We start from the raw sequence: 131,203 nt of genomic DNA, 5'->3' as shown, positions 1-131,203 counted from the left end.
CCGTTCTGTGTCAGGCTGTCAGGAGGGGCCACCAGCCAGGCCGCTGGGGTCACCCCATCCTCATCCCCGCCGCTGTCTGGGGGCACCCAGAGTGCGCCCTCTCCTGGCCAGGCATTGCAGGGCAGGGCGGAGACCGTCCCGCCGCAGCGGGTGCAGGAGCCAAGCACACAGCAAGGCCTGGGGCCAGGCCTGCGGGATCCTGACCCGCGAAGATGGGCCGAAGCCCCCGGGCCGAGTGAGCAGATGGACAGACCACCAGGGGCGTCCCTGGGTGTTCAGGAAGCCCCAGGCGTGGCCTCCATCCCTGACACAGGGGTGGAGGCTGGCGTCAGGCAGCATGGAGGGGTGTGGGGCCCGATGACCTCCTGGGGGGCCCTCCCTTCTAATGGGTGATCTCCCCCACCCTGGGCCTTCGGAAGGTCCTCCTAGGGGCGGGAGGGCGCAGGCGGTGAGACCAAGGATGCACAGGGCACCAAGCCCCGCAGCCGGCGGGAACCCCACCCGCAGCTCTGTGCCCCGAAGGCGGGGCCGGGGGCGCAGGAGCCGGGGCGCACGCGTGTGGCACCGTGCACGTGTGCACGTGCAAAGTCCCGCGCCCCGCCCCAGCAGCCGCCTGGGCGGTGTCCGGCCGCCGCGTCCCCAACGCGCAGACCTCCCGCGGCTGCGCGTGAGCCAGGCCGGCTGCTCAGCTGCTGGCCGGGCCGCGAGGGGAAGCGCGCGTGGGAGAGAACGCGGGCACGTCCGGGGGGCGCGCCCCGAGGGGAGACCCGCCGCGAGGCCCGGCCCTGGGGCTCCCGTTAGCGCCGCGGGCAGCGTGACCGGGAAGGCGGGACACACACGGCCGGGCCTTCGCGGCCGCGACGCCCGCGGACCTTTGTTCGGCGCTGCGGACGGCGGGCGGCGGCTCCCGTCCGCCCCGGTCCGGCCCGGCCTGGGGACTGGCCCGGCGGGGGGACTGGCCCGGCGGGGGGACTGGCCCGGCGGGGGGACTGGCGGGGGGGGGGGACTGGCCGACGGGGCGGGCGGGCGCCGGGAGGGAGCGGCCGTGCGTGCGGCGTGCGGCGTGCGGCGTGCGGCGTGCGGCGTGCGGCGTGCGTGGTGCGTGCGGCGTGTGCGGGCGCCTCGCCGTGGTCCGGGGCGTGGGGCCGGGCCCCTGCGGTGAGCGCCACCGGCCCTGGTCCCGTCCCGCGTGAGGCGCCGCCCCGAGGCCGCGGGCAGGCGGGGCGGGAGGGGACGGCGCGGCCCGGCCGGGCCGGCGAGGGGGCCGGGGCGCCGCCATCTTGGAGCGTCCTGGGGCTGGCGCTGGGGCCGGGCCGGGCCCCCGGCTCTCCCCGGGCGCGGAGGCGAGTCCACGGGCGCTGCTGCGACGACTGCCTGCTGGAGCGCGGGGCCGCCGCCGACCAGGGCGCGCCTGAGCCCTGTGCGTCTCAGGGGTGCGGGCGGGGGCTGCGCTGGCGGCTCGGAGGAACCTGCTCCCTCCGGCCGAGTCACCTCCCGGTGGGTGAACGCGACCCGCCGCTGCGGGGGATGGGCCGGTGACGGGGCCGGGGAGGGGTGTGTGTGGGGTGTGTGTGTGTGTGGTGTGTGGGGTGTGTGGGTGTGTGTGGGGGGTGGGTGTGGGGGTGGGTGTGGTGTGGGTGTGTGGGTGTGTGTGTGTGGGGTGTGTGTGGTGTGTGTGGGGGTGGGTGGGGGTGTGGTGTGGGTGTGTGTGTGTGTGGTGTGTGGGGGGTGGGTGTGGTGTGGGTGTGTGTGTGGGGTGTGTGTGGGGGGGTGGGGTGTGTGTGGGGTGTGTGTGTGGGGGGTGGGTGTGGGGTGGGGGGGTGGGGTGGGGGGGTGGGTGTGTGTGGTGTGTGGGGGGTGGGTGTGTGGGGGTGTGTGTGGGGGGTGGGTGTGGTGTGGGTGTGTGTGGTGTGTGGGGAGTGTGTGGTGTGTGTGGGGTGTGTGTGGGGGGTGGGGGGTGTGGGGGGTGTGTGGGTGTGTGTGGTGTGTGTGGGGGTGTGGTGTGGGTGTGTGTGTGTGGTGGGTGTGTGGTGTGTGGGTGTGTGTGGGGGGTGGGTGTGGTGTGGGTGTGTGTGTGGTGTGTGTGGGGGGGTGTGTGGGGGTGTGTGTGTGGGGTGTGGGTGTGTGTGGTGGGGGTGGGTGTGGTGTGGGGGGGTGGGGGGGTGGGGGGGTGTGGTGTGTGGGTGTGTGTGGGGGGTGTGTGGGGGTGGGTGTGGTGTGGGTGTGTGTGGTGTGTGTGTGTGTGTGTGTGGGGTGTGTGGGGTGTGTGGGGTGTGTGTGGGTGTGGTGTGTGGGGGTGGGTGTGGTGTGGGGGTGTGTGTGGGGGTGTGTGGGGGTGTGTGTGTGTGGTGTGTGTGGGTGTGTGGGGTGTGGGTGTGGGGGTGTGTGTGTGTGTGTGGGGGGTGGGCGGGAGCCGAGGCCTGCGGGGCCCGCGGCCGGGCCGGGCCGGGCCGCCTGGCTTCCCGGGAGTGACTCCCGCCCTGCGGACAGGCCTCGCGACGCCGGCGTGTGCCCGGAGCCGGCCCGCACGGACGCGGGGCCTGGACGCGGGGCCTGGACGCGGGAGAGGCGCGCGCGAGGCGGCGGCTGCGGGCGAGGCGGGCGCGGCCTGTTGTCGCGGGTACTGCGGGAGGCACAGGGCGGAAGTTGCCGCCGGCCCGACCCCGGCGAGTGCCCTGGAGGGCGGTGGGCCGCGGCCTCTGCGTGGGGCGCCCCGGCCTTCCGTCCCTAAGGCCAGCGGCTGATGGTCAGGCCGAGAGCCGGCGGGCGCCCGCGTGGCTGCGGGGCGAGTGGAACAGCCGGTGCCCGCCGAGCTCGCCCGGGGCTGCGGAAGGCGCGGCCGCCAGGCGCGGGTGTGCGGCTCTTCACCTCGGGCTCGGGTCCTGCTCGGCGCCGGGGTGGGGGCGGCGGGTCAGCGGCGGGAGGCGGGGCGGAGGGGGCGCCGGGGTCAGTGGCCGGACGGCTCCTCTAAGAGCCCGGGGCGGCCGCGTGCGGGTTCCTGTGCTCCCCGCCCGCCCGGGGGCCGTGGCTCTGCGCTGGGGCCTGCGGCTGCTTCGTCCCGCTTCCTCCCGCGCGGCCCGCGGCCCGGGTGCGAGCCGGAGCCCGGAGCCCGGAGCCGCCAGGCCCGCACCAGCCGGGGGTCCGCTGTGCCGGGACAGCGCCCGCCGCCCCCTCCCCCGCGGCCCCGCGGCGGGCGTCCGTCTCCGAGCCCCCGGGCCGCGTGTGGGCTCCGTGCAGCACCCCTGGCCGGGCCGCCGGGCGCGGGGCGCGCGCGGAGCAGCAGCTTCCAGGGGGCGGGTCCCTGCTCCTCAAGGGGGGCTCCCGGCGGCAGCGCCCCGGGCGGGGGACGGCGGGCGCGGGCGGCCTCGCGCGCGCGGAGCAGGCGGGCGCGTCCTGGGCCGGGGCCGGCTCCGCCGCCCTGGGCCCCGCGCCTCTCCCAGAGCGTCCGCTCCGCGCGGGGCCCAGACGCCGCCGCCGCAGACGAGCCCCCGCCCGCCGGGCTTGCTCTGGGAAATCGCCCGGATCCGCCGTCGATCCTTCGGGCCCCGCGCCCCCGGGCAGGGTCAGCAGAGCCGCTGCTCGCCGCGGAGGCGCGTGGGCCCTGCGAGCCCGGCGTGGGCGGCGCGGCGGGCCCGGGGCAGCGGGTGCCCGGCCCACCGCGGGTCCCACCGCGCAGCCGCCGGCGCCCGCCGACCCCCTCAGCGGGGCAGCCGGGCCCAGGTAGGGGCGGCGGCCCCCGCGGACCCGCGGGCCACGTGCGCCCTGGCTGCTCCCCGAGGTCCCCAGCAGCCTCAGCCCCCTGCGGTCCTGCGCAGCCGAGCCCCGGGCCTTTTCCCCTAGAGGAGCCGGAGGGGGACAGCCGGCCGGGGTGACCAGGACAACGGGGACACCGGACAGCGGGGACAGGGACGGCGGGGCCGCGGCAGGACAACGCGGGGCCAGGCCGTCAGGTCCGCCCGGGCGGGGAGGAGCCCCGAGGCCTGCGGGGGAGGACGCCCCCGGGGGCCACTCGCGGCGGGGGCGGCGGGGCGGGGAGGCACGGGAGGGCCTGGCACGCGTGTGCTGCACGGGCTCTACTCATCACACACGCGCGCGCGCACACACACACACACACGGGAGGGCCTGCGCACGCGTGTGCTGCACGGGCTCTACTCATCACACACGCGCACACACACACACACACACGGGAGGGCCTGCGCACGCGTGTGCTGCACGGGCTCTACTCATCACACACGCGCACACACACACACACACACGGGAGGGCCTGCGCACGCGTGTGCTGCACGGGCTCTAGTCATCACACACGCGCGCGCGCACACACACACACACACGGGAGGGCCTGGCACGCGTGTGCTGCACGGGCTCTACTCATCACACACGCGCACACACACACACACACACGGGAGGGCCTGCGCACGCGTGTGCTGCACGGGCTCTAGTCATCACACACGCGCGCGCGCACACACACACACACACGGGAGGGCCTGGCACGCGTGTGCTGCACGGGCTCTACTCATCACACACGCGCGCACGCACACACACACACACACACGGGAGGGCCTGGCACGCGTGTGCTGCACGGGCTCTACTCATCACACACGCGCACACACACACACACACACACGGGAGGGCCTGCGCACGCGTGTGCTGCACGGGCTCTACTCATCACACACACACACACACACACACACGCGCGCGGCGGCGGCGCGCACCGGGGCGCAGGGCCCCCAGAGGCGGCCGGGCCACCCCTCGGGCCGCCACAGCCGAGCCCGCCGTCCTCCGTCGGGGGCGCCGTCGTCCGCTGACGCGCGTCCCGCTTCTCCCCAGGGCGGCGCCCGGCCGCGGTCCGGAGGCTCGTCCGGCTCCACGGGAAGCTCGCGGGGTCCCCGGCGGCGCCCTGCAGGGGGACACGGGGGGGGGTCACAGCAGGCCCCGCCCGCGCCCGCGCCCACCGCCCACCCCTCCCGCCGGACGCGGGCAGGCTCGGGGCACCGGAGACCGTCGGGGACAGCGAGCGACTCCGCAGAGACCCCCCCCCCCCCCCGCCCCGGGACTCCGCGCGCCACGGACCCCACCCCCGCTGGGCGCCCCGAGGGGGAGGGGGGGGCGGGCCAGCAAGTGGCCAGCAGGGATAAGGGAGGGGGGAGCATATGAGGGGTGCCTGGGTGGGGCAGGGGGCGGGCTGGGGGTGACGGGAATGGGAGGGTTGGGGCACAGGGGTTAGGGGGACGGGAGGGGTAGGGAGACGGGAGGGGTGGGGGGACGGGGGTTGGGGGTACAGGAGGGAGTAGGGATGGGGGTTAGGGGTACAGGAGGGATGGCGGTTAGGGGGACGGGGGGAGTTTAGGGGGACGGGGGTTAGGGGGACTGGGGGGAAGGGAGGGTGGGGGCAGGGGGTTAGGGGGATGGGAGGGATTAGGGGGGATGGGAGGGATTAGGGGGATTGGGGGACGGTAGGAGTTTAGGGGGATGGAAGGGATTAGGTGGATGGGGGTTAGGGGGACGGGAGGGATTAGGGGGACGGAGGTTAGGGGGGCTGGGGGGAAGGGGGCGGGGGGTTAGGGGGACAGGGGGTTGGGATGGGCGGGATTAGGGGGGACGGGGGTTAGAGGGGCTGGGGGGAAGGGAGGGATTAGGGGGACGGGAGGGCTTAGGGGGTGGGGGGGTTAGGGGGATGGGAGGGGTTAGGGGGACGGGAGGACTAGGGGGCTGGGTGATTAGGGGAGGGGTTAGGGAGACAGACGCTGGGTTAGGGAGACAGACGGTAGGTTAGGGGGACAGGAGGGGTGGTGGGACGGGGGTTTAGGGGGATGGGAGGGGTTAGGGGGACGGGAGTTTAGGGGGACAGGAGGGATTGGGGGGACGGGGGTTAGAGGGGCGGGGGGGTAGGGGGACGGGAGGGATTAGGGGGAACAAGGTTTAGGGGGGCTGAGGGGAAGGGAGGGGTTAGGGGGACAGGGGTTAGGGGGGAAGGGAGGGGTGGGGTGGCGGGGGGTTAGGGGGGTGGGAGGGATTGGGGGGATGGGAGGGATTAGGGGGACAGGGGGAGTTTAGGGGGATGGGAGGGATTAGGGGGATGGGGGTTAGGGGGACGGGAGGGATTGGGGAGACGGGGGTTAGGGGGGCCGGGGGGAAGGGAGGCATGGAGGGGACGGGGGTTAGAGGGGCTGAGGGGAAGGGAGGGTTGGGGGGATGGGAGGGGTTAGGGGGATGGGGGTTTAGGGGGACGGGAGGGGTTGGGAGATGGGAGGGATTGGGGTACGGGAGGGATTAAGGGGGACAGGGGTTTAGGGGGACGGGAGGCGTTGGGAGATGGGAGGGACTAGGGGGATGGGGGTTAGGGGGACGGGAGGGATTAGGGGGGACAGGGGGTTAGGGGGATGGGAGGGGTTGGGGGGACAGGGGGTTTAGGGGGACGGGAGGGGTTGGGAGATGGGAGGGATTAGGGGATGGGGGTTAGGGGACGGGAGAGATTAGGGGGGGACCAGGGTATTAGGGGGGACGGGGTTAGGGGGGCTGAGGGGAAGAGAGGGGTGGGGGGACGGGAGGGGTTGGGGGATGGGTTTTAGGGGGATGGGAGGGGTTGGGGGGATGGGAGGGATTAGGGGGATGGGAGGGGTTGGGGGACAGGGGGCTTAGGGGGAGGGGGATTTAGGGGGATGGGAGGGGTTAGAGGGGTGGGGGGCTTAGGGGGACGGGAGGGGTTAGGGGGATGGGGGTTAGAGGGACAGGAGGGGTTAGGGGCATGGGAGGGGTAGGGGGTTGGGGGGATGGGAGGGATTAGGGGGTTAGGGGGATGGGAGGGTTGGGGGACGGGATGTTAGGGGCGACGGGGGGGTTAGGGCGGGGGTTAGGGGGACAGGAGGGGTTGGGGGACGGGATGGGGGTTTAGGGGGATGGGAGGGTTGGGGGGTCGGGGGTTGGGTGGACGGGAGGGATTAGGGGAATGGGGGTTAGGGGGACGGGAGGGATTAGGGGGGACGGGGTTAGGGGGGCTGAGGGGAAGGGCGGGGTGGGGGGACGGGAGGGGTTAGGGGGGATGGGAGGGTTGGGGGACGCGGGTTTAGGGAGACGGGGTGTTAGGGGCGACGGAGGGGGTTGGGGGGCTGGGAGGGTTAGGGGGACGGAGGTGGAGGGGAGGGGGTTAGGGGGATGGGAGGCCTAGGGGGACGGGTTTAGGGGGAAGGGGGGGTGGGGGAGCCCGAGGGCAGGAGCCCCCGGGCCGGGAGCCAGAAGCCCCCGGGCAGCTCAGCAGCCTTTCCCGCCCGGCCGGGCCAGCCCAGCCCCCAGCTGACCCCACCCCCACCCCCTACCCGCCCCCCCAGCAACGAGTGCAGCTCCGCCGACCCCCCTCGGGTCCGCGAGGCCCGTCAGGGCTCGACCTCGCTCTCCCCCGAGCGCGCCCGGCCGGGCCCCTCCTCTGGCGCCCACGCGCGGGCGGCCGAGTGCCCCGGGGCTGCCCCGCCGCGCACCCCACCGGCCTGGGCCTTGGGGGGAGGCCCCGCCCCGCGGCGCGGGCCCCGTCAGCCGCCCCGGGCACCCGGAGTGGGTTGGGGGCGCCCGCCCCGACCGGGTGTCCCAGGCCGGGCGGCGGCGACGTCCCCCGAGTCGCCCCCCGGGCCGAAGGCCGGGAGAGGCCGCGATGCGGGGCCCGCCCCCCCACGGTCAGATGGGGCGCCGCGTTCCCGACTGTGCCCCCGGGCGTTGGGCGGAGGCGCCGGCCCGCCGCGGGCTCTCGGCTCCCGGTGCTGCCGCGGACGCCCCGCCCCGCACGGAGCACGGAGCCCGGGCCGGGCGGAGACTCCCCCGCCCGCCCCTGCGCACCCCCGGCCCCCCACGCTCACGCGCGTCCCGAAGAGCCGGGCGCCACGCGGGCCTCCGGGCCGGACCCCGCCGAGGCAGCCGCGGACGCGCGGGGCCGGCGCGGGAAAGCGGCCCGAGGAGCCGCCGCCGGGGCCGCGCTCACGGCCTCGCGGGCCTCGCTCCGCGGACGGGCGTCGGGTCTGCTCGGACGCCGCGCGCCGGCCCGTCGCGGCAGGAGGGGGCCCGCCGGGGGTCGCCGTCCCCGCCGAGAAGGGCCCGGCGGCGGGGAGCCCGGGGCGCGCGCGCCCTCCCGCCGGCCCCGCGTTCCGCCCCCGCCGTCGCCCCGGCTGCGGCCCGGGACCCGCTCCTGCCCCCGCCCTGGGCGCGGCGGCCGCAGCTCGGCCCCCTCAGGCCTGGGCGCCCCCTCGGGGGTCCCCCTTCGCGGGCAGCCCGCCAGCCGCGGACGCCCCCCCGCGGGACCGGCGGGTGGACGGCTCCCGCCTGCCCCGCGCCCTCGGGCCGCCGTCGCCGCGACGGCCGGGTCAGGCCCCCCTGCGGCGGGGGCTCCGCGCGGGCGGCTCCCGGGCCCTTCCCGCCCCCCAGCCACGGTCTCCGGGGCCCCCGGCAGCCCCGGCCCCTCGGTCCCGCCGCCCTCGCTCCCGGGAAGCGGGGCGCCGCCGCGACCGCGGGCTCCGGGCTGAGCGCCCCGACATTGCGCCCCGCCGCGCCCCCCCCCGCCCGAGTCCTGCCGCCTGGGGACCGGCCTGCGCGCGGCCCTCCTCCCGGGCCCGCGGCGGGACACGGCCGGGGCGCCCCTCCGGCTCCCCCTAGCACGGGCGGGCGCGCCCGGCCCCCCAGGGTGCGCGTCCCGTCCCAGGGCGGCCCAGGGCAAGCTGGGGATCGGGCAGTTTCCGGGCCAGGGCGGGGGACCGCTGAGGAATGGAGGGGGCTTCAGAGACAGGGACCACCCGGGGAAGGCGCCCCATGCCGCCGCCGGGAAACAGACACCCCAGGACCGTGGACAACACGGTCAGCGCCGGTCGCGGCTTCCTTCGGGCGGAGACGGCGGCGGAGCTGGCGGCGCGGAGGGCGGGCTCAGTCAGGGCCCGCTCGTGGGCGGCCGTCGGGCCGGGGCGCGGGGCCCTCCGGGCCGGCCCTGAAGGCCGAGCTGCGGCGAGGGGGAGACCAGCCGGCGCGCACCGGACGCCCGCGCAGAGCAGAGGCGGCGTCGCCGGGCGCTCACCCACCGCGGGGACGGGGACGGGGACGGGGCGGGGGGACAACGGGGAAGAAGGTCCCGGTTCCCCGAGACGCGGCGCCACGCGGGCTTCCTCGCCCCTCCGGGCCTTTCCCGCCCGGGAGTCCCGCTTTCCTCCGCTCTCCTCCCCCCAGGGTCCTTCCGAGCCGCCCGCCGCTGCTCCTCGCCGCCTGGGCGTCTGCGAAGGCCCTGCCGCGCCTCGTGAGACCCGCCCGTGGGGGGCTCGGCCGGGGCTCGGCGCGGCCTGGGGCCGCTCCCGGGGAGACGCGGCCCGACCACCCCGGCGTCACCAGCCCGCCCAGCGCGGAGGCGCGGCGGGAACGCGGCGTCGGGGCGACCCTGTCTGGGCGCCCCCGGGACGGCCCTCGGGGGGCGCCGGGCGTGCCCGGGCGGACGCGCACCTGCCCCCGCGCCCCGCCGGCCACGCACCCGGGAGCTCCCCGCTGTGCCTCCTCAGGGCGCGGCACGGACCCCCAGGAGACCGCGGGGCGCGCCCCCCCCCCCCGCACAGCGGGTCCGACGCGAGCCCAGCCCGCGCTGCCGAAGCCCCGGCCGCGGCCGCCCCCCGCCCGGCGGCAACTCTGCCCGCCGCAGGCCGCCGTCCCCGCTCCGCGCCAGCCCAGCCGACGGCGTCGGGGAAGACCGAGCCCCGGCCCGGCCCCCGACCCCGGGCGCCACCCCGCGACAGCCTCGGGCGCTCCCCCTCCCGCTGCCTGCGCCGCCGCGACGCCCGGATAGCGGGCCCGACGCCCCGGCCCCGGGGGCTGCGGGCACAGCCCCCCGCGAGCACGGGCCCCCGCGGGCACGGCCCCCCGCGAGCACGGCCCCCCGCGAGCACGGCCCCCCGCGGACACGGCTCCCCGAGAGCACGGCCCCCCGCGAGCACGGCCCCCCGCGGGCCCCCGCGGCGCGGGCTGGCCGGGGCGGACACGCCGGCGGGAGACCCTCCGCACCACCGCGAGGAGCCCGCCCGGCACGGCCCGCCCCGCCCCCGCGGGCTCCGGCTGCTGGGGGACCCCCCCCCCGTCCCTCCGGGCAGCACCGTCCCCGGCAGGCGCGGCGCCGCCACCTTCCTCCGCTCGCGCCCGGGACGCCGCACCCGCGGGCGCGCGGGAACGTCCCCCCCGCCCCCGCCCCCCCGGCCCCTCAAGGCCGCCGCGCGGGAGCCCGCAGACCCCGCCTCGGGGCCGTGAGTCCCGCCCGGGGCGCCGTCGACCCTCCCCTCCCGCGAGAAAGCCCAGCCGGGCTCCCCCGCACCCCCGGACCTTTCGGGGGGGGGTGTGAGGGGCGGGGCGAGGGGGTGACTCGGGCGGGGTCGGTGGGACGGGCGGGCGGGGCGTCCCGGCGGACACGCTCCGGCCCTCGGCGCCGCGAGGCCGCGGGACAGACCCGGGGGCCCCCCGCGCGCGGCCACGAGGCGGGGTTCGGGGTGCGGACTCGGCCGCGCGCGGCGGGGGGCGGGGCGCGAAGGGGGGCGGGGCGGGTCAGCTCCTCTCGCGAGCGGGGCGCCGCGGCCAGAGCGCCGGGAGGGGCCGCCGCGCCCCCCGACCGGGCCCCCAGAGCCCCCCGAGCCCCCCGAGCCCCCACACCCACGGCGCCCCCCCCGCCCGCGCATGCGCACTGCGGACGCCGGCGCCCCCTGCCGGCCGGAGGCGGCTGCGCGGGGCCCGAGCCTCGCCGCGGGGACGGGCCCCCCCACCCTGTACCCCGGCGACCGCGGGGGTGAGATCGGTCCACGCGGAACGGCAGAAAACTTTAAAATGCAAAACTATAAAAATTGTTCCTCACAGACCGCACGTCCATCCATTTAAAAAAATGAAAATCGTGAATCCTATAAAATTAAAATGCTCGGAGCCCCCGGGGGCGCGGGGGCCGAGTCTCAGCGCCCTCGAGCACGGCTTCCCCCCCGGCCGGGCAGCCGCCCGCAGGGGCCCGCGCCCTCCTGTCCCCCGCGCCCCGCGGCGTGAGCGTCGTGGACCCGCCCGTTCTCCCCGCCGGCCTCGCCTGCACCCCGGTTCTGCCTGCGTAAATAAGCCTTACAGTAAATAGATTTTTTGGAAATTAAAATGTTCTACTCTAAGAAACCTGCTCAGAGAGCCAGAAGGCAGCTGTCAGCGGACTGTCTGCCACGTACCCGCAGAAGGATTTGTCGCAAGTCCCCGGGAGCTGTGACACCCCCACTGAAAATGGGTGAAGACCGGGATACCCCACGCCCTGCAGCTGGGAGCCGGCCTCTCTGCTGGGGTGCAAGGAAGAAGGCGGCCTGCACAAGGTGGGGCGAGGTCTTGTGGGAGCCTGTTCTCGGGCTCCGGCCATCATTTTAGAGATTTCCTTATTCAACCTACAACCTCCTCGTGAAAGTCTCCACACAGGAGGCCCGGAGCAGGCACAGCAGAGGCAGGCGTGATGCTGCCTGAGCTGAGGAGTAGGGGCTGGGGAGGGGGGGCCGGCCTGAAAGGGGAGGGAGCTCCCAAGGAGCTGGGAAGCAGGCCCAGCAAACCAGGGCTTGCCGCCTGCAAGAGATACAGCCTCAGAGAGGATCTGAAGGAAACCCTCACCAGGCCGGCCTCCCAGTGCCCCTGCCCTGCTCACACCCCTGTGGTCTCTGGTGATGGCGCCCCCCCCCAACAGTCGCTACCTAAATTCCTTTAGCCAGTTAAGTGGGAGGTGAAGGGTTTGTTTTTTGACTGAGCTGCTTCTTGGTTGCCTTTAATTCCCTTTGGCTGTCAGTGACTGAGTGCCCAGGGTCTGTGACTGCGGAGGGCCCCAGGATGCTTCGGAGCTGCAGTGTGGGTGTGCGGGTGGCGGCTCCCTCTCCCGGCAGGCTGACAGGCTGTGAGGGAGGAGGTGTTTGTCTCAGCCACATGCCCCCCCACAGTCCAGGTGGCCCCCCCACCCTCAAGAAGGCTGTCCTGGGTTGGCAGGTGGCCGCACGCAGCCTCCGCCCTCCATGTCCAGGTGCGCCCTGTGTGCTGGACGCTGGGACCTCAGGCAGAGTGGGGCCGGCAGCACCCCTCCCAGGAGCGGGGGGGGGGGGGAGGGAGCCCCAGTGACCTCTGACGCCCTCCACAACCTTCGGCCACACGTGAGTCAGACCGAGTCTGTCAGACCAGGCATTTCATCCTTTCTATCAGCATCCAGTGCTGGGGGGCAAAACCCGATGAGCCCGCCGGGAAAGTCCTGTCCGTCCTGGAGGCCGCTGAGATGTGGAAAACGGGGAGGGGGTGTGGGCCCACGAGCCTTAAACTGACCTCTAACCTGAACCCTAAATCCTAGCCCCAACCCCTAATGCTAATCTCTAACCCCCAGCTCGACCTCACCCTCCAGCCCTGACCCAACTTCCATTCGCTGGATGAACACGGGTGTGAAAGCCACATGCGAGAAACACGAAGTCACGTGCAACACTTGAGTTCACGGCCTGCAACCTGGATGCAACTTCTTTTCCCTGCAAAGAAAGTATCGCTGTGAATGGGGTTCACAAGGAGCCTTGAAGACCCATCTTTTGAATTACACCCACTTCAGTAAATGGCTTCCAGCATGTGTGGAGCTTCCCCTCCGCCAAGGAGCGTGTGGCGCGCGGCTGCCAGGCGCCTGCAGAAGGCAGTGAGCCGGCGCTTCGGGGCCTGCGCGGGGCAGCGCGGGGCCCGGGGGGTTGAAATGTGCCCAGACTTTGGTTTCTGGCTTCTTAGGAATTTCAGTAGGTTGACCAAATGCTAATGTGGAACAGTGAAGACGTCTCCTCTTTCGATTGGGGTTTCGATATCATGACTTAGAGGTGACAGTTGTCCTTTAAAAACCTTGATGTGAAGGGCGCGGGGTAGAGCGTGCGCCCAAGGAAGCCTCCCTTGCCCCCGCGGTGTGGTCTTCGCGGGCCAAGGTGTCCCCAGGAGCCTGTAGCACGTGGGTTCTCCAGCCCAGCAGCACCTGCTGCCTCAGGCCCTCGCATTGAAGGCGACCGGGTGAGTCATGAATAGAGAAGTTTGGAAAACCTAATGGCACATAAAAATCACCTGGAGGTGTACATAAATTTAAGGAGGGCGCATTTTTCAGTTTATAATGTCCCCAGGTGGTTCCAAGCGCATCTGGAGGGGAACTGGGGGAGCCCCCTGGCACCAGCCGCCGCCCCCTGCCGGGCCTCCCTCCAGCCGAGCCTCGGGTCGCTCACACAGCAGAGGGACCGCCACACCAGAGGGGTCTGCTGGGGTCAAGCCCGGGGGCTGCCGTGAAGGTGCAGCAGCCAGGCCAGGATGGAGACAGAGACAGTGACCACCCCGAGCTCCGCTTTTCCAACCACACGACGCCATTTCCAGGAGCGTGTGCGGGAGCGCGGCCGCGAGGTCCGACGCTGCCAGAGGGAAAGCGACGGGCTGAACGGGCCCTGGCACCCCAGGGGCCTCGGGCGGAGAAGAGCAGCCCCTGGGAGCAGGCCTGTGCGCCCCTCCGCTGCCCGGGTCAGGAGGGGCGGCTGAGTCCAGCAGGCCAGTCGGGGTTGGGTGAACAGACGGGGGCGGGGGACTCGCGCAGACCCCCTTATTGAGGCCTGTTGACAAGGTCAGCGCTCGGCATGAACGCGCCAAAGCCGGAGGGGTGTCAATGAACCCCGGCAACGAAAGAGCCCCTTTCCAGGTGAAAGCGGGACCTTGCAGCCAACCCCCTGCCCCCGAGACAGCTCCCTGCTCCCCGCCTGCCCGTGGTCCACCTCCTCCGCTGTCCCGGAGAGAGGCTCCATAGACTTTGGCCCGTGGCCAGGACGAGACAAAGCCAGTGGATTTCTGGGCAAAGTGTGCCTTTTCCTGCTCATCCCCAAAGGCGGGTTCTCGCCCCCAGGATGCCCAAGCAGTGTCCACTGCAGAGTGCGGCCTTTGCAGCTGCTCCTGCCCCACCTCTAAGTGGCTCGGGGGGGGACGACTTGGGGGTGAAGGAAGGACCATGAGGGCTGGTGGAGGGGGGCGGTCAGTGGGCTGTGGCTCCTCACTGTCCAGCCTGGAGGCCCAGGCCCCTGTCCAAGCTGCCGGAAACAGACGCAGAGGAGCCACAAAGCTGCAGGACTCGCCTCCTGCCCACACAGGCCAGACTGAATGAGAACACAGTTCGCACAAGGAGGAAATACCCTGACACGTCTCGGAACCCCCGGTGGCCTGCAGCAGGAAGCAGCAGAAAGAGAAGTGATTGCCCCGAGGAAGAGAGAGGACAGGAACAAAGGGGTTGCTTTCCCAAGCACTTCTTGACACAAAATTCTCCTTTTACTTCCTGAGGTCGTTTCAAAGCACCGTAGTAGAAAATTCCAGCATGGAAGCAAGTGGTGTTCGTGGTAACCTCTGAGACGGCAGAGAGGGGGAGCATGAGTCTCACCGCCGGGGTCCCCCTTCTCAACACAGACGCGCTCTCCGCAAGCCGCGGCTTGTGCGACAAGTGTCCTCTCAGGGTGTTTTGCCTCTGCCGGCCAAGTTTGCTGTGAGCCGTTACCTCGCCTCTTAGGTGATGGCTGCGCACAGCCAGGACCCCACGGAGCGGGCTGCTCCTCTCCAGTGAGCGCTGATAAAAGAGCATTTTTGAATCAAATAGTCAGGGAAGTGAGGCAAAGCGTTTGTCAGACGAGTCTTGGGAAAACTGTCAGGGTCTGAGACACAAGATGAACCTTTACTTTTTTATTTCATTTGATCTTTAGGGAAAAGTCTAATGCTTTCAAGGCCAGAAGTCTCCACAGGGATCACTCACAGCGAAAGGACGTTTCAGCCGGTAGTTTTCAAATGGGTTTTTAAGACGATGCTCTTAAAGAGACAACTAGAAACGACTTTCTTAGAGAAGCTTGTTTGTCGTCTCAAGATTTACCAAGGTCCGTGGGTTGCAGCCCACCCCGTCCCCCCCTGCCCCGCAGTGGATCTTCTATGTGAGTTTCCTAAATATGCAGGCTCTGGGGCCTCCACACCCCTCCTGCGGGGAAGCCCTGATGACCCAGGTTCCACATGGCTCTCAGGTGGCTGCGACTAGCAGCAATCTCCACAGCGATCGAGGGGCTCCCCCCTCCCCCCCAACCATGTGCGCCCATCCAGCCTTCAGAGGGCGGGACAGAGCAGCTTCCCAGGACCCACCACACAGGCAGATGTCGACTCCACCTGCCCTTCTCAACCAGAAAGCCCGCGGGCGGGACAGAGCGCTTGGGAAGGCTCCAGGCGACGTGAAGCCATCACTCCGCGGACGGACGGACGGACCAACTTTATTAACAACAGCCTTTATGACAGCCACTCTCGAGTGTGAAAATGAAGGTGATGGATTGAAGTTCAGAACTCACTGGCCGTTTGCCCTTCCACGGGGTGTGCCAGAGGCGGGGCTCTGCCGGCGCTGCCGCCTCGGCCGGCCGGAGGGGCCCCGGGAGAAGCCGCGACAGGACAGACGGGCCGGGGGCGCGGGGCGCAGGCCTCCCGCGGGGGGGGGGCCTTACGAGCAGCAGCAGTTTTGGGGGAAGAGCCGAAACACAGTGACCTCACTGCTGACGACGGCGTGAACGCCTCCCCAGGGACACACAACACACATGCAGAGCCGTCGCACGCCCGGGCCCTGGAGACTGGGAGGTCCAAGGATCTCTTCTTCCCCAGCAGAGGGACGCGCTCCTCGGCGGCGGCCACGCGGCAGGGGGTGAAAGTGGAAAACTCGCGACTCGTCCAGAGACCCGGCTTGGCTGCCCAGCTCTGCGCCGGCCCATGCGCCATCGCCGGGAGGCGCAGGTCGCCCCAGGTCCTGCCGGCGGGGGTGGGGGGCCTGCAGGCGCGGGGGAGTGAAGTCTTGAGGGAAGCCGGCCCTCCCGAAGGACAGCCCCGCCGGGGCGCAGAGGCCTGTCCGGAGAAGCCCTGCGGGGCGCGGTCGGTCGCGGCCTGGGCTCAGGCTGCACCAGGAGGCGGGAGGCGCCCTGGCCACGGGGCTCTGCAAACAAAAGCAACCTGAAAGCAGCAGAAAAAGCAAAACCCATTCAGCGCGTTGTGACGGCGCCAACGCTGCCCGGGAGCCGGTGCGTCCACTCGGGGAGGACGAGGGCCGGGGCCGGCGGGGCCGGCGGGGGACGCGGCAGCCCTGGCCGGGCCGCCGTGGCTCGGGGCGGCTGCGGGCGGAGGGAGCGGCCGCAGGCCCACAGGTCATGCGGGGCGCGCAGCCGAACCCTCGAGCTGAGCAGGGAGACACTTAGAGATGCAGGAGAAACGAGTCATGGCGCTCGCTTCTGGAGACGAACAGAACAAGAGCAAGAAACCTCCACGCGGGCGCGAGGCCGAGGAGCGCAGAAGCCGCGGGCGGGGCCGGGCGGGGCCTGTCGCCAGCCTCTCCTCAGCCTCTCCTCAGCCTCTCCTCAGCCCCTCCTCAGCCCCTCCTCAGCCCCTCCTCAGCCCCTCCTCAGCCCCTCCTCAGCCCCTCCTCAGCCCCTCCTCAGCCCCTCCTCAGCCCCTCCTCAGCCCCTCCTCAGCCCCTCCTCAGCCCCTCCTCAGCCCCTCCTCAGCCCCTCCTCAGCCCCTCCTCAGCCCCTCCTCAGCCCCTCCTCAGCCCCTCCTCAGCCCCTCCTCAGCCCCTCCTCAGCCCCTCCTCAGCCCCTCCTCAGCCCCTCCTCAGCCCCTCCTCAGCCTCTCCTCAGCCCCTCCTCAGCCCCTCCTCAGCCCCTCCTCAGCCTCTCCTCAGCCCCTCCTCAGCCCCTCCTCAGCCCCTCCTCAGCCCCTCCTCAGCCCCTCCTCAGCCCCTCCTCAGCCCCTCCTCAGCCCCTCCTCAGCCCCTCCTCAGCCCCTCCTCAGCCCCTCCTCAGCCCCTCCTCAGCCTCTCCTCAGCCCCTCCTCAGCCCCTCGCTCCTCCGTGGATTCCTCTGGCCGGGAAAGCTCGGCCGCCTGGACGCCAGCTCCGCCCGCGCCAACCCCGCGCCCGGCGCCCGCACGCGCGGCTTCCTCGGGGAGCGGCGAGTCCCCGCCGGCCTGACGCGGCTCGCGAGGGCCGGGGCCGCAGCAGCCGGGCCTGCTCGGGGACACTGGGCCAGGCCCTTGCAGGGGACGCCGGGGGAGCCGCCCCCAGCCAGCCGGGGCGGGTGCGGAGGCGGCTGCTAGGCGGGAGCGCGAGGGCAGCACAACCCTCCCGGCCGCCCTTTCCGGTGAGACTCGGGCTCGCAGGCGGCGACAGCGGAGAGTCTGGCGCAGCCGCCGCGGCTGCCGGTTTCTTCCAGGCGGTCGTCGGTGCGCGGCGCCCGGGCCGGCACAAGCGCTCAGCGGCGCTGCGGTCCACCGGGGCGGCGGGGCGGCCCTCGCCGCCGTGTCCTCGCGCCGCCGGCCCTACCAGCTGGCCCGCACGGCTTCTATGTCGCTCACCAGGTTCTGCGCCAGGCAGATCCCGAAGATCTGAGGGAGGAAGGACGAGAGCGTCACAGGGAGCGCCTCGCCTCACCCGGCTTCCCGGCCGCCTCCCGCCTCCCGCCGGCCTCACAGGTGGACGCGGCAGAGTCACTCCTCGCGGGGAGGCTCCGTCGGTCAGTCCCTCGGCCCAGGAGGCGCGACGCCCCGCGCTCTGACCCCAGCAGGTCTCGGGGCTCCCGGAAGCAGCCCTCCCCCTCGGGGACCCCCCCTGAGGGCTCCACGGCCGGTCCTGGGCCCTCCCCAGCTCTGGGCAACCCCGGGGCGCGGATCCTCGCAGCAAAATGTTGCCAAGGGCCGCCCGCGAAGTGCCCCGGCCGCAGGAGCCGCTGGGCAGCGCGGCCGCACAGCCCGCACAGCCCGGACCCGCCGTCCCCGGGGCGCCGCCGCGGCGTGTGGGGAGGGCTGTGGCCAGGCCACGGCGGGAAGAGCTGCGCGCTCCTGCGTGAGGCACCTGCGCTTCATTCTCTGCGGAACCGCCGCGGCTTCCAGAGAGGCGCGTCCGTGCACCCGCCCCGGGCAGGGTCCCCGAGCCTGCACCCCGCGGCTCCTGGCGCCGCCACCTCAGGGCGTCTGCTGGCTGCCGAGCCACGGCTCCGACGCCTGACAGTGCTGGGCACCTTTTCAAGCGCTTATTAGCCACCTAGGAAGGTTCTCTGGAGACAGAGCTACTCAGGTCTTTGCCCATCTTCAAATTTTTCCAGCACTTTTTTTGTTTTGATGAAGTCCAGCTAATCTACTTTTTCTTTAATTACTTGTGCTTCTGGCATCCTCTCTAGGAAAACACTGCCCAGTGCAAGAGCACGGAGACTGATGCCTGCACTTCCTTTTTTTTTTTTTTTAAAGGTTTATTTATTTATACAAGCACTGGGTACAGTCAGAAGCGCGGGAGGGTGAGAGAATTCGCCAGAGCCAGAGCGGGGAGCAGAGCAGGCAGAAGGACCGAAGGACACTGCTGAGGGGAGCAGCGGGCGGCAGGAGAGGTCTGCGCGCCATGTGGGGCTCTCGGGGAAGGGGGGGGCGCCGGGCTGCGGGCAGCTTCGCAATCCAGCGCTCAACTGCTGTGCCACCAGGGGAGGCCTGATACCTGCACTTTCTTCTGTGAGCTTTACAGCTTTCACTCTTACTTTCAGGCGGTTCAGAGCCACCTGTCAAAAAAACCCTTTTCCTATTGACTGGGCTTGGGCTCCTTGTCAGAAAAAATAATAATAAGATCTGGATCAAGAAGATGTGCTCTAGGGCCTCCCGGGTGGCACAGCAGTTGAGCGCTGGGTTGCAAAGCTGCCCGCAGCTTCTGCAGCACCAGTTCAATCCCTGGCCACCGGAGGAGGGTCCCACATAGCGCGCAGACCCCTCCTGCCGCCCGCTGCTCCCCTCAGCAGTGTCCTTCGGTCCTTCTGCCTGCTCTGCTCCCCGCTCTGGCTCTGGTGAACTCTCTCACCCTCCTGCGCTCTGACTGTGCCCAGTGCTTGTATAAATAAATAAATCTTAAAAAAAAAAAAGATGTGGTCCATCTACACCATGGAATATTACTCAGCAATCAAAGATAAACTCATGCCATTTGCGGCAACATGGATGGAGCTGGAAGGGATCATGCTCAGCGAAATAAGCCAGAAAGACAAAGAAAAATAGTAGATGGTTTTGTTTATAGGAGGACTGTAGGGGACCCAAATAAGGGATCAGAAAAAAAAGTAATTATAATAAAGTAAAAATCAAAATCAACAGGCAACTATAAAGCAGAGACATTCTGCAGGGGCGGGAGGAGGGAGGTGGATCAAAACGGGTGGGGGGAGCACAAGGGACTATGGTGATGGCGCACGGGCGGATGGATGGTGGGAATTTCACAGCGACTATACCCGAGATGAGAAAGCGCACATTGCATAAAAACTAAAAATGATGTAAAAATGTATAAAATAATTAAAAAATTAAACCTAAAATATAACAATAAAATCAATGGACTTTAAATGTATATTTTCCCCTGGGATTTCAATTCCATTCTGTCTTTCGATATGTTCTACCTAATACTGGCACGTACCGTCCTGATTCCTGTGGCTTTGTGTAAGTCTTGCGCTGGGGAGTGTGAATTCTCAAACTCTATTCCCTTTCAGTTTGCTATTCTGGGGTCCTTGCATTTCCATCAGAATTTTAGGATCAGTTTGTTCATTTTTAAGAAAAACAAAAAATGTGCTTGGAATTTTGGTAGGGATCGCCCTGAGTCTGTGGGCCAGCTGGAAGAATATCGCCACCTTCACAACACGACGCCCGCAGCGCCGGACGCAGAGTGTCTCCATCACAGAGTGTCTCTTTGCTTTCAGTAACTGCTCCGTGTGCCGCCCTCAAGGATGCAGCTCCGTTATCGGGACACCCGGGAGGAAAAGCGGGCGCTCCCTTTGCTCACCACACTTTGTAAGTCATCTCAGAAAGGGGCCCGGGAGGACCTGGAATCCCAGGACACCTTCACCTTGCGGTGGGACTGACTCGAGCACCCGCTGCCCGTCACCCCTGCCACATGCAGTGCCGGCCCGGGACACGCTGGGCGGCTGCAGCTCAGAAGAGCAGCCCCTAAAATCAGAGCCTCTGTAAAATACACGGCAAATGGTTCAGGTCTGCTCCCCTGGCCTGCAGCGTGTCTCGCGACCATGGCATGGAGGCGACTGGGTGACGCTGCTGGCGGCAGGTTCCTGCGTCCCTGCCCCGCGGCGCGCGCAAGGACCCTCACCTGCAGCAGCGCGATGCCTATGAAAATACCGGCCACGATGGTCAGGTTGTCCTGCAGCCACTTCTCAAACTGGGGCACGCAGCCCTTCGTGTAGATCACGATCTGCTGGTCGACCTCCTTCACGGGGGAGAGGAGAGCACAGTCAGCACACGCACACGGCGCCCGGCCCTGGGCCCGCGGCGGGCGCCACTTACTGGTTTCTGCCTGGCGTCGTAGCCGCACTGCGTGTTGATGACATCCTCCTGGCGAGACACAACACAGAAGGGGGGCTCAGCGCCCGCAGACGGCAAGCCCGCGAGGGCGAGGCAGAAGACCCCCGTCCACGCCGGCCGTGCCGCTCCAGCCGCGCAGACACCCCCGGCGCGTGGAAATGAGCACCGCTGTGCTGCGCCCCCCGCGGCGGTGCTCGGAACCCAGCCTTGAACACGCCCTCTCTTCAAACCAGGAAAGCCGAGGCTCGGCCAACACCAGAAAGCCCTGCAAGTCGGGGGTGGGGAGACTCAGGGGTGGGGAGCCCTGGCGCCAGGCCGCCTCGGTTATGCACTTTTTGAGGGGTGTCTTTGTCTTTCTAATCTGTATACGTCTCTATTGCTTGAGTGGGCTGTCCAGGAAGGTGTTACTTTAATAATTAAAAACAAAACAATGCCAATAAAACCCCATCAGCAGACGCGGTGACCCCCCACGGGCCCTCAGCACACACGCGGTTCCACTGTCGGGGGCTCGATCTCCCGTCCCCTCCGCCAGGCCGGCAGCTGCGACTGGCTTAGTGACGGTGGGGTACGCCCACTCCGCCTGGAGCCCCCGAAGTGGAGGGGGCTGATGGCCGCAGGCAGCCTCCACGATTTCTCAGAGGGAAGCGAGGGCAGCACCGCGTGGGGGAGAGCGCAGTCTGCGGGATGGCCGCCGGTGTGGCCAGCCTCAGAGCAGGGAGCGCCGTCCTCACTGATTCTGTCTCCTTGAAATCGAGAGCCCAGCCCAGGGGGACCCTGATGGGCAGCCTGCAGGGAGGCTCCGCTTTCCCACCCCAGACCGCAGCCGTCTGAAAGAGCCCACGCCCCCTGCTCCCCCTGCGGGGAAGACAGCCCGCAGTCCTGCACCCGCCGGCCCTGCTCCACGGGTGGGGGTGCGCAGGCGGCCCGGGGATGGATGAGCCAGACGGGGCGCGTGAATCCCGAAGGGAGGAGCACAGAGGACCTCACACTCGTCCCTGGACCACTCAGTTCTGGTTTTTACTTAAAACAAGGGCACCGCATTACAAGTGCTTCTGTCGATATACCAGGTACATGATGTGACCCAAAATACAACTTAAAACGTGGTGGAAAGGAGTGGCTTATGGGCAGGTGTGATGGTTCTTTCTTAAATCAAATACAAGCTGCAACTACTGTACTGATCATTCCCTGAGAGCCTGGGCAGTAGTCAGCCCTGTGCTACCCCTACTGAAGTAAGCCAGGAGAGGGGCTCCTAACCCCAGCCAGCACCGGGCTCCAGCCGCAGGCCCGGCCTCCCGTGAGAGGCAGCACGTGGTGCAGCAGCCAGGCCAGGGTGCTGCCCCCGTCCCCAGAGGGTCACTTCAGCTCCATGTGTGTCTGCTCTCCCACAAGAAGATGGTGGTGTCTCCCCCAGAAGGAACGTTCTGGACTTATAAGAGCCAAGGCCTGAAAACGTTTGGAATAGGCACCAGCCTATGCTGCTAAGTTCCTATCAGCCATCCTGACTCCTGCTGGGAAGGGCTGAGCACTACAGCAAAGGAGCTGCAGCTAGGAAGAGCTAGCAAGCCCAGGCCTCTGGAGACACAGGCGCCCGCTCCCCCACCGCCCGGCGCGCCAGGCTCACTTACTGCGGGGTCTTTAGTGCAGCAGGAGAAAGGCACGCCACATCGCTCTCGACTTGCATTGGAATCTGTGCAATTGAAGTAAATATTTAGGTTCCAATCATCAGCTCCAAAAGCCCCACAGCACTGCCACTAGAGCAAACAGGAGAGAATTAGAACCTCCAGGCTGGGAGGCAGCCCGGCGCCTGCGCCCGCCCCCACCCGCCGCGGCCGCAGCGCCAAGTGCGCCGTCACACACAGGCTTCAACCAGAGCAGCCCGGGCACCTCGCTGAGCGGGGCTGAGACTGTGCTGGCCTGAGACCGGACAACCACGGCCGGGGGGCTAGGCAGGGAGGGAGGAGGCACAGTCATAGGAACATTCTGGAAGGATTGGCAAGGACAGAACAGGGCAGCTGGAGGTGCGGGTGAAGATCAAGAGGCTGAAGTTTAAAACCTTTGATCTCTACACCTTGAGGGGCCCTGAGAGCCGCCTCGCTGCGGGGCGCAGGCTGGGGCCTGTGGGGGGCCTCCTCCATCGCCAGGGTCGGCACACCCGCTGCCCCGGCATTTTCAGAGGCTTTTTATCACATGTCTGTTTCCACTGAATGTTTGTAACAAGGGCATGGATTGTCATTTTCAGCTTTGAAATTGAATCATCCAATAAAATCATGAGAAACTAAGGTGTAAATTCATCGCCCCTTGAGGGGCCCAGGTGAGGGCTGCCCCCTCCCCGGCCCCGGCCTCGCTCCCCAGCTCTTCTCGGAGACAGTGAACATCCAGCCCTGACTAACTTCTAAGGCTTTCAGGACCAAGAGCTACTTCAAACCACTAAACTCCGTGATAGGGAAATAAAATGACACGAAGAGCAGCCCCGGAGAGCGCAGGCTGCACGTCAAGAGTGTGTGTGCACAGGCCCCTCGGCTGTCTGGTCCTCTGCGGCCTGACCGGCCGGCCCCTGGTGTGCTCAATAAGCGCAGGCAGCCACGGGGCTGGGCCACCACAGCGGCCAGGGCAGCCTCACGCTGCTGCATTGTGACCTCACAGCGGGGGCTGGGCCCCCTCAGCCAACTCCGCCCAGAATGCTGCCGCCACCAGACACCAGCATGGCCCAGCCCGGCCCAGGCAGGTCTCGCGGGCAGCTCCCTGCCCTCTCAAAGGGGACCCTGCCAACTCCCAAGACCGACCCCGCGAGACGCGCCGTCGGCACCTGGGCCTGCCTGCTGCCCCACACGGCGCCGCGGGCCTGCGCAGCTTGTGCCCATTCCGGCGCGTGAGCGACAGAGCGGCAGTGGTGGGACCTGAGACCCGAAGCTGCCATCACACCCCCACGGGCGAAGCAGGTACTGTGGTTTCCATTTCACTACTGGACCAACAGGCCACAGCCCATTAGCCCAAGGCCGTGGAGCGGCTCAGATTCTGGCACCAGCGCTGAGCCTGGGCCCGCGGGACCACTCAGCCTTCTGGGTGGGGGACCCTGCGCTCCCCTCCACGGCTGGGGCTCCGCGTGAGCCCAGGCTGGGCAGAGACCCTCGCTCGTGTCTCTCCCCCGCTAACTGCTTCCGGGCCCAGCACTTCCTCAACTTTGGGTTTTGGGTTTCTTTTTTTTTTAAAGATTTATGTATTTATGCTTACAAGAATTGGGGTACAGGCCAGAGGTGTGGGGTAGGCGGGTGAGAGGACTCCCCAGAGACAGAGCGGGGAGCAGAACAGGTGGATCCACTGCAACACACGGCTGAGGCAGCAGCGGGGAGACAGGGGAGGTCTGCCGCGCCGCGTGGGGAGCTCCCTGACGGGGGATGGAACTCGTGCTGCAGTGGCTGGGGACAGCTTGATAGTGCTGAGACGAAACGCTTGTGCCACCAGGGAGGCCCTCAACTTTGGCAGCCACGGGGCTGGGCCACCACAGCGGCCAGGGCAGCCGCACGCTGCTGCATTGTGACCTCACAGCGGGGCTGGGCCCCCTCACTGAGCCAGCCCCGCCCAGAATGCTGCCGCCACCAGACACCAGCTGTGTATCTGGAGGACGTCTCTTGGGAACTCGTGGACAACAGTGTGTCCATAAGCACAGTCGCGAGCTGTGGCGCACGGAGACCACCGCAGAGGGGCAGGGAAGGAGGAAGGGCGCGCCGCCCACGCGGGAGTTCAGTGGCGGGGGCGGGTGCTGGCAAGAAGGTGGACTTACATACTCCTGGGTGAAGTCGATGAGGTTCTGCAGGTCGATGTCGTCGCGGTAGGCGCGGATGTTGTTGTTGATGAAGAAGTACAGCTGGTCTTTGATCCAGTCTTTGAAGACGAACGCCAGGACCCCGGCCGTGAGCTCCAGGAAGAAGATGATTCCCAGGAACACAGAGAACTAGGAGGGAAGACCCGCGCCGAGCCGCCGTGAGGGCTCGTTGCGTCCCGCAGAGACGCCTCCTCCCGAGAGGCCGCCTTGCCCCGCGCGCGGCCGCGTGCACAGCAGGGGCTTTGCTGCGCCGCCCCAGGGCGCTCCCCCCTCCAAGGGTTTCATGAGGTCAGTCCATGACCGCGCTTTCGGGGTCCTGGTGTTTCCCTGCGCAGCTAACCCGCGGTGCCCGAAAGCGAACCCGCATCACGGGAGACGGGGGCCCGCGAGGGCCGGGTCCACCCTGGCAGGTGCCGTCGCTGTCCTTTCAGTGACGATGGAACGACTCAAATGCTTTCCCCTGGAGACCCCGGCGGCTCCTGCGCCCCAGGAAGGCGGCTGCCTCTCTCGCTCTCCTCGGGGACCCCCACGCTGCGGGCCGGGGCCGACCCGGCTGCACACCCGCGCCTCCTGCGCCCGCCCGGCAGCACCTGCCGCTCTGCTCTCCCCGGCGGGAACCTCCAGGCAAGGGCGCCCCTTCTCACGCTCGCTCTGACACCCCAGTTACGGCTGGGGAAGGGCCCCTGGGGTCAGGCCCAGAGTGCCGGCGAGGGCACGGGGGGGGGGGTGCTGCGGGCCGCACCAAGGGGCGCTGTGCTCTGCAGGAAACAAGGGCTTGCGTCTCCCCGTAGCCCTGTCCTCACAGCACACGGCCCCCAGAGGGAGGGCGCCGGCCCCCGCGCCCCAGCCGGCCCCACGCAGCCGCCTGCTGCACCGGGAGGGCGTCGCTCGCAGGGTGACGTGGGGTCTCCCTCCTCCCGCAGGTGGCGTCCGCCCGAGAAGCCGCCCGAGAAGCCGCCCGCCGGGCCGGGGAGCCGGTGGGCGGCCCCAGCCACGAGACGCCCCCGGCAGTGCCCGCGCGGCGTGGGATACTCACGAACTTGAGCAGGAAGGTGTTCTCCCGGAGGGCCCCGATGCACCCCGCGAACCCCAGGATGAACATCACTCCTCCCACCACGAGGAAGAGCCAGACGGGGTCGAAGCCGCCGAGGTCGGTGATGGACGAGATGTTGGACAGCACGCCCTGCGCGGGAAGACACGGGGGTCACCCTGCGCGGGAGGGGCCGGGCCGCCCCCCCAAAGCCCCGGAGGGAGACAGGGCGGGCGGGAGCCCCGCTGCAGACAGGGACACAGGCCAGGACGCTCCCCCCAAGGGCCGCGGTCCCGGCCTGGGTGACCGTCCCTCGAAGGCAAAGAAACGGCCCGGGGAGCTGCTGGCCGGGCTGGGGGCGCCCGCGGCAGGCGTGGGACGGCCCCTCGGGCTTCCGCGTCACAGCAGGCGGCCAGACCCCCACGCCAGCGCCCGCCCCAGGAGGCGCGCCCTTCGGGGCCTCAGCATTTCTCGGGACCGTCACAGGGGGGCGGCCGGGTAAGGGGCGTTGGGGCCGAGACCGGGATGCCCCAAGCCCGGTGTCTCCTCCTCCCCCACCAGGCGCTGCCAGGACCCCGGCCGCACACGCCGCCTCCCGAGGACCGGCCGGCGCCCGCCCCGCGCCACGCCTGGAGGTGACCCCGCGACCGTCTGCGCGGGGAGTGGGGCCCCGGAGCCCGCCCTTCCAGGGACGCCCCTCCAGGGACGGGGCAGCTGAGGGGCGCACATCTCAGGAAGCCGCTACCGCTCCCCAAGAGAGTGCGGGCCGGTCGGGCGCGGGGGTGTGTGTGAGCCCCGGCGCCCCACTGCGGTGGGGGACACAGCAAAGCTCCGAACTCCCTCTGTGCCCCCCACCAGCCGCGGGGTCGGGAGAGGAGGCCCCGGGAAGAGGTCGCCAGCAGGACACCAGGAAGAAGGGGTGCCAGCAGCCCCGCACCCAGCTGGGGTGCGGGTCCCGACCCCCTCCGTGACAACCCCTGGGGCTGGGACCCCTGAGCGCAGCTCCACAGCCCCCCAGGCTGCAGGTCACGTGAGTCCCCAAGGCCCCCGGCGGGAGCCCGGCCCGCCAGGCCGGGTGCACCCCACAGCCGGGACGCCCGCTCGAGGCGAAGACGCGGCGGCCGGGTGGGGGCGCCCCCCACGCACCTCCCCGCCCGAGAGTGAGAGGGAGGCCAGGGCCCAGCGGGACCCCCCACCCACAGCACCCCAAGGGGCCGCGGCAGGGAGGACGTGACAGGCGACGCGGGCTGAGAACACCCTCCCAGCCATGAACGCACCGCACGCCACACACACCCCACGCCACACGCCACCGCGTGTGACTCCCACGGCCACGCAGAGGGAGCGCCGCGCTCCAGGGTGAGTGTGCACCCCGAAGCGCCCCGACACCTGGGGGGGCGCTCGCAGAGTGAGCATGCACCCCGACACCCGGGGGGCACTCGGGGCACTCGGCGCCAGGACCCAGGGCAGCGCTGCCCAGGAGGGGCCCCACCCACCGCCCATCCCCAGAGTCATGGGCCCAGCAGGCGACACCCCCCAGGAGAGCCAGGGAGGCTGGAAGGCAGGACGGGAGACACAGGCTGAGGATGCCGCTCCTGTCAGGAACACACACCACACACACACCACACCCCGCACACACAAACACACACACAATAACAGACCACACACCACACACACCACACACACACACCAGACCACACCCCACATATACACACCACAAACACACACCACACACAATACCAGACCACACACCACACACACACACCACAAACACACACCACACACACCACACACACACAATATCAGACCACACACCACACCCCGCACACACACACACCACGCACACCACACACACCACACACACCACACATACACACACCACACACACCACACACAATACAGACCACACACCACAAACACACCACACACACACACAATACCAGACCACACACCACACACACACCACACACACACCACACACCACACAAACACACACACCACAAACAACACCAGACCACACACCACAAACATACACCCCACACACAACAAACCACACATACCACACACACACCCCACACACACCACAAACCACACATACCACACACACACACCACACATACCACACACACAATACCACACCACACAGCACACACACACCACACACCACATCACACACACACCACACACCACACACACATCACACGACACACACAACACAAAACACCCACCACACCCACTACAAATACACACACACACACACCATACACACACACCACACACCGACCACACACACACCCCAGAGCAAACACCACACCCAGACCACACACCACACACACCACAAACCACACACACCACACACACACGACACACACAACAAACACAGGACACACCACACACACCACACACACACCACAAATACACACACAACACACACACAACACACACACAACACACACATCCCAGAGCAAACACCACACCCAGACCACACACCACACACACACCACAAACCACACACACCACACACACACGACACACGACACACACAGGACACACCACACACCACACACACACCACACACACCACACATACATAATGCCAGACCACACAGCACACACACACAGCACACACACAGCACACACACTACAAGACCACACACACACACCAGAAACACACACCACACACACCACACACACCACACACAATGCCAGACTACACACCACACACACACACCACAAACACACACCACACACACCACAAACCACACACACCACACACACAAACAATACCAGACCACACACCACACACACCACCCACACACACCACACACACCACACACAATAACAGACCACACACCACACACACCACACACAGCACACTAACACACACCACACACACCACACACAATACAGACCACACACCACACACACACTACACACAATACCAGACCACACACCAAACACACACACCACACACAATACCAGACCACACACAACACACACACCCCACACACACCACAAACCACACACACCACACCCACTACAAATACACACACACACACACCATACACACACACCACACACCGACCACACACACACCCCACAAACCACACACACCACACACACACGACACACACAACAAACACAGGACACACCACACACACCACACACACCACAAATACACACACAACACACACACAACACACACACAACACACACATCCCAGAGCAAACACCACACCCAGACCACACACCACACACCGCACACACCACACACACACCACGCACACACCGCACACACCACACACATAATACCAGACCACACACCACACACACACACCACACACCACACACACACCACACACACACACTACCAGACCACACACCACACCCCGCACACACACACCACACTAACCACACACACCACACATACACACACCACACACACCACACATACACACACCACACATACACACACCACACATACACACACCACACACACCACACATACACACACCACACACAATACAGACCACACACCACAAACACACACCACACACACAATACCAGACCATACACCACACACATACCACACATACACACACCACACACACCACACACAATACAGACCACACACCACAAACACACACCACACACACACAATACCAGACCACACACCACACACACACCACACACACCACAAACCACACACACCACACACACACCACACGTACCACACACACAATACCACACCACACACACCACACACACAATACCACACCACACAGCACACGCACACACGCACACACCACACATCACACACACCACACACACCACACAATCCACACACACCACACACCACACACACATCACATGACACACAACACAAAACACACCCACCACACACACACACCATACACACAAACACACCACACACCCACCACACACCCACCCCAGAGCAAACACCACACACACACCACACACCACACACACACCACACACCACACACACACGACACACACGACAAACACAGGACACACCACACACACCACAAATACACACACACCACACACACAAACCACACACACACCACACACACACCACACACATCCCAGAGCAAACACCACACCCAGACCACACACCACACACATCACACACCACACACACCACACACAGGACACACCACACACACCACAAATACACACACACACCACACACCACACACACACCAAACACATCCCAGAGCAAACACCACACCCAGACACACAACACAAACCACACAAACCACACACACCACACACACACCATAAACCACACACACCACACACACCACACACCACACACACCACACATACATAATACCAGACCACACAGCACACACACACAGCACACAAGACCACACACCACACACACACACACACCACAAACACACACCACACACCCCACAAATACACACACACCCCACACACACCCCACACACACCCCACACACCCCACACACACACCACACACATCCCAGAGCAAACACCACACCTAGACCACACACCACACACACCACACACCACACACACCACACACACATGACACACACGACACACACAGGACACACCACACACACCACAAATACACACACACCCCACACACCACACACACACCAAACACATCCCAGAGCAAACACCACACCCAGACACACAACACAAACCACACAAACCACACACACCACACACACACCATAAACCACACACACCACACACCACACACACCACACATACATAATACCAGACCACACAGCACACACACACAGCACACACAAGACCACACACCACAAACACACCACACACACCACACACACCACACACACACCACACACAATACCAGACCACACACCACAAACACACACACCACAAACCACACACACCACACACACACACAATACCAGACTACACACCACGCACAATACAGACCACACACCACACACACACACCACATACACTACACACAATACCAGACCACACACCACATACACCACAAACAAAACACACTACACACACCACACACACAATAACAGACCACACACCCCCACACACCCCCACACACCACACACAATACCAGACCACACACAACACACAACACACACACCACAAACCACACACCACACACACCACACACACCACGCACACACCACACACACCACGCACACCACACACACATAACACCAGGCCACACAACACACACACAAGCCACACACACCACACACACACACCATAAACAACGCAAGACCACACCCCACACACACCCAACGCACACACCCCACACACACCACACACACAATACCACACCACACACACCACACACAAAACAAAAACCACACACAGAACACACACAACACATACACCACACACATAATCCCAGACCACACACCACACACACCACACACAATACCAGACCACACACCACACACACCACAAACACACACCACACACACCACACAAACAATACCACACAGCACACACACACCACACAGCACACACACACCACACACAATCCACACACACAACACACCACACATACCACACACACACCACAAACCACACATACCACACACACACCACGCACACACCACACACACCACACACACCACGCACACCACGCACACACCACACACACCACACACACCACAAACCACACAGACCACACACACACCACAAACCACACACACCACACACACATCACAACCACACACACCACACACACCACAAACTATACACACCACACACATCACACACACCACACAAACACACACACCACACACAACACCACACACAACAGCACACACCGCACACCACACATCACGCACACCACACACAAACCACACACACCACACACACCACAAACAAAACACACACCACACACATACTACACGACACACACAACACAAAACACATCCACCACACACCCACCACAAACACACACACCACACACACACACCATACACACACCCCAAACACCAACCACACACACACCAGAGCAAACACCACACCCAGACCACACACCACACACAAACCACACACACGACACACACGACACACCACACACACCACACACACACACAATACCAGACCACACACCACAAACACACCACACACACGATGCACACACCACAAAACACACACCACACACACAAAACCACACTACACACCACACACACACACCACAAACCACACACACCACACACACGACGCACACCACAAACCACACACACCAAACACAATAACAGACTACACACTCACACCACACACACCACACAAATACCAGACTACACACACCACACACACAACACACACACCACAAACCACACACAACACACACGCACCACTAACACAATACCACACCACACTCCACACACACAACACCACAAACCACACACACAAAACACACAAAGCACACACACCACACACCACACACACCACGCACCACACACACCCCACACACACACCCCAGAACAAACACACCACATCCACACCACACACACATCACAAACACCACACAGACAACCACACCATACACCACAAAACACACACCACACATCACACACACACCACACACACCACAAACCACACACACCACACGCAACACACACACGCTCCACACACAATACCACACCACACACAATACCACACCACACAACACACACCACAAACCACACACACCACACACACACCACAAACAACACGAGACCACACACCACACACACACCCCACACAATACCACACCACACACACTACAAACCACACCCACAACACACACACACCCACACCACACACACCCCACGCACACCACACACACATAATACCAGACTACACACCACACACACACCACACACACACCACACACAATACAAGACCACACATCACACACACACCACACACACACCACACACACCACACACACACCCCACACACACCACACACACATAATACCAGACTACACACCACACACACCACACACACACCACACACAATACCAGACCACACACCACACACACACCACAAACACACACCACACACCACACACACACCACACACAATACCAGACCACACACCACAAACACACACACCACAAACACACACCACACACACCACACATACCACACACACACAATACCAGACCACACACCACACACACCACACACACCACCACACACACACACCCCACACACAATATCAGACCACACACCACACACACCACACACACAACACACCACACAATACAGACCAACACCACACACACACCACACACACACACTACACACAATACCAGACCACACACCACACACCACAAACCACAGACCACACACACAATACCAGACCACACACCACACACACACACCACACACACCCCACACACAATACCACACCACACACACCACACACACATAATACCAGACCACACACCACACACACATACCACACACACACCACACGCAATACAAGACAACACACCACATGACACACACCACAAGCCACACACACCACACACGCCACACACACAAACCACACACACACCACACACCACACACACCACACCACACACACACCCAGAGCAAAAACACCACACACACCACACGCACCAGACACACACAACCACACACAACACACAACACACACACAGCACGCACACACCACACACACCACACACACCACACACACACCACAAACCACACATACCACACACACAATACCACACCACACAGCATGCACACACCACAAACCACACACACCAAACACACACACCAGACTACACACGCACACCACACGCACACACCACAAACCACACACACCACACACACAATACCAGACTACACACACACCACACACACACCACACACACCACACACCACACATACCACACACACCACACACACAATACCACACCACACAACACACAACACCACACACAAACCACACACACCACACACACGATGCACACACCACAAACCACACACACCAAACACACACAACACCAGACTACACACGCAACCACACGCACACACCACAAACCACACACACCAAACACACACAACACCAGACTACACACGCAACCACATGCACACACCACAAACCACACACACCACACACACAATACCAGACTACACACACACCACACACACAAACCACACACACCACACACCACACCACACACACGCACCACTAACACAATACTACACCACACACCACTCACACACCAAACACACAAAGCACACACATACACCACACACACCACACACACCCCACTCCACACACACACACCACACACACACCCCAGAGCAAACACACCACATCCACACCACACACACCACAAACACCACACAGACAACCACACCATACACCACACACCACACACACACCACACACACACCACACACACATACCACAAACTATACACACCACACACGCACCACACACACAATACCACACCACACACACAACAAACACAACAAACACACACACACCCCACACAGACGCACACACCACAAACCACACACACCACCCACACAATACCAGACTATACACACCACACCACACACCCCACACACACCACAGAGCAAACACCTCACCCACACCACACACACCACACACACACTACACACACACCACACACAACACACAGACCACAAACCACACACTCGACACACACACCACAAACCACACACACCACGCACACACCACACACAAACAGCACACACCCCACACACACACCCCACACACACACCCCCACACACACCCCAGAGCAAACACAGCACACCCACAACACACACCACACCCCAAAAACACCCCACACACCGCACATCAACACCACACACCACACACATCACACACACAACACACACACCCCACACACACAATACCAGACTGCACACCACACACACACCACACAAAATACCAGACCACACACCACACACACTCACCACACACCACAAACCACACACGCCACACACACGCCACACACACCCCACACACACAAACACCACAAACACCACACACACACTACACACACACCACACACACCACACACACCAAACACACACACCACACCCCACACACACACCCCACACACACCACAGAGCAAACACCACATCCACACCACCCACACCACACACACAACACACAGACCACAAACCACACACACGACACACACACCACAAAATACACGCACCACACACACCACACACAAACCACACACACACCACACACAAACCACACACCACACATACACCCCACACACACCCCAGAGCAAACACAGCACACCCACACCACACACCACACCCACACCACACACCACACACACCACACACACCACACACACCACACCACCCCCAAAACAACCCATACACACCCCACATCAAACACCACACACACACCACACATGACACACACAACACACACACCACACGACACACACACCACAAGCCACACACACCACACACAAACCACACACAAACCACACACCACACACACACTCCAGAGCAAACACACCACACCCACACCACCCACACCACACACACACACCACACACACAGCACACCACACACACACCCCAGAGCAAACACACCACACCCACACCACACACACCACAAACCACACACAAAACACACACCACACACAAACACACCACACACATCACACACACAACAAAAACACCCCCCACGAACCCCACATACCACACACACCACACACACCACACACACACCACACCCCACACACATCACACACACAACACACACAATACCACACCACACATCACACACACACCACACACACCACACACACGACGCACACACCACAAACCACACACACCACGCACACACGCCACACACACACCACACACACCAAAGAGCAAACACACCACACCCACACCACACACACCACAAACGACACACACAGCACACACACCCCCCACACACACCACACACACACCACACACCACACACACACACCACACACCACACACACACACCACAGAGCAAACATACCACATCCACACCACACACCACACACACCACACACACACACCACAGAGCAAACACACTACACCCACACCACACACACCACACACAACCACACACACCACACACACCATGCACACACACCACACACACACCACACACACCAAAGAGCAAACACACCACACCCACACCACACACACCACAAATGACACACACAGCACACACACACCCCCACACACACCACACACACTCCACACACACCACACCCACACCACACACCCACACCACAGAGCAAACACACCACATCCACACCACACACCACACACACCACACACACACCACAGAGCAAACACACCACACCCACACCACACACACCACACACACACAACCACACACACCACACACACCACGCACACACGCCACACACACACCACACACACCAAAGAGCAAACACACCACACCCACACCACACACACCACAAACGACACACACAGCACACACACACCACACACACCACACATACCAAAAACCACACACTCCACACACCCCACACACACCACAGAGCAAACACACACCACACCCACACCACACCCACTCCACAAACCACACACACCACACTCCATACACACACATACCACACACCACACACACCATACACACACCACACACCACACACACCACACACAAAACAAACAGCAAACACACACTACACACACACCACACACCACACACACCACACACACCACACATCACACACCACACACACACCACAGAGCAAACACACCACACACACCACACACACACCACACACACCACAGAGCAAACACACACCACACCCACACCACACACCACACACACTCCACACACACCACAAACCACACACACGACACACACACCACACACAGAATCCACACCCACACCACACACACCACAAAACACACACAAAACACACACACCACACACAAAACACACACCACACACACCATACACACACCACACAGCAAACACACACCACACACCACACACACACCACACACCATACTCACACACTACACACACACCACTTACACACACCACAGACAACACACACACCACAAACACTATATACACCACATACAACACACACCACAGACAACACACACACCACAAACACTATATACACCACATACAACACACACCACAGACAACACACACACCACAAACACCATATACACCACATACAACACACACAAACCACAGCCCACACCCACACCACAAAACACACACCACCTACAAAACACCACACACAACACACACACCATACACACCAAACCACATACACCATACACACCTCACACCAACAGCACACACCGCACACACACACAGTACACACCATGCACACACACCACAGATACCACAAAACACACATAGCAAACACACCACGAACACCACACACATCAAACCACATACAACACACAACACACACCATACACCACAGACAGCACACCTTACACACTAAACACACACACCACATATACCACACACACCACATAACCACACCCCCATAACCACACCCACATAATAAAACACACCACATACATCACACAAATAACACACAACATATACAGCACAAACCACACACACCACACAAACCACCACACCCCAAACACACAACTCTCACCACACACACACCACAGTACACATACCACACACTGCCCACACACCACAGATGCCAACCACAGACACCACATACACCACATGCACACACCCCACACACACTAGCACACACACACGACATGTACCTCATACCCATTCACCACACACACCACACACACCACACACCACATGCACACACATACCAGACACACTGTTACAGGGCAAACCCCGATATGAAACAGTCTGCTTGACTCGGTCCTCACCTGCGAGCTCAAAGGGGACTTATGAATGCTAAACTGCAGATAAGTGCAAAGGTTGACAAAAAGGTTTATTTATTTATTTGTAAATATTTATTTATTTATTTATAGAAGCGCGGGAGGGTGAGAGGATTCAGCAGAGACAGAGCGGGGAGCAGAGCAGACAGACTGACTGAACACACAGCTGAGGGGAGCAGTGGGCGAGACAGGGGAGGTCTGCTTGCCATGTGGGTTGCTCTGAGGCCCGTGGGGATCAAACCAGCACTGCAGAGGCTGCGGACAGCTCCACAGCGCGTAGCTCAACGCACGCCACCAGGCAGGCCCTGATAAAAGGCTTATTCACCAGGGAAGGGAAGTGGGGAAATGAGTAACTCAGGGAGAAAAAGGGAGGGAAATTCGTAAATGTGTCCTACCCGCTCCGCCAATCTGGAATCCCTATGACCCGCCCAGCTGGCGAGAACCTAGCACTCTGCGTGGCCAACACACACAACACACCACTCACACACAAACACTCAGAACACACACAACACATACACTGCACACACCACACAAACACCACATACATGCACCATACCCCACAAATATCTCAAATACATACAACACAACTCACACACCAAACACACCCTGAGCACCACAACAACCACCACACACAACATACACACACCATATACAGCACAAACCACATACCCCAAACACACAACACTCACCCCACACATATACCGCACACATCACACACATACCACCAACACCAACCACACACACCACCCATACCAACACACCACACAAACACAAATGCCAAACACACACACCACACACAAACCACACACACACCACACACTCAAACCACAAAGCACACACACCACACACATATCACACACCACACACACCCCAAACACACCACACACCCCAAACACACCACACACACCTCACACCACACACCACACACACTAAACACACACACCAACACACCACACACTCCACACACCCCTCACACCACACACACACCACACACAGATGACACACCACAGACACACCACACACCACACACAACACACACCACACACACACCACACAACCCACACACACCCCAACACACCACACACCACACACACCACACACACCACACACACACATCACACAACCCACACACACCCCAACACACCACACCACACCCACACACACTACACACACAAAACACACACCACACAACACCAAACACCACACACACCACACTCACAAAACACATACCTCATGCCACACACACTAAACACACACACCACACACAACACACCAAACACCACAACTACACACACCAAACACACTACACACACCACACACTACACACCCCCACACACACATCACACACAGACCACACACCACACACACCCCCCACACTAAACACCACACACCAAATAACACACCACACACTACACACAACCCACACATCCACCACACACCCACACCACACCACAGACACACCAAAGATACACATACCCCACACCACCCACACCAAACACACACCACACAAACCACACACATCACACACCCACAACACACACTGACACCACACACACCATACACACATACCACACACCACACACACCACACAGAAACCACACACACCCCACACACTGACACCACACACACACCAGACAACACGAGACACAGCACACACCAAACACATCACACACACCACACACATCCACACCACACACCCACACACACAGCAAACACACCACACACACACCACACACACACCACACACGATACACCCACAACACACACCACACACACCCCACACATACACCACACACCACACACACACCACACCCACCACACACCCACCACACACCAAACCCACCACACACCACACACACCCCACACCAAACACCACACACCACACACACAAAACACACACCAAACACACCACTAACACACCACACACACCACACACCACCAAACACCACACACACCACACACACCTCACGCCACACACCACACACACACTAAACACACACACATCACACACACACCCCAAAAACACCACCCACACCAAACACCACACACCACACACACCACACCCCCACCACCCACCACACACACCACACACACACCATACACCAAACACCACACACCACACACACCACTAACACACCACACACACACCACACACCACCAAACACCACACACACCTCACACCACACACCACACACCACACCACACAGCACACGCACACCACACACACTACACACACCACACACACTACACACACCACACACACCACCACACACAGACCACACACACCACACACACCACACACCCACAGCACACACACCACACACCCACATCACACTCAACACACACACACCACACAGCAAACACACGCCACACACACACACCACACAGACCACACACCACAGACACACCACACACCACACACAGCACACATACCACACACACACATCACACAACCCACACACACCCCAACACACCACACCCCACACACCCCACACACTACACAACACACCACACAACACCAAACACCACACACACCACACTCACAAAACACATACCTCACGCCACACACACTAAACACACACACCACACACACCACACACTACACACACCACACACACATCACACACAGACCACACACACCCCCACACTAAACACCACACACCAAATAACACACCACACACACACCCCACACACCCAGCACACACCACAAACACCACACACCACACACACCAACACACATCACACACACCCCACACATACACACCAAACACCACACACCACACACACCACACACACACCCCACACAGCACAACACACCACCAAACACCACACACACCACACATCCACCACACACCCACAACACACCACAGACACACCAAAGATACACATACCCCACACCACCCACACCAAACACACACCACACAAACCACACACATCACACACCCACAACACACACACCATACACACATACCACACACCACACACACCACACACAAACCACACACACCCCACACACCGACACCACACGGACACCAGACAACACGAGACACACCACACACCAAACACATCACACACACCACACACACAGCAAACACACCACACACACCACACACCACACACCACACACCCACCACACACCACACACCAAACAACACACACAACACACAACACACACCACACACACCCCACACACCACACACACAAAACACACCAAACACACCACTAACACACCACACACACCACACACCACACACACCACACACACACTAAACACACACATCACACACACACCCCAAAAACACCACCCACACCAAACACCACATACCACACACACCACACACCACACACAAACAACACACCACACACTAAACACACACACCACACAACCCCCACACACACCACACACACACCAAACACCACACACCACACCACACACACCACACACACATCACACACCACACACACACCACACACACCACCCACACACCACACCCACCACACACACACCACACACACCACACACCCACCACCCACCACACACACCACACACACACCACACACCACCAAACACCACACACACCACACACACCACACACACCACACACACACTAAACACGCACACCACACACACTACACACAACACACAATACACACACCACACACACCACTACACACACCACACACCCACACCACACTCACCACACACACACCACACAGCAAACACACACCACACACACCACACACCACACAGCACACACAGCACACACACCACTAACACACCACACACACACCACACACCACCAAACACCACACACACCACACACACCTCACGCCACACACCACACACACATTAAACACACACATCACACACACACCCCAAAAACACCACCCACACCAAACACCACATACCACACACACCACACACCACACACAAACAACACACCACACACTAAACACACACACCACACAACCCCCACACACACCACACACACACCACACCACACACACCACACACACATCACGCACCACACACACACCACACACACCACCCACACACCACACCCACCACACACACACCACACACACCACACACCCACCACACACACCACACACACACCACACACCACCAAACACCACACACACCACACACACCACACCACACACACACACTAAACACGCACACCACACACACTACACACAACACACAATACACACACCACACACACCACTACACACACCACACACCCACACCACACTCACCACACACACCACACAGCAAACATACACCACACACACCACACACCACACAGCACACACAGCACACACAGCACACACACCACTAACACACCACACACACACCACACACCACCAAACACCACACACACCACACACACCTCACACCACACACCACACACACACTAAACACGCACACCACACACACTACACACAACACACAATACACACACCACACACACCACTACACACACACCACACACCCACACCACACTCACCACACACACACCACACAGCAAACACACACCACACACCACACAGCACACACACACACAACACACATCACACACATACCCCACACACCAAACACCACACTCACCACATACCACACACCCCACACACACACTAAACACACACAACACACCCCACACACACCCCACACACCACAGACACACACCACAAACACACCAGACACACACCAGACAACACACCAACCACACAACCACACCACACACACCACACAAACACCACACACACCACACAAACACCACACACCACACACACCACACACAACCACACATCCACAATACACAACACACACATCACACACACACCCCACACATACACCACACACCACACACCACACACACACTACACACACCACACACCCACAACACACATCCACACCCCACATACCCCACACACCGACACCACACACACACCAGACACACCACACACCAAACACATCACATACAAACCACACACACCACACCACACACACAGCACACACACCACACACACAGCACCCACACCACACAGCACACACACCACACACACCACAAACATCCCCCCCACACACCCCACACCACACCAAACACACCACACACACCCCACACATACATCACACACCCCACACATACCTCACACACACCCCACACACACCACACATCACACACACACCCCACACACACATCACACACAACACACCACACACCACACACATCACACACACCATTAACACACACCACACACCACCAAACACCACACACACAGCACACACCACACACACCCCACACACCCCACACACACCGACACCACACGCACACCAGACACACAACACCAGACACAACACACACCAAACACATCACACACACACCACACCCACCACACACCACACCCCCACACCACACACACCACACACCCACAATACACAACACAAATCACACACACCCCACACATACACCACACACGCACTAAACACACACCACACACACACCCACAACACACATCACACACATACCCCACACACCAAACACCACACACACCACACACCACACAAACACCACACACACCACACACACACCACACACACACCAACACCACACACCCACACCAAACAAAAAACACCACACACAAACACCACACACACCACATACCACACACCACACACACACCACACACACACCACACACACACACCACACACCAACACCACACACCCACACCAAACAGAAAACACACACCACAAACACCACACACACCACATACCACACACACCACACACACTAAACACACACACCACACACACACCAGACACACAACACCAGACACACCCACCACACACCACACAACCACACCACACACACCACACAACCACACCACACACCACACAAACACCACACACCACACACACACCACACACAACCACACATCCACAATACAAACCCCACACATCACACACATCCCACACACCACACACACTAAACACACACACCACACACACACCACACACCCACAACACACATCCACACCCCACATACCCCACACACCAACACCACACACACACCAGACACACAACACCAGACACATCACACCAAACACATCACACACACCACACACACCGCACACATCGCACACACAGCACACACATCCACACCACACACCCACACCACACAGCACACACACCTCACACCACACACCACACATGCCACACACACAGCACACACACATCACACACACACCCCCACACACATCACACATAAAACACCACACACACCACACAGCACACACACCTCACACCACACACCACACATGCCACACACACAGCACACACACATCACACACACACCCCCACACACATCACACATAAAACACCACACACACCACACACCACACACCATTAACACACACCACACACACACCACACACCATTAACACACACCACACACCAACACCACACACACACCAGACACACAACACCAGAAACACCACACACCAAACACATCACACACACACACCACACACATACCAGACCCACCACACACCACACCCCCACACCACACACACAGCACACACACCACACCACACCACACCACACACACACCACACACCCACAATACACAACACACATCACACACATCACACACACCCCACACATACAACACACACCAAACACCACACATCACACACAACACACACACCTCACACCACACACCACACACCAACACACACCCACACCCCACATACCCCACACACCGACACCACACACACACACCAGACACACAACACCAGACACACCACACACCAAACTCACCACACACACACCCACACCACACACACCACACACCCCAACCACACACCCACACACACAAGCACACACATCCACACCACACACCCACACCACACAGCACACACACACCACACACACCACCCACCACACACACACCACACACACACCACACACACACACCCCACATACCACACACCACTCACCACACACACACACCAAACACACACCACACACCCACCACACACCACATACATCACACATACCCCACACACACCCCACACACCAGACACCACACACCACACACACCACACACACACATCACACACACCACACACAAAACACCACACACCACACACACCATTAACACACACCACACACCACCAAACACCACACACAGCACACAGAACACACCCCACACACACCACCCACCACACACATACCACACACACCACACACCACACACACCACACACACAACACAACACACACAAAACACCACACAACACACACCACACACACAGCACACACCCACACCACACAGCACAGACACACCACAGACACACACCACACACAGCACAAACACCACACACACACACCACACACACACACCACACACCACACACACCTGCAACACCACACACCACACACACCATACACATACCACACACACACCACACACACCTCAGACACTATACACACAGCAGCACACACACCACCACACATACCATACACATACACCACACCACACACACCTCACACACCATACATGCCAACCACCCACATACCACAACCACACACACCACACCATATACTCCACACACCTCACATACCACACAAACTACACACACCACACACCACACAACATACAACCTCACACACATATCACACATAGCACATGCATACCACCTCACACAGGACACATACACTGCACACACCACACCACACACACTTCACATACAACACACAGAGCACACACACACCACCACACACACACTGCACAATCACCACCATACACAAAAGCTCAGCCTTCATGCTGGAGATAAACAGCGGGCGAGCATGGCGGGCGAGCATGTCCCCTTCACCTGGGGGACTCCTCCCCTCATGCCATGTGCCTGGCTTGTCCCGACGACCGGACCCGCCTGACGCCTGCTCTAACTCTCCCTACCGTGAACACTCATCTTTTTAAATATCAACTTTTAAAAACGCAAACTTTGAAACAGAAAATGCCCTTTGGGCCTCCCTTGGGGGAGCGCGAAGCCTGCCAAGTGCCCTCGCAGGAAGCTCTCACCTCCTGAGTGAGCCCGGCAGACAAAGCCTTGGGGTTAAAAGGTCAAGCCCTGGGCCCTGGGGGTTGAGTCAGAAAATCTCACTCTCGGGATCTGGCTGGAATGCGTGGGGTGGGTGGCCACCATCCTCTGCTCGTCTTCGTGAGCGTGAAAGTGAATTCTGAACAGAAGCAACAGCCCCAGAAAGGGACAGTGAGGGAGACCAAGACTGCAGCCCCAAGGGTTCCGTGCAGAGCCGGGGGCAAGCCCGGGCCGGCCTCTGGGGTGCGGCCTGCGTCCCAACACCGAGACCATCCCGCTGAGCATGGGCCCACGCGGACGGCGTGAGCTCTCTGTTCCTACATCCATGCTCGGCGGCCCTGGGTCATCTCCACGGCCACAGCCATGGCCACGGCCACAGCAGAGGCGCTAGCACATGGGCCCTAGCACAGCGCTGCTGTCAGGACACACGGCCCCCGTCATCTAAAAACTCTGAAATCAATTTCAGCAAAGTTGCTTTTGGACTAGTTCTTGGCGAGGCGACCTGGAGCCATGAGGAGGGGATCCCCTCTGAAAACGGATCCCATGATCCACGAGGCGCTAGACTGCCTCAGCACTCAGCCAGGAGGGCAGGGTGTGCTGCAAACAAGGAAGCCGCATAGATGGGGCACGGCGGAGGCAGCGTTCTCGTGACGGAAGCTTAGAGAGCGCGCGCAAGAGCGCATCCCGCTCAGCCCACGCCCAAGGCCCCGCAGCGCCCCGGAGAGCCTCCGTGCGGAGCCAGGCAGGGGCGCCTGGAGGCCACCTTCTCCCCACAGACTGCCGGACACTGACTCACTGCCCGTCCCATGCGTCCGGGAGACAGACAGACGCGGGCCGGGACCAGGCTCCTCGTGGGGACTCAGACACTGCCGCGCAGACGACCTGTTTCCGAACCCCGGCTCGGCACTTGCCAGCTGAGGTCCCTGCGGCCTCACCTCCTCAGCACCCGCTCACTCTGCGGTTTAAGCAGCTTCTCCCCCAGTTCTGCCAGGAAGGAACGTGTCCTGAAAACAACGGTTTCCTCTTGGAAGAGGCTTCTGCACGCTGCAGAAGAGGAAAGGGAAGCAAAGCTGCAAGCCCAGGGCCCCTGGGCACAACGTGAGCAGCACCTGCCTGGTCAGCTTGCTCCGCTCTGCAAGGAAGGGACACGCAAGCACTGCAGTAATAAGCCCCTCAGGCCGGGCTCCCTGCGGGGGGCCTTCCAGCGCTGAGGAGGAGCAGACACCCATGCAGGCCAGAGGGGCCTGGATTCCCGGGGCTGGGCGCAGGCTCACGCACCCCTCCATGAGCCGGCCTGCTTGGGAGGAACTGACAGCTGTTTTCTCGAGGAGGAGGGAGAGGACCTTTCCCTGCTTGAGGATGACCAGATGTGACATTTGAGAGAAAATGAGCTACCTGGAGAGCGTGGCCCTGCAGAGCTGGGTGTGTCTCCAGCTACGTGCACAGGGGCCGCCGGGAAGCTCGCCCCTGTGAAGACTCCTCAAGGACCCCCAAGAACAGTACAGGACACAGCCGCTCAGCAACCCCACTCTCCACCTGCCTGAGGGGCTGCAGCAGAGTCCAGACAGTCCTCGGGCCCCCCACAGCCAGGGAGGGGGGCGCCGGCAGCCGGTCCCAGGTCTGCAAAGAGACCAAAGGTTAAGGGCAGCCCTGCGCTCTCAGTTCCTTCTTGCCAGAAAGGGTTTTACAGGTCACCAGTGAGACTGGTAACCTCTCCTCACAAAGAAGAAACAGCTACAACCTGCCGTGGTGGGGACGACGGAGCAGCTGCAGGCCGGGGGAGATCCAGTGGGCCACAGACTGCAGGCAGGAACCAGACGCGGAGGTGGGGCCGCTCCCCAGGTCCCCTAGGAGACAGGCGTGGAGGGGCTGGAGGGAGGGCCTGGAGCCTGGGCTGCGGCCCACCGTTCCCCTGAGGCCCCAGAGCAACAGTGTTCTCTGGCGCGCAGATCAGAGCCCAGATTTCTAAATTGAGGGGCTCTGAAGCCACCACCCTGCTCTGCGGCCCGTGTGGACAGGACAGCCTGGTTGGGTCCAGGGTGCGTGGGGTGGGGCCGGCTCGCTGACTCCTCACGGTGGCCCCAGGAGGTGACACGAGTGTCCTCCTTGCACAGACGAGAAGCATCTCGAGAGGTTAACACAGTTGGCCAAAGTCACGCGGACGGTAACGGAGCAGCCGCCATCTGCAGCCCCAAAGCGGTCACTTTCACACCAAATGCCTGGGACCTCCGTTCACCCAGACTGGGACACGGCCTGCTCCGGCTCCCCGCCACGTCCCCTCCCTCTCGCCCACGCCCTCTCCTCCAGGCCTCCTGGCCGCCTTCCTGGTGCCGGGCCTCCCCGAGTCCCAGCTTACGTCACTGCATTGCGGCCGCCCGCTCCGCAGACCCCTGCAGACTCGCACCACTCGGCGAGGACACCCCCCTCTCCCACACTCTCTCACCCGCTGCCCCTGCCCTCCCCTCTCTGGACACACACACACGGATCTGGCTGCTCGCTGTGGGCCCCCACAAGAACGCAGCTCCATGGGGGTCACCCCAGGGAGCGGGTCCTCCATGGTCGCAGCTGGAGTCCTGCCTCACGGCAGCTGGCCTGGCCGCGCAACCTCAGGCTCCTGAGGCCGACGCTGACCGGCCGTGGCCCTGACACAGAGGGGCTGCTGTCTCCTGCCCCCCGGGCCCGCACACACCCCGCTCTGGTATCAGTGTGACACTGCCAGTTTTATAAGTTTGTGCTTTTATCACAGTCGAGACATTTGGGGCAAGAGAAGAAACAAAAAGATGATTATATTTTGCAAAGAGAGGAAAAAAACCTTCAAAATGACCAATTGCCGGCTTACTGCTGGAATAGGCAATTATTTCATTTCATGCCTCCAGCATCTTTGCGAAGCAGATAAAAATGGACTCTCATTAAAGGGACCACAAACAGTCGTGTTGAGTCTGGCGCTGAATCAGCCAGCAGGCTTTTCGAAGCGGGATTTCCAAGATGCCATCAATACAGACCTCCGGGCGTGGAAGCAGCAGGAGCGAGCCGTGCCCAGGGACACGGGGCGCCGCGCAAGCTCTAGGGTGAAACGACCTCTGCCTAGGAGCGCCCTCGGCCTCCCTCACACATAATCGCCATCGCGCCTGATGACCTCATTGGGAGGTTCATTTTGGGCACAGAAACACCGCGCATTCCGTGAAAGTCCTCCAAGCACGCGGGGCGGCCCAGTTTCAGGGTTTTGACCCGGACCCAGGGTTTCATCCGAGTTTTCTTTGATACGGTCACTCTGAACAATGTTCTACTTGTGGAAATTCCCACTGGCATGTGCCAGCTTTTGTTTGCTGGACTTTCTTCATTTTCCCTCCTTTCTTAACACATGGAACACGTCAAAGGGGCGCCTGAAGTCAGGCGGTCGAGCTCAAAGGGTGAAATACCGAAGCGATAAGGAGAAGACATTCTTCTGGGGAAACTAACCCCCTGGTTTACAGCTCTGAGCCAATCCGTGCACCCCTCACCATCACAAGGCAAGAGGTGAGAAAGTTTTACTGTGTCAACAAATACCTCACATGCCGCCAGTGAGTTCCCACCCCAATGGGGAAGAAAGACTCCCACACTCATTGTGAGTTTCAGCTCCAGGCCTCCCCCACACTCATTGTGAGTTTCAGCTCCAGGCCTCCGCAGGGGAAGGTGAGAGAAATTCCCACCAGAGCAGAGGGGAGAGCAGAGGGGCGGGCCCCGGGCCCAGACGCCCTCCTCCACTGCAGCATGGAACGTGCCACTGTCTTTCCAGCTCTCCCTGTGCTAACTCTTGGAACAGATTTGGAACATTCGCCACCGATTTGGAACATTCCTCAGTAACAGATGTGTGCACAGCCCTTAGTGTTATCCACAAGCCCGTCTGATATTCTTTCGCGTCACCGCTAACAGCCCATCACAGGACGCTCACGCCCCAAAATCATGCTAGCGGTTTATCTTCCAAAGAGCTTCTGAAAAGACTACAGGGGCCAAGGACATCCACAGGCACCATTGAGGTTCCTGGGCCAGCGCGAGGAAACGCCACTGGCGTGTTGTGCTCCTGTGTGGGCGCCTGCGCGCCAGCTGAGGTGGCGCCTCTGAACCATGAATCATCTTCCCAGAAAAGCTCCTTCTTAAAGAGCTTCACTCCTCACACCGGGTGGCTCCGAGGCGGAGGTGCCGCCCGCAAGCAGCACAATCTCTGGACCCCGTGAGTGTCTTCACGTCATGCAACTTACCTTCTCATTCCACGCCCACAGTCCAATTCCAAGAAACGTTATTCCCAAAAACTGAAAGAAGAGAGAAAGCAGTGTGATTATAAGGGTTAAATGCCATGTTTTCACTAATACAAATGAAGGTTTTGGACATTTCTTTCATCCCTTTACCTGAGAAATAGTTTTCTCTAAAATCTGAGTAACAAATTGGCAACTGAGATTTGCCAAGCTGTGAGGTGCTTAAGAATACCCACATGGAGAACATTTTTGCACACAACACTAACGATAAAGGACTGATCACAAAAATCTACAAAGAGCTGATGAGACTCAACAACAACAAAGAAAATAATCCAGTGAAAAAATGGGCAGAAGAGCTAAAAAGGAACTTCTCCAAAGAGGAAATGCAAATGGCCAACAGGCATATGAAAAAATGTTCAACATCACTTGCCATCAGGGAAATGCAAATCAAAACTACCATGAGATACCATCTCACACCAGTGAGAATGGCACATATTAAAATAACGAGCAACAACAAATGCTGGCGAGGGTGTGGAGAAAAAGGAACTCTCCTGCACTGCTGGTGGGAGTGCAAACTGGTCCAACCACTATGGAGAGCTGTGTGGAGATTTCTGGACCTACTAAACATAGAGCTTCCATAGGATCCAGCAATTCCACTCCTAGGTATTGACCCAAAGGACACAGAAACATCCATTCCAAAGAGCACCTGCACCCCTATGTTTATAGCAGCACTGTTGACAATAGCTAAGCTTTGGGAACAGCCCAAATGCCCAAAAACAGATGACTGGATCAAGAAGATGTGGTACATATATACCATGGAATATTACTCAGCATTCAAAAAAGAGAAACACATGCCATTTGCAGCAACATGGATGGCGCTGGAAGGGATCATGCTCAGCGAAATAAGCCAGAAAGAAAAAGAAAAATACCGGATGGTCTCACTCATAGCAGGAATTTAGAAAACTAAATAAGGGACCAGGAAAAATTATATGAGGACTATAACCAAGATGAACATGCATACATTGTGCAAAAATGAAAAATGATATAAAAAATATACAAAATAAAATTAAAATGCTCAAAAAAAAAAAAAACCCACGTGTACAAATGCCAGCCAGCCCACGACAACTGCTCATTCTCACTTGCCGTCAGGGAAACGCAAACCACAATGAGGTACGTGCTCACACGTATGAGAATGGCCTGTCTCAAAAGTAACAGAAACAAGTGTGGGAAATGCTGGCAACCACGTGGACAGAAGGAACCCTTGCCCGCTGTTGGTGGGATGGAGACTGTGCAGTCTCAGTGTGGCACGGTACAGAGGTTTCCCAAAATGCCAAACCTGCCACATGACCCGGCAACCCACTCCAAGCTGTCCACCTGAGGGACACGAAACACTGACTCAAGGGACATGTGCACCCTGTGTTCACTGGGCACCAGCTACAACAGCCAAGGTTTGGAAACAAAGTGCCCAAAGACAGGCGAGTGGATCAAGAAGATGTGGCACAGGGCCTCCCTGGTGGCACAAGGGGTTAAGCACAGCACTATGAAGCCATCTGCAGCCTCAGCAGCACGAGTTCCATCCACAGCCAGCCAGGGAGCTACCCACAGGGCGCAGCAGGCCTCTCGACTCACCTGCTGCTCCCCTCAGCAGTGTGTTTCAGTGGATCCGCCTGTTCTGCTCCCCACTCTGTCTCTGGTGAATCCTCTCACCCCCCCACACCTCTGGCCTGTACCCCAGCTCTTGTATGCATAAATTAATAAACATTGAAGAAGAAGAAGAAGAAGAAGAAGAAGAAGAAGAAGAAGAAGAAGAAGAAGAAGAAGAAGAAGAAGAAGAAGAAGCAGCAGCAGCAGCAGAAGCAGCAGCTATGGCACATAGACACAATGGAATACTACTCAGCCATGAAGAGGGACGGACTCTTGCCATTGCAACAACATGGATGGGCCTGGAAGGGACGATGTTTAGCCAAATAAGTCAGAAGGAGAAAAGCAACCCCGAATGGCCTCACTCCTATGTGGAATATAGAGAAAGAAAACAAAGGAACAGACAAAACTGAACCAGAACAAGCTAGAAATCTGACTGAGGACAGTGCGGAAGGAGCGACAGGGCAGAGGGACTGCACGGAGACTGGGTGTCTTGGTGGTGGGGGCAGGGACACACATCTGAGCAGGTGTGAGTACACCCGTGCTGTAAACCCATATTACTTCAATAAAATATATGATTAAAAAAAATAAAGAGCATGTCAGTGTGCAAAGCTGCACTCCAAAATTGATGTACATGAAAAGTGTGTGACGTGGACAACGGCGCTGCTGCCTGTGAGGCGGGGCCAGGAGCTGGCACTTCCAGGCCGGGGTCACCAGGGACAAGGGGGGGGGTCTCCCTAAGACCCCCGTCAGGACCAGCGGGACCCAGAGACGCTGCCTGGACTCGTGTGTGCGGAGAACCCCAGCATGCTGCAGTGGGGAGGCGCCCGAGGGCCGCCGGGTCCCCCCTCAGTGCACAGTTTCACAGTGTGTGGGGGGCGGGGGAGGCAATGACGTGAGTTGGAGGACAGGGGGGCGGCTGGGTCCCCAGGAGAGGCCAGCAGGAGGAGGTGAAGGGCGGGTGGAAGGCTGGGCTTGGGCGCTGTGCCAGCGGAGGCTTTGGGGAGGGGTGGGGATGTGGGGGGGGCAGGGGTGTATGGGGGGCACTGTGCTGGGGGGGCTGCGGGGTGGAGGCGCTGTACTGGGGCACTTTCCACTTTAGCTGGTTCTCACTGGGCTCCCTCTGCTGGGAGACACACATTTCCCCCCCATTTTACCGTGTCTGAAACTGGGATGCCATAAATGGCAGGTGTCTCCTTGGCTGCACCTCGGCGCTGGCCGCCTGCGAATGGGGCTGCTGTCCAGGGCCCCGCAAAGGTCCCAGGGGTCAGGCCAGGGGTGGCTCGCCCTGGGGAACAAGAGGGCGCAGCCACCTCCGAGCCCCCTTCCAAGCCCGAGCGAGGGAGGGCGCAGGGGAAGGGCCAGGAGGCTGTCGGAGGGGCTGGCGGCCAGGGGTCGCTCCACATGGGGGCTCCGCGAGGGGGCGGGGGGGTCAAGGGGAGCCACGGCCGGCAGCGAGGGAACGCGCAGCCCCAGCCAGGCCTTCATTTGGTGACGGTCACGTCCCTTCTGCCCACGTTCGCGCTCCGAGGTGTGAAAGCGTTTGGCGAGAGTCCGGGTTCGGGGTTGCAGAGGGAAGCCGCGGCCGGGCCCCTGCCCTCCCTGCCCGGAGCTGGGGCACCCGTGGGCACCGGGGGGCACAAGCTGCAGCTGCTGTGGCTCGGCGCTTGCTACGGCTCCCAGGCCACGGCTCCGCAGGGCCTCGTGGCAGGTTCGCGCGGGCCCCGCAGACCCAGACGTGGGGCTCCTCGCCCACCGCAGAGACGCCCGCAGAGGCGGCTTCCTCGGGGCGCTCCCTGCGCGCGGCATGGAGCTCAGGCGTGGGGGAGCCGCGTGGCCAGCGGGCCTGGCCGGCGAGGAAGGGGCTTCTCGCTGCCCGTGTCTCTGCATCCCGCCAGGGCGGCGCGGAGCGCTTGGGCAGGAGCTGACGGGAAGGCCGGGCCTGACTTCAGGGGGACCCGAAGCCCATCCGAGCAGGCGGCGCAGGCGGCCTCACGCGCATGCCTTCCCCCTCGCTTCCCCAGCGTGGCCGCCCGCTCTCCCTCGGCCCATGTGTTTTGTTTTAAAAGCCAGGTGTTCCAGCTCCAAATAATTAAACAGACAAGAGCCAAAAACTTGCGGCCGTGGCCGGGGCGCGAGGGACGCGGCGTTCCCTGCCCCCAGCCGATGGGCCTCCTGAACCCCGGGGAGCGGGGAGGCTCGTCAGCGCTCGCCCCTCCGCCGCAGACACGAGCGGGCTCTTGTCCCCGCCTGTCAACAGCCCCAGCCGGTCTCCCCCCCAAACATGTGAAACACGCTCGATGCTCTCCCGCGAGCAGCGTGACCGCCAGGATGCGCCGGCGCCAAGTCCCCCAGCTGCCCACCCAGCTGCCGCGCCCCGGGAACTGGCGAAACTGCCCGAAGCAGCGGCTGCGGCTCCGGCTCCGGGGCTCCTGCCGTGCACTTAGCCCAAACTTAGCTACGCCAGCAAGTGTGACAAATACACCAGATTTTAAAGACTTAGTAGGAATAAAGAGAACATAAAATACGTCCTTAGCAGCTGTCTTACGATGGGCTGCGTGTTGAAATAATTCGGATAGGCTGGGTTAAACAAGACATGATTAAAATTAACGTCGCTGATTTCATCTTCCCTTTTACACAGCGACAGGGCGTGGAGGTGACAGGCTGACCTGCATTCCACTCCCCTGCACAGCACCCCACAGCCGTCCATGCCGCAGACACCATCACCCCTATTTTACCCAAGAGGAAGCATGGCCGGGAAACTAAGTCCTTGTCCCAAGTCACACAGCACGCGAGCTGCCGGGAGACCCGACCGTCGGCGCACACTCAGCTGCCACCGCAGTTTTCCAACGCGCACAATGGTTTCCAGACAACCCAGAGACAAGTTGGAATCATGCTGAATCTCTTGTCCTAAGTGAAAATCGTTCCTCTAATTTCCAGGGAACCAAGTCTTCCTAGAGTGACAAGGCCAGAGAGTGACGCCTGCCAGCTGCAGACAGAGCCTCCGGCCCTCAGCACCCCCGGGAGATACCGGGAGGCCGGGAGGCCCGAGGCCGGGAGGGTGGCAAGGCTGAGGGGTGTCTTGGCAGCAGGGACGCGGCGTCCGTAGATGGAACTGTCTGGCTCCAGGAGCTTCGTCCTTGCCGAGCCTCAACGCCCGGCAACGCCCCTGCTCCGTTCTAACCGGCACAGGCCAGACGCGTCACCGCGCCAGCCGCCCCTCGACACTGCCACGTTCCAGGCGCTGCTTTGTGCCCGGAGGCCTCTCCCCTTGTGGTAGATGGAGTCAGAAAACAGATGGAGGCGCTGCCCCGGCGAGCTTAGAGATGAATAGAAGAGACATATTAGAATCAAGTTGCCCTTGTCGGTGCTATAAAGGGGAAGAAAGACGGAGACAGACGCACGGGGAGAACGGGGGTGGGGGGTGGGGGGGGGGACTGAGCCTGCCCTTTCGGTCATGCAGCCCAGGCCTGATGTTTTGGAGAAGCAGGTGGAATTGAGATGATTTAGAAAAAAACTGACCTTCCTGTGATGGTGGCCGGTGAGGGGCAGGGGCAGGCGAGGGAGGCGCTGGCGGCAGGCCTGGTCTGGCTCCTGCACCTGGAGACTGGACCTCGAAGCCCGTCCCTCGTCCTGCCCGCCTGAGAGAGGCGGCCAGTCCCTCACCGCCTGCGACCCTGGTGTCTCTGAGACCCGCCTGTCTCTGCGGGCAGGCGCTGCTCTCCGAATTCGCTCTGAAGCGCAGTTCCCTCGCACACCTTAACAAAGCGAGCGGCCTCAACGCCGCCACACACGCTGCCCGCTGCGCCGAGGCATGAAAAGCAGTCCTGAGCAGGAGTGGCCGAAGGTCACGGCGACTCCGAGGTCACCCACTGAATCTCCTTTGCTGAGCAAAACAACAGTTACGTCAAAGGCATCTGAACGGCCTCAAAATAACAACACAGCAAGGCGAACATGACAGGGAGGAATGAAAATCAGGCCAACCTCCTCGTCCAGCCGCTAGTGTGAAAACCTCATCCCACCTGGCGAGGGAAGGAGCTGTCACCCTTCCGTCACTCTGCTGTCGCCTTAAGGAAAAAGCTGAGGCTCCCCCCGAGTCATCTGAGCACCTGAGCACACTCTGAAGTCACCTGGGCCGGGATGGGGAGGGTGCCCAGAGACACCCGGGGAGTGGGGGTGCAGCGCAGGCACCACAGCCACACTCGCGCCCTCCAAGCAGGGGCTTCGTTGGGGGAGGGAGCCTCCGGGGGCCATGGGAAGCCCTGTTCAAGGCTGCCGCTGGGTCCCTGGGTCCCGGGGTGGTCGGAACAGGACGCCCCACCCGGGCCAGTCCTTTTGGGAGAAGGTGGGGTAGAAGTGACGGCCACCACTGACTGGAGTGGCTTCTCAATCCACGCCCGCCTTTCTGAGTGGGGGCCCCTGCAGCATTGTGGGCCGGAGCCCCCTACTCCAGTGGACAAGCAACTCGAAAGAGCCTTCCACCCAAATCCAGGCTGCGCCCCGGTCTCTCCTCCCAAGAAGTGGGTGTCGGACATGGGGGCCCCTGAAGCGGAGAGTCTGGGGTGCTGTGGAGCCAGCAGGCGGATGGAGAGCACGAACACCCTCCGGCCCCTGACCGGCCCCGGCCCCCAGCCTGGATCTGGTCTCCTCACCACGGGCGGCGGCGGATGTAAAAGGCGACTCGGAGTCCGTGTGCGGACGGTGAGATGCGTGGGGGGAGCCACACGAAGGTGCAGCCCAGCTCCAAGGGCATCTCGTCTTTATGTAGAATTAGACGGAAAATAAGAAAGATCAAGGAAGCCAGCAGACAGACGGGGAACACACTGATGAGCCTCCTCCTCGACCCCGTTTCTGCACTGACAGGCACAGAGCAGGCAGAGCGAGGACTCATCAGGCCAAGACACAGAGTCGCTGAGGCTCCCGGCGACCCCGCTCCCACAGGGCCTCACTCCCTGTGTCCTGCGCATGCAGCGCCTCCCGCCCTGTCCCGGCTCAACTTTGGGGGCTCTCGCCCACAGGTGTCCGGGAGAAGGGACAGACGCGCCGCTCCCCGCCTTCTCACCTCGGAGGGGCAGGAACAGCGGCCACGAAGCGCTGGTGCCCGAAGGGGCCTCGCCCGCAGCAGGCGCTCCTAAGCACACGCTCGCGCATGACTCAAAGGTGAAAGGTTCTGCTCAGAAAGGGATCATCCACAAGACCAGAAGGCAACTGACTGAGTGGGAGAAAATGTTTGCACGTCTCATGTGACAAGGGGTTAACATAACAGGGAACGTGGGGCGCTCAAGAAACCACCAGCGCTCCCATCGCTGAAGTGGGGGGAGCTCCAGGGACACTATTCCAAAGAAGAAACACGGAGGAGCAACACGTCAAGAAAAGGTGTTCAATGACACTCATCGCCGGGGAAAGGCAGCTCAGGCCACAAACCCATCTCACGCCCGTGAAAAGGGCGATTATCCAAAGGATGAGGAAAAACAAGGGCCGGCTGTGTGGAAAGGGAGCCTCCTGCTGCGTGGGTGGGAGCAGAAGCGGGGCCGCCGCCTGGGACCAGGCGTGGAGGCGCCTCGAGGCCACCACGGCTGTCACATGGCCCGGCAGTTCCACTCCGGGTATTTATCGAAAGAAAATGAAAACATTAACTGGAGAAGGTATTTGCACCCCAGTGTTCTCTGCGGCATTATTTACAATCATCAAGACACGGAAACTACCTAAGAGCCCGGAGAGGGACGAAAAAGCATTCCATACAAACACACACGCACACACACTCTGGAATGTTCCGCAGCCATAAAACAACAGTGAAATCCTGCCGTCCGAGACAACACGATAGACCTGGACAGCAGCATCAGGAGAAATGAGTCAGACCAAGAAAGGCAAAGACTGTCTGGTCTCACCCACATGTGCAATCTAAGAAAACTAAGAAAAAAGATCAAACTCACAGATCCAGAAAAGGGGGGGGGGTACTGCAGGGGGGCGGGCAGGGGGCGGGAGCCAGGCCTGGGACGTGAAGTGCAGGGACCACCGTGAGCAGAGGCAGGATACGCTCTGAACACCTGGAAGTTCTGAGAGTAAATCTTTAAAGTCCTTTTCACAAGAAAAAAAGCTTTGGCCACCGTGGTGACAGATGTTAACGAGACTGATGGTGGTAACCCCAGAGGAGTGTAATCAAACACTGCGCTGGGCGGGTGTGCAGACGGGTGGCGTTGGCTGTCAGTCACACCTCGATCAAAGTGAACAGAAACAGCCTCTTCTGTAAGTGCAACATGGGCTCACTTTTCAGGTAACGAAAGGCATTATCACTTCTGTGCATTTTTTTCAATTAATCGTGTAGATTTTTACCGACAGCAATAGACCGTGGGAAAAAAGATTTTCAAAGAGGATTCTAAATTTCCCTTGTTTTCCTGGTGCGACAAACAGCTTTTTATTCTCAATATAAGATTTCACTCAAAGCTCTTTAACCAGGGAAAGCAAACCACTGACAGCACATACGAGGTTCACATGAATTTATGGAGGTAGCAAAATGCTTATGAAGAACAAGCTGGCCGGAAGCCCGCGGTGTGCCCTTGGGCCTTGGCCAGCAGGGAAGTTTCAAGCAGATTAGTGAATGAGGGACCCTGGTGATTAATGAGTGCTCGTGTGGACTCTATGAGATGGGTTTCCAGCCAGGACCACAAAACAAGCCGCCTGGTTTTAACTTCCTCTTCCAAAGCTGACTTCCATGTGAACGCAACTTTGTCCAGCTCTTGCAATACTGCTGGAAGGTTTGTCTCTAAATGTGTTTCAGGACAAACCTTGCTCCCTCCGACACCCGTTTAAGCGCCGGGGCAGGCAGCTGGCTGGGCTAAACAAGAAAGGGTAGCTGCAAATTCTCTGGACACCAAATTAAACTGAACTGACATCGTAAGTTCCTAAAAAAAAGGTTGATGCTATGGGCCTCCCCGGTGGCGCAGCGGTTGAGCGCTGGGTTGCGAAGCTGCCCGCAGCCTCTGTGGCCCCGGTTCGATCCCCGCTGCTCCCCGGCCACCGGAGGAGGGTCCCACATGGCGCGCAGACCTCTCCTGCCGCCCGCTGCTCCCCTCAGCAGTGTCCTTCGGTCCTTCTGCCTGCTCTGCTCCCCGCTCTGGCTCTGGTGAATTCTCTCACCCTCCCGCGCTTCTGACTGTACCCAGTGCTTGTATAAATAATAAATAAATGAATAAATAAATCTTTAAAAAAAAAGTTTGATGCTACAAGGAGAAAAATCTTCCTGTGTATGAACAGATTTACTAGAAAAACCTAAATGACGCTCTAAAAAGAGAGCCGTTGGGCCTCCCTGGTGGTGCAAGGGGTTAAGCACTGCACCATGGAGCTGTCCGCAGCCTCTGCAGCACGAGTTCAATCCGTGGCCAGGGAGGAATCCACATGGCGTGGCAGACCTCTCCTGGCCCGCCCACTGCTCCCCTCAGCCGTGGATTTCAGTAGAACTGCCTGTTCTGCTCCCCACTCTGTCTCTGGTGAATCCTCTCACCCTCCTACGCCTCTGGCCTGTACCCCAGTGCTTGTATAAGTAAATAAATATTTTAAAAATATCTTAATAAAAATAAATAAATAAATAAATAAATAAATACTTTTTAAAAATAACATAAAAAGAGAGCCGTTATCAGAACCAGGCCTCCGCGACTCTCACCAGACCTTGTTCTGCAGGTACCAGCACGCTGTTTCTTTATACTCTGTATCTTGGATGTGAAGTGATTTGCTTCCGGGATATGGTTTCCCAGACGTCTCTGGCCGGTGTTCTGCTCCTTGACGTCCTGTCTCGTCTGTCAGAGGCTGCGTGGCCAGTTCTCTGTGTCCACTGCCATTTCAGTCAAGCCTCTTAAATTAGGTTTTAAAGCAAAATAAGTAACTTTCCTAAATTAAATTGGTTCCTTTAAACAAGGCCGACCCCTGGGTAGCTCATGTGTGTGAGCACCGAGCGGGCCCTGCAGATGTGTCATCTCACCGTCCAGCAGGATCTCCAAATGCAGACGCAGTGGTAGCCTCGACGTGAATATTCTATTCTTACTTTTTTCCCAAGTACATTTTCATGTAGAAGGAAGGCTCCACGTGAATAATAAATGAAACAGGACATAAACAGTCGCGCACGCGGGCTCTCTAGAGCAGGCTGCTTCACGCCTGGACACATGCCTGTGAAAGTCTCGGCTGGAAACCACAGCCTCAGACTGAGATCGCGTCTTTGACATGCCTCGGAGGTGCGGGGGGCGCGGCGCCGGCCGTGCTCGTTCGGAGAGGAGCCTGCTGGGTCTTGCTCCGGCCGATGGAAGGAGCTCCAAGCCCCCGCGGGAACCTCCCTTAGGAGCTGGCGCCCCGGCCCCACACTGTGAGCGCTTCAGAGACCCGAGGCGGCCAGCAGACGAGACCGGCCCTCTCGGCAGCATGCTGCCAGGGCCCCGGCTCCCAGCCTCTCCGCTGAACGGATTTCACGGCTTCTGAAGCCAGCACAGAGGTGGGGGAGCATCGCGAGAGCTCTGGGGGCGAAGCAGGCAGGGCCATGACCCGAGGCCCAGGCCCCGATGGACCCCATCTCCTCACTGAGGTCCGTCACAGACCGGCAACCGCATAAAGCCTCTTGCTGCGAACGCCAGGCGGTTGGGGGGGGGGGGGGTAATGGTCTGAGAAGGTCTCCGCCTCCAGGACAGGGGACTGCACGGGGGTGGACTTCAGGAAACGAAGACGGGCCTTCTACTCGGTCCCCCAGCTGCAGGTTGGAAGACCTGCTGGCATCTGCCTGGTGGGTCAAGCTCTTCCTCACGGCCGCGGAGTGCGCAGCCCCGGCCGGCCGGGTGCAGACCTCACGCGGGCTCAGCGTCTCCACTGTGGGCAGAAAGGGCGCGGGGCGTTCTGCCTTTTGCCTTTTTCATCTGTAGTTTTACTGACGCCTCCTGTGCTTCCTGTCTCAGACACACGACCTCGCTTGATTGTGACACCCGCCCCAGCGAGGTATTATCTCCATCACCGAGGGGAAGTGAGAAGCAGATTATATAACCAGGCCGAGCGTGAAGCCAGGTCTTTTCACTCCAGAGCCCAGTGTCTGAAGAGAAGGAACACTATGACCTGAGAGCACCGGACCTGGGGCGGCTGACACTCTGCGGCCCTTCCTCGGTGCCCAGTGCACGCGCTCACTGTAAGGTGGCGGCAGGGACTCCACACAGAGGCCCGTGGCGAGCTCCCACCCAGCCGCCTCCCTGCACCCCCACCCAGGGCCTCCTCCCTGCACCTCCATGCAGCGAGAGGCTGGCAGGCCGCCCAGGTTGATCCATTATCCCGTGGTTCCCGCAGACAGCATCAGGGGGCCTTCTCCCGCGCTCTGAGCTGGACTCCGGCTGACAGCAGGACAGAAGGGCTGAGCAAGCCCCGAGACCTTCATGCTGGAGGCACCGGGGCATCCAGCCCTGCAGCCCAGCTTCCGCAGGAGCAACAGGGAAGCCTCGTGGCTGGCTGGGTCACCCGCATCAGGGTCACCAGCAGAGGAGCCGCCCCGAGGCCACAGCTCAGCTTTGGAAGGGACAGGATGGGGGGCCGGGGGGGCTGCTGCCATAAAGTCGCCCTGCTTTCAAAACAAGCGATGACTTTGGACACTTCCCCCTTTGGGCCAACAGAGCAGGAGTGGTTCTCGCGGCCGTGACGCCTGCCACCTGCCCTCGGCCACCAGCGGTCTTGGCTGGGGAGGCCGCACACTATGCCAGGGGCCTGGGGGACAGGGAGACCGCTCAGCTGACAGAGGTGGGGCCTGGCCATTTCCGACATCTCACGCTCTGCCTGGACGGCTGGGCGACTCGGTCACAGGTTCCAGCTTCAAGCCGCTCGGGAACGTTCGTCCTGCCTCCCCCTGCAGTCGCTACGTAATGCCGCCGTTCAGCCACGCGCGCTGTTATTGAATGCGCGACAAAGGAATTCCTTCAAAATTAATATTTCATGTTTACACTTCGCATCAGCTTATGCTGAAATATTTATCAACATATCCTGCGACTGCTGTGTAGGAATTTATTCAAATGTATGTATTCCATTTGCTGTTTGTTCCGTGCCTACATTTACTGACGCATTTTCTTTGACGATATGGACTATAAAAGAATTCATTTGAATTTATTTGATGTCGCAGTTTGCGTTTGCATTACCGTCACTCACCAAAGTGCCGCCCCGTGTGTGCTGTGCTGACAGCTCGGCGGGTGGCGGGCGAGGCTGGCGGTGGAGGTGCTGTGTTGCCGCCCAAGTCGGGGTGTCCTGTGCTCCATATGACTTAATGGGGGGGGGCAGAGGGCTGCAGAAAACGAGTGTCCGTGCGGACATTAAGATTTCCTACAGGCGCTCAGAATACTGCCGCTGCCTAAACAGAACTCTTTCTCCCAAAAACTTAAGTCATTTTCAGTACATTTAAGATTAAAGCACTGACGTTTTTATCTCACATAATTGCAAAAATTGGAATGTATCTTATAAATCTCTGCTTCTTATGCTGCATCTGAACAGCAGCGCAAGAGGTTCAAAGTCTCCTGGGTTCAGCCTGCACCGAGCCCGTCAGCTCCTGCCAGCTCAAAGGCAGGGGCCTCAGCTCCACAACTGTACACGCCCCCAGAGCCTTTCTGGCTCTTGGGCCTCCAGTGCCTCTCCCCACCCTGACAGAATCTGCATGGCCCACACCCTCCCTGCAGCCGGCTCACCCCTTGAGCAGCCTTCCAGATTTAACAGCTGTCACCTAAGGTGACAGATACAAGGTGACAGATTTAAAATGAGGAATGACCTGTGGAGTGGTCACTTCACTCCATGCCCCTAGAGTCAGTCAGCAAAACAATGGTCTTCATTTCATGAAAGGCCCACACTTTCAGCATTTTATTTGCTAAGTATCTATGTTAAGGACTTTTTTTTTTTTAATATTTATTTATTTATACAAGCACTGGGCACAGTCAGAAGCGCGGGAGGGTGAGAGAATTCACCAGAGCCAGAGCGGGGAGCAGAGCAGGCAGAAGGACCGAAGGACACTGCTGAGGGGAGCAGCAGGCGGCAGGAGAGGTCTGCGCGCCATGGGGGACCCTCCTCCGGTGGCCGGGGAGCAGCCGGGGATCGAACGGGCGCTGCAGAGGCTGCGGGCAGCTTCGCAACCCAGCGCTCAACCGCGGCGCCACCGGGGAGGCCCCTGTTAAGGACTTTTTGGTGAACATCTTCAAATGGACCAGTAAGCAAAGCACTGCCAGGTGACACCTGTGCTACAAAGCATCTGATCTACTTTCTGGAAGGATTATTGTAAATTAAGTAAAAGCTAAAACACAAAGATACCATTTTTCAGGGCCAACTTAAATCTCCCAGAGGGGAAAAAACAGAGCCTACGGCTAAAATGTTAAAATACATCTTAAAGGAAGTGAAAAAATACTTTAAGACTGAAAATCATGACCCGGGGGTGGCATTACAGAAAATTAGAACACAAAGAACTTCAGGCCTTTCTCAACTTGTGCTCTGAGATCATCTTATCTCCATGATGGAAAGGAATTGAGCTTTTAAAAGACAAGATAAGGGCCTCCCCTGGTGGTGCAGCGGTTGAGCGCTGGGCTGCGAAGCTGCCCGCAGCCTTGCAGCGCCAGTTCGATCCCCGGCCACTGGCGAGGATCCCACATGGCGCGCAGATCTCTCCTGCCGCCCGCTGCTCCCCTCAGCAGTGTATTTCGTCAGTCTGCCTGTTCTGTTCTGTTCTCCGCTCTGGCTCTGGTGGATTCTCTCACCCCCCCCCCCCACCGCTTCTGACTGTACCCAGTGCTTGTATAAATAAATAAATAATCTTAAAAAAAAATAAAAATAAAAGACAAGATATGCTACAGGGGCCACCCTGGTGGCGCAGGGGTTAAGTCTCAGCACTATGAAGCTATCACCAGCCACTGGGGCCTGAGTTTGATCCCCGGCCAGGGAGCTGCCCACAGGGCGCAGCAGACCCCTCCTGTCTCCCCGCTGCTCCCCTCAGCAGTGTGTTTCAGTGGATCCGCCTGTTCTGCTCCCCGCTCTGTCTCTGGTGAGTCCTCTTGTTAGGGGGAAAAGGCTGTCCCAAAGCAAATTCCACACAGGCTTTGTGGACTCCACCCCCACCCCAGGTCAAAGCCAAAGACACTGGGAACTCCAAATCCCATCTCCACCAAAGGGAAGGTGGCTGGGACCTGAGGGTGGGGTTAAGCCGCCAGGTGGATACAAAAGGCAGACACGTGGGCTTTGGGGGGCTCTCCATTTTGGGCTCTTGGCCAGCGCGGAGCGTCCGGCCAGCTCTGGGAGTGACTTTGGGTTTCCAGGTCGTCGGATCGGGTAGGACGCATGAAAGACTTTATTTCCCTATTTTCTCCCTGAGTTGTACATTTTCCTTATTTCCTTTCCTCTTGTAAATAAACCTTTTATTAACCCTTTTGTGTGTGTCTGTAGTAGAGTATTCATAAGTCCCTTTAAAGCGCGCGGGTGAGGACCCACAGCCAGGAACCCGTTTAATATCGGGGTTGCTCTATAACACTCTCACCCCCTGCCTGTACCCCAGCTCTTGTACGCATAAATAAATTAAAAAATAAATCTTTAAAAATATATATATAATGCTATAGATTGAAAAACTAAAACCCTTTTTCAAAACGTCGTAAAAATGGATTCACACCATAAATAAACACTGACACGCCGTTACTCAAAGACCCCCGAAGTGGTGCGGGGGGCATCTCTGTGACTTCAGGCAGATATTCCCCAGGGCACCACGTCTGAGGGTGCAGCTAACCACGCATCAGGGGGCACAAGACTACAGCAACCCCCAGACTGAGCGAGCGTGTCCCCATGAGCACCACAGTGGGGGTCACGAGCTCCGGGTGGGGCCACGCTGCAGTTCAGTGCTGGTTCCGTGAGTGACGAGTTCTTGGGGCCGAAGAGCTTTTCTCCTTATGACTTTAATTCCATCTTATACTTGACCCTTCCAAAGAAAGCCCGTCCTTGCATCACAAAGAGAAACATCTCGCCCCGACTCCTCCCAAGGATGTGAGGTCTCTGGTCATGGAGCTGCCTGTCCCCCAGGGTACCGGGGGCCCCGTGCGCAACAATCTCTGAGGCTCACGGCGCAGAAAAACTGAACCCTCATCCTGAGCACAGAGCTATTTAACATGACGACATCATCTTGAATTTATTTTCAGCTTAAATTTGGTTAAATTCCCCTGTAGGTTTTTATATAAGTATCCAAATATAATGAGGCAACACTCCACTGCCCCAGGAAATACCCAGTTAACACGCCCCAGTTCTGAACGAGAAGGAAAGTCTCTGCTTGGAGCTCAGGACAGACCCAGAAATATCGTGAGCAGGAGCCCTCTGAAAGGACAAGTCTTGCTCTCTGAAAAAAGGGGTTTTGGAAAACAAGTATGTGTCCCCAATACTCCACGTCTACCAGGGAACCCAGACACATGCTTAGTGAGGGCAGGGCCAGGACGTGGCACATCGTGAAACCCCACGAAAGAAACCCCGTGCGCGGCCGACGGCGACCTGGACGCTTAGGAAAGGGAAACTAGGGGTTTCCCCAAAGCAAGATCCTGGAATCTGTGCCACCTATGGGGAGGAACGTAGGGGTGAGCTGTGGCCCCAGAAATGCCTCCGGAAGGGATGGGGTATTCACTTTCTGAACTGGGTCCTGGGTACCCCGGGAGCTCTCGCTGTGCAAACCATCAGGTCTCCCTGATGGTTGAGTCTCAGCACTGTCACCACTGCGGCCTGAGTTCAATCCCTGGCCAGGGAGCTGACCCACAGGGCACAGCAGACCTCTCCTCTCTCACCCGCTGCTCCCCTCAGCAGTGCATTTCAGTGGATCCACCTGTTCTGCTCCCCACTCTGTCTCTGGTGAGTCCTCCAATTCCCCCACCTCTGGCCTGCACCCCAGTTCTTGTATGCATAAATAGATAAATCTTAAAAAAAAAAAAAAGCTGCAGACACAGTAGTGCACAGCCCTGCCAGATGCCAACACCCTCAGCCCTGGGGCTGCTCCCGGGGCCACTTCAAAAAGATCGGGCTCTCTCCCCCAGCTCTTGTTTAACAAACCTGTCCTGATTCATCTGCCTCCTTGTTTAATCAATATGAATAAAATAGGATAAAAAAGAAATTGATGAGTGGAGTTCACAGGAGACCGCTACATGTGTAAATTATTACCGATCCCTGATTTAAGGCCTTTTTTAAACTACTGTTAGATACTGATGTCGCCTAAATTATTTTAATAACCACTAGTTGAAAATGGTGCGAAACATAGTAAGTGGCCTCCCAAAGCTCTTCTGTTTGCCAAACCTGTGCCCGCAGGCCCGCGGCACGCCTTGGCCCTTGATCTGGAAACAGACGGCTCTCTAGCCCGGGCTGGATAATCACCGTTGATAGAAAGCAGAACTTTGAGTGACCCACTTCTACGCTTACAGGAAGCCAATCAGCAGCTTCAGTTATTTCTCCCTCCGTGTTAATGAGGGGACAGGCTGTGCTGAGCTGTTTTCAGGTCCCCGTCCTGGCATGTCGCTTTCCTGAAGAATTTCCACCAACATGCGATCCTTGCAAACACAGCACGCCCTTAAAATTAATTTTAGTCTTTTTCCAATCCAAAATATTTTAAGGTGGATAAAGCAATTTCGGAGGGTCTCGAAGAGGCAGTGTTAACACGTCCTGCCGCGTTTGGGGAGACAGGGCTGTAAGCAGAGAACTAACACGGAGGCAACCGATGCTAACACAGGCTGTGGCCGTGCTGAGAGGTGGGGCCGGCCTGAGCGTCTGCCCATTCGCTCCTCCCGGCCTCCCTGCAGTCGGGGTAGCCAGGACCTGTCTCAGCTAGAGGAATTCAGAGACCCGGGGTGTGCCACCGAGGCAGGCCTGCAGAACGGGGTACCTATTCCTGTGAGCTCTCGCCACCCCACCCACCCCCCAACCAGCAGTGTTGGGGGCCTGGTCTGAGCCAATGGGCGTGAGGCCTGAGCACTCCTGACTATGGCGAGAGCTCCTTGAGGGCAGGGCCAGGCCTCTGCGGCTCTCTTGACCTGGCTCACCTCCTGGTGAATGGGAGGTGCTCGGTATTTATCGACTAAATCCCAACACAGCAACGAGTTGAGTTGAAAGGTCAGCTCGTGACAGGACACCGAGCGTGGGGCGAGGACTGGAAAGGATGGGGCGGTTGTAGGGATGACGGTTCTTACAGAGGAAAGAAGGGGCTTCCGCCAAGGGAAGAAAACGCGTGACACCTGAGATCCCTTTCGCGCCCAGGCTCCGGGCCTTCATCTCAGCAGGGTGTTTTAAGGGCCCAGGGCATGTCAGGCGCTGCTGACGGTGCTGGGCACAAACACCGCCAAGGGCTGACGGAGATGCCATGGCTGCTGGCGTAAGGCACCGCCCAGGGCGGGAGGCAGCTCCGCAGGGCAGTGACCTCGCAGCCCAGCCCTGAGACCCTGCTTCTGCCGCAGGGACATCTGACACTGTCTGGGGACCTCTGAGAGTGTCCCAGCACGGCCGGGGGTAGTCAGAGGAGGGTGCTTTGGCCTCCAGGGACACGGCTCAGCACCCTACAGTGCACGGGGCTCCCCACCACCAAGAACGGGCCAAATCACCATCGGACTCCAGGTTCCCCACAGCTGTGAGAGACGAAAGCTTCTTGGGGCTTCAGGCCTACAGGTATTGCCAAGACAAAAATCAAACGGGGGCCTCCCCGGTGGCGCAGCGGTTGAGCGCTGGGTTGCGAAGCTGCCCGCGGCCTCTGCGGCGCCGGTTCGATCCCCGGCTGCTCCCCGGCCACCGGAGGAGGGTCCCACATGGCGCGCAGACCTCTCCTGCCGCCCGCTGCTCCCCTCAGCAGTGTCCTTCGGTCCTTCTGCCTGCTCTGCTCCCTGCTCTGGCTCTGGGGAATTCTCTCACCCTCCCGCGCTTCTGACTGTACCCAGTGCTTGGATAAACAAAACAAACAAACAAACAAAGAAAGAAAGAAAGAAAACATGCCTCTATAAAAAAAAAAAAAAATCAAACGGAAGAAATGGACAGTTTTACTTGTTTCCCTCCTCCTGTCACTGCCTTCCTGCCAGGCTCCTGAGGCAAACGAGAAAGCCACTTAAAAGCATTAGAAATCAAAAAGATATACACTGAGGGCTTTTGATGAAGCAAGTTCTATAATTCCTATCAAGTTCTTGCAGAATGTATTAAATTTCTTCCCAAAACAAAAATCCTTGGAAACAATAAATAACCCTGCCTTTATAAAATTCCACGCCCGTTCTCCAGAAGTTCCATAAATAATAAAAATAGCCACAGTCTCTTATTGCAACCCAAATGGAAACGCTTCTTAATCACTGCGCTGCACCGTGAGAAACGCATGCTGGGGGCTCATTTAGATTAAGGAAAGGAGCGAAGAGAACAAAATCGCAGCGGAAGCTAAAAATAGGTGATCTAAGTTCCCCTCAGCGCGTCCTTTCATCCCGTCCCTAATTACGGCTTCCCACGCCAACCTCAAGAGCCGCTCATGTGTTTTCAAGCTTTCAGCGAGAGGAGAGAGGCTCACACGTCCCGAGGAGGCATCTGCCCGCGTGACACGAAGATGGACGGCGTTGCTGATTTTTAAGGTTTTGTTTCAATTTCCCGTGTAACTGAGAAAGAGCCACAGCTTTTCTTTCGCAAACCGTGGGCAATCGCGTTTCCGGCCGAGTGGCCCGAGGGACGGGCCGGCCCCCCCAGGCAGCGCCCTGGCCTGCCGCGGGCTTTGTTCTGTCCGGAGCGATGGGGCAAAGTCCCCGCGGGCGTGCGAGCCACTGAATGGATTTTCATGGCACATACATCACTTCCCACCACCTGCCACTGACAAACCCGCCTCTCGGGAGCCTCGGGCCAGGAGGCAGGGGCCGGCACCTGCGCCGGGAGAGAAAGGGCGAGTTTCCTTCTGACACAGAGCCTTGCTCCTCTCGCACCGCGACACTTTTTATCGAAATCACGGGAACATCCAATTCCCACAGGCCAATCTTAAAACACACTCGAGCCTGCCTCCTTGCACCGTCGAGCGCTCTCCCGGTTGGACGGCATATTTGTCTGACCTTTTCTCAATAAATCTCGATGTAGATCAGAATTCCTGTTCCTAGGATTGTGCCTGAGAACTTTCGAACAACTTTCCACCCCATTCTTTGGGATGGGGGGAAACAGACATTCAGGAGACTCCAGATTTACTGAGGAAAAGTTCCCCATTATCCATGGATTTCCTGCATTCACATAAGCTGACTGAACCAAAATTGTTGAAAAGAACTTTAGTGGGGTCTCCCTGGTGGCACAGGGGTTAAAGACAGCGCTATCAAGCTATCGGCAGCCACTGCAGAGTTTGATCCCCGGCCAGGGAGCTACCCACATGGCACGGCAGACCCCTCCTGTCTCCTCACTGCTCCCCTCAGCAGTGGATTTCAGTGGATCTGCCTGCTCTGCTCCCCACTCTGCCTCTGGGGACTCCTCTCATTCCCCACCCTGCGCCTCTGGCCTGCACCCTAGCTCTTGTATGCATAAATAAATAAATCTTTTAAAAAAAGGAAAAGAAAAAAGGAAAGAACTTCACTGAACGAGCACCCAGACATCACGCCCCAGGGCCCGTGTCAGCAATCTCCAGGAGAGGAAAGGCGCCCGCGCCTGCAGGTGCATGTGGGAGAGGCTCCTCCGCGGCCCTCATCACAGCAGCGAGGCCCAGGGCCGTGGGAGTCAGTGGCAGCTGCCTGCGGCCGCCTGCTGCCATGTCCCTGCTGGACTCAGACATGCAGGTGCGCCGCGGGGAGGACCCACAAGAGCAGCACGTCTGAGAGCCGTGCTGTGCCCACGCGCTCCAGGCACAGAACCGCGAAGGGCTTTAGCGGCAGCTTAGACAAAAAGCCACATGAACGATTTAGGAGCTGCAAGGACGTGAGGGGAAGGTTCTGGGTGGCACTGGGAAGAGGGTCCGCCAGGAGCGTCTGGGGCCTGCGAGGAAAGGCGGGCGCGTGGGGGCAGCCTCCGCTGCCTGGGTCAGGGGAATGGTGAGAAACGGTCTCCTGTTCTCTGGTGCTGTGATTTCCAGCGCTCACGAGCCAGTGTGTTTAGAAATGCATCGTCCTATTATCTGCTGTGTTTTAAATTCCAAGTCATCAGATATCGGACTTTTCTTTTTTTTTCTTTTCTTTTTTTTTTAAGAACTGGGGTACAGGCCAGAGGTGTGGGGAGTTGAGAGGATTCACCAGAGACAGAGCCGGGAACAGAACAGGCAGACTGACGAAATCCACTGCTGAGGGGAGCAGCAAGCGAGACAGGAGAGGTCTGCGCACCATGTGGGTAGCTCCCTGGCTGGGGATTGAACTTGTGCTGCAGAGGCTGCGGACAGCTTCATAGTGCTGCATCTCAACCCTAATGCCACCAGGGAGGCTCCAGACTTTTCAATGCAGTCACTCGGCTAGTTCTAAACTAGGTAACAACGAACACATTGAAGTCATCATTTGAAAGAGGAAAAACTGTCATTCGATGCCATCCTGATGAGTGACAGCAAGAACGTCTGATGCCAGGGCTGTTCTCACCACCCGCCGACAGCTAAATCATCTCATAAGTAGAAGCCAGAAAAATGTCCTGGATTTTAGTTTGGTTTGTTTCATTTTTTAAGCAAAATATGCATTAAAATCATCCCAGGCTGTGCCTGTGGCTTAGAGCTGAATGTCAGGGCCTCCCTGGTGGTGCAAGTTTGAGCGCAGCACTATGAAGGTACCTGCAGCCTCTGCAGCGTGAGTTCGATCCCGGCCAGGGACCAACCCCCATGGCGCAGCAGGCCTCTCCTGACTCACCACTGCTCCCCTCAGCAGTGGATTTCAGTCAATCTGCTTGTTCTGCTCCCCGCTCTGTCTCTGGTGAATCCTCTCACCCCCTACCCCTCTGGCCTGTGCCCCAGCTCTTGTGTGCGTAAATAAATAAATGAATCTTTTTTCAAAAAAAGCTGAATGGCAGGACACACGGCGCAGGTGACAACTCAAGAACCTGGACTCTCAGGTGAGGGCCCCTGCAGCAGGAGCCAGGGCTGACCAGCTGACTTCCCAGGGCCTCCCCCGACTACGCTGGCACAGGGTCTGCAGAGCCCTGAGTATTTATTTATACTCACAAAACTGGCCACATCATTGAAAAAAGGCCAAGAATTTCCTGCGTGGCTAACGATTCCATCTGGCCTGGGAAAGCTCCTGTTGAAGTGAACCGACTGGTGTGAACAAGAGGAATTTTCACCCCGCAGACCCCCCGTCTCGTGTATCCCTATGTACTGTCACCAGAATAACCCGCCTCTCAGCCCTTGAAAGGCTCAGCACGCCGCATGTCATCTTCAGTCGCACTTGCTCTTTCTAAACTCACCCGCGGTCACTGCTGAGCCAGGCTGGCCTCGTAGATCAGCAATGGCCTTACAGGCCGGCTCTGCTCTGCACCCAGCGTCCGCCTGTGAGCAGCGTACAGACCGACAGGGTCGGCGGCTGCCCCGGGGCCGCGTGCATTCTCCCAGAGGTGTTTCAGACCAGGTCTCCTAGCCGGCATTCCCAGTCCAGCTGGCCGTGTTCATCGTTAGCACGAGCTGAGGTGGTTCGCCCATCGGAGACTCCCACTTGAGAGACACAATTCACAGGCACCACGGGAGGCTACGGACACAGGGACAGAGGCGGCAGCTGCCCTGCTCCACCTCGCGCTCAGCCTGGCCCCATCCTTTCTGGCATGGAAGGCCACTCCCAGCCAGGTGCTCTGCAGGGGCTTCGCGAGGACCTCACCACACCTCATCCGTCACCGGACTCGAGTTACTGCTAGGTCGCTCTGCCCAGCAGTCCTGCTTGCCATCCACTTAGAAAAATCTTTGCCCATTTTCCAACGCATTAAAGTCTGTCTACATAAAGAAGAGACTCATGAAGATTAAGAGCGAGCTAGGTGAAGAGAGAGGAGCCAGAACGTTCCAGAGCAGAGGAGTTCTGGTGGGGATGACCAGATGATGAGAGCCGAGAAGGACAAACAGAGCGGACGCAGGGGCCTGAGTGCCCAGTGGGGACGGACAGACGAAGACCAGCAAGGAGCCAGACTGGACAGTCCTTCAGTCTCCCGTCAACGAGCTTCCGGGGACACAAAAACTTCCACCACGTGGTGGCGGATTGAAAAAACAAACAAGGTACAACCACCTAGGAAAAGGTGTTGGTACACATATATAAATCATCAGAAAACAGAAACTATAAGGACATTCAACATCCATAAAAACCCTTAGAATGTTCCAAGAGACTTGCCAACCAGAATCCTTAAATTTCCCCCATGAAACTCCAAGGACCCTCATCATGTGGCTTCTCCCAGCCCAGAGATCCTTCCAGGACAAAGGCACCCATTCCCCTCAGGCCTGCCCCGACAAGCAGTATGTGACATGACATCCACACAACAGGATCCACAAAAGGAAATTCTTTTTAAGATTTATTTTATGCTATTTATGCCTACAAGAGCTGGGGTGCAGGCCAGAGGTGTGGGGGTGAGAGGATCCCCCAGAGACAGAGTGGGGAGCAGAACAGATAGATCCACTGAAACCCACTGCTGAGGGGAGCAGCAGGGAGGTCTGCTGCGCCATTCAGGTAGCTCCCTGGCCAGGTATGGAACTTGGGCTGCGGTGGCTGGAGGCAGCTCGACAGTGCTGAGACTCAAGCCCCGCGCCGCCAGGCAAAAACCTTTTTAACCTGCGCTGCAGCCGTAGGTCAGTTTATCTGAGCCTGTTCCGCACCCACGGGTGTCGCCAGCCCTGGGAGGTGCTGGGATGAAGAGGCAAAGCACAAAGGAGCAGGAGCGCCCAGGAGAAGGAAGGCCCCAAGGTCACCTGGAGCGGACTCAGGTCACGTCCACCCGTCGCTGACCAGCCACGGCAGTGCTGGCCACGCACTTGGACCCGGTTCCCGCGGCAGGAGACACGGAAAGGATGACAAAGTCAGTGATGGTGGAGAGACCAGCGAGGCGGGAGCGCGAGGCCTCGGCGCGACGCCTGCCCACGGCCAACGGGACAAATATTAGCTCTGTTCAGCGGACAGTTGGCCAGCGCCGGGCTCAGGGCACCCGAGAGACTCGGGAGCACCAATTACCCCTTTTGGGGAACTCACACCAGAGCATGAGGTGCAGTCACGGCCTGTTCTGTGTCGTTTATAGATCCTGGCGGGTTCATCAGGAGATGAAATTTATCTTAAGAAAGAAACGCAAACAGCGCCGCAGAGTTAACCTGCCAGGAAGAGCCGTGCGCCTGGGGGCTGCCGCGGGCTCTGGGGAGACGGAGAGGCAGGAGCCAGAAAGTCGTCACCCCTACGCCCGCAGAAGCAGCCCCCGGAAGGAGGGACCATGTCCCCCGAACACGCACGCACAGAGAGAACAGCCCAGAACCAGGTTCAGTTCATCTAGTCAAAGATGAACTCCCCTCTCCGCTCCTCCCCAGCACTGGGCCCTGGACCGCCTGGCCTCCTGTCCGCCTGTCCTCCTGTCCGCCTGTCCTCCTGTCCGCCTGGCCTCCTGGCCTCCTGCCCACAGCATCTCCGCCACTCAGCACGTGCCGCGGGCTTGGGGCAGATGCAGTCACGGGCCCTGTGCTTCTTGAAAGCTGAGAACAAGTTTTCCTTTGATTTAGAAAATCTACACCTACTTGACTCGAGACTTGGAAACTCTGAGAAATAATGCGCAGCCACGTGGAGCGGGGGGCCCGGGGGATGAGGCAGCAACATTCGCATGGGGTGAGGGGAGAGGAGGAGAAGGAGCCAGCCAGACCATCCCTCAGCCACCAGGTCACCCCCACATGTCCCCCCGCGTCTAGAGTAAGGGGCTGCCCCCACCCCACCATGGGAGAAACCCCAGGTGCAGGCTCTCAGGGACCCCTTCCTCACAGATGGGGCCAACTCCAGCCACGCCCCAACTCAGAAGCCCCCATGAGACACTTCCTGGGCATGACCCCACACACCAGCTGAAGCTTCTAGGGCACGAGAGCTGACGTGACCTGTGAGCAGGTTGTCCTGTGTCCACGATACAGAAGTAAGATCCCTGTGGGGGTGTCACAAAGGTTCAGTGGGCCGCTGTCCCCCCAGGAAGCGGCTGAAGCAGGGCAGCCCCCAGGAGGGCTTCATTCTGGGCCCAGTGCTGCAGGCTGCCTCTCAGGTAAGAAAAAACAACTTTGGTTTCAATTATTTTGTGAAATTTTATGTGAGAATTCACAGGAAGGTTTTCACATATCAGATGCCTAAGAAAGCTTTTATTTATTTATTTATTTATTTAATTATTTATTTATTTATTTATACAAGCACTGGGTACAGTCAGAAGCGCGGGAGGGTGAGAGAATTCACCAGAGCCAGAGCGGGGAGCAGAGCAGGCAGAAGGACCGAAGGACACTGCTGAGGGGAGCAGCGGGCGGCAGGAGAGGTCTGCGCGCCATGCGGGACCCTCCTCCGGTGGCCGGGGAGCAGCCAGGGATCGAACCGGCGCCGCAGAGGCCACGGGCAGTTTCGCAACCCAGCGCTCAACCGCTGTGCCACCGGGGAGGCCCCGGACTGGCTTTCTAAAACAAAGAACTAGAAATACTCGCAGTCACCTGCGCTGCCAGCAACGCGCCCAGGATCGTGGCCTTTGCCACAGCACGAGGGCAGCTTGACCGTCTTCCCCGAGCGCACGGCGAGTGGCAGCGACGGCTGGGGCGGGCGCTCATCGCCTGCTCCCCGGCCACCCCAGGAGCTGGCGCAAGCCAGCCGGCCACGAGGACCGAATCCACAGGGCCCCGCGACACGAACGGCACCTCCGACCTGCTCCAGCTTCACGCACCGTCCACAGGCCCCACAGCAGGAACCCCGGCCCGGAGTCACGTCTCCGGGCAAACGACCCTGCACACAATTCTCTGAGCCGTTCCTCGAGCGCCTCGTCAAACCAAATCCCGAGTCCCTCCCCACTGGGGTGTGTCCCACGGCACTGGGTTTGGAGCCGGCACTGGGTTTGGAGCGTGGCTCGTGCTGGTCCGCCCTGCCCCAGCCTCTGCTCTGGCTCTGCGCTGGCCCTCGGGCCCTGCCCCAGGTCGGAGGGAGGGAGGGAGGGCGCAGGAGCCGAATGACCACTCGGTGTGAGTTTTCCGTGTGTGTGTGAAATAAAAACACAAGAAGTTGTGCAAGAAGAGATAACGGGGTGCGGTGTTTACCCAGAAATCACTCCAAGTCCTGCGTCCTCACCCAACCCACATGCCGCCTGTCACGCGAAGTAACTGAGGGCAGCGGGTTGCAAGTCAGAGTCACGCACGTGGTTCATTTCTTCTTGGTGTCACCAGTCTGGCCTGGGCGCTCGCTTTCATTCTCGACATTCCGGTATGACTTTCCTCCCACACAAATCTCCTGTCTCCCCGCTAGGACCAGAGTCCCATTGTAATTACATGCAGGAATAAGGGACTCCCGGGCGGCGCGGGGGTTAAAGACCGCACCATCAAGCTATCGCAGCCACTGCAGCACAAGTTCAATCCCCAGCCAGGGAGTTACCCACAAGGCGCAGCAGACCCCTCCTGTCTCCCCGCTGCTCCCCTCAGCAGTGTACTTCGGTACATCTGCCTGTTCTGCTCCCCCCTCTGTCTCTGGGGAGTCCTCTCACCCCCCACACCTCTGGCCTGCACCCCAGCCCTTGTATGCATAAATAAATACATCTTAAAAAAATTTAAAAATAAACAGAAGAGGAATAAAGCGAGCCCCTTGGTGCTGACACAAGCCCCACTTGTTCAGGAGGGCCCCACGTGGCCGGAGCTGTTCCCACAGCACCAGCCCCTCACCCGCGCCCGCCCGCCCGCCCTGAGCATGGAGAGGAAACTGCGCACAGACTGGAGCCAGCGGTGTCCACGCGGCAGCCCTCGCCCAGGCCGCAGCGCTGTCTGTGGCACCTGCGCACCCCATTCTGGGGCTCTGCCCACCTCCCATCTCACAGAGCCTGCGAGACAGAGGCCACGGGGCTGGCTCAAGGCCCAGAGGCTTTTGAATCCGCTCCCGCACAAACAACCACAGGTGGACAAGAGGACACCCAGCGACAGGACAAACACGCCAAGGTCCTGCAAAGACATCCCACATGTCCCATCTACCCGGGTCTGCACGGCGGCGCCCCATCCCCCAAGCGGCACCTCCCGGGAAAGCTCGCCCCAGCAGCAGCTGCTCCACAGACCCTGTGTCCACTCAGGCTCACGTGCCCCGAGACACTGAAGACGAAGGGCCCCATGACAGCTGGCCTCCTCGTGTGGAGTGACCCCCCCAGCGGCGTGGTGGGGGTGTGGGGGAGTCCATCACCACATGGGGCATGGTGGCCGGGGTCCATCACCCTACGGGGGTCTTGGGGGGAGTCTATCACCCCCCCCCCCCCCGGGCATGGTCTGGGTATCTATCACCTCCCCCATGGGGCGTGGCCAAAGGAGTCTCTCACCTCCCGTGGGGCATGGTGGGGGGAGGGTCTATCATGCCCCATGGGGCATGGCCCGGGGGGTCTATCCCTAAGGGTGTGGTGAGGGGAGGAGCCCTTCGTCACTCCGGAGTGGTACCAGATGCCAGAAAAGATGCCTCTGAATGAAGAAACAGTAACGCTCGGCCCCCGAGGCCAATCTGACTCCCTCTGCTAACAGCAGACACCGCAAGGGGCGGCACCGACTCCAGGACGCCCTCCTGCAGGTGTCCGGGCACCCGGAGCAGGCCTCCAGGAACAGCGCTCCCTCCCGCCTTGGCGTGGCCTGGCCGCAGGGCTCGGGGTGCGGGTCAGCACGCTGTGCAGAGCCCCGGCCTTATGGGCGAGGAGCCTGACCTTGGGCAGGCAGTGCCCGCGACGGGTGCCCTGTGCTCCCCTCCAGGTGCCCGCTGGCCACGCAGGACGAGACGCCCCGGCCTACTCGCCCTGGGGGCCGCTAGGCCTTCCTGACCAGGGCTTCTCAGTCACCGGGAGAGCCGGCCAAGTCGTCAGCTGCTGAGAACAATCTGGAAGAACCACACTCTGTGAGGGGGGCGGGCCAAGCCCTGGCGGGTCTGCAGCCCGGGCACGCGGGGCGTCAAGACAGGCTCCTCCGGCGCCGTCTCAGGCGGAAGAGCCGGGCCATCCCGGTCTTCCTGAGTCTGGGTAAAGCCGTTCAAAGTCGTGTCCTGGGAATACCGCCCAGAGAACAAACCTCACTTCTGCGCTTTCCTCTTTGTCGTCCACGGAGCAGGGAAGCTCCCCCGCCAGCTGCCTCCTCGGTGAAGAAGCGCTGCAGGCCTGCAGCAGGCGTCCTGCCACCCTGAGCCAGGGCGGCGTTTCCAGGGAAACCGCGAGGACAAAGGCTGGCACATCCAATATGCAGATGAACTAGGTCACCCAGCGGTGCCCACTAACCGGCAAGAAAAAGGGGCTCCCCCGCCCCCCACCCACCCACGGAGCTCCGCTCCCCCCACTCCAGGAGGAAGGATTTATCTGGGACTTTTATAACTGATGAAATGATTCTCCTTGGGCAACGCAGTTTCCAGCACACAAAACTCCAGAGACCGTTTGCTACACTTGACCAAGCAAAGCATCTCTACTGAGAATGACTGAGCGGGAGGAGGACAGGCCGCCAGCGCCCCCCACCCCCACCCCCACCCCCACCCCCGCCTCTACACGCCAGACAGACAGAGGGGGCCCATGTGACCAACAGGCTCTGCACTTGCGCCCGGAAGGCCAAGCTCTGCACACACGAAATGGCTACACGGGGGTTATTCAAGTGGCACAGGCACCCCAGGACACACCCCCTCCCAGGGCTGTGGGGCGTGCTGGGGCTGAGGTGGGGGAAGGAGTAGGGGTCAGGGAAAGGAGGGGGGGTCACGGCTCCCCATTTCCAGGCCTGAGGAGGAGCCGCATCCAGCAGCAGGAATTAGAGCGTCTTGTGTTTGTTTCTGATGCCAGGAAGCATGCCAGGATCAAACCCAGGGGCCACAGAATTTTATTAGGGACGGGACCGTTTTCCTGGTTCCAGGATGCAGGGGACGCCAGTTAGGGCTCATCACAAGGATGGGCAGTGGGAAGAGGGGACAGAGGGAGGGTCGGTTGTTTTTTTTTTTTTTTTTTTTAAAGATTTATTTATTTATCTATACAAGCACTGGGCACAGTCAGGAGCGCAGGAGGGTGAGAGGAGTCACCAGAGCCAGAGCGGGGAGCAGAGCAGGCAGAGGGACCAAAGGACACTGCTGAGGGGAGCAGCGGGCGGCAGGAGAGGTCTGCGCGCCATGGGGGACCCTCGCCGGCGGCCGGGGATCGAACCGGCACTGCAGAGGCTGCGGGCAGCTTCGCAACCCAGCGCTCAACCGCTGCGCCACCAGGGAGGCCCAGAGGGAGGGTAGGTTTTAATTCTACTTGTTCCTAACGTTCAATGCAGTGGAAGTTCTTATTGTTGCATAATGGAGGGGGGTTGGCTCCAGAGCCTGCCCTGCCCCTGTGGGGGGCAGGGCGGGCCAGGTGGGCAGAGGAGCAGAGGCACCCACACCCTGGGTGTAGGCTGAGGGCAGCAGCACCCCGTGGACAGAAGGCCCCTGCGGAGCACCAGCACGCAGGCCACTGCTGCCGCCCAGCCACGGAAAGTGGACCGTGGGGACAGGGCAGCCCCGGGCACAAACGGAGGCTCCGGGTACAGAGACGAGGGAGGAGCACCTGTACACCCTGTCCCCTTGGGTCCCGTGCACCCAGGCCTGTCCCCCACAGGGCCCCGGAGCACCAGACAGCACCAGACCAGACTCGCAAACCAGGGCCCGTGTGTCCTCCCAGGTGAGGGAGCTGCCAATTTGCCTCACACCTTCCCGAGGGGCCTGGTGTGGTCTCTTCCCCCACTGCCTCCTTCTCAGCTCCACGAAGAATAACGTGCCTTTCACGGCTGCCGAGGAGGTGGGCGGGGTGGGGAGACACAGGCCAGGAGCACCTCTGTCCAGGCCTCTGCCAAGGCTCACTGGCACCCCACACAGACCCAGGACCACGGGCCCAGTGGTTCAAATTCACTCCTAAGCGGCCCTTGGGGTGTCCCCCAAAGCGCCCACAGTCCCCACCTTCCTTTCACTCTTCCTTTCACATGGAACCACGGCCACCCACCTCCCCGGCACGGGCCCGTGACTGTCCTGCAAGCTGGAGGTTCTGGGTCTCACCTGGGAGCCCTTGTGTATGGGAAGGACGACCATTTTGTAAACGCGCTTGTGTCTCTGCAAGTTCCTAAGGCCCTGACTGCCCCATGGCCGGCAGGAGGAGTCCGGCTGGCCATGCTGAGACCAGAGATGGCCTCTGCCACACGTCTCACTGTCTAGCTTGGCTAAGAAGGGGAACTGCTCTGCAGTTAATGGTCATTTTTAAGTTAACAACTCTCCTGCTCCGGAATCTGTCAGTTCTGGAAAAGAATTTTTTAAAAATTGCCACATATCGGGGCCTCGCTGGTGCCGCAGGGGTTAGTCTCAGCGCTATCAGGCTATGGCCAGCCTCTGCAGCACGAGTTCGATACCCAGAAAGGGAGCTACCCACATGGCACAGCAGACCTCTCCTGTCTCCCCGCTGCTCCCCTCAGCAGTGGATTTCCATGGGTCTGCCTGCTCTGCTCCCTGCTCTGTCTCTGGTGAGTCCTCACATCTCTGGCCTGCACATCTCTGGCCTGCACCCCAGCTCTTATATACATAAATAAATAAAATAAATCTTTAAAAAAATTGCCACATTTTTTAAAGAATCTCATTAACTCCCCATTTATAAAAACCTCCTTGTTTTCTCTCTATTCCCAATGCTGGAAAATAAAGGACACAGATAATGAGATTAAACAACGGCAAAGGGAAGCCAGGCCAAGTCCAGTCGCGACTTGCAGAGATCAGCCTGCCCGCGGCCACCATCTGTCCTAAAACAGCTTCGCCAGCGGGAGCTTCAGGCGCTGCCGTTATTTGCAAGCTCCCAGAAGACTTCAAAGGTCGTTTCTCTAACACGAGTACTGAAATGCCACTGTGTTTACATTTAATATCATCTTACATTTGCAGAGGGCTTTATTTCCCAAGGTGTCTTCATTTATAATGAGTCATTATAAGTGTCACATTTATTTTTGATAAAAACCCCCCAAGGCTGGCTGCAAAATGAGCTGTTACTGATCTATAGATGAGGAACACGAGGCCCAGAACGGTGAGCGGCCCAGCATGGTGGGCAGCTTAGGGGGCAGTTCTGTGACTCCACGGCCCTGACCCAGCCCCCCAGCGCTCGGGGGAGGCAAGCGCACCTGGCCTGGTTCTGCCGGGAGGTCCGCCCCACAGACCCGGCTCCAGGCTGGACTTCGGCGTCGCCACATTTCTTAAGGGTCCACTGCTCTCCGCCGGCCCACTGAAGCCCCGGCCAGTGGGGTGCGGCCTGCAGGGGTGCGGCCTGTACCACTGGCCCTACCTGGAGATGCAGCTGGAAATGCTCATCCACGTCCCCGCCAGGCCCCCGACGTGGGCTCCCCCAGACACGGGGAAGAGTCAGGGCGATGGCCGGAGAAGTTAAGCCCCTGGAAACACCTCTCTGAGTGACTGATGTCCCCTCAGCTGGGTTGGTCATCATGCATCAGCTAGATAACTGCTCCTCCCGGCTCCACCCCACAACTGGGCACCGCACACCCCCACAAACAGAACGCGGGCTCGGCTCCCAGAGACCACCACTAGCGTCGCTGTGCTTTCTGCAAATACTTCGCCACCGCACATTTTCCGTGACTTGTGTTAAAAGTGATTTTCTGAGCAAAACGTGAAACGCTGACTTGTCCCCTCCTGCTGCCGTGCGATGGAAGCAGGCCCCGGAGGCAGAGAGCGGAAGAAGGCTGTTTCCCTTCTTCTCGTATAATCTGCGGAGCTGCTCCATCTGTGCATCAAGCTCCGTTGGGGGACACAGCGCCTCCCCTGCACCGCCACCACCGACGGCCTGAGCACGAGTGTGTGTCACCCGCAGACATAAACTCGGCAGGTCTCCACACTCATTCCCAGCAGCCCAGCGTTTGCACAAGGGCTGGTGCACATGCTCCCAGGGAGCAGCTGTGCTTACAAGGGTAAGACACTCACCTTACCCAGTGTCGATGACCTGCCAGGCACACCCCAGGCACCGCACTTCTGTGCTCTCATCTGATTACCCAGAACACTCTGGAGAGTCTATCCCTACCTTACAGAAAAGGAAACTGAGGCCCAAGTGGGGAACTAACTTGCCCAAGGTCACAGTGCCGGCCCACATCGAGACAGACACCTGCCCATCAAAACCACCCCAGGGGATGGGGCCTCCCCAGTGGCGCAGTGGTTGAGCGCTGGGTTGCGAAGCTGCCCGCGGCCTCTGCGGCGCCGGTTCGATCCCCGGCTGCTCCCCGGCCACCGGAGGAGGGTCCCACATGGTGCGCAGACCTCTCCTGCCGCCCGCTGCTCCCCTCAGCAGTGTACTTCGGTCCTTCTGCCTGCTCTGCTCCCCGCTCTGGCTCTGGTGAATTCTCTCACCCTCCCGCGCCTCTGACTGTACCCAGTGCTTGTATAAACAAAACAAACAAACAAACAAATAAATAAATAACATACCTCTATTAAAAAAAAATAAAAAAAAATAAAATAAAATATATATATATATATATATATATATGTATATACTTGAAAAAGTCTCCAAAGGCTTTCTGGAAATAGCACATATGCCGAAGGCTGTTTGGAAAGAAAAACTGGACCTCAGTGGACACTCAGGTGGCCGGATCTCACACAGCACATAATCTGAGCGTCGTTTTGATATTTTTCCAACTTGGAAAGTCACAGCCTTCCAGAGACGAAGATGGTAATTAGTGATAACATTCACAAGGAACATCACAGAGATCTGCTCCTCAACAGAACATTTTAAAAAAACATCTCTGAGGTACAATTGACTTAAAATATACCTGTTTTAAATGTACAGCTAAGTGTGTTTGGACAAGTGTTTACACCATGGAACCATCCGATGTTGCACCACGGAACCATCAAGAACAAAACAGTTTCATCACCGCCAAAAGCCGCTCTTTAGCCCCCCAAGCCCCAGACAACCGAGCCGGCCCGCACTCTGCGCCAGAACCAGAGAGGTGCACACAGTGTGACCAGCGCTCTGCTCCACAACCACTGATGCACACAGGGTGTCTCCCGCTTGGCACCGCCGATGCGCGCAGCGTGTCTCCTGCTTTGACTCGGGCTGCTGCTGTGACCCGGGCGGGTGAATTGTGGTTTGGTCCTGTTGGGCTGCGCAGCTCTGCTGTGAGGACGCACACTCTCCGTCTGTCTTCCCTGGGCGACGGCCACATGGGTCGCCTCCGGGTTGGGCTCGTGGACATTCACAGGGAGTCCGTGTGGAGGCGCGTCATTGACTCAGGTAACCGCTAAGCGGCCTTCAGCGCACCCACCTCCTGCTGCAGCTGGCCCCAGGTTCCCAGCTGGCCACACAGGTCTTGTCAGCGCACCGTGTGCCAGCGCTAGCACCGCGGGCTGGTAAAAAGGAGCTGCAGTGTAGCAGGGCTGAGCAGAGGCCTCCCCACTTCTCTCCTGGCAACCACAGAAACACCTCCCCGTTGCACAGCCATGCGCCGCCTGCGCCCCATCTCTAGGACCAGCACCTCTCTCCCAGCGCATTCCACTGTCCCCTCTGCTTCTCTCCCCGCACAAACCCAAGTGGCCCTCTGCTCAACTGCTTGCATCGGGGGTGAGGGAGACAGTCTGGTCAGACAGGCCTCCCAGGACAGCATAAGCCCTTCCAGAGCAGACGCCAAGGCCGGGCAGGGCCAGCAGTCTGTAACCCTGCGGCCCGACACTCCCAACGGGCCCCCGCACGCAGGACACCTGCAGCACAGGTGCGGGAACGGGCGGCTCTGCCCATCGATTCCGGCGGATGTCCGCTGCGTCCACTGCCCAGGCCTGCCTGTCCCCAAGTCCCTTCCTCCTTAACACCGAACCCCCAAACCCTCAAAAAGTCTCAGGTTCTTTACATCAGACCCACACACAGCAAGGGCCGCTGGCCTGGGCGCCACACCAGCGCCTCCTGCCCGCGGCCCCGTGGAGGGGCGGGCCCCGCTGCACTCGCGCCGGCCTTCTCCCCCAGGAAACTGCTGAGCAGGCCCAGCCGCGCCCCTGAGGCCACGCGCTCTTGACGCTGGCAGAGGACGCTGGCCACGAGCACCGCAGGTGACTGGAATTCAGAAACAAGCATAAAGCGATCTCGCCATGAGAACAGGTCTGCTGCCAGCGGATTTTGCGCCTAACACACGGAAGAGAAGCAGTCGGAGCTGGGGTACCCCGGGGCCACCACAGGCCTGCCCCCCGCTGCTGCAGCTCCCCAGGGAAGGCCCCGTGAGGAGCTCCCCAGGGAAGGCCCCCAGGGCCAGGCTGCCCGCAGCACACGCCTCACATCCTGCCTCGTGGCCAGTCCTAGCGCTCTGGCCCGACAAGCACCCGCGCGTGGGTCACAACGACTCAAGGCAACACGTGTGCCCAGGGCTGGAGCCAGGCTGCTCACGCCGCACGGGAGCGGGACAGCCACACTCGCCCTGGGGTGGGAGCAGCCCCAGGCCTCAGGGCTCGGGGGCCAGGACCCTGGATTCACATCCCGTCACACCCGCCAAGGCAGCCCGACTCTCACAGGCATTTGAGCAACTATTTCTTGCTTTTGGAGAATGAGTGGGCCACACGGGGGTGACGGCCTGCTCCCTCTCCCCAGCCTCATGCTTCCGTAGCCCTCAGCGGAGCAGAATGAAAGGGAGAAGGACGAGCCGGGACGCACACGAGGGGGGATTCCTTCCCCTCAACCAGCTACCAGTGCTGACCCCAGGAACACGCAGGGGAACCCGCACAACAAGCCCCATCACGATGGCCGCAGGGTCCACTGCTCTGTTCTTGATTCCAAACAAAAAAGGTTACTTTAGTCAATCACTGCCCTTCATGGGGGTTTCTCCCCCCCTGAAATGAATGCTCTGCGGTGCTGAGCAGAGACTCCCTGAACACCGTTCTCACGCTGCATGGAAACCGGGGCACCAGGCCTTCTTGCGCCCGAAGCCTGAGCCCAACGAGCAGCAGCGCGTTCCCTCCAGCGGTCAGCGCGCGCGGGGATGAGACACCGGCCGAGAAGGCCCCCACCCGGCGTCACTGTGGGCACCTCCCGCTCTGAGGGCCAGTGTCCACCATGTGGGCTCCCAGCACAACCGGCCCAGCGGAGCTCCCACACCCCGGGGAGCCTCACAACCATCCTCAAAACCCGAAGGAGGGAAGAGAACGGACTGAGCACGTGGCCCGCGTGCTTTACACACGTCCTCCTGGACTCTCGAACATGAGGCCAGACGGTGCTGTGCGACACATGGGCTTCACCCCCAAACCTTCTCCCCTGGGCGCACTCCTCGCGCCCAGCCGCAGCAGGCTCTCCAGTCCAGCAGGTCCAAAGCTGAATTCCCTTCCCGCTTGTCCACATTTCAGTTATTTCATATGTTACAACATATTTAAAATAAACGTTTCCAGGACAAAGACAGTTCCCCATGGTTGGATAATGACGGAAGGTTGTAACAGGCTCTTCTCGCTTCCTTCCTCCGGTGGATTTTGCTGGGGGGTGTGATTTTTGGTTCAAACAAAGAACCAATTCAGAAAGCCCGGTGGGCTACTGACATCATCATAAAGCCTGCGTGCAAGACTCGGAGCGTTACTGCAGCCTCGAAGCAACAACCAGATGACGATCATGTCAGAGGAGAAACACGCCGCCTGCAGCGGTGGGGGCCTCACGCATCCGGGGTTGCATCAGCCGCCAAAACTGGCCCCAGGCCCGCTCTGTGGACCGGCACTGGGGTGAGCAGGCAGGGAGCAGCGCCCACGCCCCGGGGCAGCGGCCACACACCTGCTCTCCCGAGGGGCCTCTTCAGCCTCTGAGCCAAAGGACGCCCAGAGACAAGAGCCCGCGGTGTTGGATCAGAACTCTGCAGGTACCACAGAAGCTAGAATGCCTGCTCACAAGGCTTTTATTTTTTTTTTTTTTTTTTTTTTTTTTTTTTTTTTAAAGATTTATTTATTTATTTATACAAGCACTGGGTACAGTCAGAAGCGCAGGAGGGTGAGAGAATTCACCAGAGCCAGAGCGGGGAGCAGAGCAGGCAGAAGGACCGAGGTACACTGCTGAGGGGAGCAGCGGGCGGCAGGAGAGGTCTGCGCGCCATGTGGGACCCTCCTCTGGTGGCCGGGGAGCAGCCGGGGATCGAACCGGCGCTGCAGAGGCTGCGGGCAGCTTCGCAACCCAGCGCTCAACCGCTGCGCCACCGAGGAGGCCCCTGCTCACAAGGCTTTTAAACAGCTCATTCCCCAGCGGCCAATCATTCTGAACACTTCAGCCAGGAGTAACCAGAGGAGGAGCCAATTTTTAATGACTTCTGAATAGTCGGAGCATGAAGATATGCATGTGGTATATAAATTCGCCCATCTAGGGCCTCCCTGGTGGCGCAGCGTGTTGAGCACAGCGCTGTGACGCTGTCCACAGCCTCTGCAGCATGGGTTCGATTCCCGGCAGGCCGGGGAGATTCCCACTTGGCGCAGCAGACCTCTCCTGCGGCGCCCGCTGCTCCCCTCAGCAGTGTATTTCATCAGTCTGCCTGTTCTGTTCCCCACTCTGTCCCTGGAGGGTCCTCTCACCCTCCCATGCCTCTGGCCTGTACGCCAATTGTTGTATAAATAAATAAATCCTAAAAAAAAAAATCACCCATCTAAAGTGGGTATGTCTTTTTTAAAAAGATTTATTTATGTATACATACAAGAACTGGGGTACAGGCCAGAGGTGTGGGGGGAGGAAAGTGAGAGGATTCACCAGAGACAGAGCGGGGAGCAGAACAGGCGGATCCACTGAAACCTACTGCTGAGGGGAGCAGTGGGGAGACAGGAGAGGTCTGCTGCGCCACGTGCAACACCTCCCTGGCCGGGGGTCAAACTTGTGCTGCAGAGGCTGGAGAGAGCCTGGCAGCGCTGAGACTTAACTCCTGCACCGCAGGGAGGCCCCTGAAGGGGGTGTGTCTTGACTCCATATCTCAGCATCCGGGCAGGGACCATCCCGCACCCTTGGTGCTCTCAGTGTGGGCCTCCCAGGTGGGAGCTGCTCAGCTCCCTCGAGAGCCCCTGAGGTCAGTCGTGGGCGTCGTCAGCTCACACTTGTCCCAGAGGGAGGGGCCCAGCCGCGCGAAGGCTTCTGTGAAACCCCACGTCCGAGGTCCCTCCACGGCTGACGCAGCCGGACCCGCCGCTCACTCAGGGTCGGCCGACATGCGAATCTGCCCCCGCGAGGTCGTCCAGTCTCTGACGTGCACCCAGAGTTTCGGCTCAACAACAACAGAATTGATGGCTGAAGCAACCCGGCCCTCCCCAAGGCGTCTCGTGCGGGGAGGCGACGGCGTGAGGGCCGCGGGTGGGTAAGGAGGTGGGGGCAGGCGCGGAGGGTGCAGCGCGTGGCCACTGCGGGAGCCCAGGGTCCGCTCCCAGGACGGCTGGGGCCGGCACCCAGGCTGCTTCCCGGCCCGCCGCCCGCGCACGCTGGGCCCCGCCGGCCCCAGCCCTGGAGAGGCCCGGGCATCTCCTTTGCTCTCCCTATTTCTGGAAACGTCTTTCTCCTAGAAAACAGTTCAGTCTGAATTTTACTAAAGCGAACGCCATCTGCCTACTCAACGATTTCGTTTTTAACAAAATAGTTTAGCAGGGGCTTGAGAACGCCACGCACAACGCGTCCTGAGAGTTACTCGCTGTCACTCCCTGAGCTTCGGGGAGTCAGTGCAGAGAAGGGAGCAGAGACCCTGCAGTTACTGGTGGGGGGCGCCCCTCTCCTCCCCCTTCCGCTCAGACTCCTGCCTGCCCGGGCAAGCATCCCTGTCCACACCTGGCAGCAGGTGACCACCCAGCCCAAGACCCAGCAGGCGCAAGACGGGGTCACGGTGGGGGGGGCCTGGGCCCGCTCAACATGTAACACCCCAGTTACGTGAACAATAAAGAGAGCGAGGCACCGAACACACGATCACCTCTGACACCTCGCCGCCTGCGACGAGCGGTGCTCTGCTTCAGACAGCTCCAAGACCCGGTGGACACTGACTCCTGCGCGCTGCACGCAAATGCCTGCTAACGAGAAGCAACCTAGAACGTGGGTGACGCATGCCATCTCCTCCGGCGCTGCTGCTGCTCCCGGGCATTGACCATCCCAGTTCCCGTGGAGACAAGGCTGGAGCAGTAGCCAGGCCGCGCCAGCCCTGGCCGGCCACACACACCCCTGCGCCCGGCTGGCCACAGCCCGTGACTGAGCTCAGCAGAAGCCCCACTTAACTGGGGGCGCCGGCCCCTTGCTGGAGCCTGCGGGTCGTCCCCAGGGTATGGGGAGGAAGAGCACCCGCGGGCTGCCTCTGTGCCATCCCCCGTGGGATCTGAACCCCGGGGTCATCCCCCTGCAACTCCTCTCCCTGGCCACGAGCGACCTGAGGGCGGCCCTGCCACGGGGGCCTGCGCCTCTGTTGCCACAACGCTCCAGAAAGTTCCTGAGAAGCTGCGTGAGCTGGAGAACACGGCCGCCCACTCAGCAGGCTGCCAGGCCAGTGCGGCTTCTGCTGCCCTCTCCTCCTGCTTGTCTTGCTCTCCAGCCCCGGCGCCCCGCGCCCCGCGCCGCGCCCCATGTCATGACAGCCTGCCGCGTTCGATGGCGCCAGGCCGGAGTCTCACGGACTCCCTCACGGTGCTGGCTGGAAACACTACGTCAAGCGCTCACGCGGCTTCTCCGACTCACCAGAACTTTAGACGTGCTTTTGAAACCGCCGTCTCGGAATGAAGAAGACAGGATCAGTGTGTGTTTCGATTAGGGCGGCGGGGGGAAGTGAGGCAGGGCAGGCGGGTGGCGGCCGCAGCAGGACGGGGAGGGGAGGAGGACCTCAGAGCCGGTGGAGCTTACGCCCCCAACAGGCCTGGGGAGCCCCCCGGCCTCCCCCACACTGGGTGGGCGCGGGGCCGGGCTGAGTCAGCTTGCGCTGCTCTCGTCCCCCAGGACCCACGTCGCTCCTCAGAACGGCCCTGCTTCCCTCCTACAAACTGAAATCTTCAGAGAACGGGGAACGGTGGGGGAACGCGGAGGAGCCGATTTCTCGTGAAGCCTGTGCCCAGATCCGCAGACGCAGCCGTGTCCACAGCGACCGCCTGAACGGGTACCAGGGCTGCCATGGTCAGTTCTGCTGGGGAGATTCTCGGACCGTGGGCAACTCGGCTCTTCAGGCCAGAGGAGGATCGGTGTGTGGGATTCTGGTAAGATTAATGAAGAGACCCGCTGGATGAGGCCAACAGCCCTGGAGACTGCAAGAACACACACCTAGCCCCAGCCCCACAGGGCCTCTGCACAGCCTCAGCCTCACAGACCTCCTGGACAACCTCAGCCTCATGGGGCCTGCTGCACAATTTTAGCCTCATAGGGCTTCCTGGACAACCTCAGCATCACAGACCTCATGTACAACGTCAGCATCACAGACCTCCTGGACAACCTCAGCATCACGGGGCCTCCTGGACAACCTCAGCATCACGGGGCCTCCTGTACAATCTCAGCCTCAGTCACCGTAAGGCCTTCTGGGACTAGTGTCCGCTTGACCCCAGGGATCCCCAGTGACCCCCACGCATTGCCGTTCTATACTGACTTTCTGTATTTCCCTTCCCCAGCAGCAAGTGGCAGCCAGCGTAGCACCCCCCCTGCTGTATAACGTCACCTCCTGAGTGTTTAAGAGCTTACGAGCAAATGAAAGCTTAGGCTTTATGTGCGGAGCAGTGAACTTGTGGCGCCTGCTATTCAAAGAAGCAATCACCAGAATCAGCGGACAGGTACATGAAATGGTGGCAGCGGATGCTGGGCACACGGGCCCTCTCACCAGTGAGACGACATCTCACTGGCCCCTTAGTTCTGCAGCCCGAGGAAAGGCACCGTTGTCCAGCGCTGTGCCAAGGACACCCAGCTAGTGAGAGGCCAGCCAAGCGCCGGAACCCAGCCAGGAGCGATTTAATTATTCCAAAAAGGTATCAGAGGATGTTAACCAAGTCCCGGTCTTTGGAGACTAGAGTGGGGGAGAGCCAAGCCCTCCCACAAAGCCTGGCTGACTGCTCCCTGCAGCAGAACCCCACCCGCCCGTGCAGACACTCCAGGCGTCCACCTTCGCACTCCCCCCAGCCCCGGGAGGCCCAGCCCCACAGACAGGCCAACGGCTGCAGGGGGATTTCGACCCGCAGGCTCCAGGCCGGCTCCCCGCCCCCCGCTCCCCGCTCCCCCACGGCTTCTGTGCCACACAATTGCTTCACCAAACCAGGACACCAGCGCCCCCAGAGCCAGCCCCCCAGCTGAGCCGCAGCAGCTGCGCCAAAGGCTGCGCCCTGGGACCTCACTTCCTGCCCTGGCAATCGCGCTTACATCCGCGCCAGCTCGGGGGCTGGCCGTCGTTTTCACAGCTGAGAGCTGGGCAGGCCCCAGAGAGCCGAGAAACCATCTGTTACCAAAGCGCTCCCTCTCCACTCCACACAGGCCGGGGCCTCTGCACAGGCCGGGGACACAGGTGGAGCCCAGGGAGCCGGGCAGGGTTTGGCCCGCGATCCCCCCGAAGCAGTTCGTGGCTCTCAATTCAGACCTCTCGAAACAAAGGCCCCGGAGTTACGACACAGCAAATGTCAGAACAGCACATTCAACTCCCGAAAGGCCAACATTTTCAACCCATTTCTCCACAAAGGGTCTTTAGCCCTGTGACCTCACTAAACTCCCCAAACAGCGATGTTATCGTCTCCCCGCCCCCCGTTTTTTTTAAGATTTATAGATTGATGCGCACAAGAGCTGGGGCCACAGGTGTGGGGGTGCGAGGAGTCACCAGAGACAGAGCGGGGAGCAGAACAGGCGGATCCACTGAGACCCACTGCTGAGGGAGCAGCGGGGAGACCGGAGAGCTCTGCCGCGCCCTGTGGGTCGCTCCCTGGCCGGGGATGGGACTCGTGCTGCAGTGGCTGCTGATGGCTCCATAGTGCTGATGCTTAACCCCGGCGCCACCAGGGAGGCCCCATCTTCCCCCCTTTCTTAACTCAAAGAGGGGAACTAACTGCCTGTGGCCACGTTAGTAGAAAGCGGCAGGGGAGAGGCTGAGGCCAGCCCGCCAGACAGACTCCGAGGCCGGCGTCTGACATCTCCACGCTGCCTCCAGGCCGCTGGGGTAGAGACGAGGAACTGCAACTGCACTTTGCGTCACTGGCCCGCCCGGCTCTGCAGCACGGGCTCTGAGTGAGCGAGTGCCCCGAGTTCACAGGCGGGGAGGGAACCGCACCCACCCCCCAGCCTGCAGCTCTGCGCCAGGCCGCTGGGCCTGGAAAGAGTAGATGGGTGTTGCTCTCTGACTGGAAATGTTCTGAAGAACTAAGGAGTCAAAGAGATGGAAGAAACTTTCATCAAAGTTCTGCAGACGGTGTTAAATAAACACCACCCACCCCCGCACCGTCAGCCCGCCCGTTCCGTCGGCTCGTCCCCACCACTGCCCCCTCCTCTCCCCGCAAGCAGGAAACCCCCGCGTGCGCACAGGCCCCGTGACCATCAGCCTGTTTAAATTTTTAATTCTGTTTATTCTTTCGCGGGGAATCCCGCAGCTAAGGTCTGGCTTCACTTATACTTGTGTTGCTGCGAGTCTCCGAGGCGTGGCAGCTGGCTCCACGGCAGCTCTGCGTCTGAGGCAGTTCCAGCAGCCGCCGATGAGCTGCTGAACCATGAAGGGCCGTGAGCAGGGCCGGGCCGGGCCCTGGGCCACACCTACAAGGACCGAAGCTCAGAGACAAAGCGAGGGGCTTCCCTGCTGCAACCGTGCCAAGCCCCACCTCAGGTGTCCTTCCCGAGTCTCCCAGGCGTCTGCCCCGCGCCCGCCACCAGACCCACGCTGAAGGCTCGTCTGCGCGCACGCAGGGAACGAGCTGACGGGAGAGGAGGGGGTCATGAAGCTGCGGCTCAGGCGTGAGAGCCAGGCTGGCGAGGAAGTCTGCTGGCGGTTTTCGAGCATGGCCCCAAATTCCGAGGACCCCCAACGCTCTCCAGGAGGGGTGAGCGCCACGTCCTGCCTCGGGAATTGGGGGACTGAGAGGCCGAGACCCCCAGAGGGTGCCTGCTCTCGCTTTTTACCTGCGGGAAACGCATCCTGGAACCCTGAAGCCCCTGGGGGGAGTCCGACAGCCCGAGGCCAGCGGCCGAGAGGAATCGGGGCATGGAGGCTGGGCAGCAGCCCCAGGCAGCACTTGAGCTTGCAGCCCAGCTTCCTGGGGTGCGGCCCGGCAGCTCCATCTCCCCAGCAGAGGCTCCAGACATGCCGGGGAGACACGCTGTCCTGGGGCAACTGGTCAGCAGCAGGCAGCTCTGGGGGCGTCACCACACCACGCTGGGGAGCAGCACCTCACGGGGGGACGCAGGAGGGCAGCGCTGTCCCGACGGGAGACCTCAGCAGCTTGGAGCTGAGAGCTGAGAGGGGCAAGCGTCCCCGAGGGCACAGCCCCCTCCACAGAGCGCAGGGCTGGCGGGAGAACGGCCACGGCAGCTGCACACCGGCTGCACGCGGCGGGCAGGCCCGCACCAGCTAGGCAGCGGGGAGAAGTTCCCCGGGAGTTGTTTGGTTCTTGGTTTGTTTTTGAGGTAAAACTCACATAGTGTGAAACTCGCCGCCAATGGAGTCATGTCCCCCAAATTGTTTGTAAGTGGAAACCAGAACGCAACATGTGACCTTATTTGGCAGCGGCGTCGCAGCAGGGGCGTCAGAGGTGGTGCAGGGTGAGGTGATGCAGGCAGCCGCAGCCTCAGGGCTGTGCTCTTGTAAAAGGGGGAGTCTGGACACTGGTGCTCACGGGACAGGGTCGCGCCCGGAGGAGCAGATGGTGGGGGGGCCGGAGCCGGGCGTCGCTGCTCCACATCCACTGCAGTCTCTGCCCGGGGCCCAAGGGCACGGACGGGCCGTGTCAAGTGCGTCCTTCAGTGTCCTTCAGGGTCTCCAGATACAGGGCAGTGACGGCCAGGGCTGGCTGCCGATTATTTTCCCGTCCCCAGAGGATGCCCGCTCCTGACCTGAACCATCCCTGCCCCTCCCGCCGTTCCCTGCCTCTGTGCCTCTGTCTAGTCGGGAGCTTGCGCGTGGCCCTTGGTGGCTCCCAAGGTCTTTTCAAAGTGCCTCCAGCCACAGCACATCCGGAACACGGCTCCCGATGCCACCCAACTGCGTCCCGCGCAGAAACCACGCGCCGGGCACCGGGAGAGCATCTGGCTTTTTCCGCCCGTGACCGGCCCTGCGCACATTTCGTGTGGGCGCCTCTTTCGACTCCGGACGTCAGCCCGGCGTGGATGGGCCGGGTTACAGGGCACCTCCAGACCTGCTGCTGCTGCTCCGCTGCCCCCGGCCAGCACTGCCTCCGGGCCCTGGAAGTGTTGAGCACCGGGGTAAACAGCAGGATGGTGCTTTGACAGAAAATAGGAGCGCGTTTTTGTGAAAGAGCGTGAGTTAGTTGGGGGCCGAGGGTTTGACAAGCGAAAACGTCAGGCAGGACGGGCTTGGACAGAGGGCGTGGGTTCTGAGCTGAGGCCGGGACCCCAGTGAGGGCACGGATGCTGCTCTTGGGCTGGACTCTGCGGCGCCCCACCATGAAGGGGGACAGGAGGGACACATCTGCCGAAGAACAACAAAGAGGAGGTGACAACTACAAAGCTGGTGGAATAAGAGAGTGGAAGGAGACCCAGCAAAGACCCAGGCCTTTCCTTACACACAGCCGAGGACGACCTCCCATCCTACGTCTCACAGGCCAGAGGCGGACATCTTGGAACGTGACTGCTCAGCACGGGCAGCTGATGTCCAGCACCTCCGCTGGGAAGCTGGTGATTCTCTGTGCTAGGAGACAGAAGGTCCGGAAAGTCCGTAGCAAAGAGAAGCATCCCTTCCTTCCTGCTACAGCTTTCCTTTTCTCCTTCCTCTTCTGGAAGGGGACGTGGTGGTGGGGGGGGAATAGATTCAGTGTCCTCAGTCTTGGCGAAAGAGAGAGTTTATGTGGTGAGACCTGGCCTTTACCAGAACCTGCAAATAAAGGATTTTCCCTCTGGACCGACCTGCCTGGACCAGGCGTGGACAGTCCCTGTGGGCAAACGTCTGCCAGTGTAACGGCTTCACTATTTCCCAAGCCCCTGCGCCCAGGCAGGCAGCTGGACGCCACTTCAAAGCATCCCAATAATCAGCAGCGATAAAGTGGGGGTGTGAGCGCCTCACACCCTCCGCAGGCAAGCAGGTATTTGATTACAGAGGCAAATGAAGGATGAGAAGCCTAAGAATATGCCCATATAATAACACCTCCTGTCCCGTTTCAAAATTACAGTTTAGATTATTTTGTTCCTCAAAAGTTCCAGACACTGTGAAAGCCTTTCTATATCAATCGAGCGTGCTGCTAATCCCTCCAGGCTCAGGAGCAAGGAGCTGAGTTTGAACTTTGTAATTACATGAACAAAGGTGTCTGGGGTTAAATAAAGGGGCCTTCAGAAGGTCACAGACCCAGGTCCCGGTCAGCCTCCCGAGCTCAACATGGACGGGTACCGGGGCTGGAGAACGGCCCCACGCTGAATCACTTCATCTGACCACAACAGACACCACCCCACATTCACTCTGCCTTCACGTCCTTTGAAAGAATTCATTTCAGGGGTTGAGAGGAGTCGGCCCCCACGCACCCCTGCCCCCACCCAGTTTGGAAATTAGATATTTCAGCTAAGTCCGTGCCGGCAGAAATCCCACCGACAACAGGGCCCTGAGAGGGATCTTCTGCTCCACATGGAAACTACGGAATTGGTTCCAGTGCCAGCACCAAAATCAATCCCTTAGGAAAAAGCAATAAAATCATTGGGTGTGTCCCAACCAGGCACATAGGCAGCCTTTGACAAAAACGTGATTCCAAATCCTTACAAACCGCAGGGATTACCGTCTCCAATCTACAGACAAGGTCACGGGCTGCAGAAAGTCCACACTCTGCCTTCCAGTGAGGCAGAACCGACGCAGGCCTTCCCTTAAACACAGCCGGGGACGACCTCCCATCCTACGAGCGCGCAGGCCGGTGGCAGGCGTCTTGGACAGCAACTGTCCAGCACGGTTGGCTGCTGCGCTGCTGAGCACGGAGAAACAGAGTCAGAAATGAGAGAAGGTGACCGCCCAGGGGAAAAATAATTACTGAATACTTAGCGGCCAGATGCTAAGCATTTAATAAGAGTTCTCCAAGAAGACACGCGTGGCCGGTGAGGAGAGCGGCAGTCATGCTGCTTAGGGATGGGGATAAAACTGCGTCGGGAGGGCCCCACCGGCCAAAAGGACAAAGGACCCCGGGGCCCCGGCTCAGAGGATCCCCACAGCGGTTCTCAGAGTTCTCCGGAGAGCCTGCGGGAGCAGTCACTGACGCTGGCCACGCTCAGTGGGGTACAGAACAGCCCCGACTGATCACAAAGCCCATCACGGTTCCTGCCCACGCATGCTCAGCCGCTGTTCCGGGGGTTATGCCATGATGGCGGCGAGCTGCACAGGACACCGCTCCCCCACACACGGGGAATGAAGGAGTGTGTGGGGCAAGCCCCCCCCACACACACACAGGGGCATGAACAAGAATGAGTTCAGAGACGACCCGCAAGGTCACTCATCCCAAAACGGCAGTCACCGGACGGTGCGCTGGCCCACACAGCTGAGCGTGCCGTCCTGTCGGGGCAGGACAGGAGGGAGGAGGAGAAGCCGGTAGCTGGCGAAGCCAGACCCCACTCTAAGGCCTTCCTGCTAGCCCCACCCCATCCTGCCCCTGAGCTGGTGCGAGGGGGCCGGGTCGCCCTCCCGTGAGGCCCGCGGGCCTGCCCAGGACCAACAGTTAAACAGCACGGTCTGTCCTCACGCCCAGCACGGGATCATACGGCGAGACGGGGCTGACCCCACCGTGGAGGATACACGTCCCCTGGGCTGGGCGCTCACCCTGGTCTCCAGGCTCCTCTCGACACACGGCCCTGGGCCTGGCAGTCGAGCGCAAGCGCATCTGGCCCGCTCTCCATGTAAAGTGCTCGTCCTGTCTGCAACGGCTCCCTCCGACCCACTCCCTGAACCCAGTTTCCTCTTGAATACAGTTAACAGCTTCTCTGTGAATGAATCCTTTCAGCAGTGTCTAGTCACGCTTCTGAGCCAGCGTCTAGAGGGAGAGGAGAGCTCGTCCGAGGATCTTGTTTATTTCATGAAATACACATCTCTTAAAAAAAAAAGCCTTACCTGTTAGATCTTTATATTCCAAATAGTATCACATGCTTTTTAAGTTCAGCAATATAAGGAATAAAGCACTAAGAGCAGAAAGACTCCAAAGCTAAGCACCCCTGAACGGTTTTCCATGATCCAGTACTCACCCCAAATCGCCTGCACTTCCAGCCTATGGCTCAGTCATGCTCGAGAATTGCTTGGGGTGACCCGAGTCTCCAAGGAGGACATGTGCATCCCCCAGGAACACCCACGAGTCCCGCAGACCCCAGGGCGTGAGCGTCCTCGCCCCTCACATGACACCTCCACAAGCGTGCCAAGGACACACGGTGCAGAGAGGCCAACGGCGCACAGAGGCCAACGGCCTGCTGGCCCCGCTCCTCCGTCCTCCCACCGCACTCCAGCACCCCACACACAACAGAGGTGCTGCCTGACCCCTCGTCAGACTGAGCTGCTCCAGCTGAATGCCCACCGGGCAGCCCCAGCCCCGATGACCCCCTGCTTGGCCTGAGCGCCCACCCACCAGCCTGGCCCTGGCCCTGGCCCCACCGGGACGCCCTTCCCACACTGGGGCCCTGCAGGGTCAGCACCTCACCTCCTCGCAGTCAGAGATCATCCCCTCCCATCCCTGTGTTTGCTCCCAGTCTGTTTCGTTCTTTTTTTGTTTTTTAAGATTTATTTATTTATACAAGAACCGGGGTACAGGCCAGATTCGCGGGAGGGTGAGAGGATTCATGAGAGACAGAGTGGGGAACAGAACAGGCAGACTGATGAGATACACTGCTGAGGGGAGCAGCGGGCGAGACAGGAGAGGTCTGCTGCGCCATGTGGGATTCTCGCCGGCCGGCCGGGATGGAACCCGCGCTGCAGAGGCTGCGAACAGCTTCACAGTGCAGTGCTCAACCGCCTGCGCCACCAGGGAGGCCACGTTTTGTTCTTAAATGTGTCCTACTTGGCACACAGGACCCAAAAAGTGCCTACGGGCTGAATAAACAGATGAATATAATAAATGCTCGGATAAGGCTATTAATGGCAGGCTGCAGAACATCCCGTTTCCTCGCAGAAGGTGAACAGCCGGCTTTGGAAGGAAGAGCAAAACAGCCTCAAGAAAAGGATGAATATTCTGCTAAAGAACCGGTTTACAATTTCAAAAAATGCCAACACCTGAAAGAGAAGGCCGGCCGAGCGCCTCCAGCGGGGGCGTGACGGCTGGCCGAGGCCTGGCCCGGGCAGGGCCTCCCGCACGAAGGGCAGATGGCGGGAGCCAGGGCGCACCCACCAGCGGGGTTGGCTGCACGAACATCTCTCCTGTGAGGCTGAGACCGTTGAAAGGAAGGGAGGGAAGGACTAGGAACACTCGAGGAGGCAGGAGCAGCATGAGTGAGGACCACGCAGGAAGTGACCTGGGAAGGGCTGTCCCGGGAATAAAACCGGGGGGAGGGGAGAGGGCCTCCTCCTCCCGCACCTGCTCAGTCAGTCCATGCGCGGCTCTTCACGTGCAAGGACCCCACCCCGCGGTGCGCGGGCCCGGCAGGCGACACCCGCTTCTCCCCGCAGTCAGGGATGGGCGCCACGCATTGCTGGAACGCCAAACTTATTTTTTATGTAAAAATAGTGATGGGGTTGAAAACAGAGACGGCAAATCTTTGGACCGGACAGCGTGCGAGCCGAAGAGACGCCAGCATCTGTACGTCACACCCGTGGGACCCAAAGGCTTCTCACAGGCATCGCCGGCCAAGAGGGAAGTGGGTCGCTTTCAACCGAAACTACCTCACTTGGCAAATGAGGACACTTGGAGCATTTCTCGGTGTATCAAAAGAAGCGTCGTCTGCTGGAGAACCCTCAAGATGAGGTCAAAACCACCCGTCACACTTATGTGTATCTTACCATGATTTAAAAAACAGAAAGGAAAATCTAACAATCCTAATCACACACACACACACACACACACACACACACACCATCCTGTGAAGGGAACTATTAACAAACACAATCTCCCTATGAATTCGGCAGAAGAACCGACAGTCCCTTGAGTGCGCCCAACTTCAGGCTGCAAGCTCTCGCTGCTGCAGTCAGAGCACCTCCCGCCCCAGAGGGCCGGGCCCAGCGTGGGGCACGAGTGGACCCTGCACACAGCTCTGGGGCCGCCGGGAGGGGACGTCCGGCGGACACGCCGTCCACGGCACACACACGTGAGGGCCGCCCACCCCACGCCCAGGCACGCAGGGCAGCTCACCCAATCTCACGTCATCCACAGGGGTGGTGCTTCCCCTGCCCATGGCCAAGCATCCCCAGAAGTGCCTCATGGAAGACAAGTGGCGCGAGGCCAGCCCCCGTGACAGGTGCATCAAAACAAACACCAAGTTTTAAAAATAAAACCCGCGGTGCTGTAAATGCAGCACGAACACAACTCGATGCAGCCTGTGCGTGAGCAGCCAAAGAATAACGGCCATCAAGGCGTTCACATGCTGCTGACCGCAAGCTTGCGCTTTCTCGAAAATACTCACATGCACACAAAAGTAAACAAACAAACAAATAAATAGAATATTCACACGCGCGACTCAGGGACGACACGGGCCGTGCCCCTCCGGTGAAGTCTTGCTTGCCAGGGAGCAAAATGAGCAGACGGGTGAAGGGGTGACCTCTGGGAATCCGTTGTCAGGGTTCAGAGTATGGTGGCCCAGGGCCTCACAGCAACAGAGGAGGCTCCTGGGGCGAGCCCTCGGACTCCAAGCCTCAGCAAGCCGGGGAGGTGGGGTCGCGGGGGTACAAAACACGAAGCATTCTGTTCCGCGAACCCTGACCCTCCTAAAAAGGTAGCGAGGTCCCGCTGACCACCCACGCGGGCCACACAGCCCTGCAGGTTCTTTCCACAGGAGGGCGAGCTCCCCAAGGCCAGTGACCTGAGCCCCCTGGACGGGCGTCCGGCCCTCATGCTTAGTCGACAGCCCTGGACGGAACGGCAGGTAGAGGGGAGGTGCTGCAGCCAGTGCCGCAGGGGTGGGGGCGGGGGCCGCCAGCAGCACTCCCAGAGCCTGGCGCCAAGCTCACTGCACTGCAGCAGAAGGGACACCTCTGTCCTCCGGGGGCTCAGGGTCCCCGGAGATGACCGTGGGGATCTGAGGAAGCATCTCCCGACTCTGCCGGGAGCCCAGGGGGAGCCTGGGGCATCGGCTACTTCAAAGCAGGCGTGGTGGGCTGAGGCCTGGGGGGCGGAGCAGGCCCGGGGCCACAAGGCCACCTGCGACCCCGGCCCTCCGAGGAAGGGACTGACTCAGAAATCTCACACTCCTCTGCGCTTCTGCCCACAGGCGGAGAACGCGCCATCTGGAAGCTCAGCGGATGGAAGGCTTTTCACGCTTCTACTGGAATATTTCTGGGAGGCAGAGAACACAAGATGCCAAACCTTAAAAAAAAATCCGAGTTCTGATTACCTCATTTCACCTTCCTCTCAGCCAATCCAGAGCGCGCCTGCTGCAGATACGGGCTGGCGAGGAGCCTGCAGGGACGCTGCTGAATCACCGCCGGCAGCATCTCCGGCCCGCGCGCCCGCTCAGGCGGCGTGGGAGGGGAGACGCGTCACGCAGCCGGCCACGAGGCACCCTGGGCCGAGGCACGGCCCTGCAACGGGGGGATGGACAGGCCGTGTGCGGCCGACGCAGGGCTCCCGGCTGCGCCTGTGGCTCGTGCTGTTCCCTGGTGTCTCTCAGGCCCGGGCCCCGGTCCTCCGCAGCCGCTGACCCGCCGCCTGGCACGAGGGCGTGAAGGGCCGGCTTGGGCGCCGAGCTGCAGAAGCCAGGCCCGGGCGGGTGCTCTGCTGCTGTTGTTCAGAGACCACAGGCTCCAGGCCTGATAAAAACGGTCTTCACACTAGACACACAAAAAGCCCCTCTCCCCTGGAGCGACCCAGCGGCTGAAAGCGTCTGGCAAGGCTGCTCTGCTATCTTCAGAGTCTTCCCCGAGGCAGCCGATGTCGGCCGCGAGCCGGGGCCCGGGCCTGGGCCAGACAGGCCTCAGAAAGCCGGGCCTCGAGTCCTTCTGGACGTTTGTTTTAACTCCATCGTCTCGCTCGGCACCGTCCACACACCTGGTTGAGACAGCACCTTCCCGGAGGCAGCGCGGATGACCACACGCGAGCCAGGGCCCTCCAGCCGGCCCAGAGCGAGGACAGAGCCTGCCGCCGGACACCAGGCCCAGCACGGGCAAGAGCGAGGCAGCCCTGACTGCGCCCCGCGCTGTGCGCTGAAGCCTCAACGCCACCCAGGACCCTATTGCAGGATCCAGGCGCACAGGGGACACTCTCCCCGCCTTGAACACATGCAGGTCTGTCTGCGCGGCCAGTCGGGGCCTGGCCGCTGCCCGCCACCCACCCCCAACGCCCCGGGCTCCTGCTCTCCTCAGAGGGACGGAACAGCCTGGCCCTTAAACAGGGCGGCTCTCCTGGCCGCCACCCAGACAAGCACATCCGACAGGACCCCGTTCGTCCTCGTGCAGGGACGCGGGTGTCGCCGCGCTGTGTGGAAGACTCAGACCGCTGAGCACCGTCCGGGCGGCCCTGGCCGGGCTGAGCCACGCTGCATGCCGGCCCCGCCTCCGGCAGCCTCCCCACTCCAGAGAACGAGCAGTCACACAGCTGCCGAAGAAGTGACCGTCAGCCAACCCAACTGTGACAGGTGCTCAGGAGGAACAGTCTGGGTGCGGTGAGAGAAGATGCCAAGGCCTGAGCTGGCCACCCCTCGTGCTCGTGGTAGCACATGAAGGCTCTGAAGTGGGGAGACCCTGAAGGCAGAGAAGACAGCAGGCAGGAGAGGACAGAGGAGGGGGGGCGGGGGGCCGGTGCAGGTGGCAGCTCCAGGAACCAGGCGAATGGGCAGCAGTGCCAGGATCAGGCCACGGGGGGCCACCTGGCCACAGGTGCAGATAGACAGCGGGGAGAGAGGCAGGAGGCTTGTGAGGCCGGGCCAGGGCCAGGGCCAGGGCCACGGCTGTTCCGGGGCCGTGTGGGCGGGTGTGACAGAGATAGAGGCGGCTGCCAAAGGCCCTGAAGGCAGCAACAAGGCGGCAGGATTCTGGCTCAGCCCAGTCGAGGGGCCTGGGCATAAGACAGCAGAGCCAGTCCTCACACAAGCTACGCTGCCCTAGCACCCTGTCATCTTTTCACACGGTCTCAAAAATTCCTTGCAACAGAATGTTGAAATGCCGGTCACCGCAGCATCCCTCACCCATGAATCAATGATTCCTTCCACCTCTGAAGGACGGAGGCAGCTGGATCTCTGGGGCTGCAGGACCCCAGGGCCCAGCATCACTGCCGAAGGGGGCGCCTGCCTGTGTGAGTGGCCCCTGGCTCTCAGGGCCTGTCCACTGTCAGTGGGCACACACGCACGTGCACCCTGTCCCCTTTGAGTGACTGTATTATTTGCAATAAAACTCATTTATGAAGAACTATCACAAAGCGTGTGCTGCAGACGAAGTCAGGAGGCAAACCCTTGTTCGATGCTCTGTCCCGATTTCAATTGTGTGACCACAAAGTCACCACTCCTGTCTCTTACCAGACACACCCAACTCTTGCAAAACGGTGCGAGGAAGTGCTGGGAACAGCAAGGAGGACGGTGGCTCTGGGAAGAGAGACTGTCCTGGACACAGAAGATGGTCCACAGGTGAAGCCTGAGCAGCGGGGGGAAACCAGCGAGAGACTGAATCAGGGAGAAGACGAAAGCGCCGTTTTTGGAAATCCCTTTGGACTTGAACTAAAACACAGCAGAAGTGAGGCGAGGGCTACTGAAGACGCCCTGCAGGCCCGGGAGCACGGCGGACAGGCTCCTCTGAGGCGGACAGTGGTACTCTCACATTAGTGAACGTCTGAACCTATTCCACTTAAAGGATCCCCCGCTTTTCAGCAGCGTTTGCTTGAACCCGTGGACGCGTGCGCGGCCGCCGCGTGCAAACCCAGCAGTTGTGCAGTGCGGGACCCGCCAGCTGGACTCGGCTGCCTTCAGGGAGGGGTCGCTCCTGGAGATACTTCCCCTGACCCACGCGGGTCTTACGTAAGTCCCACAGTGAGCATGGATCTCGATGACTGCGGGCAGTTAATGATCTTCACATCATAAAACAACCACAAAATATTGTTTATAATTTGGCTCTGACTAGATGTCAGCAGGCGTCATGATGGAGACAAGAGAAGTGGGGTTTGACGTCTAAGGTCACATACTTGACCCTTGCGTCCTCTCTCCTTCTAGAACCTGCATTTCAGGCCTTGCTCTACGTATTATCCTATCGCAGAGAGCAGGCAAGGACACTTTCAAGGCTCTATCACAAAGAAGAAACACAGAAAATATTGTTCCAAACAAATGTTCTTACTGGGTTGCATCAGCTGCGTAACTGTTAGTTATCGGCGCTCCCTGACAGCTGTCATCGTCCGTGTGTCTCTGAGTGACTGTGTTGTCACCAGCCACCTTCCTGGTGGTGCAAGGGGTTAAGTCTCGGCACTGTGAAGCTGTCTGCAGCCTCTGCAGCATGAGTTCTATCCCCGGTCAGGGAGCTACCCACATGGCACAGACCTCTCCTGCCTCCCCACTGCTCTGCTCAGCAGTGCATTTCATCAGTCTGCCTGTTCTGCTCCCCGCTCTGTCTCTGGTGAATCCTTTCACCCCCACACCTCTGGCCTGCACCCCGGTTTTTGTATGCATAAATAAATAAATCTTCAAAAACAAATGCCTAGGCCAGCCTGGCGGTCACGGCCTCGTTCTCCAACAGGTCAGCTAACTGACTGCCTGGGAAGAATCTGCCCCATGAATACCACCAAGCAAACTTGCCACAGTCCTACTCAGCGGCGACTCTGAGACAGCCCGGCCCTTCCTCATGCTGGGCCTTGTGGCTTGGGCCGACTCTCTCTGGTCCCTTCTTCAGGGCCATGGGGCTAGCAGGCTCCGCATCTGCGCCTGTGCCCCCTGGGTGCCCAGCCGTGGCCGCCAGGCCCCTGCAGTCAGCTGCTCCCACTCAAAGCCAACCACTCACTCGTGTCCATTTGCAGCTTGCCCAGCTTGGGTGAAAACAACTCTCAGTAAGAGGCCTTGGGCTCCTATCCCCCTGGCCAGACACCGTCAGTGGTCTCAAGACAGCCTCCAGGCAAGACATGAGAAGTGCTGGCCTCTGTGATAAAGCAGCAGAGGGCTGGCCAGGTCACCCCGGGATGGGCACGAGGAACAGCTGCAGCTAAGCATGAGAGGAAGTCGAAGGGGTGGGCAGCTGCTCCGGCCAGCACCCCTCGGCAGGTCCAGCTGACTGCAGCCCGCTCTGTGGGGGACAGATGGCACGCACGAAACGCGGGTGCAGTCCCCCACAGGGACGGCGAGGCCTGGCCACCGACAGCACCTTCCCCGGGCGAGAAGGAAGCAGGCGCTTCTCCGGCAGGTTGCCCAGCAGGGTCCACGGTGTGGCCACCACCTCACCCCGCCTCGCAACTGTCCCAAAAGAAACAGACCAGAGTGACCAGGTCACTGTTCACAGTCACATGGCTTGGAGGTCTCAGCTTCAATACCCGCCACTTTGATGCTGCTACTCCGCCCAGCCACCAGGGAGGGAAAGCTCCATGACAAAAATAAAGAGCTAAGTCCCTTTTGGTAGGACCTGTGCTGTCTGCAGCTCATCAGTTCAAAACAGAACACATTCCACTACGCTCACTCCCCAAAGCCAAACAGGACCTACGTGACTCCGTGGACCAAGCTCCTCCACAGACTCTTCCAACACCTAATGTCTGGTTCAAATCAAGTATGAACAGCATTAGGGATGACAAAGAATTTCAAATAGCACCAGTGCCAGCAAGTTCCCGCTATTCAATATGCAACTTTATGTGCAAATTAATTGGAAGCCTTTGTGTTGCTGCTAACTTACAAGTCACATATGGACTCCATATGAAGCTGCAGTTTTCTAGTCCATTCATTCCAAAACACGAGAGTAATACATAATAAATAACCCGAGACCCCACTTAACGCAAGCAGGGGTGACGTGCATCGAAGCAACTGCACCAAATCCTTTCAGTAGAACCAAGTGGTGTCGAGCCGGCCCCAGGCCACTCGGCACACATAGCCACGGCCTGACAGCAAGCGCCACCTTCCCCCGGCTCCACGCCAACCCGGGGGGAAACAGATGCCTCCCCGACCTCGGGAGCCCAACCCCCACAGGGACGCCGCCCACACTCCCTCGGCACCGTCCCCACACAGCCAGGAGGGCCAAGCCCAGAGGACCTAACTCCCAGCACAGCAGCTGGTCCTGCTCTATAAATGGGGGCTCTGCTGAAAAGTTTGGCTGGAGGGTGAGGAGTCCATGAAGAGGGAAAAAATGTGGGAAAGAGAGGTAAAAATTAGAGGCCTATATGGTTTTTAAAGTCCCATTCAGGGCCTCCCTGGTGGTGCGAGGGGTTAAGCACAACACTGTGAAGCTGGCCGCAGCCTCTGCAGCCTGAGTTCGATCCCCAGCCGGCCAGGGAGCTGACCCACAGGGCGCAGCAGACCTCTCCTGTCTCACCCGCCGCTCCCCTCAGCCGTGGATTTCAGTGGATTCGCCTGCGCTGCTCCCCACTCTGTCTCTGATGAGTCCTCTCACCCCCACTCCTCTGGCCTGCACCCCATGTCTTGTATGCATAAATAATCTTTAAAAAATATATAAATAAAATAAATAAAGTCACAGTCAGCACATAAATCCTAAGCTTATATAATCAGGACGGCAATGGACCTTTTGAAAGATGGCTCCAGAGCCCGGGCGCGAGGACGACCCGCCCAGAACCCTGGTTGGCCTTTCAGAGACTGCGAAGGGGGCTCAGCGCTCCGCCAGGCATAAAGCCCTGTCTTTTCAACTCTGGAATTAAGCTCACAGAAAGGACGGGATGGGGGAGTTCACAGAAAGGATGCTTACAATTAAAAAACTGCATTTGAAAGGTTCTTGGCAATAATTCATGGTCTATTGGTGCCTCCAGCTAAGATGTGGTAATTTCATGTTCAAAGAGTTCGTTTTCTAGTCTTAATCACAAACCAAAAATACAACAGCCTTTTTTCCTGTTTATGTCTTAGATACTAAAATTGATCTCTGATTTTCATTTTTAACTTAAAAAAGTTTCATTTAGTTAACATATATACGGTGACAGGACAGCTTAGCCTTTTATCACAAATGAAACTGTTTAGAGGTCATATTGGCTTTTAAGCAGTTTTTCTCTCCTCGGAGAGAGCACATAATCCAAGCATCTAGAGCAGCATTTAACATGCATGAAGGATGCAGGTCATATATTGATTATGCACATCACCTGAGGAGATATATACATATATACTATATATATATATATATATATGGTATTTAAATGGATATAAATGTTATTTCACAAAACAAAAGGATATTTTCATTTCTAAAATAACGATTTTGTATCTTACAGAAAGATGAATAAAACAACCTATGTGCAGCTGTTTCAAATCCTCACTGGGGACTAATTCTGAAACGCTCACACCACAGAGTAAGGACATTAGGGACTGTTAAATCTTCAGACTCAGGGAAAAAGCAAACACCACAGATAATTATATCATCTGGCCACCTCTCTGTTGAGTTTCTTTTTGAAAAAAGCCTACACGAAGCTAACAGAACATGAAGGCAGCATGATTTCCCCTAAGATTCCAGGGCCAAGACTGAGAGGCCCGTGGGCAGCGCCTGGGAGCGGCCCTGGCAGGGAGCAGAGCCTGGACACCTAGCCACACGCCTCCACGGGAAGGTCATGATGAAAAACGCCGCAAACTGCCAGCCCAGTGCCTTGAGTTTCTGGTTTTTGTTTTTTAACACTGACTCAAGTGCAGGGTTTTTCAAGTGCCGGGTTTTTGAAGTGCCTAAAGCAGATTTATTGATTTTCTCTTTCGGTTGTGTGAAATTCATGTTTATTCACCAGTAGTATTTGTCCTGCATGTTGAAAACACTTATTCTAGGGCCTCCCCTCTGGTGCAGCGGTTGAGCACTGGGTTGCGAAGCTGCCCGCAGCCTCTGCAGCACTGGTTCGATTCCCGGCTGCTCCCCGGCCACCGGAGGAGGGTCCCACATGGAGCGCAGACCTCTCCTGCAGCCCGCTGCTCCCCTCAGCAGTGTACTTCGTCAGTCTGCCTGTTCTGTTCCCCGCTCTGGCTCTGGTGAATTCTCTCACCCTCCTGCGCTTCTGACTGTACCCAGTGCTTGTATAAATAAATAAATAAATCTTTAAAAAAGAAAAGAAAAGAAAACACGTATTCTAAATGTCATCCTGAGCCAGAAAGGGGCCACAGCTGTGGGGGGGTAGGGGGAGAAAAGCCCCCCACTGGGACATCCAGTGCTTTGTCCCCCTCTCTGAATATTTATTTGTTCACTGTTCTAGAGCATCCGTCTCTACTTTTAATATAAGGGAACCAAATATAGGTGTGTTACTGCAATTGTAGTAAATTTCTTTTTCTTTTTTTAAAGATTGATTTACTTATGCAGATAAGAGCTGGGGCGCAGGCCAGAGGTGTGGGGGGTGAGAGGAGTCACCAGAGACAGAGTGGGGAACAGAACAGGTGGGTCCACTGAAATCCACTGCTGAGGGGAGCAGCCGGGAGACGGAAGAGGTCTGTCACGCCATGTGGGTTGCTCCCTGGCTGGGGATTGAACTCGTGCTGCAGAGGCTGCGGACAGCTTCATAGGTTGCGTCTTCACCCCTTGCGCCACCAGGAGGCCCCCACTGTATACTTTTTACAAAAGGAAAGCATAAAAAAACTGTCCTATTGTTTGTAAAAAAAAAAAAAAAAAAAGGCATCGTCAATGGACTATCCCCAGATGGAACGCAACCAACGTAACCTCCTTCAGCAACTGCAGGAGGAGGAGGGCTGGGCGAGGGGGAGCAGGAGAGGAAGGACCCGTAGAGACGCGCTCCCAAGGATTCAGGATGGACGTCCTGTTACCTGAGATCCAATTTCCAAAGCATTCTCCTCCGTACACCTACGATGTGAGTCCTGCTGGGCCTGCCTTAGCAATTTTTTCAGAAGTGGGGTACCCCACCTTTTTCCCCAGCTGGAAACAGAACTGGCATAGGCAAATATGCCAACACCTCCCCCAACCATTTTATCTCTACAGACGCAGCCAGCTCACTGACAGGCTTCAGCTCGCACACGCATGCCTGCCTTCAAATTACTCAGAGCAGTGCTCCCCAAAGTTCCCTAGTGACCTGGGGTGCCAGAAGAGACCATTCTGATTGCTGCATTAAACCAGCTGGAATAAGAAAGTTATTTCCTTTTCAACTGTCTTTTAATCCTGCCCAGTGAAGGAGGAAGTCTCCACTGGCTGCCAGGAGGCAAAAACACACTGCACACTTGCTGGCCTCCAGGTACCGGGAAAGCCGGCTCCGAGGCTGGCACCAGCAAGCTCCCCAGCAGGTAATACGCCACATGACTGACTTTGCGTGCATTTGAATAGTGATATTTTTCAAGTTTCCTTTTTAAATAAATGGTTTAAAAACAGAGCTGAGGGCCTCCCTGGTGGAACAGGGGTTAAGTCTCAGCACTATGAAGCTGTCCGCAGCCTCTGCAGCATGAGTTCAATCCCCAGGGAGGTGACCCACATGGCGGGGCAGACCTCTCCTGTCTCCCTGCTGCTCCCCTCGGCAGTGGATTTCAGTGTATCCGCCTGTTCTGCTCCCCACTCTGTCTCTGGTGAATTATCTCAATCCACGTACCTCTGGCCTGCACCCCAATTCTTGTATGTATAAATAAATTTTAAAAACCCAGAGTTGATTAAGAAGAAAAGAATGAGTTTGAAAGGCCTAGATCCTTACAATTCAAAATGAGATCGAAGCGCCAGCAGCAACACCTCACCTGGGGGCCTGTGAAAGGCACCCTGGCCCCAGCCCCCGCTCTACTGGATCAGATGCTGCAGTTTAAACAAGGCCCCACCCACGCCATGACCCATGCTGCCATCTGAGAAGCTCAGGGAGGGCGAGCTTGGCTCAAACCAAGCAGGCTGTTTACAGATGACTGAGCTATAGGATCCTCTGCTCTGCAGCACCCGCTGGGGCCCTCCAGACACTCACAGACATGAGCTTAGGGCCTGGAGCACAAGGAAGCGATTCTGGTGTCATCCCAGTGCAGAGTGGAGCTCCATCAGCGGCTGTGAGGGGCCTGGGGGCGTTGCAAGCTCTGTCAGCATGCTCCTGTGCCCTGCTGGGCCCACCACGTGTGGTCTACCATGGAACCCCTCAGGGAAGAGGCCACACGACCCTCCCCCGCCAGGGCTGGGCTCTGTGCCCCTCCATCACTGCCACGACGGTTTGTTCCTGCACCTGCTAATTTGCACAGCACTCGCCTTCCCTCCCAGACTCGAGTCCAGGTAGAGATTGTGCTGGAAATGGGCAGCCCCGTCCTCTGTTCAGGTGACGCTGGGGGCACTCTCCAGGTGAGTCTGCAGCGCCCAGAGGAGAGGCCAGCCAGTCACTGTCCACCCAGACGGGGGCCCACTCAGTCTATCAGCAGGTCCTCTGGGCCAAAGTCCCAGCTCTGAGCCAACTGAAAGGCCAAACGGGAAGCCCCGAGAACAGCCTCCCTATTCACCTTCAGGACCTAGAGAATGTGTCTGAGTTTCAGAGTAAACCAGTGACGAGCATACGCAGGACTTAACGCTGCACACACGAGTGGCCAGTAAGCTGTCCTTAGCGCCATCTGGGCTTTCCAGAGCTTGGAAAGATGTTTCTGTCTCCCCCAGGTATTAGGCCCAACACCAGGCAACAGAGCTCAGCTTCCCACTGCAAACACTAACACGCGACAGCTCTGTCTTACAACGAAAACGGAGAGTGAATCCAACTGGGGAAGGGGCGGGGGGAAATTCACAAACAACAGACCTGAATTTTCGGTCTGGTCTCCGCAATAAGAATGACATGCCACTCGTTACCACGAAAGGAACAGTGTGAGCATTTTCAGATCTTTTCTCCCTTTAATTATTTCGACAATGCACTCCCGTAGGCAGAATATTCCAGAGAACAAAAAATACATGTTTCAATGTAGGGTTATTTTAACAACGAACGAGTTTAGGGGAAACAATCAAAAGAAATTAAGGATGTCGAGGAAAATAATAATTGCTAATAGCTACTGAGTATTCCAAGAGTTTCTACGTATTAGCTTCTCTAATCCTCAGAACTGCAAGATCGATGTTAGGTTTCAACACTACTGTCAACCATTAATCAATATGGCCACCTAGAACGCCAGGCGGCAGCTGAGCAGAGGACCTGACTTCGCGGTGAGCAAGTGCCCTAAGGTCACAGGCCGGGAATGGAGCTGGTCAAAACTGCAGACATGCTCAGGGTCTGGTCTCCTTGACAGCAAACCCACCGTCTCCACCAGAGGACGAGCGTGCCTGGGTCAGGACGAGCCACTTACCTCTCTCACTCTGTGCCGCATACAGAATTTTCTGAAAAGGTCAGTGGCCTGGGGTGTCCTCGTCAGGCAACGGGCTGGCCCACCGAAACACGACAGCCCCTTAAAGCAGGAGAACTAAGTTCTGGCATTAAATGCTTCAACAGCACTTGGAAATACTCACTTGGCAGAATGAAGTTTTAAGGATGCTTCAGGGGAAATATTAACAGTTGGGGGAAATTTTTGTTGGAAGCAAAACATTATACTTTGAGAAATGCTGAAGTCAAGTATTCCTCTTTTATTAGGACAACTTAATTAAGGACAGAGCATTAAAATTGTTGGCCTGAATATTTATTAGAGCACCAGCTGTTCCCTGCAGGTTTTCAGAAATTCAAGTGTTAGTGCCAAGTATAATTTAGAAAAGATTTCAACAAGTAAAAAGAGTCCTGAGTCCTGCAATACTTTGACGAATAAATCTTGGCTGGAAGAAGAACAGGACACTGCTGAGCCTGTTCAGGGAGGGGACAGCAAATGTTCTCCCTCCATTTCCAAATTCCATTGTGTTTCTGAGGTTGGTGGTTACATTATTTAAAAATTAGACCTTGCATTTCACAATCCGTTGTCCTTTGTGTAGGCATAGGCGATAGCAGAGTGTTAAACAGACGGTTCTGGCATCTTTCTGTGTCGTGTTGAGTTGTGTTTAGAAGTGGTAAGACCTGAAAATCCCAGCAAAACATCCCAGAGAACTTCGGTTTTTGTTCAAACTTTTATTTCTTACCAAAGATTTCCACTTTAGAAGCCCAACAAAAATATAATATCTAAATTTTTAAAAAGAGGTGGGATAAAGGAAAACAATGGGGAAATGCATTAGGCCTATTCTGAAAATTCTGCATAGAAACCTTGCTTTCTTTTTTTTTTTTTTAAGATTTATTTCTTTATGTATACAAGAGCTGGGGTGCAGGCCAGAGGTGTGGGGGGTGAGGGGATTCACCAGAGACAGAGTGGGGAGCAGAACAGGCAGACAGACTGAAATACACCGCTGAGGGGAGCAGCGGGCGAGACAGGAGAGGTCTGCTGCGCCGTGTGGGTAGTTCCCTGGCCAGGGATCGAACTAGAGCTGCAGTGGCTGCGGACTGCTTCATAGTGCTGAGTCTTAACCCCTGTGCCACCAGAAGGCATTTCTAAAGAAAACCTACACAGTTTCAGCCAGAGAGGAGAAATGCCCTTGCAGGGCACCGCAGCCCAGGCCACGGCCGTGGAAGGTGACTCCCTGCCCCCCACAAGTGTGCAGTCATGGCTGCAGGCAAAGGAGGGCGCCCCCAAAGGGATAGCATTTGACTGAGAGGCGGCAGGGTGGGGCTGCCCGAGGCCACAGTGAGCAGACAGGCAGCCGACTTGCTCATTTAGCTTTTAGGCTTTTCAGGTTTAAAAACATGCTGGCTTTAGCAATTCCACTCCTAGGTATTTACCCAACGGACACAGAAGCATCCATTCCAAAGAACACCTGCACCCCTATGTTTACAGCAGCACTGTTTACAATAGCTAAGCTTTGGAAACAGCCCAAATGCCCAAAAATAGATGACTGGATCAAGAAGATGTGGTACATATACACCATGGAATATTACTCAGCATTCAAAAAAAGATAAACACATGCAGTTTGCAGCAACATGGATGGCGCTGGGAGGGATCATGCTCAGCGAAATAAGCCAGAAAGAAAAAGAAAAATACCGGATGGTCTCACTCATAGCAGGAATCTAGAAAACCTAAATAAGGGACCAGGAAAAAGAACTATAAGAAAGAAAAAAATCGAAATCAACAAACAACTATGAACCAGAGACACACTTTGGGGGGGGGGGGCGGGGAAAGGAGGGCTTGGGGTCAAAATCAGGGGGTTGCAATTATATGGGGAATATAAAAATAAAAAAAAAACACGCTGGCTTTTCTGCATCAGTGAAAAATCCCAGGCGGGATAAAACAGGCAGCATCGTTTTTTCTCAGATGTGAAGAAGGCTGTGCTGGGGGGTCAGTCGCACCCACTGGCGCCCCCCCCCCACCCCCAGCCCAGCCCCTCCAGAGAGCGCCAGAGAAGCCCGAGGCACCGGGAGCAAGTCAGGCCTCCAGCATCAGAGCCAACTGCAGGGATTTAAAGACAGACACCAAGACTGAAGTTTCTTGTAAGGCCTCCCGTCAGGCTGCCGAGCCACCAAGGGGTGAACGATCAGCGAAGCCTGAGGGGTCACCCATGTGAGTTGGAGGGACGGCCTGTGCACAAGAGACTCACCCACAGGAGAAAAACCCATGGGAAAAGGAACTTTTTCAAAACACGCCTCAACCGTGAAGATTCAAGAACAGGGCCTCCCCGGTGGTGCAGCGGTTGAGCGCTGGGTTGCGAAGCTGCCCGCAGCCTCTGCAGCGCCGGTTCGATCCCCGGCTGCTCCCCGGCCACCGGAGGAGGGTCCCACATGGCGCGCAGACCTCTCCTGCCGCCCGCTGCTCCCCTCAGCAGTGTCCTTCGGTCCTTCTGCCTGCTCTGCTCCCCGCTCTGGCTCTGGTGGATTCTCTCACCCTCCCGCGCTTCTGACTGTACCCAGTGCTTGTATAAGTAAATAAATAAATAGACAAATAAATAAATAAATCTTAAAAAAAAAAAAGGAAAAAAAAAAAGATTTAAAAAAAAAAAAAAAAAAGATTCAAGAACAGCTGAATGCCAGAACGGGTGGTCAGCAAACATCCTCACCGTACCCCAAAGCAGCAAACCTGACGGCTGGGCTTCGGGGCCTGAGGGTAAGGAGCGGCGGGGCCTCTTCGCACATCTCAGGACGCCCAGGCTGCTGGAGGCGCAGCCTGAAGAGCGCTGGCCAGGTGGGACACTGGGGTCAAGCATTGTCTCAGGTCCAGTAACGAGCTGGAGGGTCAGGGGTTTGGGTTAGCACGCAGCCTGGGGGAGGGGGCTTCACCCCTGAGACACGGGTGCTGGGTTCTGCTCCACGAGGAACTCCACTGGAGCTGACAATGCTCCTGGCCGCCAGAAACGCAGGTTCAGCCTGGCCTGGGCTCATGACAACATCTGTATTGAGAGATTTACCTTTTATGACACACTTTCACACACACACACACACACAGACACACACACGATCTCATTTAGCACTGCACGGCAGGGGCCTCCCTGGAGGCGCAGGGGTTAAACACAATGCTATCAAGCTATTGCCAGTCACTGCAGCACGAGTTCGATCCCTGGCCAGGGAGCTACCCACAGGGCGCAGCAGACCTCTCCTGACCCGCCCGCTGCTCCCCTCAGCAGTGTACCTCGGTTGATCTGCCTGTTCTGCTCCCCGCTGTCTGTAGGGAATCCTCTCACCCCCGCCCCCTGCACCTCGGGCCTGCATTCTAGTTCTTGTATGCATGAATAAATAAATCATTAAATATATATATATATATATATAGAAAGAGAGAGACAGACAGACAGACAGACACAGACAGAGAGGAGGAAGAAGGTAGACTAACTCCGGGGTATCAGACAAGGGTTGGCGGTGTCCCTGTGAACTCGGCGCCGTGGAATACAGCCGGACATGGAAATGCAGCACGAGCTCCAAAGTCCTGCCCGCTGAGGGCCCCGGGCGTGACACCTCAGGGCAACGAGCACACAGGGTCCCCACACCCCGGCTTCTAAACACCTTTCCACTCCCGGGAACTCGGCTCCCTCGGTGCAAAAGATCACCCAGGAATGTTACCGGGTGAGCACGGAGCACGCGTCCTGCCAGAAGGAAGGAAGGACCCCAGGGATGGTGGGACTCAAGCAGGCCCAGGACGTGGAGCAGGGAGACCCTGAGGGCCAGGCCAGGTCAAAACGAGCGGGGAGACTGACAGAACTGAACAGGCTGAGGGAAAGCAGAGGGGCTGACCTGTGATGCTGGACGTGAGTGATGGCGACACTGAACACGTGACGGGAAGGGGCTATGTACGCAGCTTCAAAGCAACTCATCGCAAAATACGTATCTTGCCAAAAAGTGTGACTTGATGACCAGTGTGGCCGACACCACCTCACGCGGTGACGGCGCGGCCAGCGGCCCTGGCAGGACGCGGGACAATGCGGCGCCACTTGGGTCATTTTCCTGCCAAAGATGCGCACCCGAATCCGAGAGTGAGGCCATGGCAGGCGAAGTCAAACGGAGGCAAATCCTACTGAACAACTGACAGGGAATCTCCACAAATGACAGCGCTGGGCGGAATGAGCAGGAAGCCCCAACTAAACGGGACGCGGGGCTCTAGACTCCGGAGCCTCCCAAGACGTGGACGAGGGCTGGGGCCGGAAGGGGGTGTGTCTCTCAGACCCCCGGGCCTGGGTGCTGCCCTGGGCTTCTCAGGGGAACATCGTCCTCTGCAGGAAATACCTGAGTGGAGGGACTTTTTCTCAAGGGACTCTACTGCCATTTCTCTGCAGGGTCCAGAAAGTTTCAAAACAAAAATTAAAATCAACAACTGTATATTCAGTGGATGGAAGTTTCGGGAAACAGATCACATCTACAATCGCTGCGAACGGAGGAAACGCTCTGGTGGCCAAGACATCCTTAGAAGGTTAGGCGGGTGCCCCGAGCACAGACTCCCTGAACAGCGGTGAGGGGAGCTGGAGTCCAGCACCTCCCGGGGATTCTGTCCCTCACTCTACACACCTGTATTAAACCCCTGCCGTGAAAATGCCGGCAACAGGGCCGTGAAGACGCCTGAGACATGGTCTCTGCAGACAAGAGTGCCGAAGCCATGCTTGAACACCACCTTTAACACTCCAACGTTCATTTATGAATTTTCAACAGACCAGACAATTGCTTATTCGCCGCTCATAGCCTTGAACACTTCCATCCCAACTTTCTGTGCCTGTGGGTGGTGTTCACTGAGGCACATGCAAGAACTTGATCACTCTTCAATTATGAGCAGGTGTAAGTGACTTACGCCATGTTTTATTTTAGAATAGCAAGTGTTTCCTAAAATAAGTTTCAAAAAACAAACGATAGCTTTAATTACTGGGAGAGAGTGAACTTTCCCAGAGTGAGCCCTGCCATGTTCTTCAACACCTCAGAAGTCACCCCTCATCTGTGTCTCTAATTTCCTCACCTGTCACAGGTATCACGGTAGGCTCAGAGGATGCTTGGAGAGGCGCACGAGGACGATGTCATAACGACAAAGTTCTGCTAAGAGACAAAGGGTTGCTTGTACCCTTGGCCAGGGACTATTGAGACAGAGCGCTCCATCTAGATGGGCTCATGCTGGCAATTTATAGTAGATGGAATATTATTCTGTTTTCCAAATTTTCTCCTCAGCTTCATTTCCATCTTCCAGGCATGTCATCAAGTGCGAGTGCTTCAGTGCTTCTCACTGACCCAAGACAGAGCAGGCCACACACGTCAGCACCACCTTGTTTCCCCACTGAGGTCTGCACACCTTCCTGACACTCTCCCCGTGTGACACGTCCATAGCCATATTTAGCTTTCTTCCCACCACCTCCCTGTAATTCAAAAGACAATTTAGATTCCCATATGGTCGCCATCGAAGCTAACAGATGTCTAGCAAATTAAAACAAAAATGATGGCTTACAAACTGCTGATGTATCATCATTCCAGAGCATCTTACAATTTACAGTGAATCACAAGATAAGGCTTCCTATCCGGTGCCCTATAGCCTCTCCCAAGGTCCCCTGAATCGCTTTCTCTCTGAATTGAAACGCTGTAGAAAAAACTGGGATGCAGCATCTGCCGCCAATCCAGGGCAAACCTTCAACGAAAGGCACAACGTGGTGGCTGAACCCACCAGAGAGAAACTTAGCCCAGAACATCCCGGGCAGCACTGACGCTGAGAAAGTGACTTGGTTGCCCCAAGCCACCCAAGGCTTCCATGGCCCTGGGAGCTTTCTTCTGATGAGCGGTTAAGTGCAATGAATCCATTCACCTCAGCTCCTCGGTAGACCTGAGGCCGGGTTCCGGCGCCGCAGGGCGGCACTACAGGAAGTGTGGAGACAACAGGGGAGCCCGTGTTTGTGCTGGGCAATACATCGCCTCCCTGCACCCTGAGAACACGCGAGTGCAGGATGCCATTTTCTCTTTATAAACAAGAAGTTAAGGTCCGTGCATCAGACTACATTCTCCGGAAATGACCACGACCCACACGACCTTGACACTCGTCCATCAAAAGCTGGAATCTCTTTCTTCATCCCCTTGAAAGGGAGCGGGCTCCCCATGAGCTCGAGCCAGGGAAACAGAGGGAAGAAACCCTGGGCCAGTTCCCACCAGTTCAGCCCAAGACGGGAGGCAGGCCTGACGGAGCCCCAGCAGGCACAGCTGTTGAGAGTGCCACCCGCCCCCCACCCCGCCACGAGCCGTCAGATGACTCCAGCCCATCATGTCGCTGCGCGGCTGCCCGAGCCGCCGGTGCAAATCTCCCAGATGAGCCTGGGAGAACAGAACTCTGAGGCACAACACTAAGATATTGCTCGTAACCAAGAAGTGCTGGGGATGTTTGTTACGAACCAACAGGAGAACAGAATACTGAGACCGTTCACTTGCCCGTGAACAGAAAGAGCCTGAATCCAAGAGGGCAGAGCAAAGCAACTGTCAGGGATGGGTTACAGGACGAGGACTGAGTACCCAGAAGAAGCAACCTTAAGGCAAAATCCTCTTTCTCTTTCCGTCCCCGCTCCAGAGCAGCCCCCAGGCTTTCCAAAAAACACCGAACCAAAACCGAAAGGGATCTTTAGACAAGTCTCCATGAGAGAAAAAAGGTGTGTGACTGAAGCAGTGTGCCAGCCGCACCGCCTTCGTTATCTATCCCTGACTAGCTCCTCTGGTTTTCATCCCTAAAATAGCAGGCCTCAGCAAACTCATTCTTTGTCAGAACTGGAAGAAACCGTACTCAGAGCCTTCATTTTAACAGTGGGAAGGTGAGGCCTGGGCCGCTCACTGATCGGCAAGGAGTCGAATCGCTGGTCCCTAAGAGGCGCCATCTCGGGCCAGGGCACTGCCTGCGCCACTGCATTTCGCCAGCACCACGCGCCGCTGCCGTACTTCAAGCACCTCTGAGCCTCACTGTGTGGAGCGGGGCTGTCTGGCACGAGGCACGGGCGGGACCGCGCCGGTGCAGACCTGCCGGGCCTGGGGAGCGAGGCCTGGACCCCAGAGGTCGCCTCCGGAGCCCTGTTCTTCAGGAGCACCTGTCTCAGCCGGGATCTCTGTGACCACACCTCACGGCCGCCTTCTGCTGCCCACCGCTGCAAGCCACGGCGCCCACGGACTGGGAGGTTAAACGTGGGCACTGGCGGAGCGGCAGCAGGAAAGGAGGTTCGGGCGCAGGAAGGAGGCGAGAGCTCTGAGGACAAAGGCGCCCACCGAACAGTCCCGCCTGCAGCAGCGGGGCAGCCTCAGCAGAGCCTGCCTTCGGGTTCCGCAAGGCCGCCCGGGAAGGCGGACCTTCAGAACCAGGCCAGACGGCTGTGCCGGGGCTCTCCGTGCGAGCTTCCCGTCCTTCGCGGTTCCCACATGCAGGGCTGCTGCTCCCAGCTCACCCAGGACAACACTCATGCTCCTCCGTGCGCTTCACCAAATGACACTCAACTGGAGAAACGGGTCCAAATCCCTTTATTTCCTCCACCTCTGGCCAGACCCGGGAGGAAGCCCGGGTGTCCTGCGAGAGGCGCCCTCAGGACGCCCCACGCAGGCCGGTGAGGCCCACGCCCAGCACGTCCCCGGGAAACGCGGCTGCCCGACCCCCCCCCCAGGGCGGCGCTGCGGGGGTCGGCAGGGCCGCTGCCAGGCCTGGCTGTGGGCGGCCCCCCGGGCGTCCTCGCGCCACCTGCCGCGCGCGGCCCCTGCGTCCTCCTGCGGACGGACGCGCGTGGGGACGGGGCGCGGGGACGCGCGTGGGGACGGGCGCGGGGACGGGGGCGCGGGGACGGGGACGGGGCGCGGGGACGCGCGTGGGGACGGGCGCGGGGACGCGCGCGGGGACGGGGCGCGGGGACGCGCGTGGGGACGGGCGCGGGGACGCGCGCGGGGACGGGGCGCGGGGACGGGGCGCGGGGACGGGGCGCGGGGACGGGGCGCGGGGACGGGGCGCGGGGACGGGGGCGCGGGGCGCGGGGACGGGGCTCGGGGACGGGCGCGGGGACGGGGACGGGGGCACGAGGATGGGGGCGCGGGGACGGGGACGGGGCGCGGGGACGGGGGCGCGGGGACGGGGGCGCGGGGACGGGGCGCGGGGACGGGGGCGCGGGGACGGACGGGGACGGGGCGCGGGGGCAGGAGCGGGACCAGCCGCGGCGGGAGGAGCCGGGAGACGCGCCCCGCAGCGCGGACGCCGGGATACAGGGGGGCCGGGGCCTCCACGCCGAGCAGCCCAGCCCCGCGCACCCCGTCTTCCCTCCCGGGGCGCGGCGAGGAGAGCGCAGCGCGGAGGCGGCCCGCGGGGACCCTTTGTCTGGCGCCGAGCGCGCCGGCTCGCGCGGAACCACCACAAAGCGGGGCGCCGGCCGGGACCGCGGCTGCCCCCCCCCCGCGGGCCCCCCGCTGCCCGAGGCGCCCCCCGCGCCGCCGCCCCCCGCGCTGCCCGAGGCGCCCCCGGCGCGGAGGGCCCCGGCCACCCCGGCCACCCCGGCCACCCCGGCCACCCCGGCCCCGGCCCGCCAGGGGGCCCGGCCCCGCCTCTGCGCCCGCAACGCGCGCGGGTCGGAGGGCCGGGGACGGCGCACCCCGCGCGCCCCGCTCCGCGCCCCGGCGCCCCGGCTCGGCCGGCAGCACGCGCCGGTCTGGGGGAGCCGGGCCGCGCCGGGGGGCGGGGGGCGGGGGGAAGGGGGGGACCCCGGAGCCGCGCCGGGGGAGTGGGGGGCGGGGGGAAGGGGGGACCCCGGGGCCGCGGGGGGCGGGGGGAAGGGGGGGACCCCGGGGCCGCGCCGGGGGGCGGGGGGCGGGGGGAAGGGGGGACCCCGGGGCCGCGCCGGGGGGGCGGGGGGAAGGGGGGGACCCGGGCCCGCGTCCCGCTCACCCAGAAGATGACGTTGAAGCCGAAGATGAAGTACTTGATGCAGCAGCTGACCTCGGGGCCCTTGTAGTGCTTCCCGGACATCCTCGGCCGGGCCCCGGGGCCGCCCGCCGCGCTCGGGCCCGCGACTCCAGCGGCCGCGGCCGGGCGAGCGTCCAGGCGCGGGGTCCGGGCGAGCGCGCTCGGCGGCGGCCGCGGCGGGTGCTGGGGAGACACCGCCCGCGCCCCGCCCCGCGCCCCGCCCCGCCCGCAGGCCCCGCCCCGCGCCCCGCCCCGCCCGCAGGCCCCGCCCCGCCCGCAGGCCCCGCCCCGCAGGCCCACCCACGCCTGCAGCCCTCCCCGCGGCCCCGCCCCGCGACGCAGGCCCCGCCCCCGCAAGCCCCGCTCCGCCTCGCAAGCCCACTCGCGCCCGCAGCTCGGCCCCGCCCCGCGTCCGCAGCCCCGCCCCTCGACGTAATCCCCGCCCCTTAAGCCCCGCCCCGCGACGCAAGACCCGCCCCTCAAGCCCACCTGCGCCTGCCGCCCGCCCCGCGGCCCCGCCCCGCGACGCAAGACCCGCCCCACAAGCCCCGCCCCGAAGCCCTCCCCGCGGCCCCGCCCCGCGCCCGCAGCCCCGCCCCGAAGCCCCGCCCCGCGACGTGATCCCCGCCCCGCAAGGCCACCCCGCCCCGGCTCCGCCCAGAAGCCCCGCCCCGTCGTCTAAGCCCCGCCCCTGAATCACAAAGCCCCGCCCCCGGCCAGGCGCGTGCACACACCCCACACATCCCCACACACACACCCACACACACCCATGCACACCCCACACACCCACACACCCACTCCCACACACACACCCCACACACACAGCCCACACACACCCCACACACACCCCACACATCCCCACACACACACCCCACACACACACCCCACACACACACACCCCACACACACACCCCACACACACAGCCCACACACACCCCACACACACCCCACACACACCCCACACACACCCCACACACACACCCCACACACACACCCCACACACACACACCCCACACACACACCCCACACACACACCCCACACACACCCCACACATCCCCACACACACACCCCACACACACACCCCACACACACACACCCCACACACACCCCACACACACAGCCCACACATCCCCACACACACACCCACACACACCCATGCACACCCCACACACCCACACACCCACTCCCACACACACACCCCACACACACAGCCCACACACACCCCACACACACCCCACACATCCCCACACACACACCCCCCACACACACCCCACACACACACCCCACACACACACCCCACACATCCCCACACACACACCCCACACACACACCCCACACACACACACCCCACACACACCCCACACACACAGCCCACACACACCCCACACACACACCCCACACACACACCCCACACACACCCCACACATCCCCACACACACACACCCCACACATCCCCACACACACACACCCCACACACACCCCACACATCCCCACACACACACACCCCACACACACCCCACACATCCCCACACACACACCCCACACACACACACCCCACACACACACCTCACACACACAGCCCACACACACCCCACACACACACCCCACACACACACACCCCCACACACACCCCACACACACAGCCCACACACACCCCACACACACACACCCCACACACACCCCCCACACACACAGCCCACACACACCCCACACACACAGCCCACACACACCCCACACACACACCCCACACACACACCCCACACACACCCCACACACACCCCACACACACACACCCCACACACACAGCCCACACACACCCCACACACACACCCCACACACACACACCCCACACACACCCCACACATCCCCACACACACACCCCCCACACACACACCCCAACACACACCCCACACACACACCCCGGGCGCAGGGCGAGAGCAGCGCTCCTTGGCGCCCCCACACCCCCTCCTCCGGCCACCGTGCCTCAAGCCTCCCTCCCGCCCGCCCAGAGGGTGCTGGGGGCGCGGTGGGGCGCGTGGGGCGCGGTGGGGCGCGGTGGGGGGACGCCAGACGCCCGGCCTGGCCCCGCGGGCTGCCCCTCGCGCTCACTGGGGTGCTCTGGGCGCGGGCGCGGGCCGGCTCGTCAGCCCCGGGCCTGGACGGGGGGAGTGGCCGGGGACAGCGGGCCGGGCGGGGACAGTGGCCGGGGACAGCGGGCCGGGCGGGGACAGTGGCCGGGGAGAGCGGGCCGGGCGGGGACAGTGGCCGGGGAGAGCGGGCCGGGCGGGGACAGTGGCCGGGGAGAGCGGGCCGGGCGGGGACAGTGGCCGGGGAGAGCGGGCCGGGCGGGGACAGTGGCCGGGGACAGGGGGCCCGGCGGGGACAGTGGCCGGGGACAGCGGGCCGGGCGGGGACAGTGGCCGGGGAGAGCGGGCCGGGCGGGGACAGTGGCCGGGGACAGGGGGCCCGGTGGGGACAGTGGCCGGGGACAGCGGGCCGGGCGGGGACAGTGGCCGGGGAGAGCGGGCCGGGCGGGGACAGTGGCCGGGTACAGCGGGCCCGGCGGGGACAGTGGCCGGGGAGAGCGGGCCGGGCGGGGACAGTGGCCGGGGAGAGCGGGCCGGGCGGGGACAGTGGCCGGGGACAGCGGGCCCGGCGGGGACAGTGGCCGTGGAGAGCGGGCCGGGCGGGGACAGTGGCCGGGGACAGCGGGCCGGGGTGGCGGGGGCGAGAGAAACACGGAAAAACGGCAGCCGGTAGCGGGGTGCAAAGCCGGGTCTCCCCACCCCAGCCCAACTCCAGTCCAGCCTCGCCACCTGCGGAGAAAAGGAGCCTCGTCCCAGCAACGAGGTGGAGGAAGGAGCCGCGGCACAGACGTCCGGCCGGTGCAGAAGCTGCCCGCCGGGCCCGGGGAGCACAGCCTGGGCGGCAGATGGCCAGGGACGCGGCTCCACGCCCCAGGGCCCAGATGGCACCTGCCTCTAGAGAGGACGCCACCGGCGGCCCAGGATGGCCTCTAGGGAGTCCCACTGGGTTTATGGCTCAAGAACCCTCCATCTCTGCGAAGAAGGGAGCTCGTGTTGGAAATTGTTTTGGGTCGTACCTGGCTCGACCCATCCCATAATCTCTCTCCCCGAGCCCTTGAATAGGTGTGGCGAAGCAGGTTCCCGTATCTCATGAAGAAAGGAAGATCCCTCAGAACTCTGTGTAAATCTCCTTGGGAATTTTTTTAAGGCTTCAAAAAACTAGAAAGATGAGACCAGGAAGACATTCCCAGAGCGTCCTGTGTAGCTAGTGCTGGGCACAGAAACCTGCATGTTCCCTAAGCTCCCAGGTGACTTGAACGCTTCAGTTTGAGAACCTGCGACGGGTTTCCCGAATTAACCTCCCTTTGACGTCTCTCCAACATTGGCTAGCTGGTGGACAACCCACACTTGGGCTCTGGAAAGTAAGAGGTTGCATACTGATTCCTGCAATAAACCATGCTTTGTAGCAGGCTTGACCTGGAGTGGGGTTGAGTAGGAGTCTCAGCACCCGCCACAAAGGCGGGAAAGCCAGTAGGTCCAACCCCTTCACTGCTGCACAACCATGGCCCTGCCCTCAGGGACTTCAGTGATTTGGATGAAATCTTCCTCCTTCCAAAGTGCCCTCCACCCGCCCAAAACGCATAGCAGACACCACCGATAGGAGAGGCTTCAAAGGCAAAGTCTCTTTCTGAAGCAGATTCCCTATAAACGGGAAATCTCTGACAAGTTACCTAAGCCTATGTGCTATATTGTAATTTTTTGTATGTAAAAATAGAACAGTTGCTGTAGATTCCTGGATCATTCAGAGGAAAGCTGTTTTCAGTTGCTATGACACAGTTCAGAAAGGAATTAGAAATGAGATCCAACCAGGGCCTCCCCGGTGGCGCAGCGGTTGAGCGCTGGGCTGCGAAGCTGCCCCCATTCTCTGCAGCACCGGTTTGATCCCCGGACACCGGGCGAGGGTCCCACATGGCGTGCAGACCTCTCCTGACGCCCGCTGCTCCCCTCAGCGGGGTTTTGATCCCCGGACACCGGGCGAGGGTCCCACATGGCGTGCAGACCTCTCCTGACGCCCGCTGCTCCCCTCAGCGGGGTTTTGATCCCTGGACACCGGGCGAGGGTCCCACATGGCGCGCAGACCTCTCCTGCCGCCTGCTGCTCCCCTCAGCAGTGTCCTTCGGTCCTTCTGCCTGTTCTGCTCCCCGCTCTGGCTCTGGTGGATTCTCTCACCCTCCCGCGCTTCTGACTGTGCCCAGTGCTTGTATAAATAAATAAATAAATAAATCTTTAAAAAAAAAAAAAAAGAAATGAGATCCAACCAATAAGTGAACTAATCGCTGCGAAGGATTTACCTTTGAAATGAAAGTCAACAGAAAAAGGAAAGTCAGGAAAAGGAAAAGTCAGAAAAAGGAAATCAGTAACTGATTGAAAATGGACGCAGGGGCAGGGAGGGATACTTGAATTCTCCATTTAGGAACAACAGAAGGAAATGATCAGTGGATATCTGTAGGGTAAAGAAAATTGTCAGGCTTTTCTGCCCTCCCGCCATCAGGATGGATGAGGGATCCCTGCGGTCCTGAATGCAGGCCTGATGGCGGCACCTGGAGTAGGGTGTGGGCCTAGGTAGACGGGATTCACCTGGGCTCAGACTGGGCTTTTAAGGGTGGTGTCATGGGGACGCCAGCAACAGCAGAACAGAAGCCAAGAGAGAAGCCGAGAAAGAAGCAGAAGAAGCCGAGAGAAAAGCAGAGAACGCCAGAGAGTCCAGATAGAGTGAAGACTTGCTGGGGGCTGGGAGGCCTGCAAAAAAAGACCTGCAATAAAAGACCTGCAAAAGGGCTTCCCCTGGAGGCGCAGCGGTTGAGCGCTGGGTTGCGAAGCTGCCCATAGCCTCTGCGGCGCCGGTTCGATCCCCGGCTGCTCCCCGGCCACCGGAGGAGGGTCCCACATGGCGCGCAGACCTCTCCTGCCGCCCGCTGCTCCCCTCAGCAGTGTCCTTGGGTCCTTCTGCCTGCTCTGCTCCCCGCTCTGGCTCTGGTGAATCCTCTCACCCTCCCGCGCTTCTGACTGTACCCAGTGCTTGTATAAATAAATAAATAAATAAATCTTTTAAAAAAAAAAAAAAAAGACCTGCAAAAAAGCCACTGAGGACTCTGACTCCTCCTTTACCCGTTCTGCTGGGTCAGAAAACCTGCCCCGTGTCCATTCCCAGACTCTACAATATCACTCGGTAATATCTTTCAACTCCTGTGTCACTCTTGTACCTCAACCAGAGATGGCTTGGGTGAGTCAACCACAACAGCATAGGAAACAAAAGCAAAAATAAATGGAACAGCATCCAACTGAAAGGTTTGTACACTGGAAGCAACTACAAGAAAGAAAAGGCATCCCACTGACCGGACGGAGACACTTGCTCATCACGGATCGATGGTCGTCTGGGCGAGGGCTAGCATCCCCGCTCCACCGCGGATTCGACGACTGGCCCGCTGAACGCCCAGGGGCACTGCGGAGCTGCTTATAAAGTCAGCTGGGTGGGGCCAGGTGGACTTTAGGCCAAGGATGGGTTCAGCCCGTGCAGTTCTGATTGGTCGAAAGTTTTCCAAGTGGTATTTGTTGAATTTGATTCTTGCTCATATGCCCATGGTTTCTTTCTGTTTTTTTTTAAGATTTATTTATTTATGCACACAAGAACTGGGGTACAGGCCAGAGGTGAGGGGGTGAGAAGATTCACCAGAGACAGAGTGGGGAGCAGAACAGGCGGATCCACTGAAATCCACTGCTGAGGGGAGCAGCAGGGAGACAGGAGAGGTCTGCTGCGCCCTATGGGTAGCTCCCTGGCTGGGGATCGAACTCCTGCTGGAGTGGCTGCGGGTAGCTTCATAGGTTGCTTCTTAACCCCTTGTGCTACCGGGGAGGCCCCCCTCCATGGTTTCATTTTTCCACTGCTGTGAAAGCTTGTGTGCTTGTCCCCTCGTGAGCCTCCAACACACCAAGACAACTAAAGTAAGTTGGAAATGTGGGAGTGTTAGGTCTAAGCTGAGGACCTGAGTCTTCCTTTCTACAGTGCAGCTGCCTTCCCTGTTAGATGGGCACCGAGGTCACAGACAGTGTTTTCTCTGTGGTACGTTGCCCGCAACTCTCCACATATGCTGGCACATAATATCACTTACTAGGTGAACAAAATAAGGAACGAATTAATAACTTTAATGAAAGATGTCAGTGGAAGGTGAAACAAAAGTAGTCATAAAGCAGATCTGAAATTCGAATGCATGGGAAATCCATTTAGGCATAAAAGTTCAAATGAACCATCTTATAATCTTAGAGAAACACTCATCAAAGCATAAAATGAGAAAAATCTGTGTTCGTGTTTGTCCTGTTTTCTACTAAAGAAACATATTTTCTACTCTGCTTGTAATTCTGCCTTGTACCCAAAACACCGATAGGCCAGGTTCACAGTAAATACTGTTGACAGGATGAGTGACAAGGCAAAAAATAGCTCGCAGTGCTTTTCATTTTTCACAAGTGTGGAAAGCATATTAAACCATCTGCTGATTAAAAATATGCGTGTTTTGACTTGTATATGAATCCAATTAACATACATAAATCCGGCATCTTCACATCGCTAGATTCACAGCCATAGTCAAAGTAATTTTCCATGTTTCTTCAAATTCATCGACTCCAGAGTGACATGATTAAGTTATTAGGCATAAAATACACAGTAATGGTTTATAACTGAAGGCTGACTTTTGTTTTATTTCAATTCAATGATCACTTATCCACTAAAAACTCTAAAATTTTATCTTCAAGTTAGCTCTAAAAACACCTAATGTCACCACGGGAAACTAAAATTTGAGGCACCGAAAAACAGCTCTTCTCCCCTCAGTATGATGAACCAGCACTAACCAAAGTGCTATCTGTTGAGCCCTAGTGTCCTCACTGCCTCGGTTAACCCAGAGACAGCACATTTCCAGGTGCAGTTTCCATCTCTTCTGCTGGCCCATTGTCACCTCTCCCCTTCAACACCCTGTCTGAAGCAAGGAAGATTCTCTCTGGAAAGGAGGAAGAACTCTAGGAACAGCCCTCCCCACTGCTGACTCATGGGCTAAGCATCGCCCGGGAAGAACACAGCCAAACCGCAAGCTGAAGACCAAGGAGAGATGGGTTCTGGGCAACTACAATGGAGAATCACCTGGCATAAAGCCATAATCATTAAACAGCCATGACTAGAACAGAAGCAGACACACGGGCCAATGGAATAGAATCGAGAGCCCAGAAATAAACCCACACCTATACAGCTAATCTACACACTGGCACAACGAAAGCCTCTTCAATAACTGATGTTGGGAAAATTGGACAGTCACATGGAAAAGAATAAAACTGGATCACATCTCACACTACCCACAAAAAACAGATGAGATTGCATAAGAGAAGAAAACTACAAGTCAAAATCCCTGATGAACAACAGATACAAAAATCCTCAACAGAATGTTAACAAACCAAATTCAGCACTACAGTAAAAGGATTATACGCTATAGTCAAATAGGGTTCATTCCGGGGATGCAAAGATGATTCAACATGCACAAATCAATCAGTATAATACATCACATTAACAAAAAACTTTAAAAGTAATTACCACATCAACATTCCCACCTCTGGGTATTTATCTGAAGAAAATGAAATCATTAGCTCTAAAAGATAAAGGCACCCCTATGTTCATTGTACCAGTATTTACAATAACCAAGATATGGAAACAACTTAAACGTCCATCACCAGATATAAAATAAATAAGTCAGGAGGATGTAATTTACAGCTTAATAATTCTAGTTAGTAATACTGCATTGGATACTTGAAAGTTCCTAAAGTCCTTTCACAAGAAAAAAATTTTTGTACTTATGAATGGGAACAGATGTTAACAAGACTTATTGCAGTGATTATTTTGCAATATATACACATATTGAACAATTATGTTATACACCTGTCAATCACACCTCAATAAAAAAAAATGCTCAGAGCACACACTGTACTGCTCAATAAATATTCACATTGCCCTATGGAAAGAAAGTGTAAGATGAAAACCAACAGCTTGAGCGCTATATCTAATGGTAAAACAATTGTGATATCCCCATTTAAAATATGCCAAAAGAAGGAATATTATTTAATATGTCTCTGAAAGTTATGGCCAATGCAATAAGACATAATACAAAATTAAATGTATATTATTAATAAAAAGAGATCAAATGACATTTATTTGAGAATGAAGTTATATAACCGTAAGTGCAAAGAAGTAATCTGAAATCGATTAAACCCAAGGAGATAAATATAAGCTACACAGACGAATCAAAAGCATTCCAAAAGCACTCCACTCCGAGTGGAGATACTGAGTAGACAGTTGCCGATGAGCGTGAAACACGGGGCATTTCTCTGGTCACTAGCAGACAGATGGGTTGGATTAGGTCACCTGCAAGAAGCACCCAGAGTCCCTGGGATTCACTAGCATTTCCAAGTGGGGACAGGGAAGAAGCTCCCCCAGCGAAACAGAAAGGGAGCAGCTAGTGTAGGAATGGACCTGGGAGAAGGTGGGGTCTCAAAAGTCAACTAAGTGGTTGAATAATGTAATGCCCATCAAAATACCGATGGCTTCTTTTTATTAACGGACAGAAATACTCTAAAACACACCAGAACAATTTCATACACACGTAGGACAATGGACCGTCCCACCAGATACTCCCTTGTAACAACAGACATAGGCACGAAGTGGTTAGGGCCTTGTAAAATGAAAATGAAATCTGTTACTTAAAAGGAGTGTCTGCTTGTGAAGTGCACTTCTCCCGCTATAAAAACCTCTATGTTATAATTGTTTTAATTGCCTTGCTGGTCCCCTTTTAGCAAGTTAATAAAATAAGCTTTTCTAAAGCTTGTGCTTTAGAAAAATTTCTCTAAGAAACTGCTTCTGATGCTTGTTAACTGACCCCATTTTATGTAAGAATCTTATTATGCCACAGGAAGCAAGCCAAACCACTGGGCAAGATGAATTATTCAACAGTGCTAGGACAGCATCAAGAAATAGGAAAACTAAGCTTATTCCTCGCTTCATTCCACAAGCAAAACCAAGTTCTTGATTTGTTATAAAGTTAAATATTTAAAATTCTAGCAATAACATTTGAAGAAAATAGGACATCTGTTTATAAGACTTCTATAAGGGGGGACATGTCCGAGGCTTCAAAATAACAGAAGAAATTAGAAAGCAAAGACCAGCAGATTTGAATCTACAGATGTTAAAAATTCTATTAAAAAAACTGTGAGGTAAACATTAAAATGGAAAGGATTTTTACTAAATTTATTAATGCATGTTCTACATAGAGTTCATGCAAACTGATAAGAAAACTATTTGTCGGTAGAATATTCACAAGAGAGCATCACCCCTCCCAAAAAAAAAAAAAAAATAGTCCAGCTAGTCAACTCTTATGCAAGCACATTGATTCCGGATGATAATGAAAGAAATGGCTCAAAGAGTTGTTGAAATTTTCCACCAGTATATCACTAACAATTAACTTTAAAAAATTATAGTATAGAGTTTGAGGAAGAGTTCGGTGAGGTGGTCTTTTATTTTTTTACCTGATATAAATTCATTTGATTTTCCTAGTATAAATGTAGACAAGCAATTTCAAATACATACTTCATACTCACTGTCCAACGAATATAACAAAGACATACTCCAAGTGACTTCTTTAAAAGAAAAACATTCGAACTCAGTGGCTAACCCAGTACCTCCACCTGGAGACCGAGTTAGAGAAATAATCGCTACAGGGAGGACACTTTTTACAAAAATGTCAAATTATGATTATTTATAATAGTTTTGCAGATGCAAAGAACCTGAAATGGTTACATTAGAAAATAGCCTTCCCTGTTGCCGTCAGAAATATTTCTTCATGTTACGAAGGAAGTTTCCCAGTGGGCATACTGCTGGCCCGTGGAGAGCTCTTTGCAGCCCTGACCCCAATTAAGTCATTCTGTCCAAAAGGAAAATTAGCTTCCGTCCCTCAGACTGGGCAGATCGTAGAGGTTGCTGACCAGGGAACACGGCAAACCCAGAGAAAAGGACAAGAAAGCTGCAGGGTCAAGCGAACAGAAAGGAGGTCCTCAGATAACAGATAAACTGCAGGAGGCATCTTTGCAGAGCTTGTCGGCGGGAAAACAAAGTCAACTTTGCGATAGGTGATAAAAATGAGTATTCTGACTAAGTTCAAAGCATAGACAGACTCTTTGCAGAGAAACAAGAATCACTATAAAAGCAAATGGCCCCGGGACAAGGTAAAGACCAGCACAACTCAGGGGAAGCCACACCGGGGCATCTGGACCAAGACATGGAACAACACTGCAAGTGGTTCCATCTTCTCTGCTCGCTCACGCATTTCCTAGCTGGCCCATCAAATATTTGCCAGGCACTAAGTATTGGTACTACCATAGTGAAAAAGACAAATATCAGCTCATAAAATGGTAGCAAAACAAAGACTGAACCAATAATAACACAAATTATCATGTAAGTTCAAATGCAATAAGAACAAAAAGAAGTTTGAAATCTGGGGGAGAAGTAACAGGGGAACATAAGAAAACTCAGAGGACCATATAGCCTGTCTTTTCAGCTTCTGTTGGACTTCAAATTTGTAATAGAATTTGAAAGATGAAAAGCATTTCTGAGAATTGCTCACGGAGAAAGAACTGGAAACTACGTAGGGTTTACTGAATATGTAATACACATAGAACCTCTACACAGTTAAATTAAGTATAATCATAGTTTCTGTTCCACTGTACAAATTCTATCATATTCAAACAATTCCATTATTTTTATAGTGACCTAAATTATTCTTTTGGATGGATTTTTCAGGCTGCGGGGCCTTCCCACATGTTTGGTGAAGGTTCTAGTACTTAGCAGCTCTTCTCTCTGGGTATTCTAACAATTCCCAAACCACAACCATTTAGTACAGACATTTCAAGATTATATATTCATTTAAAGCAAGCCTATGTTGGGTGTCTGTTCTGCAGCTGAAGTTAAAGGAGAGGAAGACAGACAAGGTCCTAACCTTACGGAGTTCACATTCTAGTAGGAATTTAAATTGAACTTTTCTGTTCTTCTAACATTCCCAATAGCAATACATGAAAATGACCACTTCGCTGTAGTCTTGTCAGCACTGGGAAGCATCACTGCTTGTTTTTCTAATGAAGAAACACACAGAAGGCATCATTGTGGGCTGAATTGTATCCCCTGAAAAAGAATGTGATCCTATTTGAAGTAGGGTTTTTTTTTTTTTTAAGATTTATTTATTTATTTTTTTAATTTTTATTTATTTATTTATTTATTTATTTATTTATTTATTTATTTATTTATCTATACAAGCACTGCGTACAGTCAGAAGCGCGGGAGGGTGAGAGAATTCACCAGAGCCAGAGCGGGGAGCAGAGCAGGCAGAAGGACCGAAGGACACTGCTGAGGGGAGCAGCGGGCGGCAGGAGAGGTCTGCACGCCATGCAGGACCCTCCTCTGGTGGCCGGAGAGCAGCCGGGGATCGAACCGGCTGCAGAGGCCGCGGGCAGCTTCGCAACCCAGCGCTCAACTGCTGCGCCACCAGGGGAGGCCCTGAAGTAGGGTTTTTGCAGATGTCATTATCAAGGTAAGGCCTCAGGGTGGGCCCCAATCCAGTGTAACTGGTGTTTTTAGCAATAGAGGAAATCTGGACACAGAGACACACAGGCAGGGACAACCCCAGGGAAAGCTGACAGCAGAGATGGCTCTGGAACTACAAGCTAAGAAACAGCAAAGACCAAAAAGAAACCCTCAGAAGCCAGCACAGGCAGGAACAGTCTCCCCCACAACATTCAGAAGGAGCCCACCCCTACATACCTTGACCTAATTGGTGGCCCAGACTCTCAGTCCCATAAGCTCCCCCGCCCAAAGTGCTCCCCCAGTCCTAGATGCTCCCCCAAGACTCTCCCCCTTCCCAGTACTCCCCCCACCCAAGGTGCCCGCCCCACTGCCCAGGGTCCTCCCTTCTGGTGCTGTTTTTGCAGGATCCCATCAACCAGGCACCAACCAGGGAACCCAAGTGCTCCCCCATCCAAAATGCTCCCCCATCCAAAGTGCTCCACTGTGGGAGCCTGGGGACTAACAGGCATATTTTCACCTCAAGGTCCCGGAAAGTAAAGACTGAGAGGAAGGTCATCTGGTGCTGCTTAATACTTGCTGGGCTCTTGCACGCTCAGAACTATCCCAGTGTTTCACTAGTTTGTTTCTCTTATTTTCCCAGGGAGCTCAGACATAAAATAAATAAATAACCAAGAAAATGCAAGGCCTAACAATAAAGGTCACTCCCATAGACCTTGAGATTTGGGTAATCCCTGATTGGGACTGGGTACAGGAGAAGATTTGGGTTTAGAGAGCTTGAAGTTCATGTAATCTTCTCCAAGAGTATAAAGTTAGAAATACAGAAGTAAACATTCAGTTAGAATAAAAAACAATTTAAGCAAGTCATAAATATTAGAAAGATGGTGAACACTACAAATACCCCGAAGTCCAAACATAATCTGGTTTTTGAATTTCCGCATACCCGCTTCTAAAGCTTTTTTCCTACCTATCTTGGCTGCATATTCTTGGATCACCAGTCACGCGACACACTCTCGGAACACAGCTTTCTAGAGAGGAAACTCGTGCTGACTCCACTGCTCAGATTCGCTCATGACCCCTGTGACACGGAGCCAGGAAAGACCCAGCTCTGCGGGCAGGTGAACTTGCTGCTGCGGGACTGGGAGCCAGAAATATGGGATTCTGCTAAAACCTATTCAGGATGATGTCCATAAAAGTGGGGTTCAAGGGGGCCTCCCTGGTGGTGTAGGGGTTAAAGACAGAGCTGTCAAGCTATCACCAGCCACTGCAGCACAAGATTGATTCCCAGCCAGGCAGAAGCAACCCACAGGGTGCAGCAGACCTCTCCTGCCTCCCCTCTGCTCCCCTCAGTAGTGTGTTTCAGTAGATCCTCCTGTTCAGCTCCCCACTTCCTCTGGCGAATCTTCTCACCCCCTGGCTCGCACCTCTGGCCTGTACCCCAGTTCTTGTACGCATAAACAAATGACTCTTTTTTTTTTTTTAAGATTTTTATTTTATTATTTATTTATTTATGCAAGCACTGGGTACAGTCAGAAGCGCAGGAGGGTGAGAGAATTCACCAGAGCCAGAGCGGGGAGCAGAGCAGGCAGAAGGACCGAAGGACACTGCTGAGGGGAGCAGCGGGCGGCAGGAGAGGTCTGCGCGCCACGTGGGACCCTCGCCGGTGGCTGGGGATCAAACCAGCGCCGCAGAGGCTGCGGGCAGCTTCGCAGCCCAGCGCTCAACCGCTGCTACACCAGGGGAGGCCCAACAAATGAATCTTTTAAATAATAAGTGGGCTCACAAGAATATGTTCTGCAGCACCAACTGTTGCTGACAGGAGAGAATCCCCGCCCGCTGGTGATAACCGACTCTGCTCAAAACTCCACGCCCCTGAGCTTGGAGGAATGTCCCACAGAATTGCTTCTGGCCCTGGGCCCTGCAGACCTTGCTTCTTGCTACTCCCCACCTCTCAGCTGTTGCAGGACGGGCTGCTATCCTGGCATAACCTCTGACCCTGGTCCCTGGAATCACGAGGCCTGGTACGCAGGCTCACCTGTAGGAAGAGTGGTTTCTGCAGCAGGTCAGCCCCATAAATACAGCCCGCTAAGCCGAAACTGAGCACTCCCAAGCAGCATCGCGTCAGCCAACCCTGAGGTGCTCCTGTCCACACACCCCTCAGCCTGTGGGGGACAGACGGGCATCCAGTGGAAAGAGATCGTGACCAGCAGCGATGCAGCACCGTGGTCCTGCAAAGGTCACAGGCACCTGGACCGGGGCGCACATCTGACCTTCCCAGAGTATCGCAGGTCCCCAAGAGGCCTCGGAGCCGACACCCTCTTACTCCCTGTGAACCTGCCCTTCGTGGCGCCAGCTTCATCTCAGGGTCTTCTTCATATAGTCAAGTTCTGATCGTTTATACATTGGCAGCAGGAGCTGCAGACGATCCTCCCAGGGCAAAGGAAGGTTTGAGGAAATAGTGAGTGAAAGAGCATGTTCAGAAGAGCAGGAAGAGCAGGAAGTGGTGCTCAGGGTGGGAATGACAAGCTGTGGGTGAAACATGAGCATTTTCTCTGTTCTGTTTCTACACAAGGACAGAAGACCATCTCAAAGACCATCTCAAAGGTGACATCGGTGAGATTATCTAAGCCGGAAAGTCCGTGAACTTGGCTGTGTCCAGTCCAGGAAGGTCCGCATGTGAGGCGCGACCTGCGGCCAGGTAGCTGGAGTTATTACTGTGTACGGTACTGCTCCCCAAGCAGGCCCGTAGGCC

The 131,203-nt window shown here is 58.6% G+C and overlaps 1 protein-coding gene across 1 annotated transcript; it reads right to left on the bottom strand.

Moving 5' to 3' along the window:
* Positions 1-17,358: 17,358 nt before the first annotated feature.
* TSPAN5 (tetraspanin 5) lies at positions 17,359-116,828 on the bottom strand (the record flags this gene model as incomplete). The annotated part of the gene is made up of 8 exons (XM_084252174.1): positions 17,359-17,424; positions 20,156-20,272; positions 20,350-20,397; positions 21,993-22,118; positions 24,149-24,319; positions 25,227-25,373; positions 49,473-49,523; positions 116,748-116,828. 8 exons carry the CDS (start codon positions 116,826-116,828, stop codon positions 17,359-17,361), a joined length of 807 nt encoding a protein of 268 aa, XP_084108300.1.
* Between the last annotated feature and the right edge of the window lie 14,375 nt (positions 116,829-131,203).

This window comes from Talpa europaea (genome assembly GCF_964194135.1).
Source record: "Talpa europaea genome assembly, chromosome: 13".
Taxonomy (NCBI): Eukaryota; Metazoa; Chordata; class Mammalia; order Eulipotyphla; family Talpidae; genus Talpa; species Talpa europaea.
The sequence above is the reverse complement of the archived record's forward strand: the minus strand, read 5'-3'. Positions and strand labels throughout refer to the sequence as shown.